Genomic DNA, 129,973 nt, shown 5'->3' on the forward strand with positions numbered 1-129,973 from the left:
AAAGTGAGATATCATCTTATACCTGTTAGGATAGCTATTATCAAAAAAACAAAAGACAAGTGTTGGTGAGTTCGTAGAGAAATTGGAACTTTCTACCCTGTTAATGAGATTGCGAAATGGTGCAGCCACTGTGGAAAACAGTATGAAGTTTCTTCAAAAAATTAAAAATAGAACTACCAGGCCGGGTGCAGTGGCTCATCCCTGTAATCCCAGCACTTTGGGAGGCCAAGGTGCATGGATCACTTGAGGTCAGGAGTTCGACACCAGCCTGAGCAACATGGCGAAACCCCGTCTCTACTAAAAATACAAAATTAGCTAGTTGTGGTGGTGCCCGGCTGCAATCCCAGTCATTCGCGAAGCTAAGGCAGGAGAATCACTGGAAGCCAGGAGACAGAGGTTGCAGTGAGCCAAGATTGCGTCACTGCCCTCCAGCCTGGGCGACAGAGCAAGACTGCATCTCAAAAAAAAAAAAATAGAACTACCATATATGATTCAGCAACCCCACTTCTGGGTATATACCCAAAAAAATTGAATTCAGAATCTCAAGGACATATTAGCACACCTATGTTCCTTACAGCATTATTCACAATACCAAAGATGAGGAAGCAACCTAAATGTTCATCAGTGGAGGGATTAATATAGAAAATATGGTATATACATACAATAGAATATTATTCAGCCTTTAAAATAAAGGAAATTCTGGCCAGGCATGGTGGCTCACGCCTATAATTCCAGCACTTTGGGAGGCTGAGGTGGGAGGATCGCTTGAGCAATATAGTGAGAGCCTGTCTCTACAAAAAATTAAAATATTAGCCAAGCATGGTGGTGTGCAGTCCTAGCTACTCAGGAGATTGAGGTGGGAGGATCATTTGAGCCCAGGAGGTTGAGGCCGTAGTGAGCCAACATCATACCATTGCACTCGATCCTGAAAGGCAAAGCAAGACCCTGTCTCAAAAGAAAAAAAAAAAAAAGGAAATTCTGCAACATGCAACAGCATGGATCAACTTTGAGGACATTATTGTAAGTGAAATGAGCTCCCCACAAATGGACAAATACTGCTTGATTCCACTTGAGATGTCTGAAACAACCAAACTCGTTGAATCAGAAAGCAGAATGGTGGTTGCCTGTGGTTGGGGGAAGGGGAAAATGGGAATTTCAGTTATGCAAGGTAAGTTCTAGAGATCTGCTGTACAACATTGTGCCTGTAGTTAACAATACTGTATTGTACTCTTAAATTTTTGTAGCCGGGCGTGGTCGCTCACGCCTGTAATCCCAGCACTTTGGGAGGCTGAGGTGGGTGGATCACCTGAGGTCAGGAGTTCAAGACCAGCCTGACAAACATGGAGAAACCCCTGTCTCTACTAAAAATACAAAATTAGCCTTGGCTTGGTGGCACATGCCTGTAATCCCAGCTACTGGAGAGGCTGAAGCAGGAGAATAGCTTGAACCTGGGAGGTGGAGGTTGTGGTGAGCCGAGATTGCGCCATTGCACTCCAGCCTGGGCAACAAGAGCAAAACTCCATCTCAAAAAAAAAAATTTTTTTTTGTCAAGGGAGTAAATCTCATGGCAAGCTCTTTTTGCCTCAATACTTTTTTTAATCAAAAGAAAAATGGACTTACCTTTACTCTCTAGCCAAATATGTGATAATACTTGCACATTACATCAAATAACTACAACTTAAAATCTTTTCTTCCTCAATTCCAATAAATTCTGCTACTAGCCCCACAAATTAGGGCCCCACCAATCTAGTGTGTACAGGCGCCACTGGAACTGCCAGAAAGGTTGGGCTCCCACCTCCAGCTCTAGACTGTCTTGAATTTCTGACCCCCCACCTCTGATTGACCTCAATTTCGAGTCCCAGGGGACTTCCCATTCCACCCACTAAGGAAGAGCTTTCTGACAGCATAGGATGGCTCCTAGCAGCGACTGAGCGCCTAACTGATAGGACCTTATGGCTCGAGCACCTAACTGGTAGGCTGTTTTGGCTGGAAAGGCCAATCTGACTCCAGTAGCTCTCCCTTTGTCCCAGAGAGATGCAGCCCACATTGACCCCTAGTAAAACCATCTGGAGCCGAAGAGATGTAGATCAAATGCAGCTATGAAGTAAGTCTCAGGATTGGAGGAATGGAGCAAACTGAAAAAGAAAGGGAGATCAGCAGAATCACATTAAGCAGAGCTTCTGAAGGGCAGATAATCCTGAAAATCCTGAAGGCAGAAACCTTGTCTTATCTCCATCTGCGACCCACCTCAAATCATGCTTCCACCCCTCCCCCAGAAAAACACAACCTTCACGGAAGAGTTTTGAAAAGATTTCCGGCAAGAAAATAATGTTACCAGAGACCGTTGAGGTCTTTTGTCTGGTCACCACTGGTTAAAATAAAGAAATCAGTAAACTTTTTATTGCTGTCAAAACATATGCTCATGTGCTCATTGGCCATTAACATATTCTGCTTTGGAAGTGCCTGTTCAGATTTTTTGCTCATAACTCTAAAAGTGAAAGATAAATAAAGTTATGAGGGGGATAAAAAAGAATCGAATATTTATGTGAGCTTGGGGAAAGAAAAATTTCTTAGGGAGACACAAAAATAACTAAACCAAAGTTAAATAAATTGGACTTCATAAAAATTAACAATTTCTTCTTCTAATTATTATTTTTGAGACGGAGTCTTGCTGGGTTGCCCAGGCTGCAGTACAGTGGTGCGATCTCGGCTCACTGTAGCCTCTACCTCCCAGGTTCAAGCAGTTCTCCCGCCTCAGCCTCCCAAGTAGCTGGGATTATAGACATGTGCCACCAAAATTAACAATTTCATCACAAGAGATCATTAAACTGTTTCCCAGACTCAAGTGACAAGAAGATATATGCAATACAAATATCTGGCAAAGAACTCTTAAGTGATATATATGGATCAATGATAAAAAGATAGCACAATGAAATGTGCGCAGATGTGTTTCAAAGGGAAGCTCTGCCAGGCATGGTGGCTCATGCCTGTAATCCCAACACTCTGAGAGGCTGAGGCGGGAGGATCTCTTGAGCCCTTGAGTTCGAGACCAGCCTGGGCAATATAGTGAGACATTCCTTCCCCCACCTTCAACAAAACATTAAAATTTTAGCCTGGCATGGTGGCATGAGCTTGTGGTTCCAGCTACTCTGGGGGCTGAGGTGGGAGAATTGCTTGAGCCCGGGGAGTCCAGGCAGCCGTGAGCCCTGATTGTGCCACTGCACTCCAGCTTGGGCGACAGAGTGAGACCGTGTCTCAAAAACAAAAAGAAAACAAAAAAACCCAAACAAACAAACAACAAACCCCAAAGGGAGTTCTGCTCCGTTTGATGAACCTTGAGAGCCTCACTCTTTCCTAATTGTGAAGAGTGGCGAACCAGGTAGGTGGGACCTGTGCCACCTGCGCCTCAGCCCAGGTCAGAAGCTGCACAACTGTAGAGACCAAAGTTAGGGCCCCACAGCGATACTAGTTTTCCAACAATGTTCAGTATTCACCTTTGGTGTTGACGTTTGTGTTGACGACTGGAGTCGAGTTTAGTGAAAGAAGAATTAACTAAGCTAAAGTGGAGAGAGAAGAAAAAAAACAATACTGGCAGGATATATTTCTGCCCAGTTTCAGGAGAGGATTTTTCGTGCGTGTGGCAAACGTGAGAACCACTACTCTGTGGAAACTACCGTACACCCAAGAGTCACCTCTAAAAATTAAAATGGAGGTTTCTTGGATGTCCTGTATTTAGTATTGTGAAATGTATTTTTTCCTTTAGAGCAGTTTCATATTTGAGGCAAGTTTTTCCTTTCCTTGTATCTTCCATTTATCAAAACCAACAATACCAAAACTCCACAACCCAAGACCCAGGAAGGGGTTTCCCCAGTGACCCAAATACTTCACAAATGCTGGGCCAGGTGAAGAAGGAAAGGTATTTTGACAGAGGAAATTTTTTTTTTTTTTTTTTGAGACAGAGTCTCGCTCTGTCGCCTAGGCTGGAGTGCAGTGGTGCGATCTCGGCTCACTGCAACCTCCGCCTCCCGAGTTCAAGCAATTCTCCCAGATTCAAGCAATTCTCCTGTCGCAGCCTCCTGAGTAGCTGGGACTACAGGCACACACCACCATGCCCAGCTAATTTTCGTGGAGTTTTTTTAGTAGAGGTGGCTTTTCGCTGTATTGGTCAGGCTGGTCTCGAACTCCTGACCTCAGGCGATCCACCTGTCTCGGCCTCCCAAAGTGCTGGGATTACAGGCATGAGACACCGCGCTGGACCGAGCAGAGGAAACTTTTAAAGTTGACTGACTTCTTTGCTATTAATAAACTTTAAACTTTTTTTTTTTTTTTGCCTTTATGAAACAACCACTGCAAAATTATAACTGAGACAGTGAAAGAGATCTGACCTAACCATCTTTCTTCTAACCTTCAAGCTGTCCTTGTTCGTTCCTGGATGTAGGCTGAACTAACTTTGGGAGGAACTTAGTTTATAGTTTATAGTTGTTTATAGTTTAGAACAAAGACCATAACGGCTTTTTCCCAAAAGAAACTCCCTTCTTGCCTGGAGACCAGTCACCTGCGTAGGACTAACAAATTAGCTACAAGATTACAAATTATGGTTTAGGGGTCCGTCATGCATCCTCTGGCTGCAAGAATCTGAAGCTCCCCATATTGCTCCTGGGGATAACATCACTACTGTAAAACCTAATATCGGTGCTTGAGATATTTTGCAGACCCTACATTTGATGGATCAGCTACCACCACCCAGTTCTGCAATCCCACCCAGGAGCAGAAGACAGCAAGAAAACCTCACTTCGACCCCTGCTATAATTCCATCTCCAACCCGACCAATCAGCAAGCCCCTTACCCGCTAAATTATTTTTTAATTAATTTATTTATTTTTGTTTGTTTAAGACCAACTGTCGCTCTTGTTTCCCAGGCTGGAGTGCAATGGCACAATCTCGGCACAGTGAAACCTCCGCCTCCCGGGTTCAAGCGATTCTCCTGCCTCAGCCTCCCGAGTAGCTGGGATTACAGGCTCCCCTCCCGCCACTACGCCCAGCTAATTTTTGTATTTTTAGTAGAAATGGGATTTCACCATGTTGGCCAGGCTGGTCTCGAACTCCTGACCTCAGATAATCTGCAAACCTCGGCCTCCCAAAATCCTGGGATTACAGGTATGAGCCACCGCGCTCGACGCTAAATTATCTTTTAAAATTACCATCCCCCAGTGCTCCAATGCTCAGGGAGACGGATTTGAGAAATAATAAAACTCCGTTCTCCCACGCAGCTGGCTCTGCGTGAATTACTTTCTCCATTGCAATTTCCCTGTCTTGATAAATTGGCTCTGTCTAGGCAGCAGGCAAGGTGAACTCTTTGGGCAATTACATTTAGTGACCTGAAAAAATTTTTTTAACAATCTCAGTATTTTGTGATTTGGTCATTTCAGAGTAATGCAGCATTTCAGAGTAAAGCAGGAAAACCTGTTTCATAGAATCTTATAACAAATTCTTCTGCATGTGAGGAAGATCAGTGAATTTCTCAGTAATTCTGTTCCTAGAAAAAGCCTGGGCCCCAACTGTGGATGTTCCATTAGTGCAGACTCTTATGCCTTTCTTCTTAGTTTGGTACAGTTTCAGATACAATAGTCCCTTTACTCATGGGGGATATATTCCAAGACCCCTAGTGGATGCTTGAGACTGCTGATAGTACTAAACCCTATACATAACTGTTTTTTTCTTCTATACACGCTGTGAAAGGAAAATAAATCTTAGAACCCTAAAATCACTAAGTCAACAGAAAAGTCAAGTTGGGAACTACACGCAAAACTGCCTCTCATTTTATTCCTAAACAAGATAGCTAAAAAGATAAAAGAGCCACATACCTCCCTCACAATTTGCCCACAAGGAAATTCCTTGTGGGCTTTAAGGTATTTATCCTAAAACAATTCTGTTGAATTTCACCCTGGCAATGTAAACTAATAGCTTACCTTCACAGGTGTGGGACAGAAAGTCATCCCTCTGGCCGGGTGCGGTTGTTCACGCCTATAATCCCAGCACTTTGGGAAGCCAAGGTGGGTGGATCACCTCAGGTCAGGAGTTCGAGACCAGCCTGGCCAACATGGCAAAACCCTGTCTCTACTAAAAATACAAAAATTAGCCAGGCGTAGTGGCATGTGCCTGTAATCCCAGCTACTGAGGAGGCTGAGACAGGAGAATCGCTTGAACCCAGGAGGCGGAGGTTGTTGCAGTGAGCCAAGATCGCACCACTGCACTTTAGCCTGGGTGACAGAGTGAGACTCTGTCTCAAAAAAAAAAAAAAAAAAAAAAAAAAAACTGTCCTGCCTCTGCTCACCTGAGACAAATGCATATCTGATTGTTTCCTCTGCCTTATTGTTTATGTAAAAATGCAGATTCACGGAGACAGACTAAATTGTGTATTCAGTGAAAGGTTGATCAAGGACTTAAAGGAATGCAACCTTTGTCTTTTATGTCTTTTCTGCCTGTGACCTGGAAGACCCCACCACCACTTTGAGTTGTCCAGTCCTACTGGATCGAACCAATGTACATCTTACACATACTGATTGATGTCTCATGTCTCCTTAAAATGTATAAAAGCAAGCTGTACCCTGACCACCTTGGGCACAGGTCGTCAGGACCTCCTGAGCCTGTGTAACAGGCGTATCCTTAACCTTAGCAAAATAAACTCTCTAAATTGGTTGAGATCTGTCTCAGATATTTTGGGTTTACAACACATACCTATAATGTTTAATTGATAAAATAGCCAGGGTAAATAACAGCAACTAATAATAAAATATAACAATTATAACAATATACTGTAATAAAAGTTACATGAATGTGGTCCTCCTCTTTTTCCCTATATCAAGCTTTTTTTTTTTTATTGTTGCTCTTTGGTTTTGTTGTTAAAACAAGTAATTTACAACCATTTGGTTGGAGAGTTTATTAAAAAACTCAGTGAGGCACTACAGGTAGATTACAGAAGGTGGATATTAGGAGTTAGGGAATCATCTGCTTTATTACAGTGAAATTTAAAGTGACAGTGCTGGTTTAGCACACTTTTTTTTTTTTGGCAGAGTCTCACTCTGTTGCCCAGGCTGGAGTGCAGTGGCACAATCTTGGCTCACTACAATCTCCTCCTCCCAGATTCAAGCAATTCTCATACCTCAGCCTCCCAAGTAGCTGGGACTACAGGTGCGTGCCACCACGCCCAGCCAATTTTTGTAATTTTGTAGAGATGGGGGTTTCACCATGTTGGCCAAGCTGGTCTTGAACTCCTGACCTCAAGTAATCCACCCGCCTCGGCCTCCCAGAGTGATGGGATTACAGACATGAGCCACTGTGGCGTCCAGCCTAGCACACTCTTAAGTTTAAGAAAGAAATCAGTTTCTCTGTTATTGATCAGTTCAGTTGATTGGCACATCTTACCAATAATGCCGACATCTGGCATTGAGTACCCATAGAGGCCAGGCCAGTATCTAATTTTTTATTATTTATTGATTTATTTATTTTAACACTTAACAGTTTCTAAGTATCCACATGAAATTGCCTCTTACCTATTTTGTGAAAAATTCTCTCTGCACTTAGGGGTAAAGGGCAGACAATAGAATATTAGTTATTCACTTGGCTCAAAGCATGGCCCTGTTTCTTTTATTTTTTTCTCACGGGTCTGTGTCCTAAGCATTGCTTATTTTTAGAAACTCCTGAGGAAAATCTCTTTGCGAAGAACCTGCACAAGTGGCTTTGGAAATTTCAAGGAAGCCAATCTCGCCTGCACAGTATAGCGGGGTCCTGCACCAGGAGAGCTTGCTTTGGGCCCTAGAACCTACAGGCCATGCAGAGCATAAGGGGAGGGAGCTGGGACAGCGACATGCTGGGGCGCGGGAAGATGGGGCGATGTGGGCCTCGCCGCGGCTCAGGACAAAGGAGGGAGCAAAAATGTTCCTGAGGTGGCTCAAATAAAAAAAAAAAAAGGAGGATATAAGATCCTTTGATTTAGGTGCTTGTTCATATACAAGGGTCCTATCTGGTTCAAATAGAGACTCTCAGGATCAGGAACAGGATCAGGAACAAGACGTAAGAAGGGTAACCGCTTGTTTCCGCCTGGTTTCGAACCAGGGACCTTTCGCGTGTTAGACGAACGTGATAACCACTACACTACGGAAACAACCCTGGTGGTAGGGGTTAGAATTGAAGCACCTAGGGTGAGACAATCCAGGTTTGGCTTTAGAAAATCTATATTTTTTACTCAGATTTTTTTTTTTCTGGTAGTTTCTTTCCATATCTTTCAGACTTTCCACTTATTGAAATCAAAGATATCACATCCTGACAGTTGTTATTTGCCTACCACAAATTGGTACATATATTCACCAAATATATTAACCAGAATGCCCAGTAACCTATTCAGAATAATAAAAACTACTGGAAACTTCCCAAGCACCCATCAGCAGATGCAGGAATGAACTCACATGAAATAATCTATTGCAACAAGAATGAACAATCTACAACTATGTGGATGAATCTCACAGAGATGTCGACTAAAGTAAACCAGACAGAAAAGGACGTACTCTGTGGCTCCACTGATTTAAATTATAAAGCAGGCAACATTCCGCTGTCCAGCCAGAAGTCACAATAGTACTTCCATCTGGGGAGAGTGGGTCGTAACTGAAAAGGAACTGGAAATGCTCTGGTTTCCCAGGTGTGTTCCTTTTGTGTGTACTCAAGGGGTGTGTGTGTGTGTGTGTGCCTGTAAGAGGCGGGGAAGGTGAGAGAGAGAGGCGGAGACAGAGAAGGAGGGAGGGAGAGGGAGAGAGAGGGAGAGATTGGGAGAGAGGTGCACGGGAATAGACGGAAAAATTGAAGAAGTAATACGCTTATGCAATTGTGGAGACTGGTTAGAAAGTGCTAAATCCATAGGGCAGGCTGTAATAAAAGGCCATCAGAAAAGGCAGGCTGAAAACAATACAGACGATTCAATAAAACCAGAAGTTCTTTGAAAAGTTGTCTACATTGTCTATATTGTCAGCAAACTTGACTTTTAGCTAGACTGACTAAGGAAAAACAAAAAAAAGACAAGAGATTCAAATTAAAATTGGAAGCGAAAGCGGTGATATTATCACTGAATTTACAAAAATAAAAAGAATTATAAGAGTACACTATGAAAAATTGTATGCCAGCAAATTGGATGACCTAGATTAAATGAACAAACTCCTAGTAACACACAATCTACAAAGATTGAATCATAAAGAATTATAAATCTGAATAGACCTATAACTAGTAAGGATATTGAAGCAGTAATCAAAAACCTACCGTGAAAAAAAGCCCTGGACCAGCTGGCTTAACTGATGAATTCTATCAAACATTTAAATACTTAAGCAGTCCTTCTCACACTTTTCCACAAAACTGAAGAGTAGGAAACACTTCCTAACTCATTTTATGAAGCTAGCATTATTCTGATACCAAAGCCAGACAAAGCCATTACAAAAAAGAAAGCTACAGGCTAATATTTTTTTATGAATATTGATGCTAAATTCCTCAACAAAATACTGGCAAACTAAATTCAACAACATATTAAAAGGATTACACACCATAGCAAAGTAGGATTTATTCCTGAAATGGAAGGATTCAGCATATAAAACAAGTAATTAATATAATGTATACATAAACAGAATGAAAGAAAAAACACAGTTCTTTGCATTAATGCAAAAAAGCATTTGACAAACTTCAAACACCTTCATGATGATGGAGGGCTTGCCAATGTGCTGGGGGTTGCCACCTTCAAAAGGATGCTCCACAGGGTTCATGGCCACACCCCGTACTCGTGGCCTACAGTTCCTCTTTGCCTTATATTTGTGGTAGGCCCGGCCAGCCTTCAAGATGGATGCCCCTGCTGGCCGCAAAGTGGGTCTTATTGCTCCCCGCCGGACTGGACGTCTCCGGGGAACGAAGACTGTGCAGGAGAAAGAGAGCTAGTGCTGAGGGGCTCAATAAAGTTTGTCTTTATGCAAAAATAAAAGAAAAGCCTCTGTCCCTCTGCCTCTGCCCCTGCCCCTGCCTCTGCCTCTGCCACTGCCTCTCCACGGTCTCCCTCTGATGCCGACCCAAGGCTGGACTGTACTGCAGCCATCTCGACTCACTGCAACCTCCCTGCCTGATTCTCCTGCCTCAGCCTGCCGAGTGCCTGGGATTGCAGGCGCGCGCCGCCACGCCTGACTGGTTTTCGTATTTTTTGGTGGAGACGGGGTTTCGCCGTGCTGGCCAGGCTGGTCTCCAGCTCCTGACTGCGAGTGATCTGCCAGCCTCGGCCTCCCGAGGTGCCGGGATTGCAGACGGAGTCTCGCTCACTCAGTGCTCAGTGTTGCCCAGGCTGGACTGCAGTGGCGTGATCTCGGCTCCCTACAACCTCCACCTCCCAGCCGCCTGCCTTGGCCTCCCAAAGTGCCGAGTTTGCAACCTCTGCCCGGCCGCCACCCCGTCTAGGAAGTGAGGAGCGTCTCTGCCTGGCCGCCCATCGTCTGGGATGGGAGGAGCCCCTCTGCCCGGCCGCCCAGTCTGGGAAGTGCGGAGCGCCTCTTCCCGGCCGTCATCCCGTCTAGGAAGTGAGGAGCGTCTCTGCCCGGCCGCCCATCGTCTGGGATGTGGGGAGCGCCTCTGCCCCGCCGCCCCGTCTGAGATGTGAAGAGCGCCTCTGCCCGGCCGCGACCCCGTCTGGGAACTGAGGAGTGTCTCTGCCCCGCCACCACCCCGTCTGGGAGGTAAGGAGCGTCTCTGACTGGCCGCCCCGTCTGAGAAGTGAGGAGCCCCTCCGCCCGACAGCCGCCCCGTCTGGGAAGTGAGGAGTGTCTCCGCCCGGCAGCCGCCCCGTCCGGGAGGTGGGGGGCAGCCCCCGCCCGGCCAGCCGCCCCGTCCGGGAGGTGGGGCGGGGGGGGCGCCACTGCCCGGCCGCCCCGTCTGGGAAGTGAGGAGCCCCTCTGCCCGGCCACCACCCCGTCTGGGAGGTGTACCCAATAGCTCATTGAGAACGGGCCATGATGACGATGGCGGTTTTGTCGAATAGAAAAGGTGGAAATGTGGGGAAAACAGAGACCAGATTGTTACTGTGTCTGTGTAGAGAGAAGTAGACATAGGAGACTCCATTTTGTTCTGTACTAAGAAAAATTCTTCTGCCTTGGGATGCTGTTAATCTATAACCTTACCCCCAACCCCGTGCTCTCTGAAACATGTGCTGTGTCCACTAAGGGTTAAATGGATTAAGGGCGGTGCAAGATGTGCTTTGTTAAACAGATGCTTGAAGGCAGCATACTCGTTAAGAGTCATCACCACTCCCTAATCGCAAGTACCCAGGGACACAAACAGTGCGGAAGGCGGCAGGGCCCTCTGCCTAGGAAAACCAGAGACCTTTGTTCACATGTTTATCTGCTGACCTTCCCTCCACTATCGTCCTATGACCCTGCCAAATCCCCCTCTCCGAGAAACACCCAAGAATGATCAATGAATACTAAAAAAAAAAGAAAAAAAAAAAGAAAGAAAAAGAAAAGGAAGAACAAAGTTGGAGGCTTCATACTTCCTGACCTCAACATTTACTTTAAAGCTACAGTAATCAAAACAGTATGGTACTGGCATAAGGAGAGACATACAGACACAAGCGAATAGAGGGCCCAGAAATAAACTATGGCTTATATGGCCAACTGATTTGTGACAAGGGTGCCAGGGCCATTTAATGGAGAAAGAACAGACTTTTCAACAAATGGTGCTGGGAAAACTGGATATCTACATGCAAAAGAATGAAGTTGGATGTTTACCTTATAATACACGTAAAAACTAACTTAAAAACAGATCAAAGACCTAAACATAGGTGCTAAAAACCTTAAAATTCTTAGATGAAAACATTGGAGAAAATCTTCATGACATTTGGCAATGATTTCTTGGATATCATACCAAAAGCACAGAGAACAATGACAAAAATAGATAAATTAGACTTCATCAAATTGATAACATTTGGAGGCTGGGCACGGTGGCTCACTTCTGTAATCCCAGAACTTTGGGAGCCCAAGGCGGGTGGATCACCTGAGGTCAGGCGTCCGAGCCCAGCCTGACCAATATGGTGACACCCCATCTCTACTAAAATTACAAAAATTAGCCAGGCGTGGTGTCGTGTGCCTGTAGTCCCAGCTACTTGGGAGGCCGAGGCAGGAGAATCACTTGAACCCGAGAGGCGGAGGTTCAAGTGAGCCAAGATCGTGCCACTGCACTCCAGCCTGGGCGACAGAGCGAGACTCTTGTCTCAAAAAATAAATAAATAAATAAATAAATAATAGAAATAAAATAAAAACATTTATAGTCAGGACACTGTTTAGTCAGATTTTATTGAATTATTTATTGAATTAGGACACTATCAAAAGAGTGAAAAGACAATCCATGGAATAGAAGAAAATATTTGTGAAACATATGTCTGACAAAGAATTAATATCCAGAATATGTAAAGAACTACTACAACTCAACAACAACAACACAACCCAGTTCAAATTGGGCAAAGGACTTGGATCATTTCTCCAAAGAAGATACAAGCACAAATAGCCAATAAGCACATAAAGAAATGCTCAACTTCACTAACCATTAGGAAAATGCGAATCAAAACCACAGTGAGATAGCATCTGAGGTCCCTTAGGATGGCTATTAGAAAAAAAGAAAAAGAAAACAAAAAGCAAAATAAATACCAGCAAGGATATGGAAAATTATTATTCTGGTGCATTGCTGGTGGGAATGTAAAATAGTACAGCCACTGTAGAAAACAGTATGGCAGTTTCTAAAAAAATTAAACATATTATTACCATACGGTCCAGCAATTCCACTTCTAGGTGTTTATCTAAATGAATTGAAAGCAGAAGCTCAGCCGGGCCCCGTGGCTCACGCCTGTAATCCCAGCACTTTGGGAGGCCGAGGTGGGCAGATCACGAGGTCAGGAGAGTCAGGAGATCGAGACCATCCTGGCTAACATGGTGAAACCCCGTCTCTACTAAAAATACAAAAAAATTAGCCGGGCGTGGTGGCGGGCTTCTGTAGTCCCAGCTACTCGGGAGGCTGAGGCAGGAGAATGGCATGAACCCGGGTGGCGGAGCTTGCAGTGAGCCGAGATCAGGCCACTGCATTCCAGCCTGGGCGACAGAGCCAGACTCCTCTCAAAAAAAAAAAAAAAAAAAGAAAGCAGAAGCTCAGATACTTGCACGCCAGTTGTTCCCAGCAGCATTATTCACAATAGTCAAAAGATGGGGCTGGGCACGCTGGGTCACATCTGTAATTCCAGCAGTTTGGGAGGCTGAGGCTGAAGGAACCCTTGAGGCAAGGAGTTCAAGACAGGATTGGGCAAAATGCAAGACCGCTACTTCTACAAAAAAAATTTAAAATTAGCTGCCATTGCACTCCAGCCTGGTGACAGTGTGAGACCTTTTCATCCCCTCCCCCCCAAAAAAGATAGATTTAACCCAATGTCCATTGACAGATAAATGTGTGATATATACATGCAATGGGATATACTTTAGCCTTAGAAAAAATGAAATTCTCATAAATACCATGACGTGAATGAACTTTGAGGACATTAAACTAAGTGAAAAAAGCCAAACAGGACAAATATTGTATAATCCACTTCTATTAGATACATAAAAGCACAAGCAAAATTTATAGAGATAGACAATGGGTACCAAGGGCTGAAGGGGAGCAGATGGGGAGTTTTTGTTTAATGGTTATAGAGTTTCAGTTTGGGATGCTAAAAAAGTTCTGGAGATGGATGATGGTGATGGTTCCACCACACTGAATTTATTTAATTTTACCAAAATGTACTCTTAAAATGATAAAAATGGCAAATTTTATATTATGTATGTTTTACCACAATTTAAAAAATGCCATGGGGGAAAATATGCATAAGGATATAAAGTAAGTGATCTAGAAGAGAAATGTTAAAAATATACAAAACAAAAGCTAATCCTATGTTTAGTTTTTTACCTGGTGTGGCTATATTAACTTTACTATTTGTTTGTTTATTTTTATTTATTTATTTTTTGAGATGGAGTCTCACACTGTCACCCATACTGGAGTTTAGTGGCATGATCTCAGCTCACTGCAACTTCCATCTCCCAGGTTCAAGCGATTCTCCTGCCTCACCTCCGGAGTAGCTGGGATTCCAGGCGTGCACCACCATGCCCAGCTAATTTTTGTATTTTTAGTAGAGACAGGGTTTCACCATGTTGGCCAGCTTGGTTTCAAATTCCTGACATCCAGTGGTCCTCCTGCCTCGACCTCCCCAAGTTATAGGATCACACCTATAATCCAAAGTGGGATTATAGGTGTGAGCCACCACATCCGGCCAACATTTTTTAAAATGTAGAATTTAAGACAAGAAGCATTACCACAGAGATATTTCATAACAATAAGGTATGCATTTTATAGTAATAGGAGACATTTTATAAAAGAGAAACATAAACATTCTAAATGTGTACGCATCCAATAACATGGTTTCAAAATATATAGACCAAAAATGATGTGAAAACTTATGTCCACACAAAAATCTGTATACAATTGTTAATAGCAGCTTTATTTGTAATAGCAAAACACTGGAAAGCATCAAAATGTCTTTCAGTATGTGAATGGTTAAATAAACAGTTGTCCATCCATACCATGGAATACTCAACAATAAAAAGTCAGGAGCTATTGATATCATGAGTTGGACGGATCTTGAGGGAACTAGGCTGTGGAAAAGGCCAATCTTTAAAGGTCATCTATTATATGATTCTATTTCTATAACATTCTCAAAACAAAAAAGAATGGTAGAATTTTTGTCAAGGCCGGGCACGGTGGCTTACGCCTGTAATCTGAGAACTGTGGGAGGCCGAGGCGAGAGGATCACTTGAAGTCAGGAGTTTGAGACCAGCCTAGCCAACATGGTGAAACCTCATCTCTACTAAAAATAGAAAAAGTAGCCAGGCCTGGCAACTGACACCTGTAATCCCAGCTACTCGGGAGGCAGAGGCAGAGGCAGGAGAATCACTTGAACGCGGGAGGCAGAGGTTGCAGTGAGCTGAGATTGCACTCCAGCCTGGGTGACAGAGCGAGACTCTATCTTAAACAAAAAAAAAAAAAAGAATTTTTGTTAAGAGGAGAGGTAAGTGGGTATGACTAATTAAGGGGTGGCATTAACAGGGAGATCTTTATGGTGCTGGAATTGTTTTAGTGTCTTGTTTCCAGTGTTAGGTACACAAACCTACACATGTGATAAAAATGATTTAGAACCATACACACATGTCATACCAATATTAAATTCCTGTGTTCGATATTGTGTTATATAAGAAGTAACCATTGGGCTGGCACATTGAGTGGCTCACCCATGTAATCCCAGCACTTTGGGAGGCTGAGATGGGTGGATCACCTGAGGTGAGGAATTTAAGACTAGCTAGGCCAACATGGCGAAACCTTGTCTCTACTTAAAGTACAAAAATTAGCCTGGTGTGCTGGTGGGTGCCCGTAATCCCAGCTACTCCGGAGCCTGAGGCAGGAGAATCGCTTGAACCCAAGAGGGGAGGTTGCAGTGAGCCGAGATCACGCCACTGGACTCCCTCCTGGGCGACAGAGCGAGACTCCGTCTCAAAAAAAAAAAGAAGTAATCATTGTAGGAAACTGGGTTAAGGGTACAGGGGAGTTCTCTACTTTCTTTGTAACTCCTTGTTAATCTATAATAATTTCAAAATTAAAAGTTAAGATGACCTGATGGTTCACAGGAACTAAATAGTGAAAAGAAAAACAGGCTGGGCACGGTGGTTCACGCCTGTAATCCCAGCACTTTGGGAGGCCGAGGCGGGCGGATCACGAGGTCAGGAGATTGAGACCATCCTGGCTAACACGGTGAAACCCCCGTCTCTACTAAAAATACAAAAAATTAGCCGGGCGTGGTGGCGGGCACCTGTAGTCCCAGCTACTCAGGAGGCTGAGGCAGGAGAATGGCGTGAACCCGGGAGGCGGAGCCAGCAGTGAGCCGAGACCGCGCTACTGCACTCCAGCCTGGGCAACAGAGTAAGACTCCGTCTCAAAAAAAAAAAAAAAAGAAAAGAAAAGAAAAGAAAAAAAGAAAACAACAAAACCACGATGGAACTAAAAATAGGAAAATCCACACTCATGGCTGAAGGTTTTCCATACTTCCTGTGAGGTCACAGGGCAAACCACTGCCCCCAAAATTGGAGAGACAGAAAGGCAAATACGGAGTACTACAACTTACCAGACCGGAAACCCAAAGAGCAAAATCCTCCACCTGAATCAGTGCTAGAGGAGGGACACCTGAGTTGTAATTAAGAAACTGCTTGAGGCTTTCTGTGGACAAATCTCAGGGAAAAACCTCCAGCTACAAATTTGTGAATTTTATCTCAGGAGCTCAACCAAGTTCTCACAATGAGGGAGAAAAATCCCCTCTGGTAGCGGGTAGGGCAAGAACCAGTTTGCAACAGGCCAGATCATTCTGTTCTTTTTTTTTTTTTTAAGGCGGAGTCTCGCTCTATCGCCCAGACTGGCGTGCAGCGGCGCGATCTCAGCTTACTGTAACCTCCGCCTCCTGGGTTTTAAGCAGTTCTCTCTGCCTCAGCCTCCTGAGCAGCTGGGATCACAGGAGCCTGCCACCACGCCCGGCTGATTTTTGTATCTTTAGTAGAGACGGGGTTTCGCCATGTTGGCCAAGCTGATCTTGAACTCCTGATCTCAGGTGATCCACCTGCCTCGGCCTCCCAAAGTGCTGGGATTACAGGCTTGAGCCACCGCGCCCGGCCCATTCTGTTCTTAACAAGGTCTGCCCTCAGAAGAAACCATTTAATCTCAATCTAACCTGTTGGGGTTTTTTTTTTTTTTTTTTTTTTTTTTTGAGACGGAGTCTCGCTCTGTCGCCCAGGCTGGAGTGCAGTGGCGCGATCTCGGCTCACTGCAAGCTCCGCCTCCCGGGTTCACGCCATTCTCCTGCCTCAGCCTCCCGAGTAGCTGGGACTACAGGCGCCCGCCACCACGCCTGGCTAATTTTTTGTATTTTTAGTAGAGACGGGGTTTCACCGTGTTAGCCAGGATGGTCTCGATCTCCTGACCTCGTGATCCGCCCGCCTCGGCCTCCCAAAGTGCTGGGATTACAGGCGTGAGCCACCGCGCCCGGCCCCTGTTGGGGTTTTATCAAGAGCCCGATGGATCTGCGGGAAGGGAAATAACCAACTCCAGCCCACTCTAGCCATCCAGTACCACCGAAAGTGGGGAAAAACCTAAAAAGCATGTTTAAAGCTCACAGTCCAGAGACACAGGCTCACTAATAGACTGAGACCTACTTGTGGGACTACAGAATGCTTTTCTCCCTCCACACTTTGCCACCACATTACTAAAGGCCTGCTTATAGCAGCTCATTTTATCCAGCACAGCATGTCCTGCTATCAAGAAAAACATAAGATATAAAAAAAGACAAAATACACAGTTTAAAGAGAGAGAGCAAACATCAGAACCAGACTCGGATATGACAGGGTTGTTGGAATTCTCAAACCAGGAATTTGAAACAACTGATTAAGATGCTAAGAATAAGATGACAGCATACAAGAACACATGGGCAATGTAAGCAGAGAGATGGAAATTCTAAGAAAGAACCAAAAAGACATGCTAGTGATCAAAAACACTATAACACCAAGACAATGAAAATACAAGCCGCAGACTGAGAGAAAATACATGCAAAAGACCTATCGGATAAAGTACTGTTATTCAAAATACACAAAGAGCTCTTAAAACTCATCAGTAAGAACACAAACAACCCCATGAAAAAATGGCCAAAGACCTTAACAGTCACTTCACCAAAGAAGATATACAGATGATTAATATGCATATGAAAAGATGGTCCACAGCATATGTTTAGGGAAATTCAAATTAAAAAAAAAATGAGATAACACAACATACCTATTAAAATGGCCGAAATCCAGAACACTGACAACACCAAATGCTGATGAGGATGTGGAGCGACACCAACTCTCATTCATTGCTGGTGGAAATGCAAAATTGTACCATCTCTTTGAAAGACAATCTGGCAGTTTCTTTAAAAGCTAAATATACTTTTACCATAACATTCAGCAATTGCACTCCTTAATATTTACCCAAAGAATTAAAGAGCTTAAGTCCACAAAAAAACCTGCACATGAGTGTTTATAACAACTTTATTCATAATTTTCAAAACTTGGAAGCAACCAAGCTGTCCTTCAATAGGTGAATAGATGAACAAACTGTGGTATATCCATACAATGAAATATTGTTCAATGACAAAAAGAAATCAGCTATAAAGTCATTAAAAGACATAGAGGAACTTTACATGCATTTTTTTATTTTGTATTTTGTTGTTGTTGTTGTTGTTGTTTTTGAGACAGAGTCTCACTCTGTTGCCCAGGCTAGAGTGCAATGGCACGATCTCGGCTCACTGCAACCTCCGCCTCCCGGGTTCAAGCTATTCTCATGTCTCAGCCTCCCTAGTAGCTGGGATTACAGGCGCCCACCACCGCGCCCAGCTAGTTTTTGTATTTTTAGTAGAGACGGGGTTTCACCATGTTGGTCAGGTTGGTCTCGAACTCCCGACCTCAGGTGATCCGCCCGCCTCGGCCTCCCAAAGTGCTGGGATTACAGGTGTGAGCCACCGCGCCCAGCTACGTGCATATTTTGTTTGTTTGTTTTTTGTCTTTTATTTTCAAGACGGAGTCTTGCTCTGTTGCCCAGGCTGGAATACAGTGGCACGATCTCGTCTCACTGCAACCTCTGCCTCCCGGGTTCAAGCAATTCTCCTGCCTCAGCCTCCCGAGTAGCTGGGATTATAGGCACCGGCCACCACGCCCAGCTAATTTTTGTTTTTTCAATAGAGACGGGTTCCTCCATGTTGGCCAGGCTGGTCTCAAACTCCGCCCACCTTGGCCTCCCAACGTGCTGGGATTACAGGCATGAGCCACTGTGCCTGGTCGATATTGTATTAATATTGATTCATTCATTGTAACCAATGTACCACATTAATGCAAGATGTTAATGTTAAGAACACTTTGCACACTAGCTCAAAATGAAGTTGGGGAAGGGATTATATGGGAATTCTGTATTTTCTGCACAATTTTTATATACATCTAAAAATGGTCTAAAATATAAAGTTTATTTAAAAAGGTAAACATGGCCTGGCATGTTGGCTCAAGCCTGTAATTTCAAAAGCCAGCACTTTGGGAGGCCAAGGTGGGAGGATCACTTAAGGCCAGGAGTTCCAGACTAGCCTGGGCAACGTAGTGAGACCCTGTCTCTACAAAAATTTAAAAAATTAGCCAGACATAGTGGGACTACACATCTGTAGTCCCAGCCACTCAAGAGGTTGAGGTGGGAGGATTGCTTGAACCCAAGAGTTCAAGGTTGCAGAGAGCTACACTTCAGCTTGGGAAACAGAGACCCTGTCTCAAGAAAGGAAAATAATAATAATAATAATAATAATAATAATAATAATAATAAAAGTAAACACAATTTCTTAGAGCTGCTAGCAGCTGTAGTTAAAAAAAAAAAAAAGAAAAGGAAAAGAAAAAAGGTGGCCTGGTGCAGTGTCTCAAGCCTGTAGTCTCAGCACTTTGGGAGGCCAAGGCAGGCTGATCACCTGAGGTCAGGAGTTTGAGACCAGCCTTGCCAACATGGTGAAACCCCATCTCTACAAAAATACAAAAATTAGCTAGGTGTGGTGGTGGGCACCTGTAATCCCAGCTACCTGGGAGGCTGAGGCAGGAGAATTGCTTGAACACGGGAGGCGCAGGCTGCAGTGAGCTGAGATGGCGCCACTGCACTCCAGCTTGGCGGACAAAGCAAGACTCCATCTCAAAGAAAGAAAAAAAAAAGGTAAACATAGGCGGATAGGGGATAACATAATTGTAAATAACCTTAGCTGTTTAAAACATGGACTTCAATTATCTTAAATTATCAAGGAATTAGAAGAGCTACTCCTAATAGTTAAATATTGCCATTTTTTAAAGGTAATTAACTGAATTGTTATCACAGTGGCAAAGCATGAGAGGTAATTAACTGAATTATTAGCACAGTGGCAAAGCATGAGAGGTAATTAACTGAATTGTTAGCACAGTGGCAAAGCGTGAGGGCTTTTGAAAGGGGTTGAGGCGTGGATTTAGATTTATCCATAATACCAAGTTAAACAAAAGCCACCAACAAAACCAAACCAAGGGAGCCCTCAAAGAATCAAAATCAAATCCTTACTGTGCTACCACAGACAGATGCCTGTAGCTCAGGGGTCAGGAGCTGGCCTCAGTGTGAAATCCCCAAGTTGCCAGTCAGGGGAGGACCAGAACAAGCTAGAAAGGATTTAGTGCCTGAGTGAAGAAGATGGATGTCTGAGGGAGGCTTTCACTCCTTTGTGACTCACAGCACTAACACAAAGACCAAACTCGGTAAGTGAGGAGGTTGATTTCTGTCTTTGGTTATTACAACTGGGAGAGCACTCTGGATCTGAAGATCAGAGTGTACTCTGCAGGGTGGTTTTGCTTAGACTTTTATAAAGAGAGGTAGATAGTAAAAAAGATCAGTGGTTGCCAGGGAGTTGGGGAAGGTGTGGTACAAATAGGTGGAGGAAGGTGAGGTAAAAATATAACTTCAAAAGTTATAGGTGACGTTATTTACATTTGGAATTACTTGTGAGGATGATTATATGCTGAGTCCTGTGAGCCCTTCTAGCCAATCATTGAACCTAGGAGTGAGTCTTGGAGACCCGCAACACAGAGACAAACAGTTCTAATTTTAGCTAATCACTCATGAAACAGAGAACTGGATTGGCTAGGAGATAAAAGGGAACGGTCTGCCTATCAGCAGGTTCAGGCAAAAGGGGAAGGTTTGTGTCCGGGCGTGGTGGCTCACGCCTGTAATCCCAGCACTTTGGGAGGCCGACGCGGATGGATCATGAGGTCAGGAGATCGAGACCATCCTGGCTAACACGGTGAAACCCCCGTCTCTACTAAAAATACAAAAAGTTAGCCGGGCGTGGTGCGGGCGGCTATAGTCTCAGCTACTCGGGAGGCTGAGGCAGGAGAATGGCGTGAACCCTGGAGGCGGAGCTTGCAGTGAGCCGAGATCGCGCCAGTGCACTGCAGGACTGGGAGAGTGGGAGAGAGAGCGAGACTCCGGCCCCTCCCCCCCCCAAAAAAAGAGGAAGGTTGTGTTTGGCTTTGTCAATAACTAAATAGTATAAAGTTTTACATTACGTAGGAGGTAAGGTTTGTCGACTTCAACTATCTCATGTATTTTAATATAGTATATGCCAAATTATTATTCTTTTAATTATCCAAATAATGGCTATTTTCTGAATATAAGTATTCTACACAATACAGGAAAAACAGCAAAAATATCTCCTCACCTGCAATGCCACTCCCTTTCTCAGAAATAATTACTATTCCTAGATTAGTGTGTTTAGCCTTATATTATGTAGAATTTGCCAAAAAGAAATGTATATTCTTAAGTAAATATATGTGCATAATCCTTCATTTTTCCTAAAACTCAATACTTCCGGCCAGGCGTGGTGGCTCACGCCTGTAATACCAGCACTTTGGGAGACAGAGGCGGGCGGATCACCTGAGGTCGGGAGTTCGAGACCAGCCTGACCAACATGGAGAAACCCCATCTGTACTAAAAATACAAAAAAAAAAAAAAAAAAAAAAAATCTTGGCGTAGTACCGCGTGTCTGTAATCTCAGCTACTTGGGAGGCTGAGGCAGGAGAATCGCTTGAACCCGGGAGGTGGAGGTTGCGGTGAGCCAAGATCGCGCCATTGCACTCCAGCCTGGGCAACAAGAGCAAAACTGTCTCAGAAAAACAAAAAAAAAAAAAAGAAAAGAAAAAAGAAATTATCCCAGATGGTGGTGTCTGGTGGTGTCTTCAATTCTAGGAAGCAACCCATTTCAGCAGGAAGTTTTGAATCACAAAATCCCTATGCCCATCCAATTAATATCCTAAGGAACCATATATGTTTTACTTTCTCTGAAATATAGCACCCAGAAGGGAAACTAGGAGGGTGTTCATGAAGGGCGATTTGAAAGTAACTGACAAAAAAAAAAAAAGGAAAAAAAAAAGAATAAAAAAACAAAACAACTCATTCCTTACAGATGGCCGAAATAGCTCAATTGGGAGAGTGTTAGACTGAAGATCTTCTGCAGGTCTCTGGTTCAATTCCGGGTTTCGACAGCTGTTTCCGGACTCTTTTGTACATGTCGACTCTGCTAAATTAATGTTTGGCCGCGTTAACTGTGTAATACTGGCCCTCCACCAAATGTCAGCCATCTACCAATATGTAAGTCCATATTGACATTTAATTTATATGGTAAGGGAATACATGCATTTGCCCTTATAATGAAAAGGGCTCTTGTAAGTCATTTCACAAAACGCAGTTCCATGCCCATAAACATGAGCTCCTCCACAGGTTTTAGTAATTCGTTGAGGGGAAGAAAGCAATCTTATTCAGTACCTCATTCAGTGTGCACTTACTTACATGTTTTTTTGCTTGTTTGTTTTTCAGATGGAGTCTCGCTCTGTCGCCCAGGTTGGAGTGCAGTGGCGTGATCTCGGCTCACTGCAACCTCCGTCTGCTGGGTTCAAGCAATTTTTTTGTATTTTTAGTAGAGACGGGGTTTCACCATGTTGGGTAGGATGGTCTCGGTCACCTGACCTCGTGATCCCCTCACCTCGGCCTCCCAAAGCGTTGGGATTACAGGCGTGAGCCACCGTGCCCGGCCACACTTACATGTCATGATGTTATGAAACACATAAGAATCAGGGCATAAGCACTTTTTTTTTTTTTTTTAAGACGGAGTATCGCCCAGGCTGGAGTCGCCCAGGCTGGAGTGCAGTGGCTTGATCTCGGCTTACTGCAAACTCCGCCTCCCGGATTCAAGCGATTCTCCTGCCTCAGCCTCCCGAGTAACTGGGATTACAGGGGCCCTCCGCCACACCTGGCTAATTTTTGTATTTTTTTAGTAGAGACGGGGTTTCGCCTTGTTGGACAGGCTGGTCTCAAACTCCTGACCTTAGGTGATCTGCCCGCCTCGGCCTCCCAAAGTGCTGGGATTACAGGAGTGAGTCACGGCGCCTGGCCAAGCACTTTCAGTTCTATGCTTAACTCCCTGTGTTTCTACTTTCACTCAGAATTTGGTCTGTTAAATCCTTAAATTATTATCAGCACTTTGAATTTTTTCAGAAGCTTTGCTTGTTTTGTACAGCATTTTAGTTGTTTTCAGTTGCAGGGACAGTCCCAGTGCATAGCTAGTCATTTTTACTGTGCAGAGACGCAAGAGAGGACATATTAAAAATAACCTGAATTTTAGTAATACTAAGGCTATATGTGATTACACACACACACACACACACACATATATGTGCATATATATATTCACATTGTAAAATAAATGAGCTGGGCACAGTGGCAGGTGCGGGAGCACAGTGGCCCCAGATACTTGGGAGGCTCAGGCGAGAGGATCACTTGGTTCTATAAATCAAGGCCAGCCTGGACAACATGGTGAGGTCATCCACATTTCTTTAAAAAAAAAAATTGTTAGTATTGATTCAGTATTTTTCCTGAGGCAGTCTTAGAAAATTAAAATAACCTAATCTGGAATATAACATAAATATTTTGAAATTATCTTACATGGCCAAGATCCGTGGCTCATGCCGGTAATCCCAACACTTTGGAAGGCTGAGGCGGCCGGATCACCTGAGGTCAGGAGTTCGATAGCGGCCTGGACAACATGGTGAAACCCCGTCTCTACTAAAAATACAAAAAATAGACGGGTGTGGTGGCGGGCGCCTGTAATCCCCGCTACTTGGGGAGGGCTGAGGCAGGAGAATCGCTTGAGCCCAGGAGGCGGAGGCTGCAGTGAGCCGAGATCGCTCCACTGCACTCCAGCCTGGGCGACAGAGACTCCGTCTCAAAAAAAAAAAAAAAAGAAAAAGAAAAAGAAAACAATACATATATCTTACAAGACACTTGTGACAGATGTTCCGCTGTGTTGCCAATAATGCAGGTGAAGATAGCAATGATATGCTTGATTATGCATAGATTATTTTAGGGAAGATAAGAAAGTAAGAAATTCGATAGTCTCTGAGGAGGATATGGGGATAGTTAGGATCTAGGATTAACGGAGATTTGATCCTCATTTTATATCATGTTTACGGTTAAGGAAGGACAGAAAACCTTGTATTGAACTCTTCTTTTTGTCTGGAATTACTGCTGGTAACGTTAACACATAGTATTTCCTTTGAAGCAAAGTAAAGAATAATACGGTTTTTGGATCCGGGAAACACAATTGAAGGTGGGGGTGGGGTGAGAAGAACAGATTTTAATCTTAGGTGTTACTAGCAAAAAATGTGATTTCTCTAGTCCCGGGTGCAGATTTTCTTCAATAGTATTTGGTTTTCGTTACAAAAGAAAGAGCAAGTACCCAGGCTGGTGCTGTTAGAGTCAGGACAGCATGAAGAGCTCTGCCTACCAACAAGCCTCAGGACGGAGTACAGGAATGTTAGAAGATTAGCTCCCATTTATCTGAAGGAGAAAAAAGGGTAATCCTTCCGGTGTTGATGTCATATATGACAAGTTCATTCCCTTGGTATGGCTTTACATGTGAACTTCGGAGGTATATAAACACCAGTCGGAATGTGCAAGAGGGATCCCCAAAAGCCAGAATGTAATTCCTTGCGACCGGTGAAGAGGATGTGTTACTGCAGGAACTGTATCAGAGAGTTTACTTTCAGGTGATTTTTGAGCAAGTAGAAGCCTCAGTTCTTGACACCTAGGATAAAACCTCTTGAGGACTAGAAGAATGAAAAACATCGAAGCTCCTGGTGCTACTTCGGTCTTTAACCGTTGAATACATTAAGAGTAACACTGGAATTCCAACACTTCCTCGCGCCAGCGTCAGTTTTAGAATCAACAAAATCGTTACTTGCTGATTCATTTAACTGCTAATATATTCGTTAAAAGTTTATTAGGCGTCAGTGATCTTGAAAGTTCCAAAAACACGAAGGAAACCCCAGGCACATGTAGAGAGAGAGTTCCTGACGCTGCAGGAGGTTTCTTTCAACTTGTCTCCAGGTGATAAAACCAGTAGCCTGACCAAGGATGAAAGAGCATATCTCACTTATTCTGGCCTCTCCAACTCGGGCTGAAATCCTTCGGTTCCCAAGTTAGAATTTGAGTGACACACAGCAAGTGCTGTTAAATGAGACTTAATACCTAGCGGGGTGCCACCACAACCTTGCCCTTCTGCAAACCTCTGTAGCCCTTTTCTACCACCCTCAAAAAACATACCAGATTTACTATGTAATTCCGGTACTGCTGGGCTACCTCAGTTTCCACCCCTGAATATCTTCGCCGATTACATCAATGCTTATGTTTGTGACTTCAGAGACACTGAGAAGGCGCGGCTCCTTCCCTCAACCCCATTCGCCTTCCTTTCGGCGGCGTTGTCTTGAACCAACCTGAAAATAATAAGTCCTTAAGTTACAAGTCACTAAAGGGAAGTTTGCAACTTGCGATCCAGTACACTGACATGACTAAAAAGAGAAGGCTGCCGACTCTGGGCGTACTGCCTTTGAATTAGCCATACTCCGCAAGGAGCAGTGCCGTTCAAAAAAAAAATTTTGTTGTCTAACAACAACAAAAATAAAATAAAAAGAGGAGGTTCCCTTCACTCACCATTGAAAATCCTATTACAGCGCTTTTCCCACATCCTCTGTCAAAAATTTCTCCGTGAATTTTCTAGTCTGGCTCAGAGTTAAAATAGTTTGGACTTCCTTGCTAAAGTCTGTAAATATAGTCTCAAAGGTCTCTTGAAAGGAGTAAGAAAGAAAAAAGTTCTGTTTTATTTAGAAAAACAAAAATGTCAACGAATTTATATGTGGTTTCCTTTAAAACATTAGCGCATTCGTGTATCCGGTTAGCTCAGTTGGCTAGAGCGTGGTGCTAATAACGCCAAGGTCGCGGGTTCGATCCCCGTACGGGCCACTGGATGTCATGGTGGGGCCCTTCACTTGCCTGAAGGGAGGCCTTTTAATTTAAGCCTGTCGAATCACAGGTGCTCCGAATCGAATCCCAGGTGCTCCGAATCGAATCACAGCTGCTGCTCTGAATCGAATCACAGCTGCTCTGAATCCGAAATTAAGACGCCCTCTTATTCGTCAAGCGAGAAGGCTATTTACGTTCGTTTCCCTTTATTGTGAAAAATGAAAAGAACAGGCCGGGCACGGTGGCTCGAATCTGTAATCCCAGCACTTTGGGAGGCCGAGGCGGGGTGATCATTTGAGGTCGGGAATTGGAGACCAGCCTGACCAATATGGTGAAACCCCGTCTCTATTAAAAATACAAAATAAGCTGGGCTCATGCCTGTAATCCCAGCTACTAGGGAGGCTGAGGCAGGAGAATCACTTAAGCCCGGGAGGCGGAGGTTGCGGTGAGCTGAGGCCGTGCCATAGTACTCCAGCCTGGGCCTGGGCAACAAGAGCGAAACTCCGTCTCAAAACAAACAAAGAACAACAAAAAAGATGCAAGCATTAGGAAGAATGTACTGAAGAAAATTGGGTTGGAGTAGTGCGGCAGCTAGGTGGGTGTGTTTTAGGGAATGGGGAATTAAGAAGAGATATGACATTTGCCTGTTTAGTTTTTAGTGAAACGTTAGGAAGCAATATATACTTTTTTCAATTTTTTTCATTCTCAATATTGAAAGGGAGACAATATTATTTTGACGCTTTAAACGAGTTTCAATAGGGAAAGGAAAGCAGGCTCAGCGTGGCCAGTGACTTGGTGAGAGTGTGATACTAATAGCAGCAAGATACGAGGTTTTTTTCCTCGCAATGGCTGTGCTTCATTCTTTTTTTCTGATCCCAGGCAGTTTCCAAGGCAAATAAATGCCCACACCACGTGAGGCTGCCACTGGCTTTCACGGAAAATTTCTCCCCTTAAAGAGTATGTAAGTGAATGCGGTGTTTTAAGAATCGCCAGTTCTCCGTTCAACTTGTCCACAGCCCAACACATTTGGACTACCAGGTTTGTGGTTTCCTTCGTTTACCCGCAGTGCCCCTGACAGCGCATACTGGTAAGTGACTAAAGTAAACTCACCTGAGATGCAGAGCGAAGATCCAAGCTACACGTTCGGAAACCGAACCACATATTAAGATGCTCTTTTGGTTTAGTTTGAGGAATTTTCCCCCGCTTGACTATGGTTGCCTCCCAGCCTCTCTCTCCTCCACCATCTTCCTGGTCGCCGAGAAAGGAGGTCCTTCTGTTCAGACACCGCCCCAAAGCTGCCACCTTCCACACTCATCTTCTTCTGGGATATCTGTCTGTCTGTCTGTCTGTCTGTCTGTCTGTCTGTCTGTCTCTGTCCCTGCCGATTCTCCTGTCTTCTATTTCTCTAGGATCTCAGGGCGGAGGAAAAGTGGTGGGAACCTGGGAGGCAGAGAAGAGGCCCGTGGCGGGAGTGGTGGATTGGGGCGATGTTGAGGCTGAGTTGGGTCCACCGACTTCAGGGTTGAGCTCTGTGTAGGGGGCCCAGCTGATGCAAGGAGCAGCTTGCATCCTGCATCCCCACAGCCCTGCCTTTATGATTCAACGTTTCTTCAGATGTCCCCTTTCTTTTTGACAACAGTCATGCCCAGGGAAAGAGCTGTGCCTCAGAGACGCCAGGAATGTGGACTTCTCCCAATGGAAAAAAATACCGATGAAGAAGATTTACGTGAAAAAACATTTTTTTTAAGCTTCTTTGATTTTTAAGCTTTCTAATGGTCTTTTTCTCCTTTCTCCTTTCTCCAGTTGAGAATGAGATGAAAGGTAGAAACAAAATCCTGTAAGTTGGCTCTTTCGACGCTTGTCTCTTTCACGTTCAAGTAACAGCACCACTCTGGAAAAGGACATTCACAGGATTGTTAATACGGCTTTGAAGAAGGAAAAAGTGAGAGCGTAAGCGAGCCAGCCAGGAGTCGAACCTAGAATCTTCTGATCCGTAGTCAGACGCGTTATCCATTGCGCCACTGGCCCTTGCCTGTAACTCTGTCTTAACTGTTACTCTTTTCATAATTATATTGTATTATACTATTGGGGCCAGAAAAAAAAAAAGATTGTTTCTTTATTTAGGTAGGGATTAAAACCCCAAACCGCACTGATTCAAGGAAAGCATGTTTTCTTTTGTGGTTTGTTGGCATAATAGACATTCACATAAAGTGTCTTTATTGAAAATAATGACCAATTTTCATCTTTGAAACATTATATATGTGCTAAGATGAATGTCTTTCCTTCAAAGCAATATTGGTGTTTCTATCTTCTCTTTCATGTGTGTGCCTACTTTTTAGCTTTTTGTTACTTATTTTTCAGGCCAATCAGCTGCTTTTACCTGAATTTGATTTTTTTTTTTTTTTTTTTTTTTTGAGTCGGAGTTTCGCTCTTGTTGCCCAGGCTGGAGTGCAGCGGCGCGATCTCGGCTCACCGCAACCACCGCCTCCTGGGTTCAAGTGATTCTCATGCCTCAGCCTCCCAAGTAGCTGGGATTACAGGCATGTGCCTCCATGCCCGACTAATTTTGTATTTTTAGTAGAGACGGGGTTTCTCCCTGTTGGTCAGGCTGATCTCGAACTTCCTACTTCAGGTGACCCGCCCGCCTCGGCCTCCCGAAGTGCTGGGATTACAGGCGTGAGCCACCGTGCCTGGCCTGAATTTCATTTTTAATATACTTACATTGGGCACTAATGATGTATGTGGATCAGTAATGAGCAATATATTATTTTAAATTTAGATATTGCAAAAAGTAAAGTGCTTTGTAATACATTTCTGGAAGTATTAATCACAGTTTTTCCCTCTTCTCGTCCAAAAGGAAAAAACAAGTACCCACTCACTAGGGAGAAGTTTATTGTAAAATGGTATTACAACTCAAAGTAGCAGATGAAGACACTCAAATTTAACGAGGAGTCAAGAATTCGGGAAAGTACACATTTTTCAGAATCACATTTGACATAGAAACTTAGAAACAAGGAACTTTACTTGCATAGCTGTTCAAAGTAAGCAAAATAGTGGAAAATGAAGAAGTGCTTATAAGGAGACGAAGTTTCGTATGGGTTTAAGAAGGTGGTCAGAAGCCAAAATGTATCCTCTTTGTGCCTCTGTTTCCTTGTTTATACAAAACGCTTTGAAGAGCAACTAATGCATATGACGGATTGTTATCATCCTAATTTTTTTGGCTCCCACCAGCTGTGAGATCAGGACAAATACAAAGTAAAGATTGCTGCCTGAGAATGCTTTAAGAAAGCTGTCATACTAGTAATCTAAAAGGGAAATTGTATTCCTAATATTTTCAACGTTGCACCTGTCTTGTATTTGCCATTATGATTTGATGTAAGACAACTAGTATCTTCTTTTTCTTTGAGACAGTCTCACTCTGTCTCCCAGGCTGGAGTGCAGTGGCGCGATCTCGGCTCACTGCAACCTTCGCCTCCCAGGTTCAAGCGATTCTTCTGCCTCAGGCTCCCAAGTAGCTGGGACTACAGGGGTGCGCCAGTAAGCCCGGCTAATTTTTCTGCATTTTTAGTAGAGACGGGGTTTCACCGTGTTGGTCAGGCTGGTCTCCAACCCCTGACCTCAAATGATCCGCCCGTTTCGGCCTCCCCAAGTGCGGGGATTGCAGAAGTGAGCCACCGCGCCCGGCCTTCAAATGTACATATTTCTTGATGTACATTTCCACAAGTGTGCGCGCGCTGTAAAAGCCACAGCGATAGCACTCACAACTTTCTATCCTAGTGAACTAATGAAAGCTAACTGATGAAATTAGCAAATTGGAAATCTAACCAGAAAATGGCGACGCTGTGAGCAGGATTTGAACCTGCGCGGGGAACCCCCATTGGATTTCGAGTCCAACACCTTAACCACTCGGCCATCACAGCTCCGGGGACACTTTTTGTCTCAGAGGAAGTCGTGTTAGGCTCTTTGACTCTCTCGCTCTTTAATGTTCCCACGGCAGGTTAATGCTTCCGTGTTTGTATTTGTCACTTTTTATATATTTGTCTCTCTCTTTCAACAAGAAGTTCCTGGGAAACATAATAGTGTCTTAATCTTTACTTGTTATCTGACTCTCTATGCATCAGAAACTTATTTGGTGCTTAGTGGCTGCTTCTGTTGCTGGAACAAATCCCCGGAGACTCAATTGTCTGTTCCCTATTCCTCCCTCCAGTTCATGAATTTTCTTCTCTCTTTACCCAGCACATGTTAGAGTCACGTTCTTGCTGCACTCTCAATTTCCCTGCCTCTCTCACTTTGTACTCCTTTGGCAAAGCCACAACCAGGGCAGCTAAACATGGCGGAAGAAAAACAATCAGTTGACAGACCTCACTTTAAATTCATGACAATGAATGTCAAGTAGGTGCTCAAGGCTACCAGGCAAATTGTACCATACGCGATTAGATTAGTCCACTCCCAATCCTCCTGTTCTAAGTCACTGTTTCAGCCGGATACAGTGGTCCAAGCCTGTAATCCTAGCATTTTGGAGGCCGAGGCGGGGGGGATCACCTGAGGTTAGGAGTTCGAGACCAGCCTGGCCAACATGGCGAAACCCCATCTCTACAAAAAAAAAAAAAAAAAAGCCAGATGTGATGGCTCGCGCCTGTAATCCCAGCTACTCGGGAGGCTGAGGCAGGAGAATAACTTGAACCCGGGAGGCGGAGTTGCAGTGAGCTGAGATGGCGCCACTGCCCTCCAGCCTGGGTGACAGACAGTGAGACTCCGTCTCAAAAAAAAAAAAAAATTAAGTCACTATTTCATATCTCTCATGCCAATGCTCCAACACCTCCTCTCCCATCCTTGTGTTCAATTGATGACTTTACTTCCTACTTCACAATCAGAAGAGACCTTCCACGCACATCTATCACCACATTCATCCACCTACCAGCCTCTGAAGGACTGTCAGTGATCCTATAATGCCTTGACAAGGTCGCCGATTATCTCCACATGGCTAAAATCATTTCCCAGTCCTCACCTTACTTGGGATAGCTGCAGCTATTAATACATTCTCCTTCTTACAACACTTTCTTCAATTGACTTTAGGGTAACAATTTTCCTGGTTGTCTTCCACTTAGTAATAAGCATTTAAGATTCCTCCGTGTCTTTTCATGCTTTAATAACTCATTTATTTTTAGGGCTGAATAATATTCCATTGTCTGAGGTACCGTAGTATATTTATTCATTTACCTACTGAAAGACATATTGGTTACTTCCAACTTTTGGCAATTATGAATAAAGCTTCTATAAACATTTATGTGCAGGTTTTGTGTAGACATGTTTTCAGCTCCTTTGCATAGTTGCCAAGGGGTGTGATTGCTGGATCATATAATAAAAGTATGTCTAGTGTTGTAAGAAACCACCAAACTGTCTTCCAAAGTAGCTGTACCATTTTTCATTCCCACCAACAATGAATGAGAGTTTCTGTTGCTCCATAACCTCACCAGTGTAGGTGTGGTCAGTGTTCCAGATTTTGGCCATTCTAATAGGTGGGTAGTGAGTGGTATAATACAATTAAAACAATAATACATCTCTCTGTTTACATATAATGTGGAGCATCTTTTCTTATGCTCATTGGCCATCTGTATATCTTCTTTAGCAATATCTGTTAGGGTCTTTAGCCTATTTTTTTATTGGGTTGTGTTCCTGCTGTTTAGTTTTAAGAGTCCTTTGCATATTTTGAATAAGTTGTTCATTACATAAGCTTTTTGCAAATATTTTCTTTAATCTGTGTCTTCTCACTCTTCTGATATTATCTCTAGCAGAGTAGAATTTTAAATTTTAATGACGTTTATTACTTCTTTCATGGGACATATCTTTGATGTTTTATCTAAAATGTGATTGCTTAGTCATGTGTGGTGGAACACGCCTGTAGCCCCAGCTACTTGGGAAGCTGATGTGGAAGGATTGCTTGAGCCTGGGAGTCAGAGGTTGCAATGAGCCATAATCACATCACTGCACTAGGATGACAGAGTGAAACCTTGTCTTTAAAGAAAACAAAAAACCAGAGGTGACAATGACACTCTTTGGAACATTGCATAACTTCTGTACATTCTGGAGCACATAGATTTCTCTCGAATTGTATGATACACATTTGTAGTAAATTTCTATTGAGTTGGATGATACGCATTTATAGTAAACTATGAACTATAACTGTCTTTTCCTCCAAAACTGTGTATATGTGCATGTTTGTATGCACACAAGAAAAAAGGTTAATAAAGTAAAAATATCAATTATTCTCTAGAATAGTATCACATCATAATTAATATAGTTCTTTTCTGAAAGATTGTATATAAAAATAAGAATTATTCGAGTCGCCCAACAGAACATCTGTTTATATTTTTCTGCCAACTGGGACCCAAGCTAGGCTCCCGTGGGAGTCCTCCTTTTGACCTGCCCCTAGCGAGAGGAAGTACTGCCCACTCTCTGAGTGGGAGTCTTAGCTTTGTTGCTTTGTTGCTTTCTTTATGAGCAACTGTCTTAGGTTTTTTTTTTTTTTTTTGAAACGGAGTCTCTCGCTCTGTTGCCCAGGCTGGAGTGCAGTGGCGAGATCTCAGCTCACTGCAACCTCCACCTCCCGGGTTCAAGCAATTCCCCTGCCTCAGCCTCCAGAGTAGCTGGGACTACAGGCGCGTGCCACCTCGCCCAGCAAATTTTTTGTATTTTTAGTAGAGACGGGGTTTCACCGTGTTAGCCAGGTTGGTCTCGATCTCCTGAACTCGTGATCCGCTCGCCTTGGCCTCCCAAAGTGCTGAGATTGCAGGCGTGAGCCACTGTGCCTGGCCTTTTGTAGGTCTTTTGTCTTATTTCTTCTTCCATATGTTACTTCTGACAATCCTAAGATTATTAGAATCATTAGAATCCTCTCATGGGTGCCCATGTAGTTAATAAAAAAAACAAAATAGGTATGTGTCACTTTAATTATTTCTGATTTTAAAAATATCTTTTATTGATACTGAGGTAGTTTATGCTAATATTGGGCCTGATCCTTCATTTTATGTTTAAAAAATGGGTTGGTCTCTAATGACAAACTCATTCATTAGTGATCAACCCATTTTCATGATCATATCTTAATAGTTGTAAATTTGCAGCAAAAAAATTATTCACTCACATTGTTTCAATAACATTTTCTAATTGAGTAATAAAATAAAATAAAATGTCATTGCCCTATCCGTGGTCATCTAGGTTTTCTCCTGTTATATTTTAGTTTAACAGTTTTGCATTTTATATTTAGAGCTATGATCCATTTTGAGTTAATATTTGTGAAGGGTGTGTCTGTGTCTAGGTTCACTGTTCTGCATGTGGAACTTCAGTTGTTCAATTGTTTCCATTTGTTGAAAAGACTATCTTTGCTCTATTGTGTTGCCTTTGCTTCTTTGTCAAAGATTGACTACTTGACTACCATGTTTGTACGGGTCTATTTCTGGTCTCTCTAGATCTATTTGTCATTATTGTTTGTCATTGATCTATTTGTCTATTTTTTCACCACTCATTGTCTTTCTCCTTCAATTTCTCTTTTGCTGGTTCCTCCTGCTCTCCTCCATCCTTGTACCAGGATATCTCAGGGCTCAGTCTTTTTTTTTTTTTTTTTTTTTTTTGACAGAATCTCACTCTGTCTGCCAGGCTGGAATGCAGTGGCATGATCTCGGCTCACTGCAACCTCCATCTCCTGGGCTCAAGCAAGTATCCTGCCTCAGTCTCCCGAGTAGCTGGGATTACAGGAGTGTGCCACCACACCCTGCTACTTTTTGTATTTTTAGTAGAGATGGGGTTTCGCCATGTTGGCCAGGCTCATCTTGAACTCCTGATCTCAGGTGATCCACCTGCCTCGGCCTCCCAAAGTGCTGGGATTACAGACATGAGCCACGACGCCTGGCCCACTTATGATCATTTTAAAAACACACTATATAACTTATTTATTTTGTATATTGTCTGTCTTCCCTGTGAGAATGGAAACTCCATGAGGGCAAGATATTTGTTTCCTGTCAGATTACTAATACCTAGAAGAGATATGGGTGACATTCAATAAATATTTGTTGAAAATACATTAGAATACAGGTTTCATTATCCCATTTCACAGATTAGAAAATAAAATTCAGAGAGGTCACTGAGTTTCCCAAGGACACAACATAATAAACACTAAGACTGAAGCTCAGATATTCAGATTTCCTGCCTAGAGATCTTTCTAGTCTTCCAGGGAGACTTAGAGGAAGACAGTGTATTTGAGGAGGGCAAGGAGGCAAATTCGTCTGAAGTGTGGAAAGAGAAAGGACTCTAAGGGAAGTGGGATGGTTCTTGCTACCAAAACAAACAGCTTTCACCAAAAGAACCATGTATCTGACTAGAATTTCTTTTCTTTTCTTTTCTTTTCTTTTTTTTTTTTTTTTTTTTTTTGAGGCAGAGTCTCACCCTGTTGCCCAGGCTGGAGTGCAGTGGTGTGATCTCCGTTCATTTCAACATCTGCCTCTCGGGTTCAAGCAATTCTCCTGCCTCAGCCTCCTGAGTAGCTGGAATTGGCGCCACCAGGCCTGGCTAATTTGTTTTTGTATTTTTGGTAGAGACCAGGTTTTGCCATGTTGGCCAGGCTGATCTTGAACTCCTGACCTCAGGTGATCTGCCCAACTCAGCCTCTCAAAGTGCTGGGATTACAGGCATGAGCCACCGCGCCCGGCAGACTAGTATTTCTCTAATGCCTGCATCCAAGGGTAGCAATACATTTAATTTGCATTAGGGAATATTTCCTGGGCCATTGTTCATACCCATTCTCTTAAATGAAAAATGTCCTCCTTTTACTTTGAAATATGCACTTCCCATTTTCTCCAGGAAGTAGTACCAATTACAAGCATAATATTTGTACGAGTTATCTCTGGCAACTCTCCATATCCTCAGAGTGTCTCTATATTGAGCTTTTTCTGCCTCTCCCTATATTGTAAAAATCATTTTCATATTATATGCTCAGTTTCACCCTCTTAATACCAGTGTCTTTTCATAGACCCTTCCTTTTTCCTGAAAACTGCAATAGTGAGGAATACTATTTTTTTTGAGACAGAGTCTCACTCTGTTGTCTGAGCTGGAGTGCAGTGGCACAATCTAGGCTCACTGCAACCTCCGCCTCCTGGGTTCAAGCAATTCTCCTGCCTCAGCCTCCCAAGTAGCTGGGATTACAGGCGCCTGCCACTACGCCCAGTTAATTTTTTGTATTTTTAGTAGAGATGGGGTTTCATCATGTTGGCCTGGCTGGTCTCAAACTCCTGACCTCGTGATTCGTCTGCCTCAGCCTCCCAAAGTGCTGGGATTACAGGTATGAGCCACCTTGCCCGGCTGTGAGGAATACTTTGACCTCAGACACACATGGATAGAAATATTGGTTCCAAGTTCTATAACTTGTGTGAGCTTGAGGAAGTTATTTACATTATTTAACGTCCCCGCTCCTCAACTTCTGCATCTATAAGACAGGCAAATGATTGTAAGTAACAATTGTACCTACACCTTAGGCTTGCTTTGTTCGTTTACATATGAAAAATCATTAAATACTTGATTTAATGGCTGGTAATAAATTGTAGCTATTACTATTGTTCTAGTGATTTCTTTTTCATTATTAGTTTCTAGGGAATTACAAAGATCAGAACTTTGGGGATTTGTTAAAAATATACCCACATCCAATAGTATATTAAGGAATGAGCAAGACTGTAAAGCCAGGAATATCTGTGTGTGAGCCATAACTCACATACTAGCTCCACACTTAGGCAAGACAGATGATCGCTGCAAGCCTCGGTGCTTCAACTTAAAATTAGGAAAATAATAGTTTACTCAGAGAATCAGGGTAAGGGTTCAGTCTTATATTCAAAGGTATTCATTGAGCGCAAGGCAGTATGGATTCATTGATGAGCAAGAACAGACACTGTTCCTGTCCAAATGCAACTTATATTCTAGGGAGACAGACATCAATCTAGTTATTATGCTCATAAATGTAAAGGTGGCAAGGGAACAAAGTTCATGGTACTACGAGGAATACAGGACTTTCACTGATGTAGTTTAAGGAAGTCTTTCCTAAAGAAAAAATAGTTTCCCTGAGATACAGTCACGAGGTAAAGATAACTAACTAGGCAAAGCCAAGCGCAAAGCTTTTCAGCTAGAGGGAACCTCAGGTGAAAAGTCCAGTCATGAAAAAGAGACTGATTGCGTGGAGTTCATGGAGTATGAGGCATAGACTGCAGGAGACATCAAACCATGACTTGCAGATGAAGAAGCATTTTAAAACTTAGACACGCACAGCATTTCAGGAAGTTATATATAAGGAGTGTTATAGAAGATAACACCTCTAAAATGTGTAGTATATATATCAGGGGTTTTTTTTGAGACAGAGTTTTGCTCTTGTTGCCTAGGCTGGAGTGCAATGGCGTGATCTCGGCTCACTGCAAACTCCTCCTCCCGGGTTCAAGCGATTCTCCTGCCTCAGCCTCCCAAGTAGCTGGGATTGCAGGCGTGTGCCACCACGCCGAGATATTGTTTGTATTTTTAGTAGAGATGGGGTTTTGCCCTGCTGGCCAGGCTGGTCTCAAACTCCTGACCTCAGGTGATCAGCCTGCCTCGGCCTCCCAAAGTGCTAAGACTACAGGCGTGAGCAACCGCGCCAGGCTAATTTTTGTATTTTTAGTAGAGACAGGGTTTCGCCATGTTCGAACTTCTGACCTCAGGTAATCTGCCCATCTCGGTCTCCCAAAGTGCTGGGATTACAGGCTTAAGTCACCGCGCCCGGCCCAGATTCTTAAAATGTTAGTTTCTGCCTCCTCTTTCCTTTACCTTGTCAAATTAACCAGGGTCTGAGGGCTGGGCGCGGTGGCTCGCGCCTGTAATACCAGCACTTTCGGAGACTGAGGCGGGTGGATCACCTGAGGTCAGGATTTCGAGACCACTCTAACACGGTGAAGCCCCGTCTCTACTAAAAATTAGTCGGGCGTGGTGGCACATTCCTGTAATCCCAGCTACTTGGGAGGCTAAGGCAGGAGAATCGCTTGAAACCGAGAGGCGGACCGAGAGGCGGAGCTTGCAATAAGCCAAGAACGTGCCATTGCAGTCCAGCATGGGCAACAAGAGTGAAATTCCGACTCAAAAAATAAAACAACCAGAATCTGAGATCTGGTGTGAGTTAACCTCTAAGGAAGTCAATTAAATTTCTTTCAATAAGTTTGAAATAATTCATGTATCAGCATGATCGTGAGAGTTCTCTTAGTGCACTGGGGGTAGGGGTTGGCGATCGACCATCAGGAGAGCCCAGTCTTTGCCACTTGCGGGGAGTCACTTATTGCAGGCAGGGTGTTAACTGAGTTTAACACTAGGAGACAAAATGAGGAAATAATCTCTCAGAATGTAGGTTAGGAAAGTAGAAACGCCCTCCGAGTGTATGTCTATCCCAGAAGAAAACCTGTCCTAAAGTTCGCGATTTTTACCAAAATAGGCCACGAAACACACAAAGTCGCTAAACTTTTTAACCCTTTCCTCTTTTTCTTTCTTATTTCCGAGAAATCTCGCAAACGGCGTGAACACTACGCTGATTCCAGAAATGGTCGGGTTCCCTTCCTTCACTCAGGATGGTCGCCTGCTGGGAGCTCATTTCGAACCGAGCTGAACGCTCATTGCTGAGTCCTGGGAGAAGGTCGCGTTTGTACAGAAGGCTCCTGGCAGCGAGCAAGGCCGGGAGTGGGCCCAGTGCGCACGAAGTCGCGCCCCGAATTCCCACTGGGAGGAACGCACTGGAATTGAAATGTCTGAGATCAAGCCCTGCTGAGAATCAAGTCCCAGAGGATCTTCTCGGGTGGTGGAAACGTGGAGGGGAAAGGCGGTCACAAAAATTGAAGTCTCCTAGTCCAATACAGATTATCCAGGCCGTTGACGGCAGGAATATATTCTTATTTATTCCTTTACCCTTCTCTCCTCACAGCTCTTCCTTCTCGTCCACGCTTGATGGGTTTTAGAAATATTGTGTGGCACTAACAGTACCGATAGTACTACTACTAATAATTGCCCGAGAGGTCTGCTATCCGTTAACTGACACTCGGTAGCGGCCGCTGCGGAATTTCGAATTGCGGGAAACCCGCAGACTTAGTAAGGTAAAAGCGCAGTAACACGAGGTTTCCGTAGTGTAGTGGTTGTCACGTTCGTCTAACACACGAAAGGCTTATATTATTTTTCGTTGCTGCTGGGTTTCTATTCCCTCTTACGCACAAACCCGTTTGCGGTTCTGGACTTTAAAAATACACAATTCTGAGTTCAATTTGTGGTCCAGAAATCTAAGATGGAATTCCAAGGAAGCCAGTCTCACCTGAGCTGCGTAGGCCGAGTCCTGGTCCGTGGGCGTCTCCTGGGATTGACACCTCCTAGGGTTCTGAAGCCCAGAAGAGGAGGAAAAGCGATGGGAAACTTACTGGGGCGAGAGGAGGTGGGGTGACACGGGCTTCTGTGTCAGTGGCGTGAGAAATCTTTCATCTTAGACTTCTGGACCACAAATTGAGCTCAGAATTGCGCATTTTTAAAGTCCAGAACCGCAAACTGGTTCGTGCGTAAGAAGGAATAGAAACTAAGCAGCAACCAAAAATATTATAAGCCTACTTGTTTCCGCCCGGTTTCGAACCGGGGATCTTTCCCGTGTTAGACGAACGTGATAACCACTACACTACGGAAACACCCTCTTTCTGCTCCCTTACCTTGAAACATGGAAGTATATATTCCCTGATCCCCCAAGTTTAGAAATTTTGGAATTGTTCTTTCCTTGTAGAAAATTTTCCGATTGTAGTATTGTTCTCACCCTCACTTTTCCCATTAATTGGAATCGCCAATATCACATACCGATGACAGATACGAGCAGAAATGCGTTCGCCAAATATATCGACTATATTGTTCGGAGTGTTCAGAGTAGCCTGTTGACAACAGTCAAAAAACTGGGGGCCGGGCGCTGTGGCTCACGCCCGCAATCCCAGCACTTTGGGAGGCCAAGGAGGGGCGGATCAGCTGAGGTCAGGAGTTCGAGATCAGCCTGAGCAACATGGAGAAACCTCGTCTCTACTGAAAAAAAAAAAAAAAAAAAAAATTAGCCAGGCGTGGTGGCGCATGCCTGTAATCCCAGCTACTCGGGAGGCTGAAGCAGGAGAATCGCTTGAATCCGGGAGGCGGAGGTTGCGGTGAGCCTAGATCGCGCCATTGCATTCCAGCCCGGGCAACAAGAACCAAACTCCGTCTCAAAAAAACAAACAAACAAAAAACTAAAAAATGCCCCAGTGCCCATCAAGGAAGACCTCCTGGAGAAAACGACGGCAGATCTGAGACTTGATCAATGAAAAGAAGAATGATGGTTGTAGATAGGTTAGAAAGGAGCTTTTTTTTTTTTTTTTTTTTTTTTTTTTTTTTTGCTCCCTCTGGAGCTCTTAGACGAAGAAAATGATTTTTTGTCATTAGGAACTGAATGGAGTGGTCATAATTTTAGGGAGGAAATCCAAGGATTTGAAGCAGAGCTGGAAAGAAATTAGACTAAATGGGACTATATGTGCTGGATCAGAGAAGAAGGGAGGAAGTGTCTCCAAAAGAGGGGAAGATATATTTTAATCTGAATGTGATGAGAGAAATTGGAGATATTGGGGACTAATCTTTGATTCTTGGCATGTAGATGTCGTCCAGTGAAGAGTTTTGTTTTCTTCGTTTTCTAAAAAATTTATTAAGGTGTACTAGTCAATGAACACATATGACATCAACTCACAAATTTAATTCCATCAACAAATGCCAACAAAGATAAACATAAAGAAAACTATAACTGTTCAAATTATATGAAAATGGTTGAAACCAAAGATTTAAAAAATCTTAGGGAGGCAGAGGCAGGCGGATCACTTCAGGTCAGGAGTTGGAGACCAGCCTGGCCAGCATGGTGATACCCTGTCTCTACTAAATTAAAATGATTGACTCCACAATCCAGTCAAGATGTAAATGTCAGTCCTGAAAAGTGGCAAGATTCTTGAGATTTTTTCATGTGTGATCATGGTTTAGATTTTAATCAAGGTTCAGGGAACTTAAAACAATCTGTGAGTGTTGGACATTCCTAAGTTTGGTGTGCTGCTTATGTGGAATTGTGGACACAGCGTTAGCATTAAACAGTCTTAACAAAGAGAAGAAAGTACTATAGAAGGCAGTAAGAACAGTGGACTCCAGAAAAATCTGTGCTGAGTCTGCCGGATAACAATATTTGGAAGTTGTTTTCTGTAGTGTAGTTGTTAACACGTTCGCCTCACACGCTTAAAGTTCTCTGGTTGGATACCAGATGGAAATGCCTCCTGAGACTATTTCTCCTTCCCAACATTTTCCATCATCGCCATGCCATACCTTTCACCTTTTCAGGAATATTCAAATCAATTTACTGAAGTTTATTCAGTGCCCCGCCGGGCAAGGTGGCTCACGCCTGTAATCCCAGCACTTTGAGAGGCCGAGACGGGCGGATCGCCTGACAGGAGTTTGAGACCAGCCTAGCCAACATGGTGAAACCCCGTCTCTACTAAAAATACAAAAATTAGCCAGGTGTGATGACGGGCTCCTGTAATCCCAGCTATTGGGAAGGCTGACGCAGGAGAATCGCTTGAACGGGGGAGGCGGATTTTGCAGTGAGCCGAGACCGCCACTGCATTCCAGCCTGGGGTACAGAGTGAGACTCCGTCTCAAAAAAATAAATAAATAAAATAAAGTAAAGTTTATTTATGCTCAATGTCAGGATTTAACACCTGGACGTGAAGAAGAAAGAACCACATCGTTAGCTTAAGCCAACACAAGGCTTACATTAAGAGCACACACACACATACACACACACACACACACACACACACACACACAGAGCTGTCCATTTGAGGATCCTAGGAAAAGTGGCATTTTGCCCTTGAAGAAGGAAAGTCTTTTTGAATAAAGAATATGTACCTGTATATGTGAGTAAAGATTGACATATAGTTGATAAGTCTTAGAATACCCAAAGAAACAGAGCAGGTAAGACAGAAACACCTTACTCTTTACGGTTTGGTGTTTTTCTCAGATCTTTTATGTGAAAATCTGCCTAGAAAAGCCTTCAGATATTAAAATGCATTTTTCATTCGCCTCTAGTCTATTGTTAATAGTTTATCAGTTTTGTCATGAATAATTCTTTAAGATGATATCACAGTCTCTTCTTTTCAGAAACTGTGGTGATATCCTAAGTCCAGAATCATTCAAAGAGGAAGAATAGCTATTACAGTAATCAATTTAAAGTTTAAGGCCGGGCGCGGTGGCTCATGCCTGTAATCCCAGCACTTTGGAAGCCCGAGGTGGGCAGATCAACCGAGGTTGGGAGTTCGAGACTAGCCTGACCAACATGGAGAAACCCCAAAATTAGCCAGGCGTGGTGGCGCATGCCTGTAATCCTAGCTACTCAGGAGGCTGAGGCAGGAGAATCGCTTGAACCCGGGAGGCGGAGGTTGCGGCGAGCCGAGATGGCGCCGTTGCACTCCAGCCTGGGCAACAAGAACCAAACTCCGTCTCAAAAAAAAATTAGAAAAGCCATTAGTGGTCTGTTGTAAAAAAGTTTTTGAGTGCCATCTGTATTCCAATTGCGTTCAGGGTTTTTTTTTGGTCTGTTTTTTTGAAACGGGGTCTCTCTGTCGCCCAACCTGGAGTGCAGTGGCGCCATCTCGTCACACTGCAAGCTTCGCCTCCCGGGTTCAAGCGATTCTCCTGCCTCAATCTCCGGAGTGGCTGGGATTATAGGGGCCTGCCACCAAGCCCAGCTAACTGTTGTATTTTTAGTAGAGGCGGGGTTTTGCCATATTGGCTAGAGTGGTCTGGAACTCCTGACCTCAGGTGATCCGCAAGCCTCGGCCTCCCAAAGTGCTGGGATTACAGGCGACAGCCACCTCGCCCGGCCAAAAGGGCCTATTTCTAAAGCTGTTGAATCTGCATCACTTGCTCTCGAACGGTAGGACAAAGGAGCAAACCTCAGCTATGCTAGGCTACCTAGCCTTACAATAGGACAAATATTGTGTCTTAAAGTTATCATGAATTAGGAATGCTTGCCATGAAACTGTTGGCATTTCCCGCTTCTCGCCTAATGTACCTCCTGTTTTCTAGCAAGGCTTTTAAAAGCCTGAGTATTACAGCATTTATTGGGTATAAATTCAGTTGCACCGGGTGAAATTACAAAACGTGTAAGATACAGAAAGCAAGGCCCCGCTGGGATTCGAACCCAGGATCTCCTGTTTACTAGACAGGCGCTTTAACCAGCTAAGCCACGGAGCCACAGCCGAGAAATGTTTGGATCGTATCCTACTTGAAAACTATTTCACACTTCCATAATTTGCAACAATCCCAGCAACTAGTTTGTTAGATGACTTCACAACAAAAATAGACATTCAGGTCTCAGTGAAAACCAAATAATTTTATTTTGAAAGGATTAATTCATAGGCTGGATTGAAATGAGTATTTCCCCTTGAAAAGTTGTCCCGGCCCGGCGCGGTGGCTCACACCTGTAATCCCAGCATTTTGGGAGGCTGAGGCGGGCGGATCACCTGAGGTCAGGAGTTCCAGAACAGACTGGCCAACATGGCGAAACCCGTCTCTACTAAAAGTACAAAAATTTGCCGGCGTGGTGGCGGGTGCCTGTAATCCCAGCTACTCAGGAGGCTGAGGCAGGAGAATCGCTTGAACCTGGGAGGTGGAGGTTGCAGTGAGCCGAGATCATGCCACTGCACTCCCACTCCAGGCTGGGCGACAAGAGCGAGACTCTGTCTCAAAAAAAAAAAAAAAGAAAAAGAAAAAGAAAAAAAGAAAAGAAAAGAAAAGTTGTTCCAACATGGATACCGCTAGACTCACTATAGGCTCTGGTGGCCAGGTAGGGACTTTTGCTGAACCTCAAAGGAAAAATGAATTGACTCTTTATTAACCGTCATTTTGTTTTAACCACACCTGTTCTCTTCTCTGTTAGTGTGGAGAAGCAGGGGTTATTGGTGGAAGATTAGCACATGTCTGACACGTGGTTGCTGTAGGAAAAGAACTATGAGGATATGTGGTGCATCTATCAGATCCCCCCCTCCTATCGCTTCTCGGCCGTTTGGCTAAGATCAAGTGTAGATTCCCCACCCGGGCCCCCCACGCCCAGGTGGTGGCACTCATTCCTCAACTACAGGAATATTAACTACTGATGGCTCATGTCTGGGTCCGACTCTGGGACCTACCTTCAGTGGAAGGGAAGTCACTTGCTCCAAGTCACACCCCACCACTGGAGCAGCTCAAATCCCATGACTGTTGATGGAGGAATATATAGGTCTGCCCTTCCCGCCTCCCCACTATAATTAAGGACATTTGTGAAGGACCATTCCAGATTTATATACACCTGTGAGATGGGCTGGACGTATGTTGCGCCTGTATTGAATTCAGCTTCTGTCTTTTCTCAATCCTGCTCACCTCACCCTCTCACAGATGCTGATTTTGAGAGCGTCCCCAATGAACTTCCCGCACACAAATCTCCATCTCAGTGTCTGTTTCCTAGGGAACTGACCGATGACAAAAAGCAAGTGACTGATGCCTACGGTGGTCTCTTGAGGTCAAAGTAAGTCTAAATGTGGCCCAGTCTTTCAGGAATCATTTACCATAACAAGTGTCCTAGTAAAACAACAATGATAATAATAATCTGTGCCACAAACTTTGAGCATTTTCACTACAGAACAAAACAAACGAAGACATCTTCTAGTTGATTAAAAAGATGTACAGGCCGGGCACGGTGGCTCACCCCTGTAATCGCGGCACTTTGGGAGGCCGAGGCGGGCGGATCACTTGAGATCAGGAGTTCAAGACCAGCCTGGCCAACATGAAACACTGTCTCTACTAAAAATACAAAAATCAGCCTGGCGTGGCGGCTCGCACTTGTAATCCTAGCTACTCGGGAGGCTGAGAAACGAAAATCGCTTGACCCGGGAGGCGGAGGTTGCAGTGAGCCAATATCACACCACTGCAATCTAGCCTGGGCAACAGAGCGACACTCTGTCAAAAAATTAATTAATTAAATAAATAAAAATAAAATAGGGCCGGGCACGGTGGCTCACGCCTGTAATCCCAGCACTTTGGGAGGCCGAGAAGGGTGGATCACGAGGTCAGGAAATCGAAACCATCCTGACTAACACGGTGAAACCCAGTCTGTACTAAAAATACAAAAAATTAGCCGGGCATGGTGGCGGGCGCCTGTAGTCCCAGCTACTCCGGAGGCTGAGGCAGGAGAATGGCGTGAACCTGGGAGTCGGAGCTTGCAGTGGGCCAAGATCGCACCACCGCACTTCAGCCTGGGCGACAGAGCGAGACTCCGTCTCAAAAAAAAAAAAAAAAAAAAAAAAAAAAAGTGCAACTTTAGTGAAAGGAGCTGAAGGACACGAAAAGGTGATTTATTATTTATGATGTTAAACTAATTTTAATTTTTCATATTCAAAGAGTTGAAATGTAAAGTTAGAAAATAAATGGCAAATTTGTCTAGTCAAAGGATATGATTCTCATTTCTAAGGCGAAGACATGAATATAAAGCATTAAACACATTATATACTAATAGTGCATATCCAAGATAAGACTTTACAATTTATATATATATATATAAATAAGTGTATGCATATACGTCTAAATAGAGGGGGAGGGCATAAGGAGGGCATTTAAAATGTACATAGGCCAATTAACTTTTGAAAATATTACTACCCTTAACTAACAGAAACAGTCGTGATAGGAAGAGGGGGAAAGTAGAATCTTGTCAAAAAACAGACAGTAAATCATGAATTAGCTGCTCCAGTGGCCCCTTCCTGGGTTGTCACCTGCAAGCAGGAGCATCAGGCTCCGTCTGGAAGCGGGGCACCTCTCAGGGGCAAATGTTTCACGCCTGCTTCCTCTGAGTTGTCGAATCCGGGCCTCGCCTCCTCCTCCCTTTTCAGATCATAGGATTTCTCTCCCCCGCAAATAATGGCCCTTACTTCGGAAACACGCTGGCTCCGTAATCCCTATTATTGTTTTGGGGGTTTGGTTCTGTCCAGGGAGGAGGGGAGGGCAGATGCTCAAGAGAGGCTGTCCCCACCGTCCTTTTGTCTCAGCGAACCCCAGTCCGCGCCCGAGCGCCACTAGCTGTCCTGTGACGGGAACTGCAGCGGCAAGTGTGTGACTTTCTTGAGCCCGGAGCCACAGGCCTGGGAAGCGCCGCTGAGACTTCAGGGTCGTAGTGACAGAGGAACCACCCGAGGCTAGGCGGGGAGATGGTGCAGTTCCCGGATCCCGAAGGCTTCGAGAAGAGCCGACCTGTCTGGAAGGGTCTCCAAGAACAGAGAGGATTCTGCAACCATCACTCGGGAGCCGCGTCCTTTCAACCTTGAGACAGCTCCGTGGTCCAACGGTTCCCTGATCCGCTGGCCGAGATCTCAAGCTTGGATGCAACTTCGGATTCGCCCCAGGCAGGAGGAAGGAAGCCCCGATTGGAAACGTTGACTTGAATCTTCTCGGATCAGAATTAGCAGGTTAAGAAAAACTGTTTCCCCGTAAGAAGCAGGGTTCTTTGGTGTTCAATGTGGAGCTCCGCCACTCCCAGCCCGGGTGAAGGAAAACTGGGAAACAGAATGAATGTGATTATCTATTCGAAGATAAATTTCCACAAAGCATGCCGTTTGATAGTAGCTTATAATGTGGAAGTAAGTCATCTTGTCATCCGGCCGGTTAGCTCAGTTGGTTAGAGCGTGGTGCTAATAACGCCAAGGTCGCGGGTTCGATCCCCGTACCGGCCAAGTATTCCCTGTGGTTTTTATCACCAGAAAGGATAGTAACCCAGACATCTATCTAAACGTGTACCTGTGTGTTTCTCCAGGCTTAACTTTGCCCCGAGAAAACGAATCTGTGAATTTGATGCGCCCTCCCTTACTCGGCAGCAGTTAATTTGAACGGGGACGTTTCTTTCCGCTGCCTCCAAGGCATACCCACATCCTACCCGTAAAACAAAGGGGCTATAGTATAGGCACCTTACAGTGACAGAGGTATATTACGGTTGGAGGCTTTTGTGATTCTTGTCCTCCTCTGCCCCAGGGAAATTTTCTTGGAGTAAAATACTGAATTATTTGATTACTTCCAAAAAAAAAAAAAAAAAGCATGTAAAACCACCCACCGTTTGTATCACTCATGCTGGGTCATTCCGTTTTCTTCATTTCAGTCTAAGAGAAAACAAGATTATAAAGTGAGAAAGAAAAATTTCCCAAAACTTCAATGATAACAATGACAAAGATCTGTTTTATATACTCTGAACGCTTATTCCAAGGTGAACAGGATACATACCTTTAAAAATATTTTTCTAATTTAAGAGTTTTTTAAAAAATAAATAACACCTTATTATTATACAAAGAAACATTTTAAAGACAATTTAAAAAGATATAGTAAAAAAGTTTTCTTTTCTTTCTTTCTTTTTTTTTTTTTTTTTTTGAGACAGATTCTTGCTCTGTAGCCCAGGCTGGAGCGCAGTGGGCCGATCTTGGCTCACTGCAGCCCCTGTCTCCCAGGTTCAAGCTATTCTCCTGCCTCAGCCTCCCGAGTAGCTGGGATTATAGGCGTGCAGCACCATGTCTGGCTAATTTTTGTATTTTTAGTAGAGACGGGGTTTCGCCATGTTGGCCAGACTGGTCTCGAACTCCTAAGCTCAGGCGATCCACCCACCTCGGCCTCACAAAGTGCTGGGATTACAGGCGTGAGCCACGCTGCCTGGCCTTTCCTTCCATTTTTATTCTTCATCAGCTCAATTCTCACCACCACCTTCTATAGGTAAACTCTGTCCTTAATTTCTCATATATCCCTACTGGGTTTCTTTATTTAAATACTGCATTTATATCGATTATTTTTTCTTCTTTTTCACACAAAAGAGAGCTTAGTTATTTACTCGTTGTTCTGCATTTACACTTTTTCTTAATGTATCTTAGATGTTTTAAATTGCACTTTTCAACTTTGTACACTGTTAAAAGCAGAGCTTATTTGGGAGGCCTAGGCGGGTGGATCACGAGGTCAGGAGATAAAGACCATCCAGCCAACATGGTGAAACCCTGTCTCTACTAAAAATACAAAAATTAACCGGGTGTGGCAGCGCGCGCCTGTAGTCCCAGCTACTCGGGAGGCTGAGGCAGGAGAATTGCTTGAACCAGGGAGGCCGAGGCTCCAGTGAGCCAAGATCATGCCACTGCATTCCAGCCTAGGCAACAGAGCGAGACTCCATCTGAAAAAAAAAAAAAAAAATCAGCTTATTTTCAAATGAGTTGATCCTAGTAGCCAGGAATTGAATATAGATACTTCTTGTCCACTGTACAAAGTACAGGCTTTTTCATCGTAGGAAAGAGGGTGGTGAAGACGATACCCTTAATTTTCTCTTATAAGGTGAACAAAGCACTTTCTTTCCTAGACCATATGATCATCAAAGAGGTTTGAATATGGGCTCCCAAGCTGTACAATAATCAAAGGAAATTATATATAATTTCAACAAACATTTATTGATCTCTCACTCTTCGGTGTGGCAATCCGCTGTCTCTAGTGAAAAGATATGAAGGAAATAATGTTAAGTAACAAACTAGAGTACAAAAATATGTGTGTGCATGAATATTATATATGTATATATGTGTGTGTGCATATATGTGTGTGTGTGCATATGTGTGTGTGTGTGTATATATATATAGATTTAGATATAGATTTTTTTTGACACTGTAGCTCTATTGCCCAGGCTGGAGTGCAGTGGCATGATCTTGGCCAACTGCAACTGTGCCCAGCTGAAAGCCACTCCATCTTGGATGGTAACCCACCATATTGACTTCTGATTAACCCCAGTTCTGGGAATGCCTCTAAGATTTCTACTTTGAGGTACAATAAATCCTGCAATTAGGTGAAAACAACCTTGGTGTTATTGTAACCCATACTTACCATACACAAATCCTGCCCTTAGGCTAGGCGCGGTATGTCACGCCTATAATCCCAACACTTTGGGAGGCCGAGGTGGGCAGATTACTTGAGGTCCAGAGTTTGAGACCTGCCTGGCCAACATGGTGAAATGCCGTCTCTACCAAAAACACAAAAATTAGTTGGGCATCGTGGGGCGTGCCTATAGTCCCAGCTACTCTAGAGGCTGAGGAAAGAGAATCGCTTGACCTGGGAGGCAGAGGTTGCAGTGAGCCAAGATCTGGCCATTCCAGCCTGGGCGACAGAAGGAGACCGTCTCAAAAGAAAAAAAAAAAAAAAAAATCCTGCCCTTAGGCAAATTCCCTGTGGTTCATAAGCCCTGGGTTTGGCTGGTGACAATGTGGGGATCCATCATCTTGTCTTGCTACCACTCAAGACATGGCTTCTGTTATTAAATGTTTCTTTCTGAGAAACTGAATTTGTCAGCCTCTTTCTTTGGCCTCTCAGCTTCCTCAGCCTTTAGGAGTAGACTTGTATAGACCTGCTCACGGTGGAATAAGACTGAAAGCAAACGACATTAGATTCTAACAGCTGTCAGAGGTAATGGTGGTGGGCAAGAGAAAGATACTCTTTCTGCATCAGACGTCTCATCAGCAACCTTGAATGAATGTTAGGAGAAAACAAAATAATGCCTCAAAATCTGGAGGAAAAATGTTTTAATACAGAATTCCATAGCTATGTGTAACATCAAATGTGAAGTTGGAATAAAGACATTTATAAACCTATCATGACTCAAAAAGCTGACCTACATTTTAAGACGCAAACTGAATATATATACTACGGGGAAAATAGGGAGGAAGACAGAGAAAGACATGGAACTCAGGAAATGATGAATCTGATCTAGGAGCTCAAAAATGAAAAACACAGGATGACAGCTATTCAAGAAACCTAGAATGCAACTAACCCATACGGGAGCAGGAAGCTAAAGGACTCAGAGAAGATTTACCAGATTTACCAGACAGGAGGGGATCATGCAGAATAGATTTAATTGAGAACTTGGTAAGTGTTAAGGATGTTGCATTAGAATGTATCATTCAGCTGCAAAATAAAAAATAAAAATGGGAAAAAGGAAGAATAATCCAATTGGCTTAGGACAGAAATACATCTCACGTGACAGGAACTACAGAGGTACTCTGACTCTTTCTCTGTGATTGGCACTGTTCTGCCACATCTGGTGTTGGTATTACCCTTAAGCTGTCTAATCTTACAACTATAGTTAATACTGCTGCCACAAGCAGCAAAGTGGTTTTTCCCCATGCATTGAAGGAAAGTCATAACCCCTCCTCCCAATTATGAAAATATTATTAAGCCAATTTAGGTCCCTTAAAGATTACATTGAACCTTAAACTTTTCTATGTAACAAACAAAATGCAGGTACTTTTACAGTGGTCATAGAACCAATTTATATATAATTTTTAAAGAATGATTAATAAGCAAGGCCATGAGATGGATGTTTATATTACACCGGAGATACAACTACATTTTTTGGAATTCTGAATTTAACAAGTGGTTGTTTCCTTTTGTTTTACAGATAGTCCTTCGAGATATTATTACAGTTAGTTAGAGAATTAAGAACAGGAGCTTTCTTAAAGATAATACAGGGACAACTGTGACTTTTCTCTCCATATGAATAAAAATTTACGTTTTTCCTATCTTCTATTTTATGGCCAGAGAAAACTCTGAATATTCAGATTTATCCCAAAAGTTTCTAAAATGACCAAACTGTTCAGAATCATGCTTTTTTTCCTTTTCTTTCTTTTTTTTTTTTTTGTTTTTTGTTTTTTGTTTTTTGAGATGGAGTCTTGCTCTGTTGTCCAGGCTGGAGTGCAGTGGTGGGATCTCAGCTCACTGCAACCTCCGCTATCTTGGTTCAAGAGATTCTCTTGCATCAGCCTCTCCAGTAGCTAGGATTACAGGCACCCGCTACCACACTCAGCTAGTTTTTGTATTTTTAGTAGAGTTGGGGTTTCACCATGTTGGCCAGGCTGGTCTCGAAGTCCTGACCTCAAGTGATCTGCCTGCCTCGGCCTCCCAGAGTGCTGGGATTACAGGTGCGAGCCACCACGCCTGAGCAGAATCATGCTCTTAATTGTACTTGAAAAACAAACCTTTATCTGAAAAAACTTTCTGAGTTTTTGTTTGTATGTTTTTGTTTTTGCTAAAGCTCAAAGTTTCTGACCCTAGGCAAGTTTTTATTAGTCATAGTGCATTAATAACAAATAAATACAAATAGGGCTAATAGGAAAAAAAGGACTAAGAAACTAAGAGGCAAGAAACAGAAGAATGACAGGTTTTGCTTTAAGGAAAAGTGGAGTGGCCCGGGCTTGGTGGCTCATGCCTGTAATCCCAGCACTTTGGGAGGCCGAGGCGGGTGGATCACGAGGTCAGGAGTTTGAGACCAGCCTGGCCAAGGTGGTGAAACCTCGTCTCTACTAAAAATACAAAAATTAGCCAGGTGCGGTGGTGGGTGCCTGTAATCCCAGCTACTCGGGAGGCTGAGGAGGCTGAGGCAGGAGAATCGCTTGAACCCGGGAAGTGGAGGTTGCAGTGAGCCGAGGTCGCGCCACTGCACTCTAGCCTGGGCGACAGAGCAAGATTCCGTCAAAAAAAAAAAAAAAAAAAATTAAAAAGATTTGCTTCCAACCACATAAGGGGAGGAGTGGTTTATAGATTAATAAAATTGCCACGAGTTGGTATTTCTTTTCTTTCATCTTGTTTTCTTTCTTTCTTTTTTTTTTTGAGGCGCAGTTTCGCTGTTGTTGCCCAGGCTGGAGTGCAATGGCGCTATCTCGGCTAATCACAACCTCCGCCTCCTGGGTTTAAGCGATTCTCCTGCCTCAGCCTCCCTAGTAGCTGGGATTGCAGGCATGCACCACCACATCCGGCTAATTTTTTTTTATTTTTAGTAGAAACAAGGTTTCTCCATTTTGGTCAGGCTGGTCTCAAACTCCCAACCTCAGGTGATCCGCCCACCTCGGCCTCCCAAAGTGCTGGGATTACAGGCGTCAGCCACCGCGCCAGGCCTTCTTCTTCTTCTTTTTTTTTTTTTTTTTTTTTTTTTTTTTTTTTTTGAGAGGAGTCTTGCACTGTCGCCCGGGCTGGTGTGCAGTGGTGTCATCTCGGCTCGCTGCAACCTCCGCCTCCAAGGTTCAAGCGATTCTCCTGCCTCAGTCTCCCGAGTAGCTAGGATTACAGGCGCCCGCCACCACGCCCAACTAGTTTTTTGTATTTTTAGTACAGACGAGGTTTTACTATGTTGGCCAGGTTGGTTTCGAACTCCTGACCTTGTGATCCGCCCGTCTCGGCCTCCCAAAGTGTTGGGATTACAGGCGTGAGCCACCGCGCCCGGCCGAGTTAGTAATTCTTGAAGGTGTGTCAGGTACATTGGATGCACTGTACTATTCTGTCTACCTTTGTATATATACTTTAAAGGTTTTTCCCCACAATTTCTCTGGGAAACCTGAAACTTTCTTCCCCGTGTGTTTAGAAGGGAAGGTGAGGAGAGTCAAAGGCACATGGAGCATTAACAGTTGGAATAAACAACAGAGACACGGAAACCTCCGAGGTTTCCAGAGCGGACCCGGAAATGACGCCAGGGGATGCAAACCCTTCTGCCCCTTTTTGCTACCCCTGAAGCTTACTGTTAGTGGTCGAGTTTTTCTGGAAGTGGGCTTCCGCGATCGCGGGGACCAAAGCCCTGAGCTCTTGTGCCCAAAGGGGATCGCCAGGTTTTTTGATGCGGATCGAAAGGGACTGGCCCCGGAGCCTACAACCTGACGCAGGTGGGACTTGGGGAAATGTCGAGAAACCTAGGTCTGGGACTTGAGTTGGCTTCCAGGGCACACATTCTTGTTCAGAAGAAACACATTGCAAAAATCGGGAGGTGACAGGCAGATGAAGTGTCGGCGCTTCGCCTCGGGACTCCAGTGCAACCTACGGGGCTTTTGGAAAGGAGGAAGTCGATGACTCTGCAGGGACTCCTCTGACCCAGGAGCAGATGGCGCTCGTCTGGGCACTCCCCAGGAGAAAAGGTGCATCGGGAAGCAGCCTGACTTGTGGATGGTAATAAGTCACTGTTGATGGGTTGGGTGCAGGGAGGGATTTAAGTTCTTGAGCGACAGATGCTAGGGAGTTTACCTGCTCTGGATAACAGAATCTTGTGGAGGATAGTCACCTGGAAAACAGAAATGGCATGACTGTGTTGAATACACTGTTTGATGATTCTGGGCATCAGGTGAATAGGAAATGTGTAACGTTATGGATGAGTGTGTGCTCATCGGACAGTAGCAGTGCATCTTAACAGTCGGCCTCTCAGTCCTCCTCTTCCTTAGAATCACCTACAGAGCTTTAAAATTTCCTGGATAATGTTAATGTGCAGCCAGCGATGATGACCATTGGGCTACAGTCAAATCCAAGAGGCGCATCTCATCCTTTGTTCTGATGGACAGAAACCATTATTCTGACATCGTGCCTGTTGGAGACATTGTACCTTAACTAGCATTTAATTCATGTGTGCTGGATTCGCTGAATGAAACTTACCATCAGGGTACTGAATCTTGAATAATACAAGGAACGAGTAGAATAAGATAGTTCTCATTTTATCCTTATCTAATCTAAGAAATCTAGCAATATTTCTCTGTTTAAGAAGTTTTTTTTCTTCAACAAAAAACAAAATCCATGTAAGAGGATTTTCTGACACTGCTGGGGGCTCATAGAATTCTAGTGTCTAGTGTCTTTTCTGTCAGTTAATGTTACAAAGTTCAGTGGTGCTCCTTTTTTGAGATGGTGTCTAGCTCTGTCACTCAGGCTGGAGTGAAGTGGTGCCAACTTGGCTCACTGCATCCTCTGCTTTCCGGGTTCAAGCGATTCTCCTGCCTCAGCCTCCCAAGTAGTTAGGATTTCAGGTGTGTGCCACAACGCCCGGCTACTTAGTAGAGCCGAGGTTTCACCATGTTGGCCAGGCTGGTCTCGAACTCCTGACCTCAAGTGATCCACACATCTCGGCTTCCCATAGTGCTGGGATTACAGTTGTGATGATCTTAAAACCTCTAACGATTTGGAAATATTCCTCCAGTGATCTTTGTTCTGTCGCAGTGATTGTAATAACATTTATTGAGGAGTTGTATGCCCAGTACTATTAAATAGGTTTACAAATTTTGTTATTTAATCCTCACAACTCTGTTAGAGAGACTGGATATTTTTATATCCATTTAACCACAGTAAAGCTGAGGCTTAGAGGGTTTAACCTGGTAATAAGTCCAACATCCCACAACTAGTAAGTGACAGAACCAAGGATTTTCATTCATGTCTGTATAACATAAAAGCCTGTGTTTTATACTTTTTTTTTTTTTGAGATGAAGTCTCGCTCTTGTCTCCCAATCTGGAGTACAATGGTGCAATCTTGGCTCACCGTAACCTCTGCCTCCCAGGTTCAAGCGATTCTCCTGCCTCAGCCTCCTGAGTAACTGGGATTACAGGTGTGTACCACCACGCCCAGCTAATTTTTTGTATTTTAAGTAGAGACGGGGTTTCACCATGTTGGCCATACTGGTCTCAAACTCTTGACCTCAGGTGATCCATCCACCTCGGCCTTCCAAAGTGCTGGGATTACAGGTGTGAGCTACCGCACCCAGCCATGTGTTTTTTACTTTTAAGTCAATGGGGCACTTCAGATTACAAGATCTGTGACCCCCCCACAACCATTCCATGAACTATTGGTTCAGCATATAAGAGGACCCGTTTTCTGCCATTTCCTGCATGATGCCTCTAGCAAGCATTGCAATCACAAAGACCTGGGTTTTTAAAATTATTACAAAGAAAAGGAAAGCTTCAGTAGTATGTTGATTAAAGGAATGTCTAGAAAAGGGGAATGGGATATGAGAACCAGGTTACACCAAATTGACAGTTTATGAAAAAATAGTAACCAAGAATATGATACTAATTTTGACTAATTGGTTTTGAATAGACATGGCTTTATTCATTTAAGACAAGCATCTCCATATTTGTGGAGTTTATTCTAGAGGAAAATACAGTTTCTCAGGTGATGGTATTGTGGAGAAAAAGAAATCAGAGAAGGATATGGAGTAGGGTAGAGTGAGGAATGGGTGTTGAGTTTTAAATAGGATGAATGCGGAAGACTTTACCATTATTTAAGCAAAGACTAAGGAATGAGGAGTGAATCACGAGGATTCCAGAGAAGGAACATTCTAGGAAGGAAATATGCCTTGTTTTGGAAGCCATGAAGAGCTCTATACTGTTGACTAGAGATTTGTATTTTGGGTCTGTGACAAATACACCAGGATGATCAGAATCTAGCCAGGAAGGGGTAGAGTTCATGAGAGGAAGGAAGTTGACATTGGCTGGTAAAAACAGACTCTTAAAAGAAACCTCTTTCAGGCGGTGGCTCACGCCTGCAATCCCAGCACTTTGGGAGGCCAAGGTGGGGGCGGATCATGAGGTCAGGAGTTCGAGACCATCCTGGTTAACATGGTGAAACCCCGTCTCTACTAAAAACATAAAAATTAGCCAGGCATGGTGGCCTGCACCTGTAATCCCAGGTACTCAGGAGGCTGAGTCAGGAGAATCACTTGAACCCGGGAGGCGGAGGTTGCAGTGAGCCGAGATCGCGCCACTGCACTCCAGCCTGGGTGACAGAGTGAGACCCTGTCTCAGAAAAAAAAAATAAGAAAATAAGAAACCTCTTTCAAAATAGGCTTTTGCCGGGCACGGTGGCCCACGCCTGTAATCTCAGCACTTTGGGAGGCCGAGGCGGGCGGATCACGAGGTCAGGAGATCGAGACCATCCTGGCTAACACATGATCCGCCCCCCCTTGGCCTCCCAAAGTGCTGTCTCTATTAAAAATACAAAAAATTAGCCGGGCGTGGTGGCGGGCGCCTTTAGTCCCAGCTACTCAGGAGGCTGAGGCAGGAGAATGTTGTGAACCCAGGAGACGGAGCTTGCAGTGAGCCGAGATCGCGCCACTGCACTCCAGCCTGGGTGACAGAGCGAGACTCCATCTCAAAAAAAAAAAAAAAATGGCTTTTAAAAGAATATTTTTACTGACATTGAAAGTAATCTTGTATGTATGTGCTTATGGTAGAGGGAAGAAGAGAAAAGCTAGTGAAAGGAGAAGAAAGCTGACTTCCTGGAAGCTGCTGCAAAAAAAAGAATGATAGAATAATTTTTTTTTTTTTTTTTTTTTTTTTTTTTTTTTTTTTTGAGAGGTTGTCTGGCTGTGTCACTCAGGCTGGAGGGCAGTGGTGCAGTCTCGGCTCAATGCAACCTCTGTTTCCAGAGATCAAGCGATTCTCCTGCCTCAGCCTCCTGAGTAGCTGGGATTACAGGCGTGCACCACTGGGCCCAGCTAATTTTTGTATTTTCAGTAGAGACTGGGTTTCGCCATGTTGGCCAGGCTGGTCTTGAACTCCTGACCTCAGGTGATCTGCCCACCTTGGCCTCCCAAAGTGCTGAGATTACAGGTGTGAGCCACCACACCCAGCTATTTTCACTCTTATTTATTTGTTAGGTGGCATACTTTCCAACTTTTTTCACAACACTGTATCTTAAGAGATTTCTATATTAATATACAGTGTCTTCATTTGTATATGGATATACCATAATATATTTAAGCCATTTCCTGGTGATGAACACTTGGGCTTTACTCATTTCCTGGTGATAGACACTAGGTTGTTTCTAATCTTTCACCATCACAAACAATGCAGTGAATAACTGTGTGTATGTATCATATATACATACACAAATATATACACACAATTATATATGTACAGTTAACTATATATATAGCTTTATATATAAATATATACACACATAATCATATATATATACAGTAAACATATAACTGAAGAAACATATTTTTCCTTCATTCCCTGTATATAACACTATTACAGAGAAAAATTTTGTTTTATTAAATAGCTAATGTCTGTTTTTTCCTAAAGTGTCACATTTCTTTAGGTCAGATGAACATAGATTAACAATCACATTTTAGCTGGGTGCCATGGTTTATACTTGTAATCCCAACGCTGGAAGGCCAAGGCAGGTGGATTATTTGAGCTCAAAAGTTTGATACCAGCCTGGGCAACGTGGCGAAACCCTGTCTCTACAAAAAAATTTAAAAATTAGCTGGGCGGCTGGGCACGGTGGCTCATGCCTGTAATCCCAGCACTTTGGGAGGCCGAGGCGGGCGGATCACGAGGTCAGGAGTTCGAGACCAGTCTGGCGAATATAGCGAAACCCCATCTCTACTAAAAATACAAAAGATTAGGCGGGCGTGGTGGCGGGCGCCTGTAATCCCAGCTACTCGGGGGGCTGAGGCAGGAGAACTGCTTGAACCCGGGAGGCAGAGGTTGCAGTGAGCCGAGATCACGCCGTTGCACTCCAACCCAGACGACAGTGCGAGACTCGGTCTCAAAAAAAAAGAAAAAAAAATTAGCTGGGTGTGGTGGTGTGTGCCTGTAGTCTCAGCTACCCAGGAGGCTGAAGTGGGAGGATTGCTAGAGCCCAGGAGGTTGAGGCTGCAGTGTGCTGTGACTGCGACAGAGCCTAGACGGGGTGACAGAGCAAGACCTGTCTCAGAAAAGAAAACAATTTTTTTTGTATTGTATGATGAGCTAACATATTGTAAACATATCCGCTTTTCCATTCATGTTTATTTATTTTTTTTCTTTTTTATTGATCATTCTTGGGTGTTTCTCGCAGAGGGGGATTTGGCAGGGTCACAGGACAATAGTGGAGGGAAGGTCAGCAGATAAACAAGTGAACAAAGTTCTCTGGTTTTCCTAGGCAGAGGACCCTGCGGCCTTCCGCAGTGTTTGTGTCCCTGGGTACTTGAGATTAAGGAGTGGTGATGACTCTTAACGAACATGCTGCCTTCAAGCATCTGTTTAACAAAGCACATCTTGCACCGCCCTTAATCCATTCAACCCTGAGTGGATACAGCACATGTTTCAGAGAGCACAGGGTTGGGGGTAAGGTCACAGATCAACAGGATCCCAAGGCAGAAGAATTTTTCTTAGTACAGAACAAAATGAAAAGTCTCCCATGTCTACCTCTTTCTACACAGACACAGCAACCATCCGATTTCTCAATCTTTTCCCCACCTTTCCCCCCTTTCTATTCCACAAAACCGCCATTGTCTTCATGGCCCGTTCTCAATGAGCTGTTGAGTACACCTCCCAGATGGGGTGGTGGCCGGGCAGAGGAGCTCCTCACTTCCCAGTAGGGGCGGCCAGGCAGAAGCGCCCCTCACCTCCCGGACGGGGCGGCTGGCCGGGCGGGGGGCTGACCCCCCCACCTCCCTCCCGGAGGGGGCGGCTGGCCGGGCAGAGGGGCTCCTCACTTCCCGGTAGGGGCGGCCGGGCAGAGGCGCCCCTCACCTCCCGGACAGGGCGGCTGGCCGGGCGGGGGGCTGACCCCCCACCTCCCTCCCGGACGGGGCGGCTGGCCGGGCGGGGGGCTGACCCCCCCACCTCCCTCCCAGACAGAGCGGCTGGCCGGGCAGAGGGGCTCCTCACTTCCCAGTAGGGGCGGCCGGGCAGAGGCGCCCCCCCACCTCCTGGACAGGGCGGCTGGCCGGGCAGGGGGCTGATCCCCCCACCTCCCTCCCGGACGGGGCGGCTGGCCAGGCGGGGGGCTGACCCCCCCACCTCCCTCCCGGATGAGGCGGCTGGCCGGGCAGAGGGGCTCCTCACTTCCCGGTAGGGGCGGCTGGGCAGAGGTGCCCCTCACCTCCCAGACGGGGCGGCTGGCCGGGTGGGGGGCTGACCCCCCCACCTCCCTCCCAGACGAGGAGGGAGGACGCTCCTCACTTCTCAGACGGGGTGGCTGCCGGGCGGAGGGGCTCCTCACTTCTCAGATGGGGCGGTTGCCAGGCAGAGGGTCTCCTCACTTCTCAGACAGGGCGGCCAGGCAGAGACACTCCTCACATCCCGGACGGGGCGGCAGGGCAGAGGTGCTCCCCACATGTCAGACGATGGGCGGCCGGGCAGAGACGCTCCTCACTTCCCAGATGTGATGGCGGCCGGGAAGAGGCGCTCCTCACTTCCTAGATGGGATGGCGGCCGGGCAGAGACGCTCCTCACTTTCCAGACTGGGCAGCCAGGCAGAGGGGCTCCTCACATCCCAGACGATGGGCAGTCAGGCGGAGACGCTCCTCACTTCCCAGACGGGGTGGCTGCCAGGCAGAGGCTGCAATCTCGGCACTTAGGGAGGCCAAGGCAGGCGGCTGGGAGGTGGTTGTAGCGAGCCGAGATCACGCCACTGCACTCCAGCCTGGGCGCCATTGAGCACTCCCATTCATGTTTAAATTTATATTGGTCCTCCAACCCGGACGACAGTGCGAGACTCCGTCTCAAAAAAAAAGAAAAAAAAAATTAGCCGGGCGTGGTGGTGTGTGCCTGTAGTCTCAGCTACCCAGGAGGCTGAAGTGGGAGGATTGCTAGAGCCCAGGAGGTTGAGGCTGCAGTGTGCTGTGACTGCGACGGAGCCTAGACGAGGTGACAGAGCAAGACCCTGTCTCAGAAAAGAAAAATTTTTTTGTGTGTTGTATGATGAGCTAACATATTGTAAACATATCCACTCTTCCATTCATGTTTAAATTTATATTGGTCCTGCCACCTTGTTGAGCATTTTGCCTTTACTCTACTTTGTATCGGGTGGTGGATTTGGATGGTGCTTATATATTGAGAGAAGGTTTATTTGCAGCTGAATTGTGCAGAAATGACTTTTATGGGAGTTGGCCTGGGTGAGCAGAACTAGCACTAGGTTACTCCTGATAACTTCTTTCTCTTTTTATAGACCTGCTTTGCTCAGAAAGGGAGATCAGGAGACCAGGTGATGCTGTAGCAAATGTCAGAGTCGAGTCCTAGGTAATATCCCACCTTTCCAGGATCTGCCTGCTTCATGGCAGCTGCCCCAATCTCCTTCACTTGGGCTAGACCCTGCCTAGCACACCACTAGTCACATGCATCTACTCAGGAATTGCAAGACCCTTCTATAGATGAATGAGATGTTTCTTGCCCAGCAGACTTTTCTCTTAACCGCCACTTTACACTTACCCTTCTTTCCATTTCTCTTCAGCCTTATTTAAACAAGCATAAACGTCTTTTTATGAATCTTCTCATACTTCTGTTGTTTTTTTCTTTTTTGAGACGGAGTCTTGCTCTGTCACCCAGGCTGGAGTGCAGTGTTGCGATCTCAGCTCACTACAACCTCTGCCTCCTGGATTTAAGTGATTCTCCTGCCTCAGCCTCCCGAGTAGCTGGGACTATAGGCGCATGCCACCACACTCAGCTAATTTTTGTATTTTTAGTAGAGATGGAGTTTGGCCATGTTGGCCAGGCTGGTCGTTCCTTGCATGCATTTTTGTGCATGTGTGGCCTTCTCTTTAGAAAAGCAGGATCATGGGGTACGTTTTAAGAATATGGGATAGGTCAGGCTTGGTGGCTTATGCCTTTAATTCCAGCACTTTGGGGGAGGCTGAGGTGGGAGGATCATTTGAAGCCAGGAGTTGGAGACCAGCCTGGGCAACAAAGCAAGAACACCCACCCCATCCCTCTTTCCCTCAATTAAAAAAATAAAAAAAAAAATTAGTGGAGTGTGATGGCTTGCACCTATAGTCCTAGATACTCCAGAGGCTGAGGTGGAAGGTTGCTTCAGCCCAGGAGTTCGAGGTTACAGTGAGCTATGATTGTGTCGCTGTGCTCCAGCTGGAGTGACAGAGCAAGACTCTGTCTCTTCAAAAAAAAAAAAAGAAAAAGAACGTGGGGTGTTTGAGGATGTGGTTGTGAACTGGGTTCTGGTAGAGTCAGGGCTTGCTCAAGACTTACCTTTTTCGGAATGAGATTTAAATATGGACCTTTTTAAATCAATTGTAATAAAATACACATAACATTTAGCATCTTAATCATTTTTTTGTTTGTTTGTTTGTTTGTTTGTTTGAGATGGAGTCTCGCTGTGTCACCAGGCTGGAGTGCAGTGGCACGATCTCTGCCTCCTGGGTTCAAGCGATTCTCCTGCCTCAGCCTCCCATGTAGCTGGGATTACAGGCACATGCCACCACGCCCAGCGAATTTTTTTTGTATTTTTAGTAGAGACGAGGTTTCACCATGTTGGCCAGGATGGTCTCGATCTCTTGACCTCGGGGTCCGCCCACCTCGGCCTCCCAAAGTGCAGGGATTACAGGTGTGAGCCACTGCTCCCAGCCTATCTTAACTGTTTTTAAGTGTTCAGTTCAGTACTGTTAGGTACATTCACATTGTTGTGCAACCATCACTACCATCTAGCTGCAAAACTCTTTGCATCTTATAAAACTGAAACTCCATACCTATTAAGAAATAACTCCCCATTCCCCTCTCCCTTCAGCCTCTGGACATCACCATTCTGCTTTTTGTGTCTATGAATCTGACTATTCTAGGTACCTCAAATAAATGGAATCATACAGTATTTGCCTTTTTGTGACTGGCTTGTTTCACTTAGCATAGTGCTCTCTAGCTTCATTCATGTTGTAGCATGTCAATTTCCTTACTTTTTAGAGTTGAATAATATTTCACTCTACGTATATACCACATTTTGTTTATCCATTCATCTGCCAATAGTCACTTGGGTTGCTTTCACCTTTTGGTTATAATATCTCTTTGAGATCCTGCCTTCAATTCTTTTTTTTTTTTTTTTTTTTTTTTTTTTTCAGACAGAGTCTCGCTCTGTCGCCCAGGCTGGAGTGCAGTGGCGCGATCTCGGCTCACTACAAGCTCCGCCTCCCGGGTTCATGCCATTCTCCTGCCTCAGCCGAGTAGCTGGGACTACAGGTGCCCGCCACCACGCCCGGCTAATTTTTTGTATTTTTAGTAGAGATGGGGTTTCACCATGTTAGCCAGGATGGTCTCGATCTCCTGACTTCATGATCCATCTCCTCGGCCTCCCAAAGTGCTGGGATTACAGGCGTGAGCCACCGTGCCTGACCTACATGCCTTCAATTCTTTAGAGTATACCCAGAAAAGGAATTACTGGGTTATATGGTAATTCTATTTTTCATTTTTTGAGGAATTGCCATACTGTTTTCCATAGAAGCTATATTATTTTGCATTCTCACCAACAGTGCACAAGGACTCCAATTTCTTTACATCCTTGCCAACATTTGTTATTTTCTGCTTGGGTTTTTTTTTTAAAGGTAGGTGACCTAGTGGGTGTGAAGTGGTATTCTTTGTGGTTTTTATTTACATTTCCCTAGTGATTAGTGATGTCGTGTATCTCTTTGCATTTGCATATCTTTGGAGAAATGCCTATTCAAGTTTTTTGTTTAGTTTTTAATTGGATTATGTTTTTTTGTTAAGCTATAAAACTTCTATTTTTAAAATGAAGACCCTTCTCTGGATCTGCTAATCTTTGTAGGGATAGTAGATAAAAGGGAAGATGTATTCAAAATTAATTCTTGAACTACTCAATGCTTCTGGGGTTTTTTGGGTGTATGTGTAAATAAGGTAATACTTAAAAAAAATGAATTGTTTTCTAGGTGGACAAGGTGGAGGAGAGAGAATTCCTTGGCAGCAGCATTATGAACAAATGCAGGGCTGAGAAACAGCATGGTGGCCTTGACTAAGTTTATGGCGACAGCAGGTAAGTCTGCAGAGAAAGCTTTACAGGACATGTGGGTGGCTTGGACATGCATCTCCTAGCCCAATGCTGTCCAATAGAACTTTATCCTGTATCTGTGTTGTCCAACACAGTAATCGCTATGTACATGTGGCTAATAAACTCTTGAGGCTGGGCATGGTGGCTCACGCCTGTAATCCCAGCACTTTTGGAGGCCGAGGCAGGCATATCCCTTGACCTCAGGAGTTTGAGACTAGCCTGGACAAAATGATGAAACCCTGTCTTCACAAAAAATACAAAAAAATTATCAGGCATGGTGGCATGCCCCTGTAGTCCCAGCTACTTGGGAGGCTGAGGTGGGAGGATTGCTTGAGCCTGGGAGGTCGAGGCATCAGTGAGCTGTATTTGCACCACTGCACTCCAGTCTGGGAGACAGAAATAGATCCTGCCTCAAAAAAAAAAAAAAAAAAAAACCCACTTGAAATGTGGCTAGTACTAATGAATTTTTACTGAATTTTAGTGGCTACTGTATTAGACAATACAACTCAACTCTAGGCAGTGGTTTCTTAATAGGCAGGTAGTATAACCAGATTATGTCTTAGATTATAGTTATAATATGGAGAATGCATTGAACAGGGACAAGACCAAAAACAGTAAAATCAGTCAAAAGACTCTCGGAATAATCTAGGTAGGTGTGTGTAAACTTTGGCCCCCCCTTTAGTTATCAGTCCTTAATTCTACTCTGATTTCTTTCAGTTAGGATGTTTATTTGATTAGTACCATAAAGACCAAGTAACAATGATTAAGCAAGATAGAAAATTTTCTTTGTCATATAAATGTGCTGTTGAAGGGCAAACCAGAGACTTCTAGAAGCCCTTCTCCACAAAGTTCTCCAGGGGTCTATGTTCTTCTAGCTGCTTTTGGACCTCCTGAGGATTGCCTTGTTCACATGGGTGAAACAGAATCACAGCTTGCAGGAAGGGGAAAGAAAATATTGTGACTTAGAAGCTTCCTTTTAAGCAATGACAGAATGAAAGTTGCATATAACACTTTGGCTCACATTCTATGTTAAGCTAAAACTTGGGAGATTCTGACATCAAAGACGCCACATATTTAGGAAAGAGTTTATAGGCATAAAGAGTGGGAAATTTTTCAGCTACAGCTCAGCCTTTCTTGTACATCAGTGTCCTCACATGGGGAAAGAAGAGAGTAGTGCTTGAATGGGAGGAGTGAAAGAAAACTTGTACGACATCAGAGAATCCCTGCTGTACTAGTTTATTAATGCTGCCGTAACAAAATATCACAACTGAGCGACTTAAACAACAAAAGTGTCTTTGTCTCACAGTTCTGGAGGCTAGAAATCCAAAATCAAGGTTTCAGTAGAGTTGATTCCTTCTGAGGGCAATGAGGGAAAGATCTGTTCCAGCTTCTCTGCTTGGCTTGTAGATAGCCATTCTTTCCTATGTCCCTTCACCTTGTATTCTCTCTTTGTATGTCTGTATCCAAATTTTCCCTTTTTAAAAGGACACCGGCCATATTAGGATGGGTTAGGTCACATTCTAATGACCTACTTTCAGTTGACCTCACTGTAACTCTCTAAAGGCGCTGTCTCCAAATAAGGGTCACATTCTGAGGTACCAAGTTTTAGGACTTCAACGTATGAATTTTGGTGGAACACAGTTCAACCCATGATATCTGCTAATAAGGGAGCTTGCAAATATGACTAATTTCTAACCAGTTTCTAACATCCCATTTGACAGCAGGGAATTCCATATTTAAGGAAACCATTCATATTAACATTTAACATGGTTTTATGGCCGCCCAAAATCAATTTGTCACACTTCTCTTTTTTGATGTTTAAAGGGCAGAGACACCAAAAGCTGAGACTCTGAACTTGATCAGTGTATTTTCAAATTTCAGGAATTCTTCTCATCAGAGAGCCTAACTTGGAAATGACCATTTACCTTTTCCAAATTTTCTTAACCCATAAAGAGGTTAAGGCCAACATAAGGGAGCTAATACATCTGCTGATTGAAAGTCAGATTATCTCAACTGCAAAAAAAAGTTGGGGCTTGAGTTAGATATTAAAAAAATAAAAATGATTCACTGTGAAAAGTGGTACAAAACTATGTTAAATATAACATTGTTGGGACAAAACAAAAATTAATTTTATTGAAAGACTGACTTTTTAAAGTTTTTTAGCTTGTTATTTTATTTCTTTTTTGTTGTTGTTTCTTTGAGATAGTGTCTTGGTCTGTCCCGCAGGCTGGAGTGCAGTGGCACGATCTTGGCTTACTGCAACCTCCACCTCCTGGGTTCAAGTGATTCTTGTACCTCAGCCTCCCAAGGAGCTGGGATTACAGACATGCACCACCACACCCTGCTACATTTTATTTTTTTTGTATGTATTTTTAGTAGAGATGGAGTTTTACCATGTTGCCCAGGCTGGTCTCGAACTCCTGGGCTCAAGCGACCCTCCCGCCTCGGCCTCCCAAAGTGCTGGGATTACAGGCTTGAGCCACTGCGCCCAGCCTAGCTCGTTATTTTAAAAAGTATTCCCCATTTCTTGTAAATCGCTTGTTCTCTGCACAGTGGAACATTCTCTTGGCTGATTTGTAGATGGGAAGGCTCTTTCTACTGAACTCAGACTCATTACTGTCAGGAGTAGCAAACGTTAACTTTCTAAATGCATTTTACCCAGAATATAAACCTATGTGCTATTCTTAAATAGATTTAAACTTTCTCAATTCTAACATTTTAATAATTTTAGAACTCATTTCCAACCTGTTTTATACACTGTTCAGCTGATACTTCACAATTAGTACTTTTGATCTAAGTGTTTTCAGGGTGAGATTCCAGATGATCCCAGTAGTTTTGTTGATAAGTCTTCCGTCTTCCCACTAAGTGAAAGTCATATGTTGAAGAATGCAAATCCTTCAGTGTTTAGGTTTTACTCCTGAATTAGTCTTTCAGACACCCCAGAATAAATCCAGTTACTGCCTCTCATCTTTAAAAACCCTTCTGGTTTCTTCAGTCAGAAAACACAAATCTCCAAGTATTATTGCCAGGCTGAAATTCAGGACACAGCAACTTATTTCGGATGTTAATGTTCCTTGCTCCCCAACTTTATGCAAATGACAAAGGACGAAAATATACAAGGACATGCTTTGGGAGTCCAAGGTGGGAGGATCGCTTGAGCCCAGGAGTTCAAGACCAGCCTGGTCAACATAGAGAAACCTCATCTCTACAAAAAAAATTGAACTTAGCTATGTATATTGGCACATGCCTGTAGTCCCAGCTACTCAGGTTACTGAGGTGGGAGATTGGCTTGAGCCTAGGAATTTGAGGCTGTAGTGAGCCATTATGATGCGATTGCACTCCAGCCTGGGTGACAGAGGAAGACTCTGTCTCACAAAAAAAAAAAAAAAAAAAAAAAAAAAAAAAAAAAAAAAAAAGTATATTATCTATTTGGGAAATCGCATTAAAAACCTACACACACCAGGCCGGGCACGGTGGCTCATGCATGTAATCCCAGCACTTTGGGAGGCCAAGGCGGGCGGATCACGAGGTCAGGAGATCGAGACCATCCCGGCTAACACGGTGAAACCCCGTCTCTACTAAAAATACAAAAAATTAGCCGCGCGTGGTGGCGAGCGCCTGTAGTCCCAGCTACTCGGGAGACTGAGGCAGGAGAATGGCGTGAACCCGGGAGGCGGAGCTTGCAGTGAGCCGAGATCGCGCCTCTGCACTCCAGCCTGGGCGACAGAGCGAGATTTTGTCTCAAAAAAAAAAAAAAAAAAAAAATACACACACCAAAGAATATACTTTAGTACAAATTATAGACAAGTATATAATAGTATAAGCAGCATTTACAATGAATTCACAATCTTTTTTTAGAAAAAAGGAAAGGATACAGCAATTAAGAGAGTTCCATGCCCTCAGGTTTTATTATTTGACGTGATGGCAGACAGAGGGGATGAAAAGGAGCAGACATCCTTTTTGTGAAAACATTTAGGCCCTCAAGTCAAGAAACTAGGGCTTGAAAGCCCTTGTTTTTGGACTCTAAGGATCTCATGAAAGCTGTGGACTGACTCTTCAGAAAAATACACATACACTTGATATTTTGCACGAGTTTCTTGGTGTTCATGGGTACCCTTCAGGCAAGTGAAATACATTATCTGTCTCAAACTGCATTCTCCTTTGATTTCCTTCACCACAGTGGCTGGAGAACTAAAAATTATTTCTTTTTCTGATTTCTTTGTAGTTGGGGTAACATGTGACCTGGATCTGATCATTGTGATTCAAGTCAGCGTCACTGTGGGGGTTTCGGGAAACATTTTTTGAAAGGGAGCAACTTGGCTGGAACACTCCATCAATTCTTTGCCCTGTGCATTTTTGCCCTTCTTTCTGCCTCTCAGGAATGCAGACAGAATTCCTGGAGGAACAGCAGCTATCATACATCCGTGATGATGAAAGCCATGGGACAAAGGCAATTGAGCAAGAAGACAGGAGCTGGGGACATTCTTGACAGTAGTGCCACCTCTGGATGATTTACCTTGGGACCTCTTATTAAATGAGATAGGACTTCTTCCTGTTTAATCCACTAGAGTGGAATTTTCTGTTACAGTGAATGCAGTCCTAATTGATGATATTGGCTAATACATATTAGCACCTGCTATGTCCCAGTACAGTTTAAGCATTTTATCTACTAATGTTTTAAATTTTCTCAGTGAACTTATGAGATAGGCCAAAGGTTCTCAGAGTGTGGTTCCTGGACCAGCAACATCAGCATCACCTGGAAACTTGTTAGAAATACAAATTTTAGGGCCTGGCCCTAGACCCACTGAATCAGAAACTCTAGGGGTGAGGACCTAGCAGTCTGTTTAAAAAGCCCTCCATGCTATTTTGATGAATGCCAAAGTTGGACAGCTACTGAGATAGGGTATTGTTATTATCCCCATTTTACAGATAAGGAAACAGCTGAATTTATGTCACTTGCCCAATGTCACACAACTAGCAAGACTGACTCCTTGAAGCTCATCACATGTAAGAACTGCTTTAGAGCAGTGGTCTTCAAACTTTGAAAGCATATCCTGTTGAAAAATTATGTATCCACTTCTACATTTTTAAGTTGACATCTAAAAATTTCACATCATAAGTTTAAACAGTTGTAAAAAATGTGATTTCTGGTATATTGTGAATTATGACATTTTAAAATGTATTCCATCACTCCTCTAAATGTATTCAGTGGTTTCTAAATACCATAGTGATTTAAATCTATCATCAAATTAAAAAAAAAACAAGCTTTTTTTTTTAACATTAGATATTTTGCATCTTTTTCTCTCTTTTTTTTTTTTTTTTTTGAGACAGACTCTCACTGTGTCACCCAGGCTGGAGTGCAGTGGCACAATCTTGGCTCATTGCAACTTCCACTTCCCAGGTTCAAGTGATTCTCCTGCCTCAGCTTCCCGAGTAGCTGGGATTACAGGCGTACGCCACCATGCCCAGTCAACTTTTGTATTTTTAGTAGAGACGGGGTTTCATCATGCTGGCTAGGCTGGTCTTGAACTCCTGACCTCAAGTGATCTGCCCACCTTGGTCTTCCAAAGTACTGGGACTACAGGCATGAGAAACCAAGCCCGGCCATCTTTCTCTTTTTTACTTGAATTCAGTCTTTTTATTCTTCTTCCATTCCTCCCTCTCTCTCTTTTTTTTTTTTTTTTTTTTTTTTTTTGAGACAGTCTCACTATGTCACCCAGGCTGGAGTGCAGTGGTACAATCTCGGCTCACTGCAGCCTCTACCTCCCAGATTCAAGCGATTCTCCTGCCTCAGCCTCCTGAGTAGTTGGGACTACAGGTGCGTGCCACCATGCCCGGCTAATTTTTTTGTATTTTTAGTAGAGATGGGGTTTCACCATGTTGGCCAGGATGGTCTCGATCTCCTGACCTCGTGATCTGCCTGCCTTGGCCTCCCAAAGTGCTGGGGTCACAGGCATGAACCACCGCTCCTGGCCTCTTTCTTTCTTTTCTATTCTTTTCCATCTGCCCGCCCCAAACATCTCCCTCCCTACCTCCCTCCCTCCCTACTTTCCTTCCTTCCTTCCTTCCTCTCTTTTTGTTTCTCTATTTTTCTTTTTTTCCTTCTTTTTTGAGACCATCTCACTCTGTTGCCCAGGATGGAATGCAGTGGCACAATCTTAGCTCACTACAACCTCTGCCTCCCAGGTTCAAGCAATTCTCCTGCCTCAGCCTCCCAAGTAGCTGGGACCACAGGCAGATGCCACTACACCAAGCTAAAGTTTTTTTTTTTATTTTTCATAGAGACAAGGGATCTCATTATGTTGCCCAAACTGGTCGTGAACTCCTGGGCTCAAGCGCTTTGCCTGCCTCGGCCTCCCAAAGTGTAGGGATTACAGGCGTGAGCCACTGTGCACGTTGGGACTAATATTTTCTTATTCATATTTCCATGGCAGAATATTCCTCACTGCTAGAATGAGACCAGAGGTCAAAATCAGCTCTATGTCTGTTTGTCATTCTTATGGATATGAGAAATTGTGTTCACACAAGTAGATAGGAATGAAAGGAATTTTGAAATAGAAATGCAGTTCTAATTTTTCTAACTTCCATATTACGTGCCAAAAATCACATAATAATCTATCGTAAGATTCTCTAGTCCTCTCTCATCTGGTGATCTTCTTTTCCACGCTTTCTTTGCAACCCCCTCATGTGGCCAACATTTAAAGTAATGTTTTCCAACTTCTTTTTCTTCAGCTCACAGTAATAAATACATTTTACATCTTGACTCCTGAATGTATATGAATATATAACGAAAGGTTTTATAATTCACTCCTTTCCCTTGCTACTTATAAGTAAAAGTAAAAAGTTAGTATTAAATATGCATTTAATCATATTTAAATAGTCGTGCATTGTTTAATGACAGGGATACATTCTGAGAAATGTGTTGTTAGGTGATTTCATCCTTGTGCAGACTCACAGAGTGCACTTATACAAACCTAGATCGTACAGCCTACTACACACCTAGGCTGTTTGCTATAACCTATTGCTCCTAGGCTATAAACCTGTGCAGCATGTTACTGTACTGAGTATTGTAGGCAATTGAAACACAATGATAATATTTGTATACCTAAACATATCGAAACATAGAAAAGGCACAGTAAAAATACAATATAAAAGATTTTTTAAAATGGTACACCTGGCCGGGTGCAGTGGCTCACACCTGTAATACTAACACTTTGGGAGGCCAAGGCAGGTGGATCACTTGAGGTCAGGAGTTTGAAACCAGCCTGGCCAACATGGTGAAACTCCGTCTTTACTAAAATACAAAAAAATTAGCCAGTATGGTGGCGGGCACCTGTAATCCCAGATACTTGGGAGATTGAGGCAGTTGAATCACTTGAACCTGGGAGGCGGAGGTTGCAGTGAGCCAAGATCATGCCACTGCACTCCAGCCTGGGCAATAGAGCAAAACTCCATCTCCAAACAAAAAAAAGTATACTTGTATAGGACACTTATGGAGCTAGCAGGACTGGAAGTTGCTCTGGGTGAGTCAGTGAGTGGTGAATGAATGTGAAGGCCTAGGACAATACTGTACACTACTGTAGACTTTATAAACACTACATTTAGGCTACACTAAATTTGTAAAAAATATTTTTCTTCAATAGTAAATTAACCTTAGCTTACTATAACTTTTACTTTACAAACTTTTAAATTATTTATTTATTTTATTTTATTTATTTATTTTTTTGAGATGGAGTCTTGCTCTGTCGCCCAGGCTAGAGTGCAGTGGCGCGATCTCAGCTCACTGAAACCTCTGCCTCCCGGGTTCAAGTGATTCTCCTGCCTCCGCCACGTGAGTAGCTGGGATTACAGGCGTGTACCACCATGCTCAGACAAATAAAACTGGAAAGATAGACTGAGGCTAGAATAAGGAAGGGCTTGGATGTTACCCCAAGGATTATATTTAGAGGTAATCAAAAGGAGTTAGGGGAGTTTCAAGCTGGGGAAGGGCCTGATAAACTTATTTGGGGGAGGTGCTGTTAATCTGGAGTCTAGAATGGTGGGGATAATAACTAGGGTCAGTTAAAAGACAATATAACAGAACTTAAGGCATGACACATTATGGGCATGCAGTAAGCATTTGTTAAATGAATAAGGAGTTAAACTATAGAGAGGATATTGGGGCTTGAATGGAAGACTTAAGAGAGTTTTAGAAACGAGGGATCATTAGGAATTGTCTTTGAAGGGCGAGAAGTAAATATAGAGAATTTAAAGAAACTCCTCCCTTTTTCCCCACTTACTTCTTAGGCGATGCCTCTTCATGGGTGGTGGATGAAGAAACTGAACAGGGCCATGATCCTTATCTGTAATTTCCCGGCTACCACACTGCTTTGGTGGTCTTCCCTCGTCTCTTCCTGGGTAGAAACAGAACTACCTGGAGATCCCAATGTTCTTGTCAGTGCACTTTTCATGGACTGCAGTGGTAAGACGATGTGTTGGATGCCCAAACACAAACCAAGTAAGTCCTGGATTTAAAAAGGAAGGGCTAAATGTCATTACTAACCTGAGCCTCAGTGCTCCCTCCCCTCATTTCCCTCACAACTACTTCTTCCTGCTGACATCCACCAAACTTTACTATGTGACCTTTAGAACTGGGGGACTCTGAAACCAGAGAGAGCCCTGAAAAGAACTTATACCCCTCTCTCTCTCTCTTTAGCCTACTTCATACTGGGTGGAATTTTTATGACTAGCGCCCTTCTCCTCTCATTCTGCTTGAACTTTTTGTTGCTGACCTTCCCTCAGTTATTCCCTGAGACCCAGAAACAGTATATTTTCTGTGCATCCATCTGCATTGTCACAGGTAAAGAGAGGCAGGAATAAATTCCGAATGTCTTGGCCTTGGGGTGAGGGTGGAAGAGGCTTAATTAGCCTCTTAAAAAGTTTTCAGGAGGGTACAAGGGAAAAGGAGAAGCTAGGAGAAAAAATGGTCTGAAAGGAGGGAGAAGAAGAATGAGGGGAGGTGATGAAATAATTTGGTTCCCTGATCATAATACTACAGTTAAATCTTTAAGTATTGATAAGCTAATTAGCAGATTGATCTCTCCCTTCTTTTTTGGGGTTGACAAGTACTTTTGTGTTCTTCTCCTTACTTATGCACTATACACAAATTTTGAAAGTGAGTCAGGGACCTGACCCAACAAAAGTCACTTATAAGTTTCCTTACTTCATAAATTCATTCAGCTATGCTCTATTTCTGCTATGTGGTGAGTGATCATTGGATTCTGTGAGGCCGAAGAGGGAGAGTTAACCTCCCAGGAAGTGGATAAAGCTAATTTCTGGGCCGGGCGCGGTGGCTCACGCCTGTAATCCCAGCACTTTGGGAGGCCAAGGCAGGTGGATCACGAGGTCAGGAGATCCAGACCATCCTGGCTAACACAGCAAAACCCTGTCTCTACTAAAAATACAAAAAATTAGCCAGGCATGGTGGCGGGCACCTGTAGTCCCAGCTACTCGGGAGGCTGAGGCAGGAGAATGGCGTGAACCTGGGAAGCGGAGCTTGCAGTGAGCCGAGATGGTGCCACTGCACTCCAGCCTGGGCGACCGAGCAAGACTCCGTCTCAAAAAAAAAAAAAAAAAAAAAAAAAAAAGCTTATTTCTTTGGTCTTTCATTTCTTTTTCTGTAAAGGTCTCATATATGTGGAAGCTATAGCAACACCCAGTCATGTAATCTACCCCTTTTTGTCTTTGATTTCTGATCATGAATGCTCATTCATCACTTCTTTGTTTTGTTTTGTTTTGTTTTGTTTTGTGACAGAGTGTCTCTTCATTGCCCAAGCTGGGGTGCAGTGGCACTGTCTCAGCTGACTGCAACCTTTGCCTCCTGGGTTCAAGCGATTCTCCTGCCTCAGCCTCCCGAGTAGCTGGGATTACAGGCAGCGCCAACAAGCCCGGCTAATTTTTTTTGTATTTTTAGTAGAGACGAATTTTCGGCATGTTAGCCAGGCTGGTCTTGAACTCCTGACCTCAGGTGATCTGCCCACCTCGGCCTCCCAGAGTGTTGGGATTATAGCCGTGAGCCACCATGTCCAGTCATACTTGACTTCTTATTGTTCAGTGACCTATTTTTAAAAATATATCCTTCTCCAAAAAGAAAAGGACCAAAAAAAATCCTTTCTTGATTTTTTTCCCTGCACTTCACTTTTACCACCTGAACACCAGAAGAGGGATTGGGAAGCAATCCCTGTACACCAAACATACCTTGAAAAAGGGATAGAATCCAGAGTATGGGAAAGAATTGTTTCCTTTTCTTGACAACAGAAAAAGTCTGAAGACATTCTGTCAGACCAACTGCATAATGTGTGAGGCCCAGTGCAAAATGAAAATACAGAGTCTCTGGTTCAAAAATTATTAACAATCTCCAGATGGTGATAGCAGAGCATTGAACCAATTGTGGGGCACTTCTGGGTGCAGGGCCATTTGCAACTGTAGAAGTTAACATGCCCATGAAGCTAGTCTGGACATCTTTAGAGTGATGATAAAAATGTACATGAGTAATTCACACTTTAGTGCCTGGACTCTTAAGCTATTTGAAAATTAGCAATTGTCATCATTGAGTCATCAGTATAATTACTGTTTTCTAGGAGCCCTCTACCTTCGCAATTCCTGGTGCTGTGGAGCTGTCAGAGTTTTAACATCTCAACCAAACCACATGGATACTATTTCCTCAGAAAAGACAAAATTGATCCAAGCAGAAGAGTGAACTCACCGAAGAGGACTCTCTACCCATAACTGGGGATGCCTCAGCCCCTCACACTTACTCCAAGATTAGTGTCACTGATTATGGAAAGAATTGACTTCTTCCCCTGGTCTTGCTCATTTTTCTAGAGCCCAGGACAATAAATGTGTTTTACGGCAGAGAAAAGTGAAGACGGGTGGAATTGTGTGTGTTGAGAGAGAAGCAGATAGGCAATCTTATGCTTTGGCTCCTAGATTATGCAGGTGCCTCTTTTCTATCATCTCCATAAATCCTACCCTTACTGCGCTTCCTATTCTGCAGGGGTATTTTGTTGTCCGTAACAGAACTCCTCCTCTGTCTGTAAAGTTTAGGTTTTGATAAAAAATCCTTTTCCCTCCAGAAGCGTCTACTAAAAATACAAAAAAATTAGCCGGGTGTGGTGGCATCCACCTGTAGTCCCAGTTACTCAGGAGACTGAGGCAGGAGAATCGCTTGAAACTGGGAGGCGGAGGTCGCAGTGAGCCAAGATCATGCCACTGCACTCCAGCCTGGGTGAGAGTGATACTCCATCTCAAAAAACAAATGAACAATAAAAAACAAACAAAAAAGAAATAAATGTCTAGGGCTAGGTGCCATGGCTCATGCCTATAATCCCAGCATTTAGGGAGACATAGGTGGGCAGATCACTTGAGGTCAGGATTTCGAGACCAGCTGGACAACATGGCAAAACCCTGTCTCTGTTAAAAATACAAAAATTAGCCAGGTTTGGTGGCCCACACCCATTGGGAGGCTGAGGCATGAAAGTCACTTGAACCTGTGGAACCTGGGAGGTGGAGGTTGCAGGGAGCCAAGATCATGCCACTGCAGGTGAGCCTGGGTGACAGAGCAAGACTCTGTCTCAAAAAAAAAAAAAAAAAAAAAGAGAGAGAGAAAGAAATAAGTGTCTAGAATATTTTAAAGGCTATGGAAATAAAGCAGGAATATTTTCATGAAAGGCGGCTTATAAAGGATGAGGATGGTTTTCTCTTTAGGGTAAAGGAACTAATATTTATTAAGCACTTACTATTTATCAGGCAGTATGTGACATACAATGTATGTGGGAGTGTGTGTGTGTCTTTCCTCATAATTATTTTATAGAGTAGGGGTTAGTACAATGAAGATGTTGTAGCTTAGAGAGAGGAAGTGGCAAAACCAGAATTGGAAAACAAGACTGTTGGGCTCCAAGGTCCATGCACTTTTCCCCTTTAAAGGTCTTAGGTAAAGAGTAGACCCATTTGGATAGGCCCAAACTAACAGTCTATCTCCAGAGTCCTTGTCCTAAATTCTTTACCCCACCGCCTTCTGAGAGGAAGTTCATCTTTTTACCAAGGAGTAGCCACCTTCAGAAGAATTCTCCTGTCTATATAACCAAATTAATAGAATCCTGGTAAATCAACTGGAATGTTAACTGTTCTGATTTTCAACTGTTTTTACCTTCATCATTAATACTGAATATGGACTGTAGGTTGGATAAATGCTGTTCAAGGTAAGGAACTCTGAGCAGCAGCCTTGAGCTACCAAGGCATTAAATAGGATTTTTGCTTAAAAATCCTATATTTTTGCTTAAAAATATTAAAAATATGACTGAGTATATGTATATATTCCCCCCACATTCCAAAGATAAACACTGTTAAGCATGTAAAGCACATTTTACTGTATATATATGGGTGGCATATGTGTGTGAGTGTGTGTGTGTGTGTATACATATATACACATACACTTCTAGACATTTATATACATGTGTTGTGTGTATATGTTGTGTATGTTTTTAAAAAGGGATTGTCTTTGGCTGGGCACAGTGGCTCACACCTGTAATCCCAGCACTCTGGGAGGCTGAGGCAGGAGGATTCCTTGAGCTCAGGGTTTTAAGAGCAGCCTGGCCAACATGGCAAAACCCCATCTCTACTAAAAATACAAAAATTTAAAAAAAGAAATTTATCTGGATGTGGTGGCGCCACCTGTAATCTCAGCTACTTGGGAGGCTGAGGCAGGAGAATCGCTTGAAGCTGGGAGGCAGAGGTTGCAGTAAGCTGAGATTGCTCCACTGCATTCCAGCCTGGGTGACAGAGTGAGACCCCATCTCAAAAAACAAAGTTGGGGCAGGGGGGGATTTGCTATCCTATTAAAAATTTTTGTATCTTTTTTTTTAAAAACTTAATGCTATTTCTTGAACACCTTTACTTAAAGAAAATAGATAGCTAAATATTGCAGTGTGAAGAAAAAGGTCAATAAATATTTGTTGAATTAATGTAACATTTCCTTTGATCACCAGCTGCTTCTAATTCCCTACTTCAGGTATTGTTGAATACCACATTGCTTTAGGCAAAAAGTGTTTTATTTCTCACTGGATCAAAAACAATTAAGGATGTCATTTTCTCTTCTTCCTTTGAGTTCCAATAAATCTACATTTGTTCTTGTTCCCTTGTTTAGAGGTGCAATGGAAAAGAAGTTTGCAGATTGTACTCCTGCCTGGTTGGATAAACTCATTTGAAAATAAGCTCCTGTTTTGTGCAGATGCAAATTTAAATGTGCTATTTGTAACTAATCACCGATAAAATAGAGATTTCCAAAATATATTGAGAAAAAGAGCTGCAGAATAATTAGTAAATATTTTACCTTTTATGTAAAAAGTTAGGTAAAATAAGACTGTGTTCATATTTGCAAGTTTCATAAAATCAGGAAGAATGCATTTAAAAACTAAAGTAAGCTAGGAGGGATGGCTCATGCCAGTAATCCTAGCACTTTTGGTGACTGCGGTGGGAGGATCACTTGAGCCCAGGAGTTTAAGGCCAGCCTGTGCAACATAGATCTCATCTCTACAAAAAAATTAAAAAATTAGCTAGATATGGTGGCATATACCTATAGTTCCAGCTACTCAGGAGGCAGAGATGGGAGGATCACTTGAGCCTAGGAGGCTGAACCTGCAGTGAGTCATGATTGCACCACTGCATTCTAGCTTGGGTGACACAGTGAGACCCTGTCTCAAAATAAACAAAACAAAACAAAAAAGAAAAGCAAAACTATGGTAGAAGTGGTAGGGGGAATTGAGGGAATGGGGGAAAGGAGAGGCCAAAGACTTCTTCTATGCCTTTTAATACTTTCTCATTTTTGAACCATCTGAATATATATGACTTGGGCAAAAAAAATTTAAGCAAAAAATATTGCATCTGTTTCTTTCATTGTAACTATGCTAAGTTTGGTGAAAATTGTTCTTTATTTTTAAATTTTGTTTTCTCTTACACTAAACTATTGTGATGGTTAATTTTATGTGTTAATTAGACTGGGCCATGATATGCCCAGATATTTGGTCAATCAATATTCTGGGTGTTCTGTGAGTGTATTTTTGGATGAGTTTGACTTATTAATATTATTGTTGATATTATTTTTTAGACAGGGTCTCTCTCTCTGTCACCCAGGCTGGAGTGCAGTGGTACAATCTTTGCTCACTGCAGCCTCGACCTCCTGGGCTCAAGTGATCTTCTCACCTCAGCCTCCTGAGTAGCTGGGACTACAGGCATGTGCTACCACACCTGGCCAATTTTTCTATTTTTTGTAGAGACAGGGTTTCACCATGTTGCCCAAGCAGGTCTTGAACTCCTGGTCTCAAGCAATCCCTCTACCTCTACTTTCCAAAGTGCTGGAATTACAGGTGTAAGCCACCATGCCTGGCTGAGTTTAACATTTTTAAATTTAAATTTAAATTTTTATTTTTATTTTTTTGAGACAGAGTTTCACTCTTGTTGCCCTGGCTGGAGTACAATGGTGCAATCTCGGCTCACCACAACGTCTGCCTCCGGGTTCAAGCGATTCTCCTGCCTCAGCCTCCCAAGTAGCTGGGATTACAGGCACCTGCCACCAGGCCCAGTTAATTTTTGTATTTTTAGTGGAGATTGGGTTTCACCATGTTGGCTAGGCTGGTCTCGAACTCCTGACCTCAGGTGATCCACCTGCCTCAGCCTCCCAAAGTGTTGGGATTACAGACATGAGCCACCACGCCCGGCCTTAAATTTTTATTTATATTTTGAGGGGGTCTCATTGTGTTGCCCAGACTGGAGTGCAATGGCACGATCATGGCTCACTGCAGTCTCCACCTCCTAAGCTTGATTCTCCTGCCTCTGCCTCCTGAGTAGCTGGAACCACAGGTCTGCACCACCATACCAGGCTAATTTTTTGTATTTTTGGTAGAGAAGGGGTTTCACCATAGTGCTCAGGCTGGTCTCTAACTTGTGAGCTCAAGTGATCCGCCCACCTCGGCCTCCCAAAGTGCTGAGATTACAGGTGTGACCCATGGCACCTAGCCGAGTTTAACTCTTAAATAAATAAACTGTGCCAGGCATGGTGGCTTGCACCTGTAATCCCAGCAATTCAGGACATGGAGGTGGGAGAATTGCTTGAACCCAGGAGTTTGAGACCAGCATGGACAACATAGTGAGACCTTGTCTCTAAAAATATAAAATTTTAATTAAAAAAAAACTGAATAAAGCAGATTACCCTCCCCAATGTGGGTGGGCCTCATCCCGTCAGTTGCAAGCCTGACTAGAACAAAAGCCTGGCCTCCCAGGAAGAAGAGGGAATTCCTCCTGCCCGACTGTTTTTTAGCTGGGACATTGGTTTTATTTCTGCCTTTGAACTCAACCTGAAACACTGGCCGTTCCTGGATTTTGAGCCTGCTGGCCTTCAAACTGGATCTATACCACTGGCTCTCCTGGGTCTCCAGCTTCCTGACTGCAGATCTTGGGATTTGTTGGTCTCATAAATATTATATATGTATATGTAAAATGTTGATTCTGTTTCTCTTTAAAAAGAAAAGACAGCTGGCCAGGCATGGTGGCTCACACCTGTAATCCCAGCACTTTGGGAGGCTGAGGCGGGTGCATCACCTGAGGTCAGGAGTTTGAGACCAGCCTGACCAAAATGGAGAAACCCCGTCTCTACTAAAAATACAAAATTAGCTGGGCGTGGTGGCACATGCCTGTAATCCCAGCTACTGAGGAGGCTGAGGCAGGAGAATAGCTTGAACCTGGGAGGCGGAGCTTACAGTGAGCCACCAAGATTGTGTCATTGCACTCCAGCCTGGGCAACAAGAGCAAATCTCCATCTCAAAGAAAAGACAAGACAAGACACCTTTGAGGTCCTCTTCTGGTCCTCTGCACCAGAAAGCTTGGGAGAGTGGGGACATATTTTTCCCCCATTGCTGCATTCCTAGTAACTAGATGTGTGCTGCAAAAAAAAAAAAAAATAGTTTAAGGAATGAATTGGTAGCTATTGTTATATGTAAATGTGAAATTAATATCTACAAATACATATCTGTATTTATAAATTGTACTTATGTAGAGAAACAAAAAATGAAAATAATTATAATTACATACTTAGGGAATATATGCTTCTATTAATCTAAAATTTAATTCTTAGCGTCTTTTTTTTTTTTTTTTGAGACAGAGTTTCGCTCTTGTTGCCCAGGCTGGAATGCAATGGCACGATTTCAGCTTACCACAACCTCTGAGGCACGAGAATGGCTTGAACCCAGGAGGCGGAGGTTGCAGTGAGCATCACCCACTGCCAGCCTGGGTGACTGAGCAAGACTGTCTACAAACAACAACAACAACAACAACAACAAACAAACAACCAACAGAAATTAGAGTTGAGTAGAAATTTTCAGCATCACTAATGATCAGACAAATATAATAAAACCAAGTGACAGATACAATAGATTCAAATCTCTTGTGGCAGAGGTGTGCATTGGGTGGTGACTTTAGGTTGCAGTTGGCCCTTCCATTAGGAAAAGTTACATAAATTAACTTCTGTAGGGATCATTCCCTAATATTGATGTCATCAGCACTACGCTCTAAACAACTGAGCTAACAGACCACACAGAAAACAGACTGCTGTGTTTTCAGAAAGATCTGATTCAGGTAAAATCTATGTCATCTGGTGAATTACTCCATTTTCATGCTGCTGATAAAGATATACCCAAGACTGGGTAATTCATAAAGAAAAAGAGATTTAATGGACTCACAGTTCCACGTGACTGGGGAGGCCTCACAATCATGGTGGAAGGTGAAAGGCACGTCTTAGGTGGTAGCAGACAAGAGAGCATGAGAGCCAAGTGAAAGGGGAAACCCCTTATGAAATCATCAGATCCTGTGAGACTTATTCACTACCACAAGAACAGATTGGGGGAAACTGCCCCCATGATTCAATTATCTCCCACAACACATGGGAATTACGGGAGCTACAATTCAAGATGAGATTTAGGTGGGGACACAGCCAAACCATATCATCTGGAGTTTCATTTCGAAACATAACAAAACCACTCATCCTCTTTTTCCTACCCCATCCACGTGACAGAAATAAAAGTAAGAAAACCAACCTTTGCTAGGGATGAATTATTCTCCTCTGTGGGAACTTAGTCTTTCTCAAACCTGAGTATTCTGGCTGTGAGGTTGCAAATAACATTCTCAGAAGGTGCTTCCTTCCCTGAGCCCCAACATCCCCAACCCTCTCAAGGCCAGGAACAAACTCAAAGCACTGAGGCTGCTCATGAAAATGACCCAATTTGTGCTGCCACCTGGATCAGATAAATTTCAAGTGTGGAATCTTGGTGTTTGATCTCAACCTAGAAACATAACTATCAGGACAATAATCATCCAACATAGAAACAAATTAACTACCAGAACAATATCTAATTTCTGAGTTTCTCTGAAGGATGGCTCTAAAGGAAAGTGTGAGTTTCTTCTAAGAGAAAAGGGTAGTAACCGATATAGTGGGAAAGGGCACTTTAAAATTTGCCAGGCATTTTCTTAGATAATATATATATACATATATATATATGTATATATATGTGTATATATACGTATATATATATGTATATATATGTATATATGTATATATATGTATATATATGTATATATATATATGTGTATATATATGTGTATATATATATATATATAATTTCTTTTAATCCTTACAACTCCCTTCTATGAAGTAGGAATTATTATCTTTATTTAACAAATGAGGAAATCAAGATCCAGAGATTCCATGGGAAAGCCAGAATTAGGACATCTGATTGCTGAGTTCCAAAGTCCACTCTTTCAAATGCTCCTAGAGACACAAGGTCCTATGAATTTTAAAGGCAACAGAATTTAGTATGCTGTCATTTCAATCACTCTGGGAAATATGAGTATTCAGTAATGGTGTTGGGATTAGTGGTAGTCTGCTGGAACTAATGCAGAGTTGGATCTCTACCTCACATATTACACCAGAGGAAAAATGAGATCAAATAATTAAATGTAAAAAAGAATATTCTAGAAGATATAAAGTTATTTTGTGAAATGACCTCATAATGGGGAAAGGCATATCTAAGTTAAACATAAAACTTGAAGAAAAGACTGATAACTTTGGTGGTTGCATAGATACCCATTTTCACATGTCCCAAGCCACCCCAAAGTTCAAAGACAACAAACTAGACTACTTGTGATTCATGTCAAAACAAAGTTTAATCAAGCCATATTTAAAGAGACCCTACAAATCATAAGAGAAAGACCTAACAACTAAGTAGAAAAATTAGCACAGAATACTATGCATGTAACAGAAAAGGAAATACAAATGGCTTTTAAACATATAAAAAGGTGCTCAAGGACAATATAACCAGTTAAATGCAAAATAAAACTCCCTGAGGGATCATTTTCACATTTCAAACTGGAAAAAACAAGGTAAACTCTGTTGAGAAGGACTCAACCATGCTCTTCAGAGTGTGTGAGAGACAGCCCTAGCTAAGGGTTGGGCTTTTCTTGTACAATCATTTGGAAACTATGAAAATCCTGGGGAGTGGCTCTTATTTCCTGGGAGGTACCCAGAACTAGAGTTTCTTACCTGTGGCCTTCCGGTCAAATAGCCTCAGAGGTTCAATTCCTGGTGGAATTGAAAGTCCTGGAGTAGGCCATGGATGTGAGCGGTGGATATGAGGGATTTTTCCTTCTATTGGCAATCTGATAGGTTGTGGTAGAGAATCATTCACGCACTACTGCCTGTTGAGGCGATTTCTTTAGATTTGAAGACAAAAAAACGTTATTGTTAACGCAAAGGGGTAGAAAAACAAGGAAGTTACCTTCGCGTACTTTTTAAATGCTGGTATTGAAAGGAGTCGAAAACTTAACCTACCGAGAGTGGGGTTCGAACCCACGCGGGCACCAGCCCATTGGATCTTAAGTCCAACGCCTTAACCACTCGGCCATCCCGGTGACTGGGGCAAGTCTTCAGGCAATCATTTTTTTATAACAACAAAGGCATTTGCACTGAGAGTTAAGGAAGTACCGAATTATTCCTGTTCTTACTGAATTGTATTAAAATATAAGGAGGATATAATAGGAAAACACAGCATGTGTTCATCAATCACTTCTCCTGAGTCTCCTCACTTGGTCAAAAATTTCCGGAGAAATTTTTGTTTGTACCTGATTTGAAAAGAAAAACAAGGGAGCGGTTGGAGGGGAAGGGTGGAGAGATGAGGGGAGGGAGTGCCCTAGTGGAAACCACAGCATTAACACCACCTACTACTTCTACTTCACTAAAGGCACTGTCCCGATTTTTTCTTCAGAGATCACTGTTTTGCCTGCTGAATTCAAACCTCCACTCCAGACACACTGATGTCATTGGAGGCATAAGGACTGGGGGCCCAAGGTTTATTATATTAAAACGAGTTCATGCTGGGGTAAATTTTAAGATCTTTAGTGGACAGAAAGGCAGTTCAAATTCTTTGATTTTAATGACAAAATGCTTTAAACTGACAATGCAACCTATCAACAAAAGGACTATATTGAGCTGTGTGTGGGCTGCACAGAAATACGCAGCCCCAGAACTCTAAGTGCTCCCGGAAAAGCTCGCAATTGTTACAACAAAGAATCCAATTCTTGTGGCTAAAGTATCTCCTGGGGGACTTATTACAAATGTGGATTCTAGAACCCCTCGTGCAATGATCCTGACTAAAGTGATTTACTATGGGTCCCAAGAATCTTAATCTTACCAAGCACCCTCAAGTAATTCTAACTTCAATAGTCTGCTAAACGGCACTCAGTGAAGGGTGCTAAAGCTGTCATGGGGAATTTAAGAACTCATGAAATAAGCTCGTAGAAAGGAAGTTTAGGGTCTGGAGGACACAGAGCTGAAATGAAATCCTGAAGTAGGGTTGGAATATAATTAATTTATGTAACAATACTGAACACCTAGTGTGTGGCGTGCCCCTTTGTTTTTCAGGTAATCAGAGGAAAGCACCACAATATGCAAAGGTTGTGTGGTCTGCAGCAGACAAGCAAAGAAAGTCAGAGAACATCTCCTCAGAATCTCATCAGCTGAGGAAACAGGAGTCCAGGTCTTATTTGTGATGCTCAGGACTGCTTGGGTCCACATCAGGATCTTTCTCTGCCTGATGAAGCCATGGAAAAGGAATGGACCCCTGAAGTCCTTTGGCTGTTGGGCTCTGGGTTCTGTCTCTGGCCAGATCAAGGTTCCATTCCTAGAAGAAGAGATACGGCCTGAGAGATTCCCGCTTCTACCAAACACTGAAGGAAATTCAGGTCTCTCGCTGCTGGGGCAAGAACTGACTTGAGGATGGGAATGGAGGTGACTGGAAGGTTCCATGAAAAGCATATCAGAGAAAGAAACCATCATAAATAGATAGACATAAAAATGTTCAGAATATTCTATTGCTGTTAGCTCTTAAACTACAGAGCAGAATCAATCAGCTGTGAAGATTTTTAAAGTACACTTATCTAGAGGGTTTAAATATCTACATGTGACAGTAAAAAAGAAAACTATTCGAAGTATATGAAGGATGGTCGGCCTCAGTGGCTCCAGCTATAATCCCAGCATTTTGGCAGGCCGAGGCGGGCAGATCACCTGAGGTCGGAAGTTGGAGACTATCCTGGCCAACATGACGAAACCCCGTCTCTAATAAAAATACAAAATTAGCTGGGCATGGTGGCGCATGCCTGTAATTCCAGCTACTCGGAAGGGTGAGGCAGGAGAGTCGCCTGAGCCGGGGAGGTGGAGGTTGCTGTGAGCCCAGACTGTGCCACTGCACTCCAGCCTAGGCGACAGAGGGAGACTCCGTCTCAAAAAAAAAAAAAAAAAAAAAAAAAAAAAAAAAAATGTATATGAAGGAGAACATCCTTATACCCAGGAGCAGAAAACTTTTGAAAACTTCAAAAGCACAAACCATAAGGCAAAAAACAAAGAAGACATATTTGCTTACATTAAAATCAAGAATATAGCCACTGTAGTCTAGCTACTGGGGAGACTGAGGCAGGAGGGTTGCTTGAGCCTAGGAGTTCAGTGCCAGTCTGGCCAACATAGCAAAACCCCCACCTTTAAAAAAATCTTTTTTTTTTTTTTTTTTTTTGAGACGGAGTTTCGCTCTTGTTGCCCAGGCTGGAGTGCAATGGCGCGATCTCAGCCTTCCACAACCTCCGCCTCCCAGGTTCAAGCGATTCTCCTGCCTCAGCCTCCCGAGTAGCTGGGATTACAGGCATGTACCACCATGCCTGGCAAATTTTGTATTTTTAGTAGAGACAGGGGTTTCTCCATGTTGGTCAGGGTGGTCTCCAACTCCCGACCTCAGGTGATCCCCCCGCCTCGGCTTCCCAATGTGCTGGAATTACAGGCGTGAGCCACCGCGCCCGGCTAAAAAAAATCTTAAATTAAAAAATCAAGAATATGTAAGGTAAAGGATACAGTAGAAAAATAAATATGTAGATAGATGCACTAATGGGAGAATATGTTTGAATTGTCTCCAAAAATGGCAAGGGCTTAATATATATCAAGAAGCCATGAAAATCTGCAAGAGAAGGACAGCAAGATCAAAAGGAAATGAACAAAAGATAGGACAGGCAATTAAAGGAGAGAAATATGTCATGACTAACAAAGATTGCACAAAACCTTTAGTAATCACAGAAATAAAAAGTAAAAAGATATATCGCATTTACTGTCATTACACTGGCAAAACTAGAAGCTGAATAAAATCAATTTTTGCAGGACTAGTGATAAAAGAACCCTCCTGTCCTGCCAGTCGAAGTTTAAATTAATGAAGCCATTCTGGAGTACTTCTTATTCAAATTAAGTATATTCACATTCTATGATGTAACTGCTCTGCTCCTAGGCATAAATCTTCCCCCACCCTATCCACTGCCTCAAATCTTACACAACTACCGAGAGTACACATGTGATAAAGTTAATCACAGCCTTATTTTAGTCTTTTGAAATTGAAAGAAAATTTAATATTTATTATTGGAAAGTGGACAGGTAAACTGTTATAAATGCACACCATAGGCTATTAAGCAATATAAAAAGTAAAAGAGTAGATATACATGCAATAATGTGGATGGAACTTGAAATTATAATACTATTGAAAAAGAACACCAATAAAAGAGATATGGGTTTCTGCTTCTACCTGTGAAGAAGTCACTGTTAGGAAAATTGCAAACAACAAGAAAAATATACTGGACATAAGTACGTGAAATAACTGTTTTCAGGCATCGCCTGCTGTCAGTTTGGGACTGGGATACCTGAGAGAAGAGAAATAAATGATGCGAGTCTTACAAATGTTTTAGCTTATTGTCTAGAGTACGATCAGAAAATGTGGTCTAAAGATGAAGCCAAGGGTGTTATTGTAAGTCCTTTATTAATACCACAGAGAGACTTAAGGTGGTATCTAAACAAACCCCTGAGGTTCTTAAGGACATACCTTAAGGATCCTATAGTTTAAACAATAACTCTACAACTCTTAAGACTGTGGCCCTACTGCAGTTTTATGGGAAGCCAAAGGGAGACAAGGCATTATTTTCATGAATGTGGCTTTTGTTTTAAAAGAGATTGGCGAACTTTAAAAAAAATTTTTTTTTATTGAGGCAGAGTCTGGCTCTGTTGCCCAGGCTGGAGGGCAGTGAGTGGTTCGATCTTGGCTCACTGCACCCTCCACATCCCAGGTTCAAGTGATTCTCCTGCCTTAGCCTCCCAAGTAGCTGGGACTACCACCATACCCGGCTAATTTTTTTGTGTGTTTTTAGTAAAGAGGGGTTTTCACCAGGTTGGCCAGGCTGGTCTCAAACTCCTGGGCTCAAGTGATCCTCCTGTCTTGGCCTCCCAAAGTGCTGGGATTATGGGGGTGAACCACTGCTTCTGGCCTGGAAAACCTTTTCTTTAAAGACCCAGATAGTAAACATTTTAGGCTTTGTGGGCCATTCAGTTGATGTGGCAATTACACAAATCAGCTGTTGCAGGAAAGCAGCTACAGATAATGCTAAATGAATGAACGTGGTTATGTTCCAATAAAGCTTTATAAAAACAGATATAAGGCCAGATTTGGCCTGTGGGCTATAGTTTGTGAACCCCTGGTCTAAAGGAATAAACTTCAGTAAGTTTCATAAAGTCACATTTTTTGAAGAAAATTAGAGTATTTGAACATTGACAGTCTGGACTGAAAGGAATAAAGGACAGCATAAAATGAAAAGAATTTGGACCTCACCCCTCTTCCTCCCAGACTACTATGGGAAAGAAGTAGGCTAAGAAAACCATTCAGCTGCAAGTAAATGATATTTCTTATTAAAAGAATGGATGAATCTGAGTGTGGAATAAGATCCCAGGAGATGAACCAAAGAGCCTAGGGAGTCATTCTCAGACGGCATTACTGAGTTCCAATCAACGCACTAGCGTTATGTGCCCACTGAATTCTACAATTGCTACAGACCAGTGTGACTCTTGTTTTTTGTTTTTTGTTTCTCTTTTTCCTCTTGTTTTTGTTCTTTTTGAATAGGATTGTGTATCGAGATTATCCTATGTCTCCTCTGCCTGTAGTTGGGAGACAGGTAACTTGTATCTTAAGTACATAGATGTTCAAACTAAGTAGAACCTTATTTGAAAAAAAAAATTTTTTTTTGAAACGGAGTCTCGCTCTGTCATCCAGGCTGGAGTGCAATGGCGCGATCTTGGCTCACTGCAAGCTCCGCCTCCCGGGTTCAAGCGATTCTCCTGCTTCAGCCTCCCGAGTAGCTGGGACTAACAGGGGCCCGCCACCACCCCTGGCTAATTTTTTGTATTTTTAGTAGAGACGGGGTTTCACCACGTTAGCCAGGATGGTCTCAATCTTCTGACCTCGTGATCCGCCCGCCTCGGCCTCCCAAAGTGCTGGGATTACAGGCGTGAGCCACCACGCCCGGCCGAAAAAATTTACCCAAGGAATTTAATCTGCACCTTTACCTGATTTTGATAACGCCATCCTAGAGGTCGAGTTCATGTTGCAAAGAAGTCAGACGTGGCCAGGGTGACTATATTTTGCATGCCGGACAGGCAGAATCATTGGGGGCCAAGTTAGAGAAAAATGTAGAGAGAGTGTTTTTCCTGTTACCACTTACCCACTGAATGAACAAATGAAATGAGAGTTCATCAGAAGGCAAATTCACTGCCAGGCATAAGAGATGTAATTGTTCTCAAAACCAAGCGAGTTTTCTACCTGGCCGCCAGAGCTTATCGGCTGGAGGTGTTCTTGACATTTAGAGCAGTTTCCTAAAGGAAAACAGTCTTCTTAATTCAGCACCTGTTCTTATTCTACAGCAAGAACATTATTCTCTGGTTTTGACTGAGATCCAGAAATGTGGTATTGTGTTACTACAAAGAAAATCACTGAGGTAGAAACATTGACAGGCTGAGGTGTAAATTTTTATAAAATAATAAATTACCCCCCCACAACACAGGTGAGGCTTCGTGGCTTAGCTGGTTAAAGCGCCTGTCTAGTAAACAGGAGATCCTGGGTTCGAATCCCAGCGAGGCCTCTTTATTTCTTCCCCTAAACTTAGGTAAATTCTTGTCACTAGTTAAACCTGACTTGGATTTATACCTAATAAAGCAGCAAACCTTGAATCTCGATGTCTGAGGCACTTTGTAGAGGAACGTGGTGATGGGTTGGAAATATTTACGATGAATTAGCTAAATCTATGCCAGAGACCAACCGTCTAGAACCATCTAGAATTGAGCTGCAATTTTCTACGTTTAAATTTTTGTAGCTATTTTTCATATTTCTAAGGAACTTACAGCTTCACGTAACATTTTTGCTTTTAATACAATTCAAAAGGAAGGCAAGGAAGGAGATGAGACATACATATGGCCTAAATTGAGTGTTGTGATAACTTCCTCCTTGCATGATTCTGAACTCTAGAATTTCACTGAATATATTGAAAAGTGGAGTAACATGACAACGTCTTGAGAGGATAAGAAGAATGATTAGTGAAACACCAAAAGAAAACACAAACAAAAACAAAAAACCTAACAAGAGGCTGGAAGCAAATGGGGCCTGAAGTTGTGGATCATTTATTAGACAGATAAAAATAAAATGATGGAAAAAAATTAATCAAACCCTGGATACAGTGTTATGTTTTAGCTACTCTTTAAAGAAAAAAAAATTATCAATTATATCTTCAAAGTATCACATTCTACAAATGCCTTCCCTCATAACATTCCTTGTTGCAGTATTGCGCTCAGCTTTTTGCTTCTCCCTGTAAGGAATGATTACATTGGATGATTACTCCTTTGTGAGCATTTAGGAGAAAAACCAGTTACGTAATTTATGAGTGCAGTGCAAAATGGAAATGTTCCTTGTTTAAGAAAATTAGGAATTTCAAACCAGCAATAGCAGAGCATTAAATCAAGTGCCTGGCCTTGTGCAAATGCGTAGGTCGCATGCCCATGAAGACAGTCGTGACTGGGAAGACGGTCCTGATTGGGAATGTGGTTATTTGTCAAAAGACTGGATTTTAGAGACACCTTGAAATGGAGTGAAATCTAAAGTGATAGTCAATGATATCAAGTACAGCTAGAAGGCTTGAGCACTTAAAAGTACTAACCAGGGGTGAGGCGCGGTGGCTCACGCCTCTAATCCCAGCACTTCGGGAAGCTGAGGTGGGCGGATCACAAGGTCAGGAGGGTGAGAGCAGCCTGGCCAATATAGTGAAACCCCGTCTCCACTAAAAATACAAAAAGTAGCCAGGCGTGGTGGCGCACGCCTGTAGTCTCAGCTACTTGGGAGGCTGAGGCAGGAGAATTGCTTGAACCCAGGAGGTGGAGGTTACAGCCACTGCACCCCAGCCTGGGCAACAGAGCGAGACTCTGTCTCAAAAAAAAAAAAAAAAGTACTAAGCAGGGAAATGTTCCAGTATAAAAAGAATTTTGAAAGTCATGCTTTTATTAGTCTTCTCTAACAAAGTAACATTTCTTATACAATTCAAGTTACTCTTTTCTCAGGCAACTCCACCTCCTTCCAAATCCCATCAAATGGCACCAGCCTGGGATCTTTCAACATAGATATATGCTCCTTCTTCCTTTAGCCTCCTGTTGTCTTTGGGCTCCCACGGGGCTCCCTCTTCTCTAAATCTGGTGTAGGAAGAGAGCAAGTCGTATTCGTAGTACTGAGTTACACAGCGTAAACTACTTACAGGCGTATAGTCATTTATTCGAATGGACGGGGTTCTAAGAGCGGGAGTCCTAAAAACGGTCGCTGTAAATTTTAGGAAGACAAGCGGTCGCTTTAAGTTTTAGGAAGACAAAATTGAGGACAATATAATGTTCCCGCCCGGTTTTGAACCGGGGACTTTTCGCGTGTGAGGCTAACGTAATAACCACTACACTACGGAAACCCCTAACTCATATCATAGAAACCCCTAAGAGAAGGAACTATCCTGCTGGACCTAATCAGGAATTCACTATTAATCATCCCGCCTTCCTAGAAATTTGTTTTCTTTCTATTCAAGTCAGTGTCTACAATCGCATTTTAAAACTGCTACAAAACAAGCACCACATCGAGATTAGGAAATATCCAAAACCCAGAAATTGCTAAGTATTTGAGTTCTATGAGCCTTATACTAAAACTATAACCTCCATAAGATAAATCTCAAACATCTTGGCTCTGACCAGATTTGACGTTTACTTACTTGACGTGATGACTGGAATTTGTCCTTCGGCTTACCTCAGAATTCCTTCTCACTCTCTCACCTAGCGTCAAAATCGTTGCAAAATTCTACTGAGCTTACATTCAGACTTTATAAAATGTCCTTCTCCTCTGTTGTTGATAGGTCCCTCGTTCAGGCCCTTCATATCTGTTCTTCACGACTGTCCGTACCGATTCTAGGGTTGACTCTCTGAATCAATTCTCCACCGAGCTTAAAGTCCCAAGCTTCATTTCCCTTCATAAAGTTCCACAAACATAAACCTTTCTTCTTTCTTACATATGCATTTTATAGACTTTTTTTTTTTTAAAGAGAGGTTCTAGATTCACAGCAAAACTTTGAGCAGAAGGTACAGAGATTTCCCATATACCCCCTGCCCCCGCACATGCATAACTCCCTCACTATCAACATGCCTCACTAGAATAGTACATTCATTACAATTGTTGACCTATCTGGACATACCATCATCACCCACAGACCGGAGTTTACATTAGGCTTCACTCTTGGTGTTGTACATTCTATCCATTTGCACAAAAGTATGATATATACCCACCAATATAGTATCATGCAGAGTAGTTTCACTGCCTTAAAAATTCTCTGTGCTTGGGCTGTTCATTCCTCCATCCTCACAAACCCTGGCAACGACTGATCTTTTTACTGTGTTCATAGTTTTGCCTTTCCAGAATGTCATATAATTACAATTACACAATATTTGCTTTTTCAGATTGGCTTATTAGTAATGTGCATTTAAGTTTCCTCCATGTCTTTTCATGGGTTGATATCTCATTTCTTTTTAATGCTGAATAATATTCCATTGTCTACATATATCACAGTTAATCCATTCACTTACTGAATAATATTTTGGTTGCTTCCAAATTTTGGCAATTATGAATAAAGGTGCTATAAACATCTGTGTACAGATTTTTATGTGGACATAATTTTTCAACTCTTTTGGGTTAGATACCAAGGAGTACAACTGGATTGTGTGAGAAGAATAAGTTTACTTTTGCAAGAAACCATCAAACTGTCTCTTAAAGTAGCTGTGTCATTTGTGATTCCACCAGGAATGAATCAGAGTTCCTGTTAGTCCAAAGCCTCACCAAAATTTGCTGTTGTCAGTGTTCTGGACTTTAGCTGTTCTGATAGGTGTGTAGTGATATCTTATTTTTGTTTTAATGTTCATTTGCCTGATGACATATGATGCGGAACACCTTTTCATATGCTTATTTTTCATCTGTATATCTTCTTTGGTCACATGATTGTTAAGGTCTTTGGCCATTTTTTTTTTCATGAGGTTGTGTTCTTACTGTTGAATTTTAAGAGCTCTTTGTAGATTTTGAATAAGAGTACTTTATCTGGTATATCTTTAGCAAATATTTTCTCCCACTGTGTGGCTTGTCTTTTCATTATCTTGATGTTATAGTGTTTTTGATCACTAGCACGTCTTTTTGGCTCTTTCTCAGAATTTCCATCTCTCTGCTTACATTGCCCATCTGTTCTTGCATGCCATCTTTTTTATACATTAGAGCCTTTTGCGTCTTTTTTTTTTCTTTTTTTTTGAGACAGAGCCTCGCTTTGTCACCCAGGATGCAGTGCAGTGGCTCACTGCAATCTCTGCTTCATGGGTTCAATCAATTCTCATGCCTTAGCCTCCTGAGTAGCTGGGATTACAGACATGTACCACCAGGCTTGGCTAATTTTTTTTGTATTTTTAGTGGAGACGGGGTTTCATCATGTTGGTCAGGCTGGTCTGGAAGTCCTAGCCTTATGTGATCCGCCCACCTGAGCCTCCCAAAGTGCTGGGATTACAGGTGTGAGCCACCTCGCCTGGCCAAAGCCCCTAGCATCTTAATCAGTTGTTTCAAATTCCTCGTCTGAGAATTCCAACATCCCTGTCATATCTGAGTCTGATTCTGATGCTTGCTCTGTCTCTTCTGTGTATTTTGCTTTTTATTGTGCCTTGTTATTTTTTCTTGACAGCAGGACATGCTCCACTGGGTAAAGTGAGGTGCTATAAGCAGGTCTTTAGTAATGTTGTGGAAAGGTGTGGGCGGAATAAAGCATTCTGTAGTCCCACAAGTAGGTATCAGTCTATTAGTGAACCTGTGTCTCTGGACTGTCAACTTTAAACATGCTTCCTAGGTTTTCCCCCACTTTAGGTGGGACTGGATGGCTAGAGTGGGCTGGAATTGGTTATTTCCCTTCCCGCAGATCAGTTGGGCTCTGAAAAAACCCCAGCAGGTTAGGCTGAGGTTAAATGGTTTCTCCTGAGGGCAGACCTTATTAAGAGAACAAAATGCTCTGGCCAATTGCAAACTGGTTCTTGACCCACCTGCTACCAGAGATAGAGGGGATTTTTCTCCCATATTCACTATGACAATCTGGTCAAGCTCCTGAGGTAAAATTAACAAAATCGTGGGGTACAGATGACTGAGTTCTGGAGTTTTTATCTCCTAGACTTGCCAATGTTGAGCCACCAACAATTTGCTAATTAGATTTCAGGTTTCCCTGCTCCAGCGCTAGTTCACATGGTGTCTGTTCTGTGGGTTTCTTCTCTGGTAAGTTGTGATTCTCTGTATTTGTCTTTTTCAATTTTGGGAGCAGTGGCTTGCCCTGTGACCTCATTTTTTCTGACAGACCTAAGAAGACTTGGGTTTTCAGTTTGTTCAGGTTTTACTTGTTTTTAGGACTTAGTGATGACTTGTAGCTTCTTACATGCCCGACTGGAGAATATATGTATATAAATCTATAGCTTTCCATCCAAGAACAGTGTTAGCAGCTGTCAATAAGTTTGGATATGTTGTACTTTATTATTTTTAGTTCAAACTATTTTCTAATTTCTCTTGTAACTTATCTTTAACCCATAGGTTGTTTGGGAGTGTGATGTAATTTCCCCAAGCATTTGGGGATATTTTCCTTTGTTTCTGTTACTGATTTCTAGTTTAATTCTGTATTGATTAGAGAACATTCTTATTACTTTTCTTTTTTTTTGAGATGGAGTCTCGCTCTATTGCCCAGGCTAAAGTACTGTGGTGCAATCTCAACTCACTGCAGCCTCTGCCTCCTGGGTTCAAGTGATTCTCCTGCCTCAGCCTCCTGAGTAGCTGGGATTACCAATGTGGGCCACCATGCCCCACTACCATCAGGTTTTAAAATTTTTAATTTTGAAATAATTATAGATTTACAGGCCATTACAAAGATAGTACAGAGAAGTCCCCTGTACCCTTAATTTAGTTCCCCCCAATGGCTGCATGTTATATAACTATAGTACAATATCAAACCCAAGAATCTGACATTGGTACATTGTTTGTATATAGTTCTAGGTCATTTTATCATGTGTAGATTTGTGTAACTATCACTGGAAACCAGAAAAAAAAGTTTCATCACAACAAAGATTTCCCTGCGGGTGCCACCACTTAATTAGTTACACTCACTTCCCATGGCACCCACCCCACCACAACTACTAATATGTTCTTTTTTTTTTTTTGAGACAGTGTCACTCTGTTGCCCAGGCTGGAGTGCAGTGGCACAACCTCAGCTCACTGCAACCTCTGCCTCCCAGGTTCAAGCCATTCTCGTGCCTCAGCCTCCCAGGTAGCTGGGACTACAGGCACGTGCCACTACACCTGACTATTTTTTGTATTTTTAGTAGGCACAGGGTTTCACCATGTTGGCCAGGCTGTTCTTGAACTCCTGACTTCAGGTGATCCGCCCACCTCGGCCTCCCAAAGTGCTGGGATTATAGGCATGAACCACCGGGCCAGGCCTAATGTGTTCTTAATCTCTGTTTTTTATTTTGTTTTTAGAATGTTATAGAAATAGGCCAGGTGCGGTGGCTCACGCCTGTAATCCCTGCACTCTGGAAGGCCGAGGCAGGTGGATCACGTGAGGCCAGGAGTTCAAGACCAGCCTGGCCAACATGGTGAAACCACATCTCTACTAAAAATACAAAAATTAGCTGGACATGGTGGCTCATGCCTGTAGTCCCAGCTTCTCGGGAGGGTAAAGCATGAGAACTGCTTGAACCCAGGAGGCAGAGGTTGCAGTGAGTGGAGATGGCGCCACTGCCCTCCAGCCTGGGTGACAGAGCAAGATTCTGTGTTAAAAAAAAAAAAAGGATGGCCTTTTCCACAGCCTAATGCCCTTGAGATCCATCCAATTTGTTGTATCAACAGTTCCTGCCTTTTAATTGTTGAGTAGTTGTTTATGGTATGGATGTACCACAGTTTCTTTAACCATCTACCTATTGAGGTACATTTTAGTAGTTTTCTAGTGTTTTGCTATTATAAATAAAGGATTACAAATAATTGTGATAGACTTTTGTGTTGACATAAGTTTTCATGTCATTTTTATTATCGTTATATATTATTGAATATATACAATATATATTGAATGCTACACATGTAGCATTCACATTTCTGTTTTATAAAATGTCTCTGTTTCATCACTATGAAATGCCTCCTTTTCTTTTTTATTATGTCACATCTCTATGGTAATACTCCTTGTCTTAAAATCTACACTTTATGTTAATACATACGTTTTATGTTAATTTTTTTATGGTTCGCCTTTGTGGGTTTTTTTTTTTTTGGTTGTTGTTGTTGTTTTTAACTTTATTTTATTTAATTTATTTTATTTATTTTTTGAGACTCACTCTGTCACCCAGGCTGGAGTGCAATGGCGTGATTTTGTCTCACTACAACCTCTGCCTCTTGGGTTCAAACGATTGTCATGCCTCAGCCTCCTGAGTAGCTGGGACTATAGGGTTGGGCCACCACACCTGGCTAATTTTTGTATTTTTAGTAAGAGACAGGGTTTCACCATTTTGGCCAAGCCAGTCTTGAACTCCAGGCCTCAAGTGATCTACCTGCCTCAGCCTTGCAATGTTCTGGAATTACAGGTATGAGCTACCACACCCAGCCTAACCTTTGTGTTATGTATCTTTATCCCTTTACTTTTCTTTTTTTTTGAGACAGAGTCTCACTCTGTCACCCAAGCTGGAGTGCAGTGGCGTGATCTCAGCTCACCGCAATCTTTGCCTCCTGGGTTCAAGTGATTCTTCTGCCTCAGCCTCCCAAGCAGCTGGGACTACAGGCGTGTGCCACCATGCCTGGCTAATTTTTGTATTTTTAGTAGAGATGTGGTTTCACCATATTGGCCAGGCTGGTCTCTAACTGCTGACCTCGTGATCCGCCTGCCTTGGCCTCCCAAAGTGCTGGGAATGCAGGCATGAGCCATCGCGCCCAGCCTATCCCTTTACTTTTCTAAACCACTTAATTTACATCCTTACATATTTTTAGGGCCTTTTAAAAACTGTGGTAAGATATACATAATATAAAATTTGTTATTTGAATTAGTTTTAAGTGTACATTTCAGTAGAATTAAGTACATTCACATCATCTTGCAACCATCCCCGTTATCCATCTCCAGAACTTTTTCTCATCCAAAATTGAAACTCTGTATCCTTTAAATAATAACTCCCCATTTCTCTTCACTTCCCCAGCTCTTGGTAACTACTCTTTCTGTCTCTATGAATTTTACTATTGTGGAAATCATATATTTGTCCTTTATGTTTGGCTTATTTCACTTTGAATAATGTTCTCACTCTTTATTCATATTACAGCATGTATCAAAATTTTTACTCCTTTTAGGCTTTCTGAATAGTCAACAGGTGGAATCAACCCAAATCAATAATGTTGCCGTGAAACATTGGCATACGAGTTTCTTTTTTAAATTTAAACATTTCAAATTTATTTTATTTGTTTATTTTTTGAGACAGGAGATTACCCATGCTGGAGTGCAGTGGCGCAATCATGGCTCCTCGCAGCCTCGACTTCCCGGGCTCCAGCGATCCTCCCACCCACACCCAACTAATTTTTGTATTCTTGGTAGAGACAGGGTTTGGCCATATTGCCTGCGCTGGTCTCGAACTACTTGGCTCAAGCGATCCTCCTGCCTCTGCCTCCCAAAGTGTTGGGATTATAGGCATGAGCCACAGAGCCAGCTGGGATGCTTTTTATTTCACTTTCTTGCCTACTTTCTGTGGCTAGAACTGCCAACACTATGCTGAACAGAGTGGTGAATGTGGGCATTTTTGTCTTTTACTGATCTTGGAAAAAAAGTTTTCAGTCTTTCACTATTTTTTTTTTTTAATTGAGACGGTGTCTCACTCTGTCGCCCAGGCTAGAGTACAGTGGTGAGATCTCAGCTCACTGCAACCTCTGCCTCCCAGGTTAAAGTGATTCCCGTGCCTCAGCCTCCTGAGTAGCTGGGACTACAGGCGCACGCCATGCCCGGCTAATTTTTTTGTATTTTCAGTAGAGATGGGGTTTTGCCATGTTGTCCAGGCTGGTTTCAATTCCTGACCTCAGGTGATCCGCCTGCTTCCGCCTCCCAAAGTGCTGGGATTACAGGCGTGAGCCACCGCGCCTGGCCAGCCTTTCACTATTGAATATGATGTTAGTTGAAGGTTAATCATAAGTAGCCTTTATGATGTTAAGGAAGTTTTCTTCTATTTCTAGTTCATTGGGTAGGTTTTTTTGTTTGTTTGTTTTTCACGAAAGGGTGTGGGATTTTGTCAAATGTTTTTCTGTATCAGTGGAGGTGATTATGTAATTTTTTTCCATTCTGTTAATGTGGTATATATTACATTGACTGATATTTGTTTGTTGAATTATCCTCACATTCCAGGAATAAATCTTACTTTTTCGTAGTGTATAATCTTCTTAACATATTGCTAACCAGGCATGGTGGCTCATGCCTGTAATCCCAGCACTTTGGGAGGCCAAAGCAGAGGATTGCCTGAGCTCAGGAGTTCACGACCAGCCTGGGCAACACAGTGAAACCCCGTCTCTACTAAAATACAAAAAATTAGCTGGGTGTGGCGGCGTGTGCCTTTAGTCCCAGCTACTCGGGAGGCCGAGGCAGGAGAATTGCTTGAATCTGGGAGGTGGAGGTTGTAGTAAGCTGAGCTCGCGCCACTACACTCCAGCCTGGTTGGTAGAGCAAGACTCCATCTCAAAAAACAAAAACAAAAACAAACCCAAAACATATTGCTAACTTTAGTTTGCTAGTAATTTGTGGATAAATTTTTGTATCGTACTGCTTCAGTATCCTTACTAGTTATAGGTCTATTCACATTTTTTATTTCTTTTTAATTAAATTTTAATAGATTGTTTCTAGGAGCTTATCCACTTCATCTAGGTTATCCAATTTGCTGGCATACAATTCTTCACAGTATTCTTTTATAATCCTTTTGATTTCTGTAAATTTGTAATGTTTCTTCTTTTCCTTCCTTCCTTTCTTTCCTTCTTTCCTTTTCTTCCTGTTTATTCTTTTCATTACAATCTCTGATTTTCATGACAGTCAATCTCAAGGGAAAGCTATGACCACCTCCATGTGAACCTGAAAATGGATATCCTATGTGTTTGGCCCAGCTACCATAGACATCTCTTGCCCCAGAGTTCTGGTGTATTTTTCCCTCTTAGTTTTTCGGTTCCTCTCCGCCATTGCACCAGCCTCAGGTCCACATAGGATGCTCTCTGCTGAGTATTGCCTTGAGTTACTGCTCTCTCTCATGTTCTAGCTGATGCTACTCGTGATCACAGTATCACCTGAGTAGGAAAGAGGATGCTAGAGGTAAAAAATGCTACCACAGCATTTTGTTTGTTTATAAAATGTTAGACCCTGGTCCCCTCCATTTTTTTCCCCTTTCATATCTAAATTTTGAGACCACTGGCCTCTAACAGTCTGTAGTAGCCCTAAGTTCAAGGTGTCATATGCTTCTCTGGTGCCTGTTAGTGAGCCAAATAGAGAAACACTATGCTAGAGAGAGTGCTGACCAGGAAGATCACATCAAACCAATGGTAACAGAAATTGAACTGCAGTTCTCCAAGGACTTCGGTAATTATGGTGCAGTATTCTAGAGGCATACTCATTCAGATTAGAAGCGCAGAGGAGACAAAGTACATGCCCATTATCTGTGCTAATAGCAGGACATTGACACTGGAGGACTTACTGCTAGAGATGGCATAAAAGAACGTGGTATGAGTGATCAGCAATCCTCTGATGGATGTGGCGATGATTATTCCAACAAGAATGGAGGAAATGTGTTGGGACCAAAATTTCACATCACACTGGATTCCCAGATAATTCACAGTGATCTCAACGCCTCTTGTGACAGGATCCATTTTCCCAACTCGATCAAAAGCAATGTTGATGGTGCCATGAAAATTTTTCAACCACAGTAAATAGAGAAAAAGTAACCCAGAAAATTGAAATATTTCCTTTTGAAGGTTTTGGAGTATTCTGTTCTCTCCTTGGTAGCATACAGATCAGCTGTTTTCAGAAAAAGCTGCCTGCTTAGTTCTTCCAAAGCATTCACTTCCTGTTGAGTAAGTGGTAATACTTTCTATCATTCCCCAGAATCCTAATGGTTTGTTATGCACCTCCCCTTTCTGGAACATCGTTCTCTGTGCCATTGCCATCCTTTTCTTTGTGGTTATGATCATATCCATGGTTTGGAGCAGTCGCTGTTCCAGGGCTAGAATATCTGTGTCAGTCACATTCCTGAGGAAATAAGACATCAAAGTGTATGTGCAGTAGACAGCACCAAATCCAGAAAGGAGGGCCATGAGAGTAACTCCAATCACACCAACCCAGCTGATGAGCTGTTCTATGGATAAGATCCCATGTTTTGGGCTGAGAATGGGAAAGGAATCTCCTAGTTTCCAGAAAAAACAGATAAAGGTCAACCACAAGAGACAGGAAAAAAGCAGTCGTTGTTTATGCACTAAGACAGAGGAGACAAAAGTAGTCGGATGTTGCTCACAATAAAATAGCCAGTTTAAAAACGCACCATGAAAACCAGAATCAGCAGAATTACACCTAGGTTCAATTTCCAGTAAAAATAACGAGAGCTGCTACTCAATACTTCTAAGATTTCAAAGATGATGAGCTCAAACATAGTGCAAGAAAATGCAAACGTCACAGAGAAGATCACCTGTACAACATACTGACGCACCTCATAGTTCTTAAACAATTGGCACATGAAGAAAAGCCACCGAAATTAAAAAAAAAATAGTATCTGGGAGGTAATCACGATGCTGGAATCAATCAGGAAGCCTATGGTGAAGTGTAGGGAGGGCTCCTGCCTCCATTTCCCACTTCCAAGGCCACGGCACGCTGGGGCCACCGGCCTCTCACACAGGCGGCCTTCGCCCAGGTGCAGCCGTAGGGACTGCGGCTCGTCAGCCTGACGCCATCAAGCTGCGCCCCAGCCAGCCAGTCAATGGCTGTGTCCAGAGCTTCCCGCCTCGGGCTCAGCGTAGGTGGAGAGGACGCCTCCACTTTCATTTCTGATTTTAGTCTTCTGCGTCTCCTCTCTTGTTTATTTGTTTGTTTGTTTTTTGACACAGAGTCTCACTCTATTGCCCAGACTTCGGTGGTGCCATTTCGGCTCACTGCAACCTCCGCCTCCTGGGTTCAGACGATTCTCCTGCCTCAGTCTCCTGAGTAGCTGGGATTACAGGCGCCGCCACAACGCTAGGCTAACTTTTGTGTTTTTAGTAGAGACGGGGCTCTCGCCATGTTGGCCAGGCTGGTCTCGAACTCCTGACCTCAGGTGATCTGCCCACTTCGGCCTCCGAAAGTGCTACAGTTACAGGCATGAGCCACCGCGCCCGGCCCGCTCTTCTTTTTTCTTGGTTCATTTAGCTAAATGTTTGTCAATTTTGGTGAACTTTTCAAAGAACCAACTTTTGGTTTCATTGATTTTCTATATTGTTTCCAGCCTGTCCTTTCCGATGGCTTGCCTTTTCTGACAGCCTGCCCTATGGATTTAGCAATTACTAGCCAGGTCCACAGTTGCATAAGCCAATTCCCTAAAAAAAAATCAACCTCTCGCATATAAATATTCATCTGGATGATTCTCCACAAACCGAATAAACCCCGCCTACCAGCATGCAGCTCAAGAGCACCCTAAGTTCCTTTCCAATCACTATGCAGAGGGAACCACTATTGCGACTCGCCCCACACCCACTGGCGAGAAGGCAGGGTCTTGCTTTGTAGTCCAGGCTGGAGGGCAGGGCGTAATCAGCTCACTTGAACTCCTGGGCTAAAGTGATCCTCCCTCCTCAGCATAAGCGACTAAAGGCTGGCTAATTTTTAAAATTTTTTTTGTAGAGACGGTGTCTTAATTATGTTGCCAGGGCTAGCTTCTAACTCCTGGCTCAAGTGATCCATCCGCTTCAACCAACTAAAGTGCTGGGATTGCAGGCGTGAGACACTGCGCACCGGATCACTGAAGCTGGACTGTATACACATAGCTCCTTTTTTTTTTTTTTTTTTTTTTTTTGAGACAGAGTTTCCCTCTTTGTTGCCCAGGTTGGAGTGCAGTGGCGCGATCACGGCTCACTGCAGCCTCCGCCTCCCGGGCTCAAGCGATTCTCCTGTCTCAGCCTCCGGAGTAGCTGGGATTACAGGCGCCTGCCACCACGCCCGGCTAATGTTTGTATTTGTAGCAGAGATGGGGTTTCACCATCTTGGCCAGGCTGGTCTTGAACTCCTGACTGCGTGATCCACCCGCCTCGGCCTCCCAAAGTGCTGGGATTACAGGCGTGAGCCACCGCACCCGGCCTGAGACCTGGGAATTTTAGGAGAATCACTGGGTTGAACAAAAATTAGACACAGGCTGGGTGTGGTGGCTCATGCTGTAATCCCAGCACTTGGGAGGCTGAGGCAGGAGAATCGCTTGAACCCGGGAGGTGGAGGTTGCAGCGAGCCGAGATTGTGCCATTGCACTCCAGCCTAGGGGACAAGAGCCAGACTCCGTCTCAAAATAAAATAAAATAAAATAAAATAAAATAAAATAAAATAAAATAAAATATAAAATAATAAAATAAAATAAAATATAAAATAAAATAAGAAAATAAAAAAATAAAATAAAATAATATTCCCAGGTCTCACTTAATAGGCTGTCCAAAGCCAGTCTTGGACGCCATTAGGGAGACTCCTACCCTTTTTGCCTTACCTTTCTTTCACGTCAAAGTAATTCTGTGAATCATTGTTCTCTAGCTTTTCAAGTGGAGTCTCCTTCCTAGTTGGAGAATAGTAGCTCCTTGCACTACTGCAGACACCCTTAGGGAGGACACCTGTGGTTTCCTGCCTTGCTTATTAGATGTCTACTATTTTTTCTTGGATTATTTTTTGAATAAATAACTTGGCTTCATTCACCATTCCAGATACTATTATTGCCACTTTACTATATGCTTACAGTATTTGTTAAATTATTTAATTTTATTAATTGAAAAAAGTTTTTTGAGACAAGGTCTCGCTAGGTTACCCAGGCTGGTCTCGAACTCCTAGGCTCAAGCTACACTCCTATCTCAGACTCCCAAGTAGCTAGAATTATAGGTACATGCCACCCTGCCTGGCTTAATTTTTATGATAAGTAACACATTCACTTGGTTCAAACATCTTGAGTACAGAAAAAAAAAAATGCAGCTAATATCACCTTCCTCTTTCTCATCCACCCAGTTCCCAGCCTTTTAATTTAATTAATTTATTTTTCTTACGTGCTATCATGTCAAAGTACAGTTCCTAGCATTTTAAACAGGCTACCATTGTCATGAATTTCCTGCTATCTTTCCAGAGATTTTTAAAAGTGCAAATACAGTCTAATACAAATACATATTCTCTTCCACCCTGGCCCAGTCTGTATATTTAAAAGAGCATAAGGAGGCCGGGCGCGGTGGCTCACGCCTGTAATCCCAGCACTTTGGGAGGCCGAGGCGGGCGGATCACGAGGTCAGGAGATTGAGACCATCCTGGCTAACACTGTGAAACCCCGTCTCTACTAAAAAATACAAAAAATTAGCCGGGCGTGGTGGCGGGCGCCTGTAGTCCCAGCTACTCAGGAGGCTGAGACAGGAGAATGGCGTGAACCCAGGAGGCAGAGCTTGCAGTGAGCCGAGATCGCGCCACTGCACTCCAGCCTGGGCGACAGAGTGAGACTTCGTCTCAAAAAATAAATAAATAAAAAAAGCATAAGGAGGGGCCAGGCCCAGTGGCTCACGCCTGTAATTCCAGCACTTTGAGACGTCGAGGCGGGCGGATCACTTGAGGTCAGGAGGTTAAGACCAGCCTGGCCAACATGGTAAAACCCCGTCTCTACTAATAACACAAAAATTAGTCAGGCTTAGTGGCCTGTAGTCCCAGCTACTCAGGAGGCTGAGGCAGGAGAATCTCTTGAAACAGGGAGGCAGAGGTTACTGTGGGCAGAGATTGTGCCACTTTTAAATAAATAAATGAAAACTGTTATATTTCGTATATACGGCATAATTTATTTAACTGATTATATACTTAAGATAAATAGCTTTTTCTTAATCTTTATATTACAAATAATATCAAGTGAATAATTAGAACATAATCGTTATGCCTGCAAGCATCCTTTGTACACTTGTGAAATGCACATCAAGGGACATATGATATATGCATTTGAAATGTTGATGGATTCTGCCAAATTGCCCTCTGCAGGAGGCTGAGCGTGATTTATTTCTTTGTGGTGAGCACAATAAAACAGGATCCTGGCCATACTCAATATCACATTTGCACAATATTAGATTATCTGTTACAACTATGATGCAAAATCAGGCAATCCATGAAGACTGTAGAAGAATAAAAAGTGGCTGGGTGCGGTGGCTCACGCTTGTAATCCCAGCACTTTGGGAGGCCGAGGCCGGTGGATCACCTGAGTCAGGAGTTCGAGACCAGTCTGGCCAACATGGTGAAACCATGCCTCTACTAAAAACACAAAAATTAGCTGGGTGTGGTGGCAGGCACCTGTAATCCCAGGTATTTGGGAGGCTGAGGCAGGAGAAACGCTTGAACCCTTGAGGCGGAGGTTGTAGTGAGCCAAGACCACACCAATGAACTTCCAGCCTGACTATCAAGAGCAAAACTCCATCTCAAAAAATAAATAAATAAAATTAAAAAATAAAAAAAGAAAAAGTAAGGTATTCTACCCATGAAGCTTGAAAGATCATGCTATACAAATAAAAAACTCTCATCTTGGATTGACCTAGATGAGTTTGGAGGCCAAGGCAAAAATTACACTTCTACTGCAGAGACTGAACCCTGCTTCATACAAAACAAAAGATACTTGAAACTGTACTAATGCTAGGAAGAAAGACATGATGAGAAGCTAAGAGTGTCAATTGGCAGGACAGGCATAGTTGGGGTTCTGGGGTTTTTCTGGGGACAGAATTACTGGGAAATTCACTGATCTTCCCCACATGCAGAATAATCTGCCATCAGATTCTATAAAACAAGTTTTTCTACTTTACTTTGAAACTTTGAAGAAGATAGCCCCACAAAATATTATCATATTGCAGAAAATTTTCCTAGATCATTAAAGTAAAAGAAATGTTAATTAACAGTAAATAACTTGTTAAACTTAAATTTCCCCTCTGCTCAAAATAACTTCCCTTCTTCTTCACCACAAGTTTACTCAAATTTTAGATATACCTCAAGAATCATCTTCCCTTGGAAGGTTTCCTCAGACCAACGTGAGTTACATGTCCTTCCTCTGTTTCGATTTGTCACAACAAAAATATTATATGTATGAATTTCTACATGGAATAAAAGTAGGATTTTATTCTTAAAAATATAGATCTTAGATTTTGCTCTACAGGCATTGAGTTTTTATTTTTGCATAGCTTTTTGTCTAATACCCAGCAATCCCACTTCTAGGAATGTCCCTCAGTGACATTTCAGTTTATCATTCTAGTGGATTAAATGAGACTAATCATTGTAGTGATATGCGGTAACAGAGTTGAAGCAACCTGCCTGTCTGTCATCGGAGTAGGTGGGTATAAACTTCATGCTGTGCAGAGTCACAACTAATGAAGCAGCTGCGTATGTACCAAGACGGGTAGATTTTTCAAAGTGAAGTAAAATCTAAGAAACAAAAAACAAAAGATCAAAACAAACAAATAAAAACAAAAAGCACAATACCAAGGTTAAAATCATAGCAATACGCAAAAAGCAGATTAAGTGAGACGATAGCTGAATGGGAATGGCAGGGAATTGTGTGAGAATCGGAAGAAGCTAAGTCAAGTGGTCCTAATTTTACCTTTTGTAAGACAGCTGTGTAGCACTGGCCCCTGCCCTCTTGCTGGCCTGGAAGATAACCAGTCACAGGCAGCCCCCTGGCCCCATCTCACTCGACAGTCTCTCCCTGTGAGTATTTCTCTGCAGAAAAGTGCTGGAGGTCTCCTGGGCTCCTTCCTTACAAAGTGGGTTTTAAAAGTCGTTCTCTGTAATCAAGAAGTGAATGTCTGTGTGCATTGAAAGGACAGAGAAACAAGTCATAGGACTGTATAACAGTTTTGAAATTTAAATCAAATTTCTGTGTGTTCTGCCCGAGGTTTATTGGCCTGGGGTTTGTGAGATTTTGTGTCCCTGCGGAAAGCCTTCCTGGATCTTGAGTCTAGAGTTTTGGTATTTTTGGTTTTGTTACGTGGAATGTATAAGGAAAGGGAAAAAGCGCCGCAAATATGACAATGGTTGTTATAGTAGTTTCTCTAGAGTAGTAGTTCTCACGTTCACTTCACCCTGGAAGGACCCTCCGTCTGAAACTGGGCGGAAATACCTCCCGGATTCTTCCCACTCCCCTCTCTGTTTCAGCTTGGGTAACTTGTTTCATTGAACTCCACCCCAGCTGAAGGAGCCAATGCTGTCCCAAGAGAAGGATCGCTATGGGGCTCTAACTAACCTCAGTCTCTATGGGGATGTGACCCAGGTTAGTAGCCTAAGGCACTGCCACATTACAGGTCCCACCTGCTGGTGAGCCTGGTCACCCTTCTCAATTAGGAAAGAGTGAGGCTTTCAAGGTTTTTGTTGTTGTTTGTTTGTTTGTTTTTGTTTGTTTTTGGTGGGGGGGCGGTGCGGCAGTTAGGGTCTCTATCTGTCCCCAGACTGGAGTGCAATGCCACGATCTTGGATCATTGCCGCCTCTGCCTCCCGGGCTCAAGCGATTCTCCCATCTCCGCTTTCCCAGTAGCTGGGACTACATGCGTCCGCCAATTTTTGTATTTTCAGTAGAGACAGGGGTTTCGCCATGTTGCCCAGGCTGCTCTCGAACCCCTGAGCTCAAAGGATCCTCCCGTCTCGGCTTCTCAAAGTGCCAAGATTACAGGTGTGAGCCACTGTGCCCAGCCTCTCACGGTTTATAAAACGGAACAGAGTTCCCTTTTGAATCACAACAGCATATTTTATTGGGATTTATATTATTGATTTTGTATATATCACGTAAGAGTTTTTTGCTGGATACTTGTAGTGTGAATATCTTCTTCCCACCTGTGTTTGAGAAACAGCTTAATGGTGTCTTGTGATAAAATTGTTAAATTTTCACGAAGTCAAATTTATTTCAATTTTGTTTACTTATTTTTGTATCTCCCTATGAAATCTTTGTTTCCCCAAGGTCATGGAAATAGCCTATGCTCCACGCCCCCCCACCAACTTACATAATCATTTACCTTTTATTTATTTATTTTTATTTTATTTATTTTTTTGAGCCATCTTGGCTCACCACAACCTCCATCTCCCAGGTTCAAACAATTCTCCTACCTCAGCCTCCCGAGTAGCTGGGATTACAGGCTCCCACCACAACACCCCGCTAATTTTGTATTTTTAGTAGAGACCGGGTTACTCCATGTTGGCCAGGCTGGTCTCGAACTTCCGACCTCAGGTGATCCCCCTGCCTCGGCCTCCCAAAGTCCTGGGATTACAGGCGTGAGCCACTGTGCCTGGCCACATCATTTACCTTTTATTTTTAGGAATATGATCAAAAGACCTGAACAGGCACTTCCAAAATAGAATATGTCAATGGCCAGTAAGCACATAAGCAGATGTTGTGATATCAATAAAAAGTTTGCTTATTTATTTTAACCAGTGGTGACCAGACAAAAGACCTCAACTGTCTCTGGAAACTTTATTTTCTTTCCAGAAATCTTTTCAAAACTATTCTGTGAAGGTTGTGTTTGTCTGGGGGAGGGAAGTTGTGGTTTGGGATGAGTTGCAGATGAAGGAGATAAGACAAGGTTTCTGCCTTCAGGATCTTCAGGAATATGTGTCCTTTAATCAGACTGCTTAACTTGATTTGGCTGATCCCCCTTTCTTTTTCAGTTCCCTCCATCCCTCTAATCCCCATCACCTAAAAAGACCTCCAGAGACTTAGTTCATAGCTGGGCTTGATCTACATCTCTTTGCTCCAGACATTTCTGCTCTGTGTCAATGCCAGCCTGCATCTATCTGGGATGTTGGGTGGGGTAGTAGAGTGGGATCGGTCTCTCCAGCCATAAGGTCTCCTAGGTTGGGCACTCAGCAGTTGCCATCAGTGTCCAATGATTATGGGGAGACTATTCTTCAGTGGGTTAAATGGGCAGTCACACAGTTCTGTAAATTCAGGCCAACATGAGGTGAAGTTCAGAAATTCAAGACAGTCAGGAGCTGGGGGAGAGAACTCAGCCTTTCCTGGAGTTGCACTGGTGCGGGTATGTACTAGATTTGTGGGGCCCTAGATTTGCTGGGACAGTGGCAGGATTTATCAGAATTGAGGAATGAGAGAAATAAAAGATTTTAAGTTTTAGTTATTTGATGTGGGTTTTATTATACATTTTGCTAGAAAGAGTAAAGGTCAATTTTTCTTTTGATTTAAGAAATGTATTTTATTGTAGTACGAGCACTTGACATGAGATTTATGTTCTTAACAAATTTAAATGTGTGCTATACATTTGTCCCTTGCTTTGTGGCAGAGATTGATTCCAGGACCTCAGGCATATTCCAAAATCCCTGCATAGTCAAGTCCTGCGACTGGCCCTCTGAAATCTGCCCCGCCTACATGAAGAGTCAGCTCTCCCTTTGTGCAGGTTTTGCATCTTGCCAATAGTGCATTTTTGATCTGCGAGTTTGGATGAAAAAAATCCATGTATAAGTGGACCAAGTGCGAAGCCTGGGTAATATAGCGAGATCCTGTCTCTACAAAAATAAAAATTTTTTAAAAATGTAAAACAATCTGAATGTCCACCATCAGATGAGTGGATGAAGAAAATGAACCTTGACTGGGATTGGTGGCTCATGACTGTAATTCCAGCACTTTGGGACGCCAAGGCAGGCAGATCACCTGAGATCAGGAGTTTGAGACTACCCTGGCCAACATGGTGAAACCCCATCTTTACTAAAAATACAAAATTAGCTGGGTGTGGTGGTGCACGTCTGTAGTCCCAAGTACTCGGGAGGCTGAGGCAGGAGAATCCCTTGAACCAGGGAGGCAGAGGTTGCAGTGAGCTGAGACTGCACCATTGCACTCCAGCCTGGGTGACAAGAGTGAAACTCCATCTCAAAATCAAATCAAATCAAATAATAATAAAAAAGAAAATGAACCTGGAGGATAATATGTGAAGTGAAATAAGCCATTAAAAGAACAAATTAATTCTATTTTAGATTAACCTCTATTAATCTTAATTTGTTATATTAACAAATTTAATTTGTAAACTACTTAATTCTACTTGAGATATTTAAAACGATCAAACTCAGAATCAGAGAGAATGGTGGTTGCCAGGGGCTTGGGAGAAGGGGAAACAGGAAGTTGCTAATCAACAAAGTTGCAGTTATACATTGTATTAGTCTGTTCTCACACTGCTAATAAAGACATACCTTAGAGTGGGTAATTTATAAAGGAAAGAGGTTTTATGGACTCACAGTATCATGTGTCTGGGGAGGCCTCACAATCACCGCAGAAGGCAAAGAAGAAGCAAAGACATGTCTTACATAGCCACAGGCAAGAGAGCTTGTGCAGGGGAACCCCCGTTTATAAAACCATCAGATCTCGTAAGACTTATTCACTACCACAGGAACAGTATGGGGGAAACCACCCCCTTGATTCAATATATCCACCTGGCCCCATGCTTTACACGTGGGGATTATTACAATTCAAGGTGAGATTTAAGGGGGACACAATCAAACCATATCATACATGATGGAAAAGTTCTAGAAATCTCTGTACAACATTGTGCCTATAGTTAACGATACTACAGTTGACTCTTGAACAATACAGGTTTGAACTGCATTGGTCCACTTATATGTGGATTTTTTTTCAACCAAACTAGCAGATCAAAAATGCACTATTGGCAAGATGTGAAACCTGCACAAAGAGAGAGCTGACTTTTCATGCAGGCGGGGCAGATTTCAGAGGACCAACTGCAGGACTTGATTATGCGGGGATTTTGGTATCTGCCTGAGGTCCTGGAATCAATCTCTGCCACAAAGCAAGGGACAACTGTATATTATACATTTAAATTTGTTAAGAACATAAATCTCATGTCAAGTGTTCTTACTATAATAAAATACATATTTTAAATCACAAGAAAAATTGACCTTTACTCTTCCTAGCAAAATGTATAATAAAACCCACATCAAATAACTAAAACTTAAAATTTTTTCTTTCTCTTTTTCCTCAAACTCCTGATCTCCTGCCTCAGCCTTTGAAAATGCTGGGATTATAGGTGTGAGCCACTGTGCCAGGCCTGTTTCCACTTTTTTTTCCTTTTTTCTTTCTTTCCTTTTTTTTTTCTTTCTTTCTTTTCTTTCTTTCTTTCTTTCTTTTTTTTTTTTTTTTTTTTTTTTTTGAGACAATCTTGCTCTGTCACCCAGGCTAGAGTGCAGTGGCACTATCTCGGCTCATTGCAATCTCCACCTCCTGGGTTCAAGCGATTTGTGCCCCAGCCTCCTGAGTATCTGGGATTACAGGCATGCGCCACTATGCCCGGCTAATTTTTATATTTTTAGTAGAGATGGGGTTTCGTCATGTTGGCCAGGCTGGTCTCAAACTGCTGGCCTCAAGAGATCCACCCTAATCAGCCTCCCAAAGTGCTGGGATTACAGGCGTGCACAACTGCGCACCCAGCCTCCACATCTTGACAGTTGTGAATTCATTGGTTGCAATGAATACAGAAGTGGTATGTGTCTTTCAGATTCCTATTTCAGTTCTTTTGGATAAATAGCCAGCATAATCATAAGGTAGTTACATTTTAAATTTTTTGGAGGAAACACCATACTGTTTTCTACAGTGACTGTATCATTTTGTATTCCCACCTACAGTGTAGAAACAAGGGTTCCAATTTTCCACATGTTGCCTTTTGTTTTTGTTATTTGTTTGTTTGTTTGTTTTTCATAATAGCTATCCTAACAGGTGTGATGTGAATCTCATTGTCAGGTTGATTTGCATTTTTTTGATGATTAGTGACATTGAACATTGTTGCTCATTTGCATGTCTCCTTTGGATAAATGTCTATTAGCCCCTCTTAAATCAGATTGTTAGAGGTTTGTTTGTTTTGCTACTGAGTTGTAGCAGTTCTGCATTTTGGAAATTAACTCCTTAACAGATATATGGTTTGCAAATACTTTCTCCCATTCTATAACCTATAGAATTCACTCAATTGTTTCCTTTGCTGTGGCGGCTCCTTCATTTGGAATAGTCCAATTTTTCTATTTTTGCCTGTGCTTTTGGTGTCTTATCCATGAAGTAATTGCCAAGACCAATGTTCTGAAGCTTTTCTCCTATGTTTGCCCTGTTGCCCAACCTGGAATGCAGTTGCGCAATCTCTGCTCACTGCAACCTCCACCTCCTGGGCTCAAGCGATCCTCCCACCTTAGCCTCCCGAGTAGCTGAGACTACAGGGGCAGGCCACCAGGCCTGGCTAATTTTCTGTAATTTTTGTAGAGATGGGATTTTACCATGTTGCCCAGTCTGGTCTCGAACGCCTGGGCTCAAGCAATCCACCCCCGTCAGCATCCCAAAGTGCTGGAATTACAGGTGTGAGCCACTGAGCCCTGCCTGAGACCTTGTCTTAAACAGCAGCAGCAGTAGCAGCAACAACAACAACAACAAAAACAACAAACCAAACCAAACAACAACAACAAAAAACCAGTATGATACTGATACAAAGACAAACATAGAGACCAATGGAACAGAAGAGAGGGCTGGAGAAGTGTAATGCCTCCTGGTTTATTGTTTTTTTTCTCAAGATTATTTAGTGATTCAGGGTCCTTTGTAGTTTCATATAATTTTAGGATTGTTTTCTCTATATCTGTACAAATGCCAGTGGGATTTTGATAGAGGTTGCATTAAATCTGTAAATCACTTTGGGTAGTATGGAAACTTTAAGTCTTCCAATCTATGCATGTGGGATGTCTTTCCATTTGTTTGTGTCTTTTTGATGGATGTTTTATGGTTTTCAGTGCACAAGTGTTTCACTTTCTTAATTAAGTTTAACTAAGTATTTTATTATTTTTGGTGCCACTGTATTAGGAGATTATCTTCCTAATTTTCTCTTCAGCTAATTTGTTGTTGGTGCATAGAAACACAATTGCTTTTTAATGCTGATTTCATATCCTGCAACTTAACTGACAGTTTTTAAAATGGAGTCTTTAGGGTGTTCTCTATATAAGGCCATGCCATCAATTAACTGATTTTTGTATGTGAAGCATCTTTGCATCCAAAGGATAAATTCCACTTGTTCATGGTGTATGATTATTTTAATGTGCTGTTGAATACAGTAATACAGTTTGTTAATATTCTGTTGAAGACTTTTGCATCTATGTTCACCAGGGATACTGGTTTTTAGTTTTCTTGGTAATGTATCTGTCTTTGATATCAGGGTATTTCTAGCCTCATAAAATGAGTTTGAGGCTGGGCGCAGTGGCTCACGCCTGTAATCCCAGCAATTTGGGAGGCCTAGGCGGGTGGATCACCTGAGGTCAGGAGTCGGAGACCAGCCTGATCAATATAGTGAAACCCGGTCTCTACTAAAAATACAAAAATTAGCCAGGCGTGCTGGTGGGCGCCTGTAGTCCCAGCTACTCGGGAGGCCGAGACAGGAGAATTACTTGAATCCTGGAGGCAGAGGTTACAGTGAGCCGAGATCGTGCCACTGCACTCCAGCCTGGTGACAGAGCATGACTCTGTCTCAAAAAAAAAAAAAAAAAAATATTATTTCGTCCCTTCTGCTAACTTTGGACTTAATTTGTTCTTCTACTTCTTTGAGGTATAAAAATTAGATTGTTTAACCGGGCGCGGTGGCTCATGCCTGTAATCCCAGCACTTTGGGAGGCCGAGGCGGGCGGATCACCTGAGGTCGGGAGTTCAAGACTAGCCTGACCAACATAGAGAAACCCTGTCTCTACTAAAAATACAGTATTAGCGGGGCGTGGTGGCGGGCACTTGTAATCCCAGCAACTTGGGAGGCTGAGGCAGGAGAATTGCTTGAACCTGGGAGGCAGAGGTTGCGGTGAGCCGAGATTGTGCCATTGCACTCCAGCCTGGGCAACAAGAGTCAAACTCCGTCTCCAAAAAACAAAAAACAAAACAAAACAAAAAAAAAAACAAAATTAGCCGGGTGTGGTGGTTCACATCTGTAATCCCAACTACTGGAGAGGCTGAAGCATGAGAATTGTTTTAACCTGGGAGGTTGCAGTGAGCTGAGATTGTACCACTGCACTCCAGCCTGGGTGACAGAGTGAGACCTTGTATCCAAAAAAAAAAAAAAAAAAAAAAAAAAAAAAAGAAAAGAAAAGAAAGGAAGAAAAAGAAACTTGGTGTAATTTTGATCTTAATTTTTTAAAGACATGCTTTGTAACCTAATGTGATCTATCCTGGAAAATGTTCCGTGTACCCTTGAGAAGAATGTATGTTCTGCTGCTGTTGGGTGGAATGTTCCTAACAGGTCTATTAGGGCCATTTGATTTTCTTCTGATTTTTAACATATGGGGACTATGACCTCCCTCCCTAGACAGGTAGTATATGGGGACTACCTGTCTTTGGTACTGTAGATGGCATACGACCTGCACCTTCCGCTGGAGCACTTTTTTTCTACCCTCCCAACCTGGATGCAGGTCTGGATCTCAGCCCTAGTATATGGGGACTATGACCTAGTATATGACCTAGTATATGGGGACTATGACCTCCCTAGACAGGTAATTCAGGGAATTTTTTCTACTTTTAATTATTGTGACCTCTAGTGTTTACTTCAGTTAACATCTGTAACTTTAGTTAAAAAGGACAAAACTCAAAACACCAAGGGGGCAACAGAGACTTGAAATTCCAGTAGGACCGTAGTTTTTGTTCCTAGTGGACCAAAAGGACTTACATGATTCTTCTGATTTTATGAATTCTGTCAGATTCTTAGAAGTAAATGTAATAGGCTGTCCCTTAGATAAAATTAGACCGTAATTCAGATTCTGTATATTCTGAGATGATAAAGGGTAGAGGAGGCCATTATTAAAATGGCCTTAAATGTCATGCATGCTAGACCTTTAACTACTTCTCTAGTCTTACTTAAAATCATACCTTTTTTTGCTTTATGTACTCTAGCTACACTGGCCCTAGTGTATTAATTCCTCTTATTTATAAGGTTGTCTCCCACCACAGGGCCTTTTTACATGCCATTTCCTATTCTTGGAAAACTCTCCTTTCTCCAATGCATTCTCTGGACTCCAAATCAATAAATAATTTTCTAGGGACTTTCCTAAACATTTAAGTGTGTGACACCTGCATTACTCATAGCAAAATGTATCTCTCCTCGTAGCAAGTTCTACATTAGTTTGTAAGGCAACTTGATTAATGTGTTTCTCCCTCAATGGAATGTAAGTTCTATTAAGGCAGGTACAATGTCTGTTCTTGTTCACCAATGAAGCCCTACTGTCTAACACATAGACTAGTTTATAATAGGCACTCAATAAATATTAGTGAAAGAAATGTGTCACCTTCGCGCGGTGGCTCATGCCTGTAATCCCAGCACTTTGGGAGGCCGAGGTGGGCGGATCAACTCAGGTCAGGGATTCCAGACCAGGCTGGCCCATATAAGAAGCAGCTACCACCCCTAGGGCTGAGGGCTGAGATCGAGCACGCAAGTATTCTCTTCCCCACTAGGGCTGAGATCCAGACCTGCATCTAGGTTGGGAGGGTAGAAAAAAAGTGCTCCAGCGGAAGGTGCAGGTCATGTGCCATCTAGAGTACCAAAGAAAACTGTTCATGGGGAAGTCTGTTACCAGAGATGCTCTAAAGGAGGTTCCCCCAAAGTACTGCTGGCCACCATGGACTGCAGGAGGTTCCTACTAGGTAAACTGCTCAGGCTGTGGGAGCCAGGCCACTGTGCACAGTAACTCCAAGAGATTATTTCCTCCAGCAATGTCTCTCCATCGCCCTCTATTGACAAAATTTAACATTGAGCTAAACTGCGAAAGAAAATATTTAAAGGGCCCAGCTTCGTTCCATTGTTATGGAGCAAGGAAAAGTGATTTTGCTGCTGAGAGGTAATAAATAGATAACCGGACAGAAGAGAAAATGCTGACTTTCTTTGGACTGATTCGAATTCAAACACACTTTTATATCCTTGTCCAAGTGCACAATCCATGGTGAAAGTTTAAGAGCTGTCAAAAATTTTGTTTTGGCCGGGCGCGGAGGCTCACGCCTGTAATCCCAGCACTTTGGGAGGCCGAAGCGGGTGGGTTACCTGAGGTCAGGAGTTCGAGACAAGCCTGGCCAACATGGCGAAACCCCATCTCTACTAAAAATACAAAAATTAGCGGAGCGTGGTGGTAATCCCACCTACTCGGGAGGCTGAGGGAGGAGAATCGCTTGAACCCGGGAGGCAGGGGTTGCAGTGAGCCGAGATCGTGCCACTGCACTCCAGCCTGGGCAACAAGAGCGAAACTCTGTCTCAAAAAAAAAAAAAAAAAAAAAAAAAAAGTGTTTCCTCTCTGTGCTTCAGCAAAAAAAGAGCAAGTCCAATTCCCCGAAGGGCTCAAAGCGAAGCGCTCTTTCTTAGAAATCCCCGAGGAAACTCCCTCCACGAAAAACCCGCAAGTGCTGCTCTCTGGATTCCAAGAAAGCCAGTCTCACCTGCGAGGTGCAGGCGGGTGGAGTTCTGGGACTCCGGTGCCTATTGGGATTGACACCACCGGGGTCACTCAGACGGAGATCAGAAAAGGAGGATGAGGGTGAGGGTTCGGCGTGGGGTAGAGAAAGGTGTGACGCGGGATTCAGCGCCACGTCGCTGGGTGACGGAGGGAGTACAGAAGTTGAGGGTTCACGTGCTTGGCAAAAAGCAAAGATTCTATTGGTTCAAATGAAAATACTCAAAAACAGCATTAGCGGTGGAAGAAAAGCTCCTCTTTTTGTTTCCGCCCGGTTTCGAACCGGGGACCTTTCGCGTGTTAGGCGAACGTGATAACCACTACACTACGGAAACCAACGGTTACGAAACTTCTTCTTTTTGACCTAAAAGACTAGTCCTGAATTCTCCCCCTTTCCCTCCACCCCCACCTCAGATTTTTTTTGATTATGGTGAATTACACACTTTCACATTTGCTATTTATAATATAAAAACTCGATGTCCTAATTTAAGTTGAGGAACATATGATAAATAATTGGTTTGTACTTTTTTGTATAATAAACTATATTTCCCAGTAGTTACTTATACAAAGAAGAGGCATAGAATTAATTTGGGAAAGGTAATTTGTTAAGATTTATGCATCTATGAATCTATGAACTAATTTTTAAACCTATTTCCAGTATTTAGATGTTCTTCCCATTGTTTTATACTTTAAAAAATACTGATTAGTTTTCAAATTTATAGATATAAATGTTTTAATGTTATATAATGTTTATATAACATTATATATAATGTTATATAATGTTTATAAGATATAAACATTTTAATGTTTAGTTGTAACCAACTAGTAGCTTCAATGATAACTCAATTCGAAGGAATTCTATAAAAAGTAGAACATTATGCTTCCCATAACAAAAATAGTAAATAACTGGCTAATGACTTAACCTGACTATAGTGTAGTCTTTGGTGCTCTAATTAGAAGAGAAGCTCTTTTCTTTCTAGAAATACTTGCCGACCTCCTTGTGGAAAACCCTCCCTTTCCGCTGTCTGCATTCGGATAAGAACCAGATCACCAGGGAGATGCAGACCAGGGGGACACTTCCTCCTGTTAACACTAGCCGGGCTGGTGGAACCCAGCCGACCATGCAGGAGGGAGGAGCTGGCAACGCCCTGAACGGTGGGAAGGGAAAGCATGCGGGGTGTCAGCGTCTCTAGGGTTTGGATAAGCCGATTTCAAGTCCAGGACAGGAGAGAAAACAAAAGAGTTCTGTTCAAATAATAATAATAATAAATCTTACTGAGTTTCAAACCAAGGGTCTTTACTGTATTGGGCAAATGTGATAACCACAATACCAGTAAAACTTGCCTTTGGTCCCATGTCTCTTCTACAGGAAAAAAAAAAAAATACAGTTTTTCCAGATGCCCCAGGTTCTATAATCTCAAAGCTGCCCTTTCTTCCCAGAAACTCTCACAGTGGTGGTACGTTTCTTGCCCTTGTACTTTTAGCGTACTAAAACCAACAGCCAAACTTTATCATTTTAGCAATCCAAGTATTCACCCATGAGCCCCAATTTCTTTGCAAATGCCAGGCAAGAAAACCTCAAGTAGATAGAGAAGTAGAGAGCAGATGATTTGATTTTTTAAAAAAATTCTACCATAGTGTCCTTATCTTATCCATGCAACTTGTTCTGATCTTCCTCTTTCTAGTGCCAGAAAATGACCCTTTTAGGAACCCGGACCTGTAAGACTGAGCTCTTGGGACTATTAGCATTTGTTACAGAGCAGGTAAGCTTCAGGATGAGATATACTGGGGAACAGGTACAAGGTTACAAGATTGGATTCTATGTCACAATTATTTCTCTGGAATGTGACAGTTCAATGCTATTTGATTTAGAAAAGGAGGATAAAACGCTCGTGTATTTTTTTCTTTTCTTTGTTCTTCTCTCCCTTTTCACTGTCTTCCTCTATCTACTTTCACTGCACACCTAGAAGCAAGCTGCCTTCTTCCAGATTCCTCCTTATAACTTCACTTTGCATATAAACACCACACACTCTCTGTGCTTAGAGGTGGTGGTTGGGCTGCCAGACCAGTCTGGAGAAAGTCTGTGCTTACTTTTTCCTCTACTTAGTATTCTTTCTTCCATGGGTGCCAGGAACAGAGAGCCCCTTCTCACCTTGAGATCATGTGAGCTGGTAGTAGCTGGATCATGAATAATTGAAATGCTGTGGGTAACAACTGAAAGAAAGACTGTAATTCCCAATTAACAAATTAGACTGTATTTCCCAATTAACAAATCAAGACCAGATTAGCAGCAACAATGATCATTAAAAATATTGTTAAAGAAAAAAAGAAAGAAAAAAGATAAAAAATATTGTTAAACTGGACATAGTGGTGCACCTGTAGTTCTAGTTACTCTGGAGACTAAGTAAATCAGGAAGATCACTTGAGCCCAGGAGTTTGAGGTTGCATGTGCAATGATTGTGTCTGTGAAAAGCCACTGCCCTCCAGCCTGGGCAATATAGGGAGACTCCATCTCTAATTTAAAAAAAATGGTTGTAAACACATTTGTTTCATATTAATTAAAATAAATTATTGGCTGGGCACAGTGGCTCATGCCTGTAATTCTAGCACTTTGGGAGGCTTAGGCGGGATGATCACTTGAGCCATGAGTTCGAGACAGCCTGGGCAACATCGCGAGATCCCCATTTCAAATTTTTTTAAAAAGAAAAATAAATTATTGAGCTACAAACAATGTGCCAGACAATTGTGACCCTATGTTGTCACTAGGAGTACCAGAGGCATGCAGGACAAGATTACACAATCCTAACTCTCAAGGAGAAGAAAGAGGAACATGAGCAGCCAATATGCCATAAGCAAAAAGTGGAGCAACAGACGTACAGATTGCGAAGCATTTGGATGGTAGTATAGAGAGGAGGCATCTTCTTAGTCCTTATGAACTGGCAGGGCAGATCTGGCAGGGATCTTTGGAGCCAAAATATCTGAGTACAATTCCTTCCTCTGCCACTTTCTCATCATATGTAGGGTTTCAGGCAAGCTATTTGGCTTCTTCATGACTCTGTCTGTGCTGGTAAAATTGATATGGATACAGTGTCTACCTCATAGAATTATCATAAACTCAATTAAGAAAAACTCCCTGAAGTGTTTCAGACAGTGCTCAACTTACAGAAGTAGTTACTGCTTTTATTTTTAGTATTACTTTCAGCCTTGTCAAGCCTCCTGAGTCAAGATCTATCCCTGTCATTTCGGGTTTACATTTGAGCAAGTTAAGGCTTGAACAATGTGCTGAGGTTATGCTAGCTAGGAAAGGACACCACCAGGTGTGTTTGTCTCCAGAACTGGTGTTCTTGACCACCATGCTATACTAGGTAGTTTTATAAACCCCTGTTTATGACGAAAAAAGATTATAGAGAATATTATGGACCTCCTTATTTCCATGATCCTACTTCAACAATTAGTCTCTCCTCCCTCTGCCAAGCCCCCATGATAATTTAAAGCAAATTTAGACATTTTCATCTAGCAACAGCTTTTTGTGGCATTTTCATAGCATATGCTTCCATTTAACTTTGTAGTTAATGAGGAAATTTGTTGAGCTGTTCTCCCCTGGGCGGGAGAGATGCCATGCAGGGAGTCCTAAGCTTCCCATTGTCCCTCAGATCAGTAAAGAAGACCAGCCCTAAGCTGCTGACCACAGGTTCATGGGACTCTTCTGAGGGAATGTGAGGCCCAGAACTTACGCTAGTGATTCTCCAGGTGGACTATTCCTAAGATTCCCTGCCATACCCTCTTCTAGTGCAGAGGGTCTCTGGTATGGCCCACAAGTCTTAATTTTTAGAAGCTTCCAGGTGATTCAGAAGCTGAGGACCTTTGGGAAGATTTTGACAATCCTTTCATTAATGACAAATTTGTTTCATCTTAAAAAACAAAACTTCACCCTTGTATGTGTGGAGGAGGACACTATAGTGAAATTAAAGAAAAAAAAGTGAAATTATCTGCTCCCTCCATCTACCTGAGGTTTTCTTGCTTGGCATTTGCAAAGAAATTGGGCGCATGGGTGAATACTTTGATTGCTATAAAGCGTAGAGTTTGGCCGTTGATTTTAGTACACTAAAAGTGCAAGGGCAAGAAACATACCACCACCTTGACAGTTTCTGGGAAGAAACTTAACGGCACCTTCTGGACCCAATCCGCGTGGCGCAGTGGCCTAAAGAGGCGACCGAACCTGCATCCCTAGCTCCGCCTTCCCGGTCCCTGCACACCCCGGCAGCCTCCGCGCGATTCTTCCCGCCACCGACACCCGCCGCCACACAAAGGCGCTGCGTCCTGGCGGCCAGCGGGGGCTTAGTCTAGGCCCGGCAGGGTTTTCTGGAAGACCAGAGGGCCACCAGGTCACCGAGGTGGGAAGTGAAGAGAGGTTCGACGCTGCCTCAGGCCTGGGCCTGGCCGGTGGGAGACACAGCAAGGACTCTGGGAGCCTGCAGAGCAGAGGCCGCCGCGGGGCCGGGCCCCCGCCTCCTCCTCAGGTCCAAGACCAGAGGGTCTGCAGGGCCCCAGAGCAGCTGGCCGCGCTCCGCTTCCCACCGCGCTCTGCTTCCCACCGCGCTCTCTGCTGGAACTCATGTGGTTGTTTATCCTTATTTTGCTAAATTTCTTTATTTGCTGTAACAGTTTGTGTGTGTGTGTTTGAGTGTGTGTGTGTAATTTTCAGGGTTTTCTATATATAAAAATCATGTCACGGCCAGGCTTGGTGGCTCACACCTGTAATCCCAGCACTTTGGGAGGCCAAGGTAGGAGGATCGCCTGAGCCCAGGAGTTCGAGACCAGCCTGGGCAACATGGGCAACATAGCGAGACCCTAGTCTCTAAAATTTTTTTTATTAGCCGGGCATGGTGGCAGGCGCCTGTGGTCCCAGTTACTCCGGAGGATGAGGCAGGGTAATCGCTTGAACCAGGGAAGTCGAGGCTTCAGTGAGGCATAATTGCTCTGCTGCATCCCAGCCTGGGTGACAAAGAGAGATCCCATCTCTCTCTCAAAAAAAAGTCATGTTATCTGTGAACATAGATAATTTTACTTTTTCCTTGCCAATACTGTGCTGAATAACATGGTGAAAGTGGGCACCCATTATTCCTGATTGTAGGAGAAAAATTTTCAGTCTTTCGCTGTTGAGAATGATATTAGTTGTATGTTTTTCATAATTGGGCATTATCAAGTTGAGGAAGTTTCCTGCTATTCCTGGTTTAAATTGTGTGTGTGTGTGTGTGTGTGTGTGTGTGTGTCTTTTGTTTGTTTGTTTGTTTTGACAGAGTCTTGCTCTGTCACCCAAGCTGGAGTGCAGTGGCCGCGATCTCGGCTCACTACAGCTTAGACCTCCAGGGCTCAAGCAATCCTTCGACTTCAGCCTGCCAAGTAGCTAGGACCATAGGCGTACAACACCACATTTAGAAGTCCCTGAGAAAATTATCTTGGAGGAAAACTCGCAAGTCCGACTATTGGTTTTCCAAGGAAGCCAGTCTCGCCTGTGAGGAGGGATCCTGCTCGCCCTGGGAGCCTACTCAGACACCATGGGGAATGGGAGGCGGGGCTCAGAGCGTGCAGGCTTGGTTTTTTTCCCCCTCGGAACTCCTGAGTTCCAGTGATCTGCCTGACTCAGCCTCCCACAGTGCTGGGATTACAGGTGTGAGCCACTGCGCCTGGCCTATTACTTGTTTTAATAATAACAAAAAACAGCAAAATCTTGCAGAAGGTTGGAATGTAACCAAGCAGCTTAGCTTCAAACCACGTTTTAAAAACTTTGTTTCTTTCCTTCTTTCTCCCCAGTTTCTAGACATAGCTTTGAGACAAACTGCACATGTGTTTTCTTTTGTCGTCAATTACTGCCTTGGAATGGGCATTAAAACTGCCTTCCCTTTTGCATCTTATGCCCCCATGCCTTATGCTCATTTATTTACCTGGATGCTTGTTAAGCTCATACCATGCCCACTTATCTGGTCATATATTTCCTTAGAAGCTTCAGGGGCTGAATCCTGATGCAGACCAGACATCTCCAGAATTCTCTCTCCAGTAGGAGATTAATTCAAGGACAATATTCACTCTTGGCTAGAGATTATCTGCAAGATTGACTGTCATTAATTTGTAACTTGATTGGGCCTACAATGTCACTGGCCCCTTCACCAGGTGAAACAATAATTCAAGATAAGCCATCAGAATGAGACACCCACTGGGCACCTCCTGCCTCTTGCCCTTCTGCATTACAAGCTCCTCTCCTTGAAATGCTTGGCCTCTCTCCAGAAATTGGAGAGTGGCAAATTTTGGCCGGCCACTCTCCCCATTGCTAGCATGGATAATAAAACTTACTCTATTTTTAATTACACCTCATTCCTTTTTTTTTTCTTTTTTTTTCTTTGAGATGGAGTCTCACTCTGTTGCCCAGGCTGGAGTGCAGTGGCACGATCTCAGCTCACTGCAGCCCCGCCTCCTGGGTTCAAGCGATTCTTCTGCCTGAGCCTCCTGAGTAGCTGGGAGTACAGGCGCACGCCAGCACACCCAGCTAATTTTTGTATTTTTAGTAGAGACGGGGTTTCACCATATAGGTGAGGCTGGTCTCAAACTCCTGACCTCGTGATCCGTCCGCCTCGGCATCCCAAAGTCCTGGGATTACAGGCATGAGCCACCACGCCCGGCCTCATTCTTGTTCTTTTGGCTTTTTTCTACAAGTGACAATCAGCCAGACCCTCTTTCAGCTACAGGAAGAGTTTGATAAAGAGAATGCCTGAGCTCAATCTTGTGTGTTTTAAGGAAACAGAAAAAAAGGGAAAAGAAAAAGTCTTTTCCTGCCTTGTACCTCTGTCTAACTACAAAGAGAGGCAGCTTCCTCACAGAAAAATATCACTGATCTTAAAACTGAATTCAAAGAACTGAAGAAGGAAGTTTCTAGTGTTTCACTTCTGTGGATTTGGCCCAGAAAAATCCACAGAGAAGGTGTTAAAAGTCAGGTAATTTATCCTGCATCCCTTAGAAAGCCCTAGAGCCAATCAAAACTCTCCCCAAAGGGCTGAAATCAGGCCCTGAGGGTTGTGGGAGTGACAGAGCCATGTAAGCTCTCTGGATTCACAGGTTTAGGTCACTGCTGATGCATTCAATTACTATGGGAGGACATTTCATGCTGTCTAATTTTCATTCAATTGGATGATTCTCCCAAATCCTTCGTTCTTTACCATAAGTTTACTCATTATTTTAGATTTACCTCAAGGCACTTTCCCCTGGGAATTTTTCTGAGACCAGTGTGAGTTAGGTGTACTTCCTGTGTTTTGATTTGTCATACTAAAAATCTTACAAGTATGAATTTCTACATGAAATAAAGGTAAGATCTTAATCTTAACAATCTAGGTCTTAGATTTCATGGTATGGGCATTAAACAAGTGTTTATTTCTGTATAGCCTTTTTGATGAGTACCCAGCAATCCCACTTCTACGAATGTCTATCAGTGAAATTCCAGCTTAGCTCTGTAGTGGCTTCCTAGAATCCAGTCACTGCAGCAATTTCAGGCAGCAGAGAGTTGGGGCAACCTGCATGTCCATCACCAGAATGAGTAAGTACTGCAGTGAATACAAGTTTGTGTGAAGTTTCATGCTCTGCAGGAGTCACAACTAATGAAGCAGAGGTACATATATACCAAAAACAGGTGGATTTTTCAGTGCAAAGTAAAATCTAAGAAACAAAATGTATATCAGGATGTATAGTACAATACCAAAATTAAAATTACGGAGTTACACAAAATACAGTGGGTGAGGCAGTAGCTGAATGACTAATGCCAGAGGGAATGGTGGCAAATTGTGTGAAGAGGGGAAGAAACTAAGTTAAATTATCTGATTGGCACACTTGTCACCTCTTGGAAGACACCTGATTACACTCAGTCCCTTGCCCTCTTGCTGGCCAGGAAGATAACTGGTCACAGGTGGCCCCCTGACCCCACCTCACTCCACAGTTTCTTATGGCAAAGCGTTTCCTTGACAGAAAATGCTAAATGTCGCCAAAGCCCCTCCCTTGGGGTCCTGGTTTCTAAAAAGTCTTTTTTTCTGTAATCAAGAGATTAATGTTTGGGTGTGTTGGAAGGATACAGAAAAAGGCATAGCACAGTATGGACAATGGTCTTGAAATAAAATTCCTCCTTATTCTGCCTGAAGTTTCCTGACATGATGACATGGTATTTATGAGGATGTGGGTCACTGGGCGAAAGCCTTCCTTGGTCTTGAATCATGGATTTTGGGTATTGTTGGTTTTGGTGAATGGAATATATAAGGAAAGAAAAAAAGGGCCACAAATATGAAAATGCTCTAAAAGAAACAATAATTTCACAATACTGAACGTGAGTCATTCAGGAAATGTCCATTTTAAATTTTAAAGATAGCTCCTGGGTGAACGGTGGTTTTTGTAATGCAGTGGTTGTCACGTGTGCCACCCACGCGAAATGGAAACTGGGCAGAAATATCTCCTTATGGGTCTCTCTCCCTCTCTCACTCTCTACTTCAGCTTGGGTAATTTGTTTCACTAAACTCAACTCAAGCTCTCTTAAACCCAGGTCTGGTGCTTAAAACAATATGTCTTTATTCCCTTACAGGTCTAGGGGTCAGAAATCTGCAATCAGTTTCGGTGGACCAAAATGAAAATGTCAAACAGGGTGTCTGACACCCTCCAGAAGCACCAGAGGAGAAGCGGCTTTCCTTGGCCTTCCCAGGTTCTACAGGGACATTCCTTGGCTCATAGCTCCCCCTCCCATTTTCTTTCTTTCTTTTCTTTTTTCTTTTCTTTTCTTTTTTTTTTTTTTTTTTTGAGACAGAGTCTGGCTCTGTCACCCAGGCTGGAGTGCAGTGGCGCCATGTCGGCTCACTGCAAGCTCCGCCTCCCGGGTTCACGCCATTCTCCTGCCTCAGCCTCCCGTAGCTGGGATTACAGGCACCCGCCACCACGCTCGGCTAATTTTTTGTATTTTTAGTAGAGACGGGGTTTCACCGTATTAGCCAGGATGGTCTCGATCTCCTGACCTCGTGATCAGCCCGCCTCGGCCTCCCAAAGTGCTGGGATTACAGGTGTGAGGCACCGCGCCCGGCCTCCTCCTCCCGTTTTCAAAGTCACCAGCGTAGCATCCTGATTCAAGATCACATTGTCTTCTTTTTTTTTTGTAGCCAAATCTCCCTCTGCCTCTCTCCCCTGGTGACGACAATGGCTGGGGTCTTGACTTGCCAAGGTAACTTTCGTTGGGGAGCAGAGAGTGGGATCCGCAGTGTTCTGGTGGCTGTTGGGATCTGGGCGCGAGGAAGGAGAGTGGCTCTCATGATTCTTTGCATTCTCAGTGCAGCGTGGCCCGTACTGGTCACCTGGGTATAGCTTTACTGAATTTCGCAGATCTGGAAACGGAGAAGGGACTGGATCTCCAAACTTGGACTGCCTTGGACTGCCCCTGGCCTGGAAGGTCTGGGCTCAGGACTCCGAGCTCAAGTCAGTCTGTTCCCCCAACCCCTAACCCACTGCATCCGGGTGAGGAGTTGGGCCCGAGCGCCACAGCGCAGGTAGGGTTGTTAGGAGCGAAAGACTGGAGACCCAGGGACTGTGGGGCTGGGCTGGTGGGGCCGCTGCTACCGACTAAGCAGTACAGGCCGCCTGGAAGACCGAAGGCGGAGTTCGCTGATGCGGAAGCCAAGGCATAGGGCAATAAGGATCCGCGCCATTTCTTGTGATGTCACCTGAAGCCTTGGCGGGTAGGTGCCTCTCATCCATTGGGAGGACAGGGCTCCAGCCACCGGCAGCTCTGAAAGAGTTTGAAGAATTTATTGTTCACAGATGGTATTTAAATGGACTTATTTCTAAAAGTCACATTCCTTTATTACTTATTTGTTATTAGAAGTACCCATTTTCATATGTGTTTAAAACTATTTGTGTCGCAAATTCTCAGGAGATTGATGCATCCCAGTTTACTCTTTTTGGCATATGTTTTTACTCATAAATTAGGTTAAATTTCATACTTGTTTAATAAAATTTAGTTATTTGGTTACATTAAAATATTTGTATCCAGATAAGAAGTCTCTTCCTTCTCCTATGCTTTTTTGGAATTTAGAGCATATCTGAAATAAAATTAATTTACTTTTTATTACTAATTGGTTATATCCCATCAATTCATATTATTTCAACTATCCATTACTGTAAGCCAATTAGATTATACCTTTTTTCTTTAGTGTTTTTTGATTTATTAGTATTGATTTGTGCTGTTCTGTTGTGTTTTTTAGTTAAAGAAAAAATTATTCATGACACTAGCTAAACATGGTAAGGCAGATTTTATTCAAGGGGACTACTATAATGGAGTTTTGCAGTAGGGGAGATTGGGCTCAACTCCAAATACAAAAGAACAAGTGGAGCTTTACAGCAAAGGATCAGCGCGGGGGTTAGTGGCTGAAAAATTACTAAGAAGTAGGGTAGTTCTTTGCTAAACTGATGTAACAGTATATATATATATATATATACATATATATATATATATATATATTTTTTTTTTTTTCTTTTTTGCTAAAGACAGGCCAGGAAGGCCGGGCCCAGTGGCTCACGCCTGTAATCCCAGCACTTTGGGAGGCCGAGGTGGGTGGATCACTTGAGGTCGTGAGTTCGAAACCAGCCTGACCAACATGGAGAAACCGCGTCTCTACTAAAAATACAAAATTAGCCAGGCGTGGTGGCGCATGCCTGTAATCCCAGCTCCTCGAGAGGCTGAGGCAGGAGAGTCGCTTGAACCTGGGAGGCAGAGGTTGCGGTGAGCTGAGATTGCTCCATTGCACTCCAGCCTGGGCAACAAGAGCAAAACTCCGTCTCAAAAACAAACAAACAACAACACGCACGCGCGCGCGCACACACACACACACGCACACACACACACAAGACAGGCCAGGAGGCCAGGGTAATAAGATATCAAGGTGAGACATAAGGAATTTGGTAAAATATCTAGGGTGATCAGACCAAGGGTGGAGAATTTTCATTAAACTTAGCAGGATTCTTGCTAAAACTAGAATAAGTGAACCAAAGAAAAAACCCAAGGTCTGGGCTTTCAGTACTTATAAAGGAGGCTGACTAGAGTTGGGTCAAGAAGGTCTTTGTCACTTTAGGCAAGTAACTGAGTTTCCTTTAATGGTGGCAATCTCAACATTCCCTTGGAAAATAAATCCACATCTGAAATGTGAGTGAATTTGGATAAATCATATTCAGAAATCAGACACCCATTGACTCGCAGCTGCTCCGGTATGTGAGAGCTGTCAACAAGGACATGTGCAAGTGGTGTTATACCCTCCTCTTAGGCCTAATCTCCCAGTGAGGTTGGGGATGAACAGGGGCCCAGTCATCTGTTTGCAGAAATGAAACCCCAGGGTGCAGTCAGAGAGACTTTTCCTACGCTATTTCGTGGTACTTTGCGCCATTATCATTCTGTGGGTTCGGTCCTCCAGGCCATGCCTGAATATAAGGTTCTCACTTGCCTGGCCCTCATCTGATTAAGGACAGAAGTACAGGGTCCTTCTTTCTGATCCACTCAGGTCTTTAAAGTTCAAGCTAAAAACTCTTTCCCGGAGAAAGCCTCCAAGTGCCCCCCAGCACGGGGGCAAAGAGCAGTTTAATGTACAAGGGGTGAGAAAGAGGGTGGGGAAAGGAGAAATTGCCTCCCCAATCTCTCCTTCCCCATGGGGTCCCTTCTGCGTCCTCACTCCTGGCATTGGAGACCAAGGGGACAGAAGCTGAGATAGGGCCCTGGATTGCCTTCCCTAAAAAGATGTCCTTCAAAGCTTTGCCCAGCATATCCTGTTGCCCCTGAGGTATATAACCCAGGGTGGGTTACCTTTCAGGGTCCCTTAGCTGTGGTACAAATGAGGAACATGCAGTGGAGACTCCATCCACCCTGGCAGTTTTCTTGAACCTTGGGGGACGGGCTTGCTGTGCATCTTAGGCTTCTGTTGTCTCTTACTGCCTATCTGTGAACAATAAACCTGATTCATATAACTTGTGGCATGTGAATGTATTCTGTCTCATCTGACTGAGGCAAATAGTAAAACTGCAGCCCAGGATGCTGTGGGTGGAAATGTTCTGATTCCTGGTGGTTAGCATAGTAATGATTTTTGCTATTCTTCCCTCAGTGAGAGTTCTCCTTTGGGATTGGTAATTAGTGATCCTGCTTCATAAAATTGGTATAGCAGCACGGTCTGGTCTGACAGAACCATGACTTATGGGCTAAGAGGGAGGGGCAATGCCCTTCAGTACCCAGTCCAGGGAAGAGAGGTCAGTCTGGGGGTGCAGGAGCCAGACATGCTGCAGGATGTTTTATGGGGAAGGAGGAATGATAAGTGGGACATATGTCACCTCCCCACAGATGTGAATGAGCTGGCTGCATGGATTGAGGCAGAGAGAAAGGAATGTGGAAACAGAGGAGTGTGAAACTCTGTCCCCTAGCTTTGGGACACATATGTGATTGCTCATTCCCCAGGATGGAGATCTTGGGAAATGGACACTCAGACACTAAGACACCCAAGAGGTTATAAGAAAAGTCTCTGAGGCACTTAAGAAGGAATGAATGTGCATGGTGCAGCCCGTCTTTACCCAGCAGTGCAAGAATGTTGGGGTAGCTCAGCAAGAAACCATCAAAATGCTCTCCTTCACAGAAAGACAAATTAGTGATCTCAAGGACAGCTATGGGCAAAAACCAAGAGAAGACATGTTTTCTTGGCTATCTCAGGTAGTTGATGAGGAGTGGCAGAACATTCTGCTGTCATGAAAAGAATGGCACAGCCTGGGTAGATTGGCTCACAACCCAGTGTTGCAGCAGATGTTCAGGGTGATCCAACAAGCTACAGGTATAGATCACCACGCCCACAAGCTGGAATCTTTACTTATTTGGTTGGTGTCTAGCATTCTAGGCTCTTTTCCCATCCAGGGTGGTTTGCCTAAGCTTCCATTGTGCCCTTGGCAGTCAGGACATGAGACTGGCACAGCCTTGTGCAGGGTGGCCCCGGGCTCATGGCTATCCAACCTCCAGAAGGGGGAATTGGATGATACAATACTGTTTAGATGCAATATTGATGACTTCATAGAGCAGGGCCCTTGGCCCTGGCATAATCAATTGATTTTATTTCTTCCCCTTGGAATAGCCTTTGGCAAGGCCATCGAAAAGCTGTATCGTACTCTGCTAGCCTGGCAGCAGAATGGGGGTCAAATTTGACAAATTTAATCTGACAATTAAATACAAAAGGCTAACTTGGGAGGGGGCAATCCAAGGGCTGGTAGTGGGGCAGCCTCCAAGTGCCCCCACTCCACAGACTGTGGATCTGACTGACGCAGCAGGGGGTTCCTAAATAAGAGATTGATGGCCTCCCCCCATCTGATACATGCTATCAGAACCAATCAGAGGGAGGCCCTTGCAGTTCACAGAATCAACAGGTGCCAACCATGCAGGAGGAGCACTGGGAAAGGGAAGTCTACAGACAAGTGGAAACATTGGCACCCCCTTTAGCCTCTCTGGGAGAGTCATCTTCCCGGGCCCTAACACAAGTTCTCTGTACCCACACCTTTTTAAACTAAAACAGGTGTGGAACCAAGGTCTCCACTGGCCTCAGCCTGGCCCTCTGACCCTGCCCTGAGACTGGAGGCATTATGTACCTGTTAGAGTGGACATGGAGGCAGATTTTAATTTACATGGAACTGCTAGACACTGAGGCCCAAGCCACTGTAGTTCCTGGCCCTGAAGAATGGCATGAATTCCAGGTGGATTCTGGAATTCTGTAGGGTGGAGAATTAAGGAAATGCTAGGTAGGGAGGTGCTTTCTCACTTATGAGTGTGGCCATTTAGCAACTATGACAGGCTGGTGGTTGGGTTTCCATTGGCTGAGCGTATTATAGGGATTGACCTAATGCAGTGCACAACTTCATGGTGCTTACTGGGTTATGCCCCAACTAAAAGAAACATTTTAGCCATCACAGTAAGGTAAGTCCAGAGGCAAGCACCACCATGTCGCCCCAAACCTTAGAAGAGGATACAATAAAGACAATATAATATCCCTGAGGGAAAGAAGGACATCACACTCCTCATCCAATATTCAGTTCAAGCAGAAGTGTGTGGGCAACCGGTTCCACTTTTAACAGTCTGGTTTAGCCTGTTAAGAAAGCCAGTGGAGCCTGGAGTCTGACAATTAACTATTGAGAGCTAAATGCTGTAGTAGACCTATTGACACTCGTGGCCCAGATATCACCACAGTAATTGAACACATCATGGAGGCTTCCAACAAGTGGTATGATGCAGTTATTGATCTGGCTAATGGATTCTTCTCAATCCCTTTGAGGGATAAGGGCAGAGATAAATTTGTATTCACATGGCAAAGTATACAATATACATTTACAGTGCTGCCACAGGAGTATTTGAACTCACCTGCCACATGCCACCAGTGGGTAGGATGGGATTTCGCCACTGTGCTTTTGCCTAAAGTGGTCATGTGCATTCATTACATAGGTGACATCCTTATTGTGGCCCTTGATGATCAGATCACACAAGAGGCCTTGGACTTGATGGTCACAGGGACGTGACAAGCAGACTGGGAAGTTAACCCTAACAGTCCTGGGATCAGCCAAACTGGTGACCTTTTTAGGATCTACCTGGGCTAGAGCTCAGCACTAGATTCCAGATCTGCCCATTAAAATCTGTTAGCATTAACTGGCCGACTATGAAAAAGGAGGCCCAACACCTGACTGGTGGACTTTTTGGGTATTGGAAACAACACATACCTTACCTGTTCATTCTGTTGGCTTCACTCCACCAGATACCTAGGAAAGCTGCTACTTTGCATTGAGGGCCCAGGGAGGATGAGGCACTCTAGGTTTTACAACAAGCCATTAGGCAGGCCATGGCTCTGGGGCAGTTAGAGCACACCTCTCCATTTGAATGACAAGTCTCTGTGTTAGGAAATGATGCAGACTGCAGCCTTTGGCAAAAAGAAGAGGCCACTGGGGTTTAAAGGCCTTTAGGATTCTGGATTAACCACTCCCTACACCCCTTTTGAAAAGCAGTTTTTAGCTTATTGGACCTTAGTGGAAACCGAAAGGCTGACCCAGTACACTAAGGTTGTACTCCAACCACAAGTCCCCATCTTGTCCTGGGTTAACAGGCAGCCTAGATATTAGAACGGGGTTAGCCTAGCAAAGAGGCATCATCAGATGGAAGTAGTATATTCAAGACTGAGCCTGATTAGGAGAAGAGGTAGTAAGCAAGCTACAAGTAAAAATGGCCAGCTCTCTGGCAGGTGGAATGGTGCCTACACCACCTAGGAATCCCCATAGCCAAATGGGGACCATGATTACAGGATGCAGACTCTGACATCTTCTGCTAGTTCACAGATGGCTCAGCAAAGCTGAAGCCTTGAGGGGTAAAATGGGCTGCAGCCACTGTCAACATGAAAACAGGGGACATTATCACTGACAGTGGAGGAGGTCACAGTGCCCAATGGGCTGAGTTACTCACAGTTTGGCTGGCAGTGTTCTGGGGATGGGGAGTGAGGCACCAATCTGTCACTTTGTTCTTTCTGTGGAGCATGGCAGCAGAGGCCTGGAAGCATAATGCCTTTGTTAGGCTTTCTCAAGCTGTGCCCGCTGTGGGAAACCTGGTGAAAAGTTGGATTGCCATCCTGGACCTCAATCTGTGAACAACCAGAGTGACTCCATGTCCTGCCAGTGGCCAAGTATGCCAGCATTTCTAATGGCACAGTGTACACTAACAGAACTCCAACCCTGGCTTACCATGTGAGGATCTGATACCCATCACATTGGAGGGAGCTGAAGGTGCCCTGTTTTAGTTTAATTGGTTTAAGGTGGCAAAATATCACAACCACAAATAACAAAGCCATAGAGAGCTGGTATTTGGATGCACCGCACTCCTTTCACTACTTGGATGAGAAGTGCCCTGCCAGTGATCCAGTTTCTCCCCTCTCCTTGTCTGTAGTTCTCAGAATACTGTAGGATGTGCTGGAAATGCAATATACTGAGATAGGGAAGAACTGTCCTGGACAGTGCTGACTTTGTTCCTGTCTCCTTTACAAGGATGTCCTTCAAACCTTTGCCCAGTGCATTCCATTGCTACTCAGGTATATAACCCACAGTGGGCTACCTTTCAGGGATTCTAGCTGCAGTATAAGTGGGGAATGTACAGTTGAGACTCCATCCTCCCCAGAAACTTTCTTAAGCCTTGGGGGACTAGCTTGTTATGAATCTTAGTCTTCTGTTGTCTCTTTCTGCCTATCTGTAAGTAATAAACTGATGTATATAACTTGTGGTGTGTGAGTATGTGCTGTCTCACCTGACTCAAGCAATTGGTAAGACTCTAGCCCAGGATGCAGCGGGTGGAAGCATTCTGGCTCCATTCCTGATGGTCCACATAGTGATGATTTTTGCTAATGACCTCATTTTTGAATCCATTTGATATCCTTTGGTCTTCATTTTACTTCCCTTCTTGATATTTACACTTCCTAAAACACTTCCCGTGGCATCAATAACACCAAACCCTTTTCTCCTTATAAATTCCCACCTGTGAGGCCAACCCCAAGCTTTAAAAGATGCCATTTTTGGCCAGGCGCGGTGGCTGATTCCTGTAATCCCAGCACTTTGGGAGGCCGAGGTGGGCGGATCACGAGGTCAGGAGATCGAGACCATCCTGGCTAACATGGTGAAACCCCGTCTCTACTAAAAATAGAAAAAAAAAAAAATTAGCCGGGCTGGTAGCAGGTGCCTGTAGTCCCAGCTACTCGGGAGGCTGAGGCAGGAGAACGGCGTGAACCCAGGAGGTGGAGCTTGCAGTGAGCAGAGATCGCGCCACTGCACTCCAGCCTGGGCGACACAGCATACTCCATCTCAAATAAATAAATAAACATAAATAAAATAAAAAATAAAGGATGCCATTTTTCAGGGCTGGGCACGGTGGCTCATGCCTGTAATCCCAGGTTTGGGAGGCTGAGGCGGGCAGATCACGAGGTCAGGAGTTTGAGACCAGCCTAGCCAATGTAGTGAAACCCCATCTGTATTAAAAATACAAAAATTAGCCCCATTGCACTCCAGCCTGGGCGACAGAGTGAGACTCTGTCTCAAAAAAAAAAAAAAAAAAAGCCATTTTTCAAGTGTTTGTCTTGGCCCTTTAGCCCCTCTCAGTTTCCTATATAATACCTCAATATAATTCCTTATTGGCCTTTCAGTTTTATACTATCTCCTCTCATAGCTGCAGAACTTGCCTGAAGCTATTCCTTATATTGTTATACCCAGGCGAGTTAGAGAAAACACCACACTTTGAGACGAATTAAGAGTCCTTTATTTAAGCCGGCGGCCAAGAGAGGGCTTGACGCTCCAAAATTCTCTTGGCCTGAGGAAGGGGCTCGATTTATTTTTATACCTTGGTTTAGGAAGGGGAGGGGAGCTCAAATGCAATAATTCTACAGAAGTAGAAACATGCAAGAATCAAAAAAAAAAAAAACAAATAGTTACAGAGAAATAAACAATT

At 43.3% G+C, this 129,973-nt stretch overlaps 1 long non-coding RNA gene, 11 other non-coding genes and 1 pseudogene across 12 annotated transcripts; 4 read left to right on the forward strand and 9 right to left on the reverse strand.

Moving 5' to 3' along the window:
• Positions 1-8,090: 8,090 nt before the first annotated feature.
• Positions 8,091-8,163, reverse strand: TRNAV-AAC (transfer RNA valine (anticodon AAC)). Its single transcript has one exon. It is a non-coding gene; the product is annotated as a tRNA-Val (tRNA).
• A 17,808-nt stretch (positions 8,164-25,971) lies between these two features.
• Positions 25,972-26,052, forward strand: TRNAI-AAU (transfer RNA isoleucine (anticodon AAU)). The gene has a single exon. It is a non-coding gene; the product is annotated as a tRNA-Ile (tRNA).
• Positions 26,053-28,000: 1,948 nt separating this feature from the next.
• Positions 28,001-28,073, reverse strand: TRNAR-ACG (transfer RNA arginine (anticodon ACG)). Its single transcript has one exon. It is a non-coding gene; the product is annotated as a tRNA-Arg (tRNA).
• Positions 28,074-29,883: 1,810 nt separating this feature from the next.
• Positions 29,884-29,965, reverse strand: TRNAS-CGA (transfer RNA serine (anticodon CGA)). The gene has a single exon. It is a non-coding gene; the product is annotated as a tRNA-Ser (tRNA).
• Positions 29,966-38,685: 8,720 nt separating this feature from the next.
• TRNAV-AAC (transfer RNA valine (anticodon AAC)) lies at positions 38,686-38,758 on the reverse strand. The gene has a single exon. It is a non-coding gene; the product is annotated as a tRNA-Val (tRNA).
• Positions 38,759-42,297: 3,539 nt separating this feature from the next.
• On the reverse strand, positions 42,298-42,371 carry TRNAT-AGU (transfer RNA threonine (anticodon AGU)). Its single transcript has one exon. It is a non-coding gene; the product is annotated as a tRNA-Thr (tRNA).
• Positions 42,372-45,800: 3,429 nt separating this feature from the next.
• Positions 45,801-45,874, forward strand: TRNAI-AAU (transfer RNA isoleucine (anticodon AAU)). Its single transcript has one exon. It is a non-coding gene; the product is annotated as a tRNA-Ile (tRNA).
• Positions 45,875-51,661: 5,787 nt separating this feature from the next.
• Positions 51,662-75,537, forward strand: LOC103783474 (uncharacterized). The gene is made up of 5 exons (XR_609037.6): positions 51,662-52,133; positions 61,598-61,701; positions 69,446-69,547; positions 70,003-70,213; positions 72,336-75,537. It is a non-coding gene; the product is annotated as an uncharacterized LOC103783474 (long non-coding RNA).
• Positions 75,538-80,626: 5,089 nt separating this feature from the next.
• TRNAL-UAA (transfer RNA leucine (anticodon UAA)) lies at positions 80,627-80,709 on the reverse strand. The gene has a single exon. It is a non-coding gene; the product is annotated as a tRNA-Leu (tRNA).
• Positions 80,710-86,212: 5,503 nt separating this feature from the next.
• Positions 86,213-86,286, forward strand: TRNAT-AGU (transfer RNA threonine (anticodon AGU)). The gene has a single exon. It is a non-coding gene; the product is annotated as a tRNA-Thr (tRNA).
• A 124-nt stretch (positions 86,287-86,410) lies between these two features.
• LOC129397931 (Golgi pH regulator-like) lies at positions 86,411-101,930 on the reverse strand (annotated as a pseudogene).
• On the reverse strand, positions 88,071-88,143 carry TRNAV-CAC (transfer RNA valine (anticodon CAC)). The gene has a single exon. It is a non-coding gene; the product is annotated as a tRNA-Val (tRNA).
• A 10,754-nt stretch (positions 101,931-112,684) lies between the features above and the next one.
• TRNAV-AAC (transfer RNA valine (anticodon AAC)) lies at positions 112,685-112,757 on the reverse strand. The gene has a single exon. It is a non-coding gene; the product is annotated as a tRNA-Val (tRNA).
• Between the last annotated feature and the right edge of the window lie 17,216 nt (positions 112,758-129,973).

The sequence above is a fragment of the Pan paniscus genome, chromosome 5 (assembly GCF_029289425.2).
Source record: "Pan paniscus chromosome 5, NHGRI_mPanPan1-v2.0_pri, whole genome shotgun sequence".
In the NCBI taxonomy this organism is placed as follows: Eukaryota; Metazoa; Chordata; class Mammalia; order Primates; family Hominidae; genus Pan; species Pan paniscus.